Source organism: Pleurodeles waltl, chromosome 2_2, assembly GCF_031143425.1.
Source record: "Pleurodeles waltl isolate 20211129_DDA chromosome 2_2, aPleWal1.hap1.20221129, whole genome shotgun sequence".
Classification (NCBI taxonomy): Eukaryota; Metazoa; Chordata; class Amphibia; order Caudata; family Salamandridae; genus Pleurodeles; species Pleurodeles waltl.
The window spans coordinates 269,045,872-269,190,050 of record NC_090439.1 but is presented as its reverse complement, the minus strand read 5'-3'; positions in this window follow the sequence as shown (position 1 = coordinate 269,190,050).

The following is a 144,179-nucleotide window of genomic DNA, read 5'->3' as shown; positions in this document are numbered from 1 at the left end:
AGGGATGGCTGTACTGACAAACTACTGAGGGTGGTGGCTGGGGACACAGGGGCTTACGGGGGTGCCCAGCCTACAGATATCGCCCTGGCCTAGGGGGACCCACAGCCCTCCTCCCCCACCCAGACACCTCCACTGCGCGACAACAGAGTAGATAATGCTTGGACTCACCCCCTTGTGTCTGCTGTGCTGCCCTCACGCGCCCATCCAAATCAGGGTAGGCCACCGCCAGGATCCGGAACATCAGGGGGCTCAGTTGACGGCAGGCACCCCGCCTACGTTGGGAGGCCATCCCCAGCAGAGACTCGGCGGTCTTCTTGGTCCCGCGGCGGATGTCCTCCCACCTCTTGCGGCAGTGGGTGCCCCGTCGATGGTGGACCCCCAGGGCCCGGACTTCCTTGGCGATGTCACGCCAAATCCCGATCTTCTCATGGGCGCGGACCTATGTGACACGTACAGGGAGGGAGAAATACCACGTTCAAGTTACTCAGCATTTTCCTTTCCAGTGGCCCAACGCCCCCCATCCCCGCCAGGCCCCCCGCCATGCCCAACATGCCCCCCATCCCCGCCAGGCCCCCCGCCAGGCCCAACATGCCCCCCATCCCCGCCAGGCCCCCCGCCATGCCCAACATGCCCCCCATCCCCGCCAGGCCCCCCGCCATGCCCAACATGCCCCCCATCCCCGCCAGGCCCCCCGCCAGGCCCAACATGCCCCCCATCCCCGCCAGGCCCCCCGCCAGGCCCCCCGCCAGGCCCAACATGCCCCCCATCCCCGCCAGGCCCCCCGCCAGGCCCCCCGCCATGCCCAACATGCCCCCCATCCCCGCCAGGCCCCCCGCCAGGCCCAACATGCCCCCCATCCCCGCCAGGCCCCCCGCCAGGCCCCCCGCCAGGCCCAACATGCCCCCCATCCCCGCCAGGCCCCCCGCCAGGCCCCCGCCATGCCCAACATGCCCCCCATCCCCGCCAGGCCCCCCGCCAGGCCCAACATGCCCCCCATCCCCGCCAGGCCCCCCGCCAGGCCCCCCGCCATGCCCAACATGCCCCCCATCCCCGCCAGGCCCCCCGCCAGGCCCAACATGCCCCCCATCCCCGCCAGGCCCCCCGCCAGGCCCCCCGCCAGCCCCAACATGCCCCCCATCCCCGCCAGGCCCCCAAGCCAGCCAGTGGCCCCAAATCCAGATTGAATTAAACTCACTTGTTGGTCTGGAGGACCGTAGAGTAGCGCATACTGGGGGAGGACCCCATCCACAAGTTTCTCCAACTCCTCTCCAATGAAGGCAGGGGCCCTTTCCCCAGTCGCAGCAGCCATTGTCCCTTCCAGACCGAGGTCACAGCAACACTTGCAGTATAGGTCCTCTCCTGTGAAAGTTCAAGTCGCAAGTGGATAAGTAGATAGAAAATGGCGGTCACGTCCGCGGCGGTGCGTACCGCGGCGGTGCGTCCCGCCACCGCCGGCGCCCTTCGCCATTGGCTCCTGAAACCCATAGGCTTCAATGTTAACCAATGCGGCTTCGCGCCGCGGTCTTCGCCCGCCGCCCGCCGCGGTGTGCCACGCCAGCGCATTGACCTCACATCCCATTGTCACACTTCACAGGTCAGGCAGCCGCCATTTCCAGGGCCCACATGGCTCAATTTCAACTGCGTCACACAGGCCTAGGCCTTGCATAGCCACTCAGACACGCCATTCACTGCATAGAGAATCGTATACTGTGCTAGCTGTGGGTACGTACCTGTGGGTTGCCTGACTGTGTGCTCCATGTTGTCCTTCCTAGGCACCGTCCGCTGGGTTGGGCGAGGAGACGGATGAATCCTCCCGTGTACCGACCGCTGGTGGACCTGTCGACAATGGAAGAACGCCACATTATCCTGACCTACCGTCTTAACCGTGCCACTATCCATGAACTGTGTGCCCAGCTGGAGCCCGACCTGATGTCCCCCATCCGCCAACCCACAGGGATTCCCCCTCTGGTGCAGGTCATGTCAGTACTACATTTCTTGGCAAGTGGGTCATTTCAGACAACCGTGGGAATTGCTTCCGGGATGTCTCAGCCCATGTTTTCAAAGGTGTTATCCAGAGTGTTGTCTGCCCTGATGAAATCCGTGAGGAACTGCATCATTTTCCCTGAGGTGGGCGAATTGGCTACAGTGAAGGGTGATTTCTACGCCCTTGGACATATTCCCAACGTAATTGGTGCCATTGATGGGACCCATGTGGCTTTGGTTCCCCCAAGAGACAGGGAGCAGGTGTACAGGAACAGAAAAAGTTACCATTCAATGAACATCCAGGTGGTGTGTTTGGCTGACCAGTACATCTCGCATGTAAATGCCAAATTCCCAGGGTCAGTGCATGAACCCTACATCCTAAGGAATAGCAGCATCCCTTACGTGATGGAACAGCTACAGAGACACCGTGTATGGCTAGTGGGGGACTCTGGGTACCCCAACCTGTCGTGGCTACTGACCCCAGTAAGGAATCCCCGGACCAGGGCAGAGGAACGGTACAATGAGGCCCATGGGCGTACTAGGAGGGTGATCAAACGCACCTTTGGCCTCCTAAAGGCCAGGTTTCGCTGCCTGCATATGACCGGTGGATCCCTAATGTACTCACCTAAGAAGGTGTGTCACATCATCGTGGCCTGCTGCATGCTTCACAACCTGGCTTTGCGCCGCCAGGTGCCTTTCCTGCAGGAGGATGGTCGAGACGGTGGTGTTGTGGCAGCGGTGGAACCTGAGGAGAGTGACGAGGAGGAAGACAACGGGGCTGAAACAGACAACAGGGACAGAATCATTGAACAGTACTTCCAATAGGACACAGGTAACATTTCAAAGATAATTTAGTAAATGTTAACTACTCTGCAGCATCTCTGCTGCCTGTCTATTTGCCCCAGTGTATGATGACTGAGTTTTGGCTTTTCCCTCCCTATTTCAGATCTGGGGTCCCCACTACGAATCCTGTGCTTCGTTTCCCCATGGACTACAGCTTTGTGGCAGCTGTTTGTTGACTTCACCATGTACAAGGACATATTTGCACTGTCATGTCAATTACAATCTATTGAAATCACAGCCAGACTCCTGATATTTTGGTGCAAAATAGGTGTTTATTGAAGTGCTCAAAATGGGATGGGTGGTTTCAAGTGGGTGGAGGCTATGGTGAAGTAATGTCCATGGCAGAGTCCAGAGTAACAGTCACACAGGTGCATTGTCCAGAGGCCTGTGGAGAGATGGAGCATGGGCAGTTCGAGGATGGACAGGGTGACAATGTGGGACAGTGGGATGACATCAGGTGGTATCCATTGCTGGCGGGGGTCTTGACATCCTACTCTGTCTTGCGAGATCTCAGGGCCCTCTTGCGGGGTGGTTCTTCTCCTGCAGGAGGTGGGGGTCTGGTGGGCTGCTGCTGTGCGGGGGCCTCCTGTCCACTAGCGCCGGCGGAGGTGGATGGCTGTTCTTGGTCCAGGCTAGTGACAGGGGCCCTTGGGTGTTGTTCAGTGTCCGCCCTGCTGTTTACGAGGTCCTGCAGCAGCCCTACCATGGTAACCAGGGTGGTGTTGATGGCTCTGATGTCCTCCCTGTACCCCCGATAGTGTTCCTCCTGCAGCACCTGGATCTCCTGGAACCGGGCCAGTACCGTCGCCATCGTCTCCTGGGAGCGGTTGTATGCTCCCATGATGGTGGTGAGGACCTCGTGGAGAGTGGGTTCCCTGGGCCTCTCCTCCCCCCCCTGTCGCACAGCTGCCCGCCGAGTTGCCCTGTTTCCCTGGGCCTCTGCCCCCTGGCCGGTGTGCCCACTACCACTGCCCCCAGGTCCCTGTTGTTGTTGGGGTGGTGGGTTATCCTGGGTGCCCTGTAGTGGTAGACACACCGCAGATTGACGCGCCCTGGAGACAGAGGCATGGGCCCGCTGGGTGGGAGCTGTGCTGGTGTTCCCAGAGGGGTTAGGGTCTATAGTGGCCTGTGCCTGTGTGAGGGGAACCGACTGTCCAGAGGTCCCCGATGGTCCGGGCTGGTCATCGGTGTCCAGATCGACAGAGCTGCTGTCATCGCTGACGGCCTCTTGGGTGGGGGGTGTGGATAATTCTGGCCCCTCCGCCGCGGTGTGTTGACGGTCGGGTCCTGCAGGGGTATAGAGGTATGGTTATAGTTTCAATGTGTGGCATATGGGTGTATCTGTGGGTTCCCGTGTCCCCAAGTGCTGGCATTCGTGTGTGGGGGCTTTGGTGAGGGTGGCTTGTGGGGGGGATGTGTATATGCATTGGGCATGCTTTGGTGATGGGTGTCCATGCTTAGTGGACGCATGCAGGCCTAGGTTTTGGGATGTGTGGGTTGTGATGGTGAGACATTGGCGGGGAATAGGTGTGCTGGGGGTGGGGGTGAGGATGGTGGTGGGGGTGAGGATGGTGGTGGGGGTGAGGCTGGTGGTGGGGGTGAGGGTGGGGGTGAGGATGGGGGTGGGGGTGAGGGTGGGGTTCGAGGATGGGGGTGAGGGTTGGGGTCTGATTTGGCATGCAGGTGGGGGGGAAGCAGTATTGAAGCTTCAACTTACCAGTATCCATTCCTCCGCCGACTCCTGCGAGGCCGTCAGGATGCAGGATGTTCAAGACTTCCTCCTCCCATGATGTGAATTGTGGGGGTTGAGGTGGGGGTCCTCCGCCAGTCTTCTGCACGGCGATGTTGTGCCTGGATACCATGGAACGCACCTTCCCCCGTAGGTCGTTCCATCGCTTCCTGATGTCTTCCCGATTTCTGGGGTGCTGTCCCACTGCGTTCACCCTGTCGACAATCCTCTGCCATAGCTCCGTCCTCCGGGCAATGCTGGTGTATTGTATCTGTGTGCCGAACAGCTGGGGCTCTACACGAACGATTTCCTCCACCATAACCCTGAGTTCTTCGTCTGTGAAGCGGGGTTGTCTTTGGGGTGCCATGGGGTGGTGTGTATGATGTGTGGGGTGGAGTATGTGTATTTAAGTGAGTTGAGTGTGGTGGTGTGTGTTGTTTTGTGTGTGGATAGTGTGTGGGTGATGGTGTTGAGTGGCTGTGGCTGTTATGTTTTGGATGCTGGTGTCTCGCTCTTGTCTTCTTTACGAATTTTTAAGCGTAGGGGTTTGTGGGTGATGTGGGTGTGTGTTTTATATTGTATTGTGTGTGTGGGAGTGGTGTGTGTATGTGTATCAGGTGTGTGGGATTCAAATCGTCCAATGTGGGTGAGTTTTGTTCGTTTGTGTGTATTCTGACCGCGCCGGTGTGTCCCGCCAATGGAATACCGCGTTTGAATGACCGCCGCGTGGATTCGTGGGTCGTAATGGCATGGGCGTATTTCTGTTGGCGTGGCGGTGGAGGTTTGGTCACCTCCACCTTTCCGCCGACCGCTGGTCTGGCGGTCTGCTGTGGCGGTCGGATTTTCGGAGGTTTGCCTTCTCCGGGTCAGAATGACTGTGGCGGGTTTCCGCGACCGCGGCGGGATTATGGAGGATTTCTGACCGGCAGTAGGCGCCTTTTACCGCCGAGGTCAGAATGACCACCAGGGTGTCACTTTCTCTTCCCACCAACCATGTATCTGCCTTCATAATGTGTAGGTAATGCTGTGTTCGATTTTAACTTATTGGACAGTTGGAACTGGTAGTTGCAGCTTCTACACCACTTGCTTCCCATTGTCAGTCTCTGCTTCAGTGGGTGAGGGGGCTCAGTGCAACCAGGAGTTACTGAGCCACAATGATAGTGATTGGTTGTGATTTGTGTCCTGTGGATGTCATATTATGGCACTGGACTAAGTACACCCTTTTTACCCTTGATTCTTAGGGTAGTGAGGGTAAGCAGTCAAGAATGCAGATTGAGGGCAAGATCTTAGCACTCAACAGTAAATTAGCAGACACAATAATGTAATGTCTAGCCTAGGGATAGGGGCCTATTAACAAACTTCATTTTATAGTACATTTAGTGGTACTACAATAGTACTGCTAACATACTACAAAATGCTATTCAGTAACCTAAGCATGAAGGTCTACTCCTTCACCTGTCCCAAAAAAGAGTTAAGAGAGGGCTAGGGAGAAGTTTGTGAAGACATATGCACCTATTCACAAAAGAGTAAGACCATTACTATTCACAAACTCCATTTCTAAAATGACTGCAGCCAAAAAGGATGCAAAACAGTATTAAATGGACTCTATAACAGAGTTGGAGTATGTTCAGCACCCCACATGGAGAACCACTGATACTGAAAATCATCCAATAGAAAATATTGGTGGTAGAGACTTAAAGGAGAACCCCATTGAAATAATGCTAAAATTAATAAATTCATTTAAAATTCTTAAAATATATATTCATTTATTTTCAGGTGAAAATAATAAATATAACAATAAATAATTAATATTTTACTTATAAAATATTTATTTTTAAAAATGTAAAAGGAATGTAAAATTAATTTAAAAATTACTTATACTAATTAAAATTAATTCTATGGATACCTTCAAGACATGTTAATGCATAAGAAATAAATATTAAAAATAATTTTGGTTGATTTTTTTAAATACATCTAAAAAATAATTTTAATTTAATTGAATCTACCTCCATTGATTAAATATTTTTTTCAAAAAGATAATATTGCTGCATTTTTAAATATTTTTACTACTTTCAGATTTTCAAACAAATATCTAAACTTAACATTTAGCACAAAAATATTTTTATTATTTGCTTTTTTACTTTATTGCACATTTGTCTGGGTGCAGAGTCACTCAATCTGTTCACAGCTATGCCCTCTTTACTTGCTTTATGGAGCTGCAGTTCTGGTGACACTGGCTGGCTCATTCATTGAACCCATTCCTGCAGCAGTGGCTTCTGTTGTGTAGGACACCATTAGCAGTGTCTCTCAGGTTGCAGTCGACTTGTTAGAGATCACAGAAGGAAGTCTGCATGGTGGCACCAGTTTTCAGTAGTTCAGGGCTTCTGGGGAAGATAAAGGCAAGTGCTTGGACATGGCATTTGCAGCCTTTAGGTGCTTTCTTCAGCGATTTGTCATCTTGACAGGTTTGGCATATGACAAGAGATGGGCTTCCCCATCAGCAGGGGTGGTGTCGCTGCATGTGGTAGTTCTGATTGTGGGCAGCAGCAGCACCAATATTTCATACACACAGCATGGCATAGGTCAATACAATGTTGCTTCTTACTCTAATGCTTGGTAGTTTTAAACAGGAACCACTTGGGGAGACCTGGAGATCTGCAGGACAGTCTCTTTGCTGCAGGGCATGGTACTCTCCTTCCCTCTCTCTGCAGGCAGGCTTTCAGACACTAGCAAACTGTCATGTTATCTGGCAAAAAATGAAGACATCAGGTGATGTACATGCTCTGATGGGAGACTCTGTCATGCATACATGTATACTTCATTCCTGTTCACACAGCAGACTTTTGAGTACTCTGCCGAGCACTCCCTTCCATGGTCAAGAAGACCTGGCAAATGGGACAAAGTAGGAAGGTTTGGGCCATATTTTTACTCTAATTTTCCACACAGGGGATGTGGATCATCATTTAAAGGCTTTGGAACCCGTTGAGTTGGTTCTCCAGTTGAGTTGATTTTCTTCTTAATGTAATGTTCTGGCTTTTTCTCTGGCCTACAATTTGTGCAGGTTTATGATTCTCACAGCAGTTAATATTCATGCTGGCTCCAAACATGGCTATCTAAAATAAGGGAGCAATGAAGTGCAAGATCTCTGTGCTTGGCTGTCACCAACCTTCCAGGAGTAATATTTCAAAGACAGACAAAAGGGCTGGCCCAGCCTAGAAACTTCATTATCTTAACAACAGGTCCACTCCTCAGTTTTTTCATTTAGCAAATGGCATTGGTCAAGAAAAACAAATCAGCATGCCTTTGCTAAAAATGACCATAGTAAGTTTATAAGTATAGCCTTGTCGCCATCCTGCCTCATGTCAGTGTATATGTCTGCACTCTTCAGCCACAGAAATACAGTCAATACACTTCTTCTGTCTTAGCAAGCTGTATTCGTCCTTCATCTTCTGCCTTGCTCTTTTTAAATTGGTCTGTCAGTCCCAGCAATGAGATCTATTACCCATCCATATGGAATATCAATGACACATACATGGTTACTCTGTGTAGGAATTCCTTTTCATTTCCTGCGTCTGAGTTATACATAAAATGGAGACTGGAGAGAGCCTGCCGGAAGTGAATTGCAGGGCCTATCCAAAGCATTTCTCAGGTCCTGTAGAGGACCATACTATAGGATGCAAAGAGACTAGTGGAAGTGGAGGCAAATCCCTTGTCCACTTACTTCTGCATTCTTCTACAGAAGTATAACCCAAATGAGGTTCAGGGGTTTTTAAGTTTAAGTGTGGCAGCTTTATAGTCATTCAGTCATTTGTTTTGGTTCTCCTCTGTTAGTAACCTCCCGATTCCACTGCACCTTCCTGTTGAGATGCGAGGGCAAAACTGTGACTTGAATAGTTAGGGAGAAATACAAAAACAAGAACTGCCTGAAACTAATACCAAAGCTGGACCTATTAAATACTTAGCATAAGTACCCGGCAGAAACCTCCAGTCAGTGTGCCAAGATTTCTCATTAACCAGAATCTGGTGTCTCACAGCAAGGAGGGACAAGAAACCCTTCTGTGTTACATAGTTGGGGATACTGACTGCCAATTCTCCTTTGCCAGACTCAGGAATAGGAACCAGGATGTTCTAAATCTGCTAGAAGAGCTACCTTTAGACTGCTTTGAGAGAAGGATCTGGCCGACTGATGAGGAGGGTTGCTGGAGGTAATGATTGCACACCAGAAAAGCTGCCTAGAAAAGATGGAAGGACCACAAAAACTGAGACAGGAAGAACTGAAAGCATCTCCCTGCAAACTAGGGAAAGGATTTGTAGCAGCAAGTTATGTTGTGGGAAAAACAGAGGGTGACAGATAGACTAATTGAATAAATCTCAGCCAAGAGTAATTGCTCAGGGCAGCAATCCAGGCCATCATTATTTGGCCTAACATGTAACCTCACACAGGAACCAGGAATATGCAAATCATAATTGGCCATGTTCCGTTAGGTTGTAAGGCTAAAATAAGTCTGGCATGGAAGTTCTGGCCGGACTGCTTCTATTAGAGCAGGGCGAAGACTGATTTGCATATGTTAGACCTCTCTTTAGAGTAGCTTAGTGGGTGAGAAATGGTAGTCTGGAATGTGGCCAACATGATCACCAGTGTTTGAGATTAAGGGGGTTATTACAACTTTGGAGGAGGTGTTAATCCGTCCCAAAAGTGACGGTAAAGTGACGGATATACCACCAGCCGTATTACGAGTTCCATAGGATATAATGGACTCGTAATACGGCTGGTGGTATATCCGTCACTTTACCGTCACTTTTGGGACGGATTAACACCTCCTCCAAAGTTGTAATAACCCCCTAAATCTGCCATTCCTTCCATCACCTTGTGGTTTGTTGCATGCTGAATGGCAAAATCTTTGAAACGTCGTGCCCCTGAGGCATGCCAATAATCCGAAGTATCTGTGACCACTTGTGGGTTAAGAAGAAGTTTAGCCTCTGTGCGGGTTGACACAGTACTGGAAGCACAACAGCCTCACTACCCAGTTAACAGAAGCATGTCTTGACACTGAGGGCACATACAAAGTGCTAGGGGAGACAAAGGAAGGCATTACTGGGAGAATTTGTGTTTGAGAGAAATGTATGCTGTACACATAAACTAGCCATCACACTTTAATGGTGTTGATAAGGAACCTAGCTGGGTGTCAAAAGACTCTTTACCCATTCGTTTTTCAAAACAGTGCAATGTGTCCTAACTGATGCACGCAATGGGGTCTGCCCCATTCTGACCCTGGCGGTCCATGACCGCCATGGCGGAGGGCAGCGGAAGCACCGCCAACAGGCTGGCGGTGCTTCCTGGGCGATTCTGACCGCGGCGGTAAAGCCGCGGTCAGAAAAGGGGAGCCGGCGGTTTCCCGCCGGTTTCCCGCTGGCCCAGGGAATCCGCCATGGCGGCGCTGCTTGCAGCACCGCCATGGGGATTCCGACCCCCTTCCTGCCAGCCTGTTTCTGGCGGTGTCCACTGCCAGAACCAGGATGGCGGGAACGGGTGCCGTGGGGCCCCTGGGGGCCCCTGCACTGCCCATGCCACAGCATGGGCAGTGCAGAGGCCCCCTAACAGGGCCCCACAAAGATTTTAACTGTCTGCTTTGCAGACAGTGAAAATCGCGACGGGTGCCACTGCACCCGTCGCACCCCTGCAACTCCGCCGGCTCCATTCAGAGCCGGCTTCATTGTGGAAGGGGCTTTCCCGCTGGGCCGGCCGGCGGTCTTCTGGCGGTCGGCCCCCGGCCCAGCGGGAAAGCCGGAATGGCCGCTGCGGTCTTTCGGCGGGAACCGCTTGCCGGGTGGCGACTGCCGACCGCCGCGGTCAGAATGACCGCCAATATCTTTACAAAATACTTGGCAAATTAGACCAGCCTAGGCCAATACCTCCTTGTCCTGTCACACAATACCTACTCCATTGGTAACTGTGCACCATACTGGTGCCCCCTGACATTTAAATACAATATTGCTTTGTGGGTTGAAAATAAAGTATGTTTGCTTTCAAATAGAATTACTGAATGGACAATGATTTATTGATGGTTACTATACATCTCAATGTATTCTGAGTTTCTATCCCACCCCATCTCCCACAATAAGCCAGGGAATTATTGACTTTGTAACTCAAAGGTTCAAGTGCTAAAGTGGTGCTTAGTTTTGAGCTCAATAGTAAGGCAAAATGCTAGAGACCATGTTACAGTCTGAGCCTTTTAACACCGGGTTGTGCTGTACCACCTGCAAATGCTCCTACAAATTGCCAGTTAACTTTTGTAAGTGTGGGACTAAACCACACTCATGCAGGACATTAAAATCAATCTATCACCTCAACTAACAGGATCACTCCAAGTTACGTCCACACACCTTGCATAGCGGTACACAAGGGACTGATTTCTCTCCTCATCTCTCTCCTTCCTCTCCCTCTTCATCGTTTCCACCCACTCTATTTAAATAGTTGGGGTTCACCCCGCACTCTCTTGCACTCCTGTGCTCTGTTCACCACTCACCCTGTTTAAGCGGTAACCATTTTAAAATGTTTTTATCCATTCCAGGATGACCACTTTGAGTGCCCAGGCATGTGTGCATGCTATCTCGGAATTGTTTCTCTAAAAGCAAAAGTAAAAACATTTCAAAATAGCCATCACGTTCTTACATTTTTTTTGGGAACAATGAGGAATGATGGAAGAAGTGGTTGCATTGTTCAATAAAGTATAACTTCAAAAGTACAAATCACATGTCAATACAAATGCAAAAAGAAATGGAACTGCTACTGAATTTTTCACAATATTTTAATTCTGGCAGCTTTGGCAGGTGCTTACAGTGTGCTCCGCTGAGTAACATTTGAGTCTGTTTTCCTTTTTATTTTGTCTTCCTGCAGTAAGAAGCTGCCACTTGATTATAACCTGTGTTTTAGAAATCAAGTGGGCTCACACCAATGTCGAGAACCACCATTGTGCTACATTGTAGCGCTGTCTGCTGTCTTGTCTGCTCTGCAATGCCCACTTGCAATCTTTGACCCAGATTTAAGAAAAGTGGTGCTTCACATCATGAAGCACCATTTTTCTAGCGCCCTCCTGCATCCCCCTAACGCCACCATGTGTGTGCCATATTTAAGATACGGTGCACCATGGCAGCATTAGGAACAATAGCATCAACATTTTTGATCCTATTGTGGCACTTTGTTCCACTAGTGTCAAAAAGTCTGACGCTAGTGGTGCAAAATTCAAGGAGGCCCATTGATTCTAAGGGGTGCGTTAATAATGATGCCAAAAATGGAGCAATGAAATATTGTAGATTTCATTGTGGCACTTTTGCAGGCCTCCTTGTGCTGAAACACCCAATTTGCATGCATTATGCAATGGCGCGTGCATTATGTGACGCAAAGGGTCTCAAAGTGGCTCAATACATGCATTGCACCACTTTGTCAATATGACGCAGAGATTTTGCAAGCCTAACGCCACATTAGCATCTAAAAAATTATGCTAATGTGGTGCCAGGCACTCTTAAATTTGGGCCTTTGTCTCTCTGCTTGTCACATGAATTAAGTCATGTGAGAAGGTGACAGCGTCATTAAAGAAGTGAATCATTACATCATAAGCTACTTCTGGATTTTCCATCCCTTATGTTGGGAACCGTGTGGCACTCCAACTTTGCAGTATCCCTCACCAAAATGGGAGATCTTCTTTGAGTCAGCGTTTTGTCTTCCTGGTAGTGTTCATTTACTATTAAAAATACTATTCCTTTAGTATACATGAAGGCCAAGTAGAATGTCCAGACACATAAATAAGTAAATTAGGAAATACCACTTCTACTCAAGTAATATTTGTTGGACTTGGCATTTTTTGCAAGGTCATCCCCAATCTTTTTGCCTCCTTTCTCCTATTTTTTCTGACCTGTTTTTGTTGGCTTTAGAATTCTGAGCACTTTACCGCTGCTAACCAGTGCTAAAGTGCATATGTTTTCTGTGTAAATTGTACTGTTGATTGATTTATTCATGATTGGCATATTAGATCTACTAGTAAGTCCCTAGTAAAGTGCACTAGAGGAGCCCAGGGCCTGTAAATCAAATGGTACTAGTGGGCCTGCAGCACTGGTTGTGCCACCCACACTAGTAGCCCTGTAATCATGTCTCAGACCAGCCACTGCAGTGTCTGTGTGTGCAGTTTTAAACTCCCAATTCAACTTGGCAATTGTAATCACTTTCCAGGCCGTAATCTTCCCTTTTCTTACATGTAAGACATCCATAAGATAGGCCCTAGGTAGCCCTATGGGCAGGGTGCAGTGATGTTTAATGTAGGACATGTACTTGTGTGTTTTATATGTCCTAACAGTGAAATACTGCCAAATTCAGTTTTCACTGTTGCAAGGCCTATCCCTCTCATAAGTTAACATGGGGGCTGCCTTTAAATATTATTAAAGTTTAGATTTCCTTTGGGAGCAGATAGAAATATGGAGTTTAGGGTCTCTGAGCTCACAATCTAAAAATACATCTTTTAGTGAAGTTGGTTTTCAGATTGTGTGTTTGAAAATGCCACTTTAGAAAGTAGCATTTTCTTGCTTAAACCTTTCTGTGACTCTGCCTGTTTGTGGATTCCCTGTCTAGGTCAGTTTTACACTTGGTCTGTTTGCACCTCTCTCTAGACAGTGACACAAAGGGAGCTGGGGTGTAGCCTGCATATCCTGATGAGCCATCCGTGATGGGAGGGAGGGGAGGAGTGGTCACTCACACCTGAAAGGGCTATGCCTGCCCTCACACACTGCAGTCCCCAACCCCCTGGTTGTGTCTGGGGCCTGGCCTGGGCAAGGCAGCATCTTGTGAACAACAGAGACTTTCCTTTGAAGTATGCCCACTTCAAAGGCAGAAAGGAGTATAAGTATTGGACTCAAAACCCATGAAAACTAGACCACTTCTGGATCCAAGAGGAACCTCTGACAAGGAGAAGAGCTAAAGAGTTGAGGAGAAGTACTACCCCTGCCTGTGAGAGTGCTATCCTGAATTTTCTGCTTCTGCCTGTGAAATGGGACAAAGACTGGTCTTTGTTGTGCATTCCTGCTTGAGAAGAAATTCTGAGGGTTGAACTTAGCTTGCCTCCTCTTTTGAAGTATCAGGGCCACAAAAGACTTCCTCTACCAGCACCTGGACTGTCTACTGAGACTCTTACCCTGCCAAGTGGTACCCTATCCAGTCCCTGGGCCCTTGAAATGAGAAGTTGGCAGACCAAGAGCTGAAAATCTACACACGGAATGACGTGCGGGGACATTTTTTGATGCACCATCTGCAACGCGACTGATAATCAACGCTCCACCTGCATCGCGGCTGGAAGGTCGATGCATCACGGCTGGAGAAACGATGTGCAACACCCTCATGGGGCTCCTGATAGTGACACAAACCCCATGCAGTGCGGTTTTCTAACAATGTGTGACAGGATTTTCCACGTATCGTCCCTGGGCGTCAAAGTCAACTCGACTCTGCACGGATCTGATGTGCCCCATATGCAAATTGATGCCTCGTCTCTTGTGAGGGAGAAAAATGATGCATCATTGACCAGACCAAAGAAGAAATGATGCATGCCTCGCTTGCGAGGAAGGAATCAATGCATTGCTGCCTTTTGTAATGCACGCTAACCCGTGCTAACCCGTGCAGCTTTATTTTTGATGCTAACCAGGTACTTTGTGCAAAATCAATGTTTCCAGTGTTTTCTATGGAGTAAGACTCTTATTATTTTGAAAATCCATATTTTAACTTGGGTATTTTTAATTTAGATAAATATTGCCTATTTTTTCTAAACTGGTGTGATGTACATTTTGTGGTATTTTCACTGTATTACTGTGTGTGTTGGTACAAACACTTTACACATTGCTTATGAATTAAGCCTGCCTACTTGTGTCAAGCTATCAAGGGGGTAAGTGGGGATTAACCAGATGTGTTTCTCCTTTACCCTGACTAGAGTGAGGGTTCTTGCTTGGTCAGGGGGTAACCTGACTGCCAACCAAAGACCCCATTTCTAACAATGTGTGAGTAGCATTTGCAATGCAGACTGGTCTTTGTATTCTGCTACTTCTAGGGAAAATAGGTCTAAGGAAATCTGAGAGAACTTTATTGTGCCACGTTGATGCCTAGTTTTCCTTATTACTTATTACGTAATGGGTGTCACATTATTAGAGTCACTGTTTTTAATAAGGAAATAATTGCAAAAATACCTAAAACTCCACCTACACTTTAGTCTGTACCCTTGCATTAGTGCTTGAGCTTCTGATAGCCATTACTGCTTGCCATCGTGGCTAGCTTTGAGCTGATGGACATGCAGCAAGATCATGTGATTAGATCTACTATTTTTAACAATCAATTTTTTGCAGACAAATATAACTGCTGCACAACTGTTACCCTTATGTGATAGCAGCATGTGTAGTCTCCATGTCTTGCCAGTTGTTGCAACTAAGCATTTTCACAGTTGTCCTTTCACTGGTTGCCGTTGTAGTCAGTGGTTATATGGCAGACTTGTAGGCCAGTCACAGAGGTATTTGTGGAATTTTGAGATAGCAATAGCAATAAAGAGTCCATCCTGATATATACCCTTGAGTGGTGGTTTCTCAAGGGTATAGAGAAGCATATCTTGGGAGCCACTCCTCAGAGTACATCCACTTCAGCATCTGTTCCAGCCACCATAGTTGAACAACACTGTACTGCATTATGTTATTTTGGTACCTGATGTCTGTGTTATCCATCAGGAGCCTCTCATCATCCTATTCAGCTTTGATGGTCTCCCTCTGGTACCTTGATGAGGTTGATTGATCAGAAACGGGGGCACACACTCACACAAACTCACACAAACACACGCACTCTTACCATTCAAAAGATGTGAATTGACACTTCCAAATAACTGCCAGTGAGCTCTTTCTGTGAGCTAGAAGCAAAAGCTGCTTGAATGCATAACTGTGTACACATGTAAAGATAAACATTTTCAAAGATGAAATGTAATATAGCACTTAGAAACACAACAGCTACAACTGGGGCTATCCCATAGGCTTGATGGAGTCACTTCCAGCAGTCCAGCGCTATCCACGAGGGAGCGTAGCCGGGTCCAGAGTCGTGTAGTCCCTGGTTACAATACCTTGGAAAACAATGAGGAACCAAAGACGTCACACGCAGTTGAGGAGGTGAGGCATCTCTGGAGTCCCTGTGGCATTGGTTCCTTACTGCCACCTGGGAGTTGGGGCATTGTTTCTTTACTGCTAGGCAGGGGAGGTGAAGTGCCAGTTCCTTACGGTTGCAGAGGAGGTGATGCCGTGTTGGCGGTTAGGTGTCACTTCCTTACGATTAGGTAGGGTCGATTAATTCTGCAGGGGAAGACACAAGTTGTCAAATTTGTGGTGTCGCGGTCATGCCTCGGGGTTGCAGAGGAGTCAGAGTTAGGTACCAAGGCCATCAGTAACATGAGAATGTGGCTGGATTTCAGAGGCACTACAGCAGCACAGGCCTGCGTTGTAGGTCACAGTCATTGCACTCAGCAGGGACCATGGCTCCGGTGCAAGCATCAGCATGGAGACAGAGACAGCACCAGTTCCAAAGTTGTTCTGGAAGTCAATGTACTATCTTCTTTGTTTTACCAGCACTCACTCCCAAGTGCTCAGGGACTGGATGTGACACCACTTGGCAAGTCAGGACTCTCAGCAAGAGAGCCCAGGCACTGGTAGGTGAAGTCTTTGATGTCCTTGAGACTTCTTAACAGGAGGCAAGCTCAGTCCAAGCCCTTGGAGAACCTGTTGAAGCAGGATGTAGAAAGCCAAGTCTAGTCCTTTCACTCCCAGGACAGAAACAGCAAGCAGCAGGCCAGCGCAACAAAGCAACAGGCAGAGTGGCAGTCCCTCCTACAGAATTCAGCTCTTCTTCCTGGCAGAATTTCCTCCGTCCAGAAGGATTCTAACTACGTGGTGTTAGAGGTCCAGTACTAGTACTCATTTCTGTCTTTGACGTAGGCAAACTTCAAAGAGAAGTCTTTGTAGTGCACAAGAACCTGCCTGGACTCAGACACAATCCAGGGGGTTGGAGACTGCTTTGTGGGAGGACAGGCACAGCCCTATTCAGTTGCATGTGTCAGCCCCTCTCACTATTCTCACTCAGGAAGATCCATCAGCCTGGTGATAGGCCTTCAGTACATGCAAGGCACACCTCAACTCCTTGTGTGTGACTGTCTAGAGTGAATGCACAAACAGCAAAAATGTCATCCTGACCCAGACATGTATTCAGGAGACAGGCAGAGGCCTATAATGGTTAAGCAAGAAAATGCCTACTTTCTAAAAGTGGCATTTTTAAACTTAAAGTTCAAAAACCTACTTCACCAAAAGATGTATTTTTAAACTGTGAGTTCAGAGACCCCAAACTCCATATCTCTATCTGGTTCTGTGATGGTAAATTTCACTCAAACGATATTTCAGGGCAATACCCATGTTACCTCATGGGAGAGATAGTCTTTGTAGTAGTGAAAAACACATTTAGAAGTATTTCTCTATCAGGACATGTGAAACACACCACTACATGTCCTACCTTTTAAGTAGCCCTGCCCACGGGGCTACCTTAGGACTACCAGAGGGGTAACTAACAGGTAATAAAAGGGAATGTTTGGGACTGGCAAGTAGGTGCACTTTCGAGGTCGAAAAGGCAGTTTAAAACTGCACCCTTAGGCACAGCAGTGGCAGGTCTGAGACATGTTTACAGGGCTACTCATGTGGGTGGCACAATCAGTGCTGCAGGCCCTCTAGTAGTATTTGTTTTACAGGCCCTGGGCACACATAGTGCACCTAACCAGGGATTTACTAGTAAATCAACTAAGCCAATCTTGGATAAACCAATAACCAATACAGTTTAGACACAGAGCACTTGCACTTTGGCATTGGTCAGCAGTGGTAAAGCACCCACAGTCCTAAAACCAGCTAAAACGAAATGTAGCACAAACCAAAAGCAGGAGGTCAGACACAAAAGTTTGGAGATAACCCTGCAAAAAGGGCCATTTCCAACAGTTGCACAGTGAATTTATGATTCTATTTACATGGTTGCTTGCTAAGTAGCAGAGATTATGCACTAATTGACCATCTGCTATGTAAATAGGTAGCAAATTATATTATTTACCTGCCCGCCAACTAAATAGCAGAGATATTGTACTCTTTAGCCAGTGACCTTACAAACAGCAAAGAAACTTCACTATTCCCTGGCTGCAGACTAGATAGCAGAGATCATATACTATTTGGCCAGTGTCCTTGCAAATAGCAAATAAACTTCACTATAAACTCACCATTTGACTATTTAGCAGAAATCATTTACTATTTGGTTGGCGGCCATTCAAACAGTGAAGAAGCTTCAATATTTACACGACCGCTATATCGAGGTCTTCAGACTTGCCAACTAAATAAAAAATCACACCGTGTGAAAAGACGGTGGGGCCCTGAAGGGACGGGGTCTTATGCTGGGAAGCACCTAAGTGGGGCTTGTGCCCCTACCCCACACCCAAAACCTCTTCTCCAAAAAACAACATAAACTTGCTGAGGCTGTTGCCAAAGTCCTGTTGTATTTTCACACCCATTAATGGATGTCAGCAGTTACGACAATGAGCTGAAAATCCACTGTTTACATTGGCTTTTCAGCTCATTTTCCCTGCCACCATGAGATAGTCGCTTCTCACAGGGTAACCACATAAAGGGAGTAGATGCTGTGAGTCACACAGTGGCATCGTGTGTGTTGGCAGATCTGGAGATCATTTACTATTTGGGCTGCTGGTTAGGTAGCACTGATCATGTACTGTATGGAAAGCCACCAGACAAACAACAAAGAAACTTTGCTTTTCATCCAGCTGCTGACCAAAGTAGTAGAGATCATGGATAATTTCATCAGTGACCATGCAAACAGATAAGACATTTTTAAATTTCACTAGCCACTGAATAAATACATATTATGTAATGTTTACCCACAATGGTGCAAATAGCAAAGAAACAATCCTATTTACCCGGTCTGTGGCTAAATAGCAGAGATTATGTACTCTATGACCACCAGCAGTGCAAATATCAAATAAAAACTAATTTTTTACCCAGCCACCAATTAAATGACAGAAATGGCTGTCAGGCATGCACACAGCAAAGAAGCTTCACTATTTACTCAGCTACTGGCTAAGTAGCAGACATCATGTACTATATGGCTAGTGGCTGTGAAAATAGCAAATAATTATTTTCCCTGCCTCATACTTAATGTTAGAGGTCATTTACTATTGGTGATGACTACTGTAGTAGTAAGTGTAGGAAGGGAGCATTTTGTGGACGTGCTAGGGGACTGTCAGAGGGATGGTTCTTAACTAGATGGCAAGCATTTTACATAGCTGGCAGCTTTGGGCTTTTTATCCTTGTTTGAGTCTGCTCTTTCTCTGGAGGCCCTTGTCTGCCACTGCTCCCACCAACCTCTGGCCATTCTTGTACATCTTTGCAATGTATTAATGTCTCTACAGTCTTTTGCTTCAGTTTCACCTACACTCTTAATACAGTCTAGGCCCTATATTGTCCTCAGTGATTGTTCACTGTAATGATTTTGTAGCTCTGGATACCTTCTGGCTCATTATTATCTCAGGCTGTCCTTAGCAGTCTCTGCACATGATGTCTTATTCCCAAGAACAGGCGACCTCTTATCCTCTTCAGTTTTGTGATTGTTCCAGTTTGTACCCACTCCCCTACCTAAAATTGAACTCCAAGATTTTGTGGTGAGAGTGGGTGGGTGATGCAGGAATAACTATCACTGTGGTGCAGTTGATGGCCATGAAAATGGATTCAGCCTTTCATTGTTCCCAGATTGCTCAAGTGAACTTGGGGGTCACATCTATTATGTAGAAATTTCAATACGGCCATTTAACCAGCCACAGGGTAAATATTGAATAGTGAATGCTCTCTGCTGTTTTCTTGGCGGCTAGCTAAATAATTTAAATTATTAACTATGTGGCTAGTGGCCTTTGAAATAGCAGGGAAACTTTAATATTTACAGGCCGCTGGCTAAATATTAGCGATTCAGCACAGTTTGGTCAGCGGCCATGCAAGTAGCAGAAAAACTTCACTAGTTCCCTGGCCACTGGCTAAATAGTAGAGATTCTTCACTGTTTGGCCACCAGCCATGTAAATAACAAGAAAAAATTACTGTTTACTTCGCCACGGGGTAATTAGAATATGTTATGTGCTATTTGGCCAGCATCCATGCATACAGCAAAGAAATTTCACTCATTACCTAGCTGTTGGCAAAAACGCAGAAACTATTTACAATTGAGGCAGCAGATATGTAAGTAGCAAATAAATATAATTATTTCCTGATTGCTGGTTAAAAGGCATATATTATATACTATTTCACAGGTAGCCTGGCAAATAGCAAAAAAAGGCAATATTTACCCAGCGTCTAGCTAAATAGCAGAAATAATGTATTGTTTGACTGGTGGTCATGCAAATCCAAAAGAAATGTTATTATTCAACCTGTGGTGCCCTAAAAAGCAGACAGTATGCACGACTTGCCCAGTGTCCGTACATATAGGAATTAACAATTTGCCTGCCTGGTGTCCAAACAGCTTAAATTTTGTGTCCTTAAGCCTTCTGCAGATTTTAGTAGGTACTTACGACAAGGTAGAACTGCATACATAGATGAATATTATCGTCTTCCATCTCCATATGTTAGGGTGCTGATATTGTTTTTTGTTTCCAAAATGTGCGCACAAACTACACACATAGGTGGTCATTACAACCCTGGCGGACGGTGTTAAAGCTGCGGTAATACCGCAAACAGGCCGGCGGACAAAAAAAGGGAATTATGACCGTGGCAGAAACTGCCAACATAGACAGCCACTTTAACACTCCGAACGCCACGGCGGTACAGACAAGCAGGGCGGCGGTCACCGCCAACAGACAGGCGGAAGACAATGTACCGCCCACAGTATCACAACCCGCCAATCCGCCACCTCTTCCGGGGCGGATTCACCGTGGATAAAAACACGGCGGAAACAGCTTCTGCAATGGGAAAACTCTCACCTCAACATACTCCACGAGGAAGGAGGCCACCATGGAGCCCGAACTACAAATACTTCCTGCGCTTGTCTTCCTGCTCCTCTACAAACACCAGAACCGTAGGCGCCGAAGACAACGGTGAGTACTGCACCTACGACATAGGGGAGGGGGAGGCAAAAGTCACAGACAGACACACGCAACACCCCCACCCCCACCCTGACCCTCACCCACTACAACACACACACCAATGCATTTCCAAACAGCACAGTAACAACCCCCAACCCCCCCGGAAGAATGCAAAGACAAAAGGAAATGAGTTCAACCATTGTAATGTATCAAAATACAGTAACCAAATATATACAGATATATAAAAACAATCGAAAATCATACATCACGATTAGTACTGCAGGTATGCACATATCAATGTCCGTGGACCACTGGGCCCCAATGCATGGGCGAGGCCCACACTAGATACCTGTCCACAAACGGAGAGAACACTGCAGGGGCATCAGATTGAAAAACAAGAGGCACCTCAGTGGGAAGGGAAAGCGGGCACCTCAGCCGGATTACAGCACCACGCCAGATCCACGACGGGGCTCCATGCCCATTGATGTATCCTGGGGAGTGCAAAGCCACAGTCTCTCAAGTCTCTACAGTGGGTGGTTTGCCCACTGTACCATCCTGGGGAGTGCAAAGCCACAGTCTCTCAAGTCTCTACAGTGGGTGGTTTGCCCACTGTACCATCCTGGGGAGTGCAAAGCCACAGTCTCTCAAGTGGATAACAGTCTCCACTGGTTCTGGAGGGGGACTGGTGCCCAGAGTGCTTCATCCTGTGAAGGACAGACAAAGTGGATGCAGGTCTCCACTGGTTCTGGAGGGGGACTGGTACCCAGAGTGCTTCATCCTGTGAAGGACAGACAAAGTGGATGCAGGTCTCCACTGGTTCTGGAGGGGGACTGGTGCCCAGAGTGCTTCATCCTGTGATGGACAGACAGAGTGGATGCAGGTCTCCACTGGTTCTGGAGGGGGACTGGTGCCCAGATTGCATCACGTTCCCTGTGACGGTCCCAGTTCTGTCACTGTCCCAGCTGCACATGGGCTAACATTGCTTGATTTGGTGGTCTTTGCCCTGTTCAGCAGTCTTCACCATGGCGGTCTTTGCCCTGTTCAGCGGTCTTCACCATGGTGCCCTTTGCCCTGTTCAGCGGTGCTTGCCTTTGCTGTGTCTGACCTGTTCAGCGGTGCCTTGCCATGGCGGTCTTTGCCCTGTTCAGTGGTCTTCACCATGGCGGTCTTTGCCCTGTTCAGCGGTCTTCACCATGGCGCCCTTTGCCCTGTTCAGCGGTGCGTGCCTTTGCTGTGTCTGACCTGTTCAGCGGTGCTTTGCCATGGCGGTCTTTGCCCTGTTCAGCGGTGCTTGCCTTTGCTGTGTCTGACCTGTTCAGTGGCGCTTCGCCATTGCTGTCTTTGCCCTGTTCAGCGGTGCTTGCCTTTGCTGTGTCTGACCTGTTCAGCGGTGTCTTGCCATAGCGGTATTTGCCCTGTTCAGTGGTCTTGACCATGGCGGTCTTTGCCCTGTTCAGCGGTCTTCACCATGGCGCCCTTTGCCCTGTTCAGCGGTGCGTGTCTTTGCTGTGTCTGACCTGTTCAGCGGTGCTTTGCCATTGCGGTCTTTGCCCTGTTCAGCCGTGCTTGCCTTTGCTGTGTCTGACCTGTTCAGCGGCGCTTTGCCATGGCTGTCTTTGCCCTGTTCAGCGGTGCTTGCCTTTGCTGTGTCTGACCTGTTCAGCGGCGCTTTGCCATGGCGGTCTTTGCCCTGTTCATCGGTGCTTGCCTTTGCTGTGTCTGACCTGTTCAGCAGTGACTTGCCATGGCGGTCTTTGCCCTGTTCAGCGGCCTTCACCATGGCGTTCTTTGCCCTGTTCAGCGGTCTTCACCATGGCGCCCTTTGCCCTGTTCAGCGGTGCTTGCCTTTGCTGTGTCTGACCTGTTCAGCGGCGCTTTGCCATGGCGGTCTTTGCCCTGTTCAGCGGTGCTTGCCTTTGCTGTGTCTGACCTGTTCAGCGGTGCCTTGCCATGGTGGTCTTTGCCCTGTTCAGCGGTCTTCACCATGGCGGTCTTTGCCCTGTTCAGCGGTCTTCACCATGGCACCCTTTGCCCTGTTCAGCGGTGCGTGCCTTTGCTGTGTGTGACCTGTTCAGTGGTGCTTTGCCATGGCGGTCTTTGCCCTGTCCAGCGGTGCTTGCCTTTGCTGTGTCTGACCTGGTTAGTGGCGCTTTGCCATGGCAGTCTTTGCCCTGTTCAGCGGTGCTTGCCTTTGCTGTGTCTGACCTGTTCAGCGGTGCCTTGCCATGGCAGTCTTTGCCCTGTTCAGCGGTCTTCACCATGGCCGTCTTTGCCCTATTCAGCGGTCTTCACCATGGCGCCCTTTGCCCTGTTCAGCGGTGCTTGCCTTTGCTGTGTCTGACCTGTGCAGCGGTGTGTGGCATGATGGTCCCTCAGTGCCCAGCGGGGCTGTGGCTGCCGGGGCCCTCCAGGTCACTGACTCTGGCGGTGGTCTCCGGACCAGTGACGACAGTGCTGGCGGTGGCGTCCCGGCCGGCGGGGAGGATGGCGGCCTTCTCCGCCATGCTGCTCTTACCAGACTTTGGAGACTTCTTCTTCCCCTTAACCACCTTGGGAGGAGTCACAGCTGACTCGGCACTCCCCCCTGGACCCTTGTGAGCTGTTTTGCCAGCAGGAGTCTTCACCCTCTCCAGTCGGCCACTTTCCAACTTAAGGTGCTTTACAGGGGGTGGACTGGCAGTGCTTTGGCTCTGTGTCACACTGGCTGCCCTGGTGGCCGGTGTACTCCACACACCTTTAAAACGCACCACTGGTACCTGACTTTTTTTGGCTGTGGTGCTACTACGGGACCTATGAATTGGAGGGGTGAGGGTGGTGGGAAAGAGGTCAACGTTGCTGAGGAAGAGGTTCTGACGAACACTGGGACGGGTAGCTGGAGGGGATCTGGGAGTGGAGGAAGAGGAGGTGGTTGTAGGAGGTGTAACTTTAGGTGATTTGGGTGCAGGTACTGGAGGCTGTCGTGAGGTGGATGGATGTTGGGTGTGTGGGTGCCTGCGTTTGTGTACTTTGGGAGGGGGCGTCACAGACACACTGGGAGTGGACACAGGGAACGTGTAAATGGTAGTGGGGGTGGTGAGTGCAGGTGAGCGGGGTGTGGTGCTGGGTGTTCTGGTGCAAGTCCTAGTGCCTGTAGATGTAGTGCATGCAGGTGAGAGTGTAGATGACACTGGGAGGGAGGAGGGAGATGACGAGGAGGGGGACACAGTGGAGGCAGTGGGTGTTGCTGTGTCTGTATGTGGGTGATGCTTGTGTGAGTGCCTGTGGGATGTGTGGTGCCTATGTTTGCCTGAGCTACTTTTGTGTGTTGAGGTGTGTGCATGCTTGTCTGATGGTGTGGTTGGGATAGGCTGGGGTACAGGGGATTGGGTCTGGGTGGAGGAAGTTGGAGGGGGGAGGCTAGACACAGGGACAATGGCTGCCATCAGTGCTGAGGCCAGAGATTGCAGGGTTCGATGATGGGCAGCCTGACCAGAATGAATGCCCTCCAGGAATGCATTAGTGTGTTGCAACTCCCTTTCTACACCCTGGATGGCATTCACAATGGTAGACTGCCCAACAGTGAGTGACCTGAGGAGGTCAATGGCCTCCTCACTGAGGGCAGCAGAGGTGACAGGGGCAGGAGCTGAGGTGCCTGGGGCAAAGGTGATGCCCACCCTCCTGGGTGAGTGGGCACGGAGCGAAGGCTGAGGGGCTGCTGGGAGGGCGGTGCTGGTAGGGGGGGGTGGCGGCTGTACCTGTCGAAGTGGGGGGCACAGATGGTGCCGCCACCACAAGGGAGCTCCCATCGGCGGACGAGTCCGTGTCGCTGTTTGCTGATCCGGTGACCGACGTGAAGCTCCCCTCGCCCTCCGTCCCACTGGTGTATTCTGAGTCTGTGGTGTGGCCCTCCATGGCCATGTGGGATGCAGCTCCCACATGCTCCAGTGCCACTGTACCTCCGCCTGATGATGCTGATGCACAAACGAACAGGGAGAGCACAAAAAGAGTGGGGGACGACAGAAGAAAGACAGGTTGAGTGCATGGCTTACCGCTACCGTTGGCGGACAATACAGACACAGCAGCCCCCTGCACTACGACGTGCTCTTGGCCTCTACAGATGCAATTCCTGGGATATGGCCTACATGGCTATGAGTGTCATCTGTCCATATAGATGACACAGGGGTATGTATACCTGTACTTGGCACTCTACAGAGGTAGGGTGGAGGGCCACAGGGCCATGCCTTACGAAGGGGCCTAGCTTACATAACTCGCCCTGGCCTAGGGAAACCCACAGCCCTCCTCCCCCACCCAGACCCCTCCACTGCACGCAAAGTCATGAGAATGAGAGTGTACTCACCCCCTTGTATCTGCTGTGATGCCCTCAAGCGCCCATCCAACTCAGGGTAGGCCACCGCCAGGATTCGGAACATCAGGGGGGTCATGGTGCGATGGGCACCCCTCCCACGTTGGGAGGCCATCCCCAGCTGAGCCTCTGCCATCTTCTTGCTCCAGCGGCGAATGTCCTCCCATCTTTTACAGCAGTGGGTGCCCTGTCTCTGGTGGACCCCCAGGGTCCGGACGTCCTTGGCGATGGCACCCCAAATGTCCTTCTTCTGGTGGACGCTGACCTACATGACATGTACAGGGGAAGAAGAGAAGTCATTAGCAACTGCACCGTCGAAGTGAGTCGCCCCCATCCCTACCCTTGCCAAGTGGCACATGCATTCACAGTCCTTCATGGTCGCAAAACTCTGCCCCCATCCTACTGACATCCAGCCCTGGCCCATACAACGTGCTCCCTGTGTACTTACCTGTTGGTCTGGAGAACCGTAGAGTAGCGTGTACTGGGGGAGGACCCCGTCCACGAGCTTCTCCAACTTCTGAGCAGTGAAGGCAGGGGCCCTTTCCCCAGACGCAGCAGCCATTGTCTCTTCCAGACCGAGGTCACAGCAGCACTTGCAGTGTAGGTCCTCTCCTGTCGAAGATCAGGTATCGAGTGATTAAACAGATAGAAAATGGCGGTCACGTCCACGGCGGTGACGTCCACGGCAGTGCGTATCATCACCGCCGGCGCACTTCATCATTGGCTCCTGGGACCCATAGGGTCCAATGTTAACCAATGCAGCATTGCACCGCGGTCTACGACCGCCTACCGCCACGGTGTACAACGCCAGCGCAGATACCTCACATCCCATTGTCCCAGTTTAGAGGTCAGGCAGCCGCCATTTCAGGGCCCACATGGCTTCATTTACTACTGCGTCACACATACCTAGGCCTACACTCAACACACATACAGGAAGAGTTTTGTATTTGGTGTCGTGTTTTGTGTAGCTGTAGGTACATACCTGAGAATTTATTGACTCTGTGCTCACTGTTGTCCTTCTTAGGCACCGTCAGCTGGAACATTTGAGGAGATGGCAGAATCCTCCGGTGTACCGACCGCTGGTGGTCTTGTTAACAATGGAGGATCGACATTTGATCATCACCTACAGGTTTGACCGTGCCAAAATCCAGGAACTGTGTACCCAGTTGGAGCCAGACCTGATCTCACCAATCTGCCATCCCACAGGAGTCCCCCCTGAAGTGCAGGTGCTATCAGTGCTCCATTTCCTTGCAAGTGGATCATTTCAAACAACAGTGGCCATGGCATCAGGGAAGTCCCAGCCTATGTTTTCCAACGTGTTGTCCAGAGTGTTGTCTGCCCTGCGGAAACACGTTAGGAGCTACATCGTTTTTCCTCAGGTGGAGTATTTGGCTACAGTTAAAGGTAACTTCTATGCCCTGGGACATATCCCTAACATCATAGGTGCCATTGATGGGACCCATGTAGCTCTGGTCCCCCCACGCAGGAGTGAACAGGTGTACAGGAACCAGAAGAGTTATCATTCGATGAATGTACAGGTGGTATGTTTGACAGACCAGTACATCTCGCAGGTAAATGCTATGTTCCGTGGCTCTGTGCTTGAGGCGTACATCCTGCGGAATAGCAGCATCCCTTATGTGATGGGTCAACTCCAGAGGCACCGTGTGTGGCTATTAGGGGACTCTGGTTACCCCAACCTGTCATGGCTATTGACCCCAGTGAGGAATCCCAGGACCAGGGCAGAGGAACGCTACAATGAGCCCCATGGGCGGACTAGGAAGGTTATCGAATGCACCTTCGGCCTCCTGAAGGCCAGGTTCAGATGCCTCCATATGACCGGTGGTTCCCTATTCTACTCACCAAGGAAGGTGTGCCAGATCATCATCGCCTGTTTGATGCTTCACAATCTTGCTTTGCGACGCCAGGTGCCTTTTCTGCAGGAAGATGGTCCAGATGACGGTGTTGTGGCAGCTGTGGAGCCTGTGGACAGTGATGAGGAGGAAGCTGAGGAAGAAAACATAGACAACAGGGAGTCAGTCATACAGCAATATTTCCAGTGACACACAGGTGAGAATTTTTTTTTTACTATTACATTCACTTTCACACTTCTACCTCTATCCTGGATCTCAGGGACCGCTTGCGGGGTTGTTGTCCATCTGCAGGGGGTGGGGTGCTGGTTTGGTGGTCCTGTGGTGGGGCGTCCTGTCCACTAGCCCCGGCAGAGGTGGTGGGCAGTTCATCGTCTAGGCTAGTGTCAGGGGCCCCTCGGAGTGCCACGGTGTCCCTCATGGACTTTTGTATGTCCTTCAGCACCCCTCCGATGGTGCCCAGGACGGAGCTGATGGTTCTGAGCTCCTCCCTGAAGCCCAAATACTGTTCCTCCTGCAGGCGCTGGGTCTCCTGAAACTTGGCCAGGACCGTAGCCATCGTCTCCTGGGAGTGGTGGTAGGCTCCCATGATGGACGAGAGGGCCTCGTGGAGAGTGGGTTCCCTTGGCCTGTCCGCCCCCTGTCGCACAGCAGCCCTCCCAGTTCCCCTGTGTTCCTGTGCCTCCGTCCCCTGGACCGTGTGCCCACTACCACTGCCCCCAGGTCCCTGTTGTTGAGGTGGTGGGTTATCCTGGGTTCCCTGTAGTGGTGGACACACACCTGATTGACGTGTCCTGGGTACGGACGTATGGGCCCGCTGGGTGGGTGCTGTGCTGGTGTTACCAGAGGGTGGAAGGTCAGTGTTGGGCTGTGCCTGTGCAAGGGGAACCGACTGTCCCAAGGCCCACGATGGTCCGGGCTGGTCATCTGAATCCAGTTGGACAGAGCTGCTGTCATCACTGTGGGCCTCTTCTGTGGGTGGAGTGGAGATGTCTGGACCCTCCTGTGTGGTGACGTTACGTAGTGGTCCTGCAGGGGTATAAGAGCATGATTATTGCATGTGTGTGTGTCATGGTGTGCAATGGGTGGGTGTGCGTGTACCCCAGTGCAAGCATTCCTGTGTGGGGGCTTGTGTGATGATGGTTGGGGGGTTGTTATGGGTATGTGCAGTGGGCATGCTTTAGTGATGGGTGTCCATGTTTAGTTGTGTCATGCAGGGCTTGTTGTTGGGATGTGTGGTTTGTGTAATTAGTACATTAGTGAGGAGTTGTAGTGATAGGGGAGGGGGTGAGGGTGGGGTGTGTGTTATAGCATGCAGGTAGGGTGGGGGATATGATAGATAAGATTTGACTTACCAGTGTCCATTCCTCCACCAACTCCTCCGAGGCCCTCTAGATGCATGATGGTCAAGACTTGCTCCTCCCATATTGTTAGTTGTGGGGGAGGAGGTGGGGGTCTGCTGCCAGTCCGCTGAACCACGATGTTGTGCCTGGAGACCACGGAGCACACCTTCCCCCGTAGGTCATTCCACCTCTTCCTGATGTCCTCCCGATTTCTTGGACGCTGTCCCACAGCGTTGACCCTGTCGACGATTCTTCACCATAGCTCCATCTTCCTGGCTATGGAGGTGTGCTGCACCTGTGCTCCGAATAGCTGTGGCTCTACCCGTAAGATTTCCTCCACCATGACCCTGAGCTCCTCCTCGGAAAACCTAGGGTGTCTTTGGCGTGACATGGGGTGGTGTAGGTGATGTGTGGGGTGGTGTATGTGTTGATGAGTGTGGTGATGTGTGGTGGTGTGGGGTGTTTTGAGCGTGGATGTTGTATGGGTGATGGTGTTGTGTGCCTCTGTGTGGTGGGGTTGTCTATTGCTGTAGTCTCTGTCTGTCGCCTTCGTCTTCAGTTTTTGGTCGTAGGGGTTTGTGGGTGATGTGGGTGTGTGTTTTATATTGTGTTGGGTGTGTGGGAGTGGTGTTTGTATGTGTATCAGGTGTGTGTATTTGGAATTGTCCAATGTGGCGGTGTTTTGGAGATGTGTGTGTATTTTGAGCGTAGCAGTGTGTACCGCCAATGGAATACCGCAGTTGAAAGACCGCTGCGTGGATTTGTGGGTCGTGATAGCATGGGTGTGTTTCTGTTGGCGTGACGGGGAGGTTTTGTTTTCGCCAGTTTATCACTGACCTTTGGTGTGGCGGACTTGTGTGGGTGTCTGAATTTCGGCGGATTCCGAGATGTGGGTCATAATAGGTGTGGCGGAATTCCGCGGCGGTGTATTGGCGGTCTTCTGCACGGTGGTAAGCGCCTTTTACCGCCAATGTTGTAATGACCCCCATAGTTTTTGCAAATGGAATTGACAAACTGATTTATGAAATATTAGGTCAGTTCACAAAGTATTTAATCTGGGGCTGTCAAGAATTAACTGCTTAATTATTATTCATTAGGCAAATTTGCAACCCTCTGAGATTAACTGTAATCACAGGGATGGTCGCTTTCAAGGGACAGTACGCCACCAATACCTATGCCTGCATTCAAGATGGAAAACTCTTTTTTTGAAGTAGCTCATTTTCCTTAAAGGAACCTTTGCTGTTTTTTGTTTTGGAAAACATCTTCCTCCTGAGGTTGCCAACATGATTACTAGAGGTAAAAGGTTCGTAGTAGACACCCTACCTTTTGCAAATTAGTTACCACCCTAACTTGGAGATGGTAATCAAATCAAAAGTTTGTGACAGCAACTGCGGTCATAAGCTGTTATTATGGGCCAGATGTAGGAAGCGTTTTGCATGGTGAAAACAACAAATTTCGCTGTTTGCACCATGCAAAAAGCGAATCTCGATGCTCATTCCCATTTTGCGAAATAGGTAACCTGGTTACCGAGCGACTCGCAAATAGGAAGGGGTGTTCCCCTTCCTATTTGCAATTTGCATCGCGATGTAGAATTGCTTTGTGACCGCGAGCGCGGCCACAAAGCAATTCCCAGTTAGCACCCATATCAAATGGGTGCTAACCCATTCACAAAAGGGAAGTGGTCCCCATGGGACCCCCTCCCCTTTGTGAATGGCCCTAAAAACATTTTTTCTGGGCAGGCAGTGGTCCATAGGACCACTGCCTGCCCTTAAAAAATGAAACAAAAACGTTTCATTTTATCAAGTGTATTGCAACTCGTTTTCCTTTAAGGAAAACGGGCTGCAATACAAAAAAAAAAAAACTGCTTCATTAGAAAGCAGTCACAGACATGGTGGTCTGCTGTCTCCAGCAGGCCACCATCCCTGTGAGTGCTGCGAATCGCAAGGAGGTCGCCAATTGCGACCCACCTCATTAATATCAATGAGGTGGGTCTTTGCGACCCCCTTGCGATTCGCAGATGGTGTTAGGGACACCGTCCTGCATATGGGTTTTCGACTTGCAAATTGCGAGTTGCTCAGACTCACAATTTGCGAGTCACAAACCCAAACATACTTACTTCTGGCCCTAAATTATTTTATGAATCATAAAGAGTAGGTAGATCTCCTTTCATGACCCCTCTGATTTTCAATTCAGAAATCACAAAAGTCCTTTTATGAGTTAAAAGAACTTTCTAGTTCATAACAGGAGCTTTGTGCTTAATAAGCATTTTTGTGGTCGCAATCCCTGTGATATGAGATATGAGCCCCTTGGTGCTAAAATTAGCTAATTTATTGGTAGGCCTGGGCAATTTTCTAAATAATCCAGAGTAAACTGAGTAGTTCTAGTAACTGAGAATTACTTTGCAATATGAAATTATTGATAATTACACAATTATGACCAGTTGCATAATTAAGAGTAGTTTGAGGCACAAAATCTACCACAGGATCATGGGAACAGCAAACTTAGGGGCAGATTTAGGGAAAGGTACGCTGCACCCAGTGCAGCCCCACTTTCCTTGCACGCTTTAGCGCCCCCTACCACCACAATGTGAGTGCCTTATTGAATATACAGCGCACAAAGAAGGGGGCAATAGTGTCATTTTTTTTATGCTGTTGACGTACTCTGCAGGAGTAGCACCAAAACATTGGTGCTACTCCTGTAGAGTACATAGGGGTCCATTATAAATAATGGCATGCCCTCTTTTAGCGCCTGCTCTGAGCAGGCATTAAAAGTGCCAAAAAAATGATGCAAGTAAATCTTTTAGATTTTCTTGTGCCATTTATTTGTCCCCCCTAATGGGGGAGTGCCCCCCTTGCAAACATTATGCCTTGCGCAGGCATAATGTGGCACAAGGGTTTACAAAGTGGCGCAGTGCATGCATTGTGCCACTTTGTAGATTTGGGGCAGGGAAAATGTTACTTTAGTGCCACCTTAGCATCAATACAATTATGCTATGCCGGCACTAAGGTGGTGCTAGGGGATCTTAAATATACCCCTTAGTGGGAAAAAGCGGCAACTCCTTGATGGTGTACCTTTTTCTGTTGCATTTAATGCTATTTTCTTAGCACAAAATGTATTCTCTGGTTCATTTTGGTTGCAAGAGTCCATTTTGCACTCAGCTAATATCTCGAAATATTACATGCCTTGTGTAATTCTACCTTATTTTGATGTAATTCAGTGCAATTTTGCTAAGCAAATTACACCCACCCCTACAGGTAAAGAGGTCCTAAATTGTTTGAATGTTTCCAAGTTATTTTGACAGGCATCTCATGAAACCACTCCATCACCCCATGGACCAAGACACAGCGACTTTGAGCCCCTTTATGAATCTGTCTTGTGCTCAACACATGCTCCTAGTATTTTACGTTTACCTGCAGAGGTGGCTATTGATAAAGATGATTAGAACATTTACAAAACTAATTGAAGTTGCTATGCACTCACATTTACTCACAGAGCCATGAAAATGTAGCAAGGTCAGACACAGGATTACCAAAAAGCTCCATGTTATCAGAAAATCTCTTTTTCTGCTGCAAATACATGTATTCAGATAGTATTACTTCTGGTTAAGGTTAATTAAATAAATCAGACTGAAACACCTGAAACACTTGAAAACAATGACTTGTAAAAGCAAAGACCAGAACTGGAAATGTTCTATCTCACTGACATAGGGCATCATTACAACCCTGGTGGTCAAAGACCGCCAGGGCTGTTTTGTTGATTGCACCGCCAACAGGCTGGCGGTGCAATCTTGGGAATTACGACCACGGCGGAAGCGCCGCGGTCACACTGCCGGATCTGGCGGTTTTCCACCACGTTGGTCCGGTGGATTTAATCCTCCAGGGCAGCGCTGCTTGCATCACTGCCGAGGGTATTACGAGTCCCCCCCCCTCTGCAATCCCCCGCAACTGCACCGTCGCACCGCCGCGACGCCGCCGGCTCCATTTGGAGCCGGCTTCCATGTTGCGGCCAACATCCCCACTGGCCCAGCGGGGATGTCGAAATGGCCACCACGGGAGTGTGGCCGCATTGGCGGCCGCACAGGGGTTACAATTTGGTGGGCAAAGGTTGGTACCCACCAATGTTGTAATGAGGGCCATAGTGCCATGTGATAATGAGGGTCATCTTATCAAACTATTGGCTAGGGACCTTTATGAAGTCATCAACATAGTATAATTGAGAGGCATCTATACAATCTTATGATGGAAGGAAGACAAACTATGAGCCTGATTTAGAGTTTGGAAGATGGAGTTAACATTATAAAGATGATGGAGGACAATACCTCCGCTGGCAGAGTTAACAGAGTTTTTGGCACTCCGCGCTCTGCTTGGAGCATGGAGTTTGGCCAAAACCTCCCCTTGCCCATCAGTAGAGCAGAGCTCACACTGCAGCCCTGTTATGGGCCACACAGCGCACGCGCAGTCTATGCTTGCACTGTGAGGCCCATAACTGGGCCACACTTTACACTCAGCCCAAAATGAAGACAACATTTGCCATACAACAGGCAAGGAGACCCCTAGATAAGGCTTTGCTTTCTGCTGGTCAGTGGCATGGATCTACTGCAAGCCTCTGCCCGGGGGTCTGCAAGAGCACCAGTTCTGGTTCCAGGCTTCCTTCCTTTCACTGTCCTTAGCAGACCGATAGCAAGGGGAAGAGGAAGGCAGAAAGCCAATCCGCTGGCAACGGGTACCCTGAACTCAAACAGCATTCAGCCTCAGGTCAGTCTGACCCTTGTTTCACTTTCTATGTGCACACAGGGGGTGGCACTTGGGCATGAACAGTTTTTGCACATGAAGGGGATCTGTGCTTGGAAAAAAGAAACTTACAGTCAGAGCTCCACTTGGAAAGAACCTGTCTCCCCAGAGTCCCTAGGAAAGCAAGTGGTGTTATGGGTGATGGTTGTGAGGCCAGCGGGGAGAGCTGGAGACCGGGGGAGCATTAGCTGCTGAGTGGTTGTCTAGTATCCCCGCCAGATAGTGATGTGTGTGGCCTGAGAGAGTGCTTAGAGCCCAGTGGTAAGCAAGACTAGGGACTTTGTGAAAACACCGGTTTGCTGGCGGTGAGCTGGTTTGCTGCTGCTAGTGCTGGGCCCTAAAGAAAGGATGTTCTGAGGCTGTGTGTAAGTGCAGAGGATGCGATTACAAGGCTGTTGCAAGACAGGCGGTGTACTTGGCCCTCCGTGGCAAGTTTGTGAAGGATGATAGTTGATGAAGGGAAGTGTGGTTGAGAGCAGCAGCCACCAGGCCGGTGGGTTGTGTCAGCACAAGAGGCCTGAAAAGACAGCTTTCTGTGCCGTGTCGGCACACCCTGGCCTGAATGCCCCTAAAATTGGAAGCAACGAGCAGGGCAGGGCCTGATTAGTACCACTAATCAGGCCCGACCCTGCTTAGCACTTCCAAGATCAGGCCATTCAGGCCAGGGTGGTAGGGCAGGTGGTATTCTGCTGCATGCAGAACTCTGTCGAATTTGACAGAGTTTTTACCTAACTCCATGTAATTCCACAGAATTTAACTCCATGAGCTCCACCCATCCATAATAAAGACACATAGGCATCAAAGAACAAAAGAAACTCACAAAGATATTTTATTTGTTGATTTTTTCCCAAACATTGTAAGAAAATAAGTCACTCAAGAAAAAAATACGTTGTGTTACCTCCATGCTAGTGACCTATGGATCGATCATTTCACAGTTCCACTTTTATGCTCATTTTCCACACAGATGATGTGTATCCACTGTTAAGCCTTCAGAACTGATTTGAGGTGATTCTCTTTTAAATTACATTTTCTGGCTGTAGCTCAAACACATTGTTAGAAATTGAGGTCTCTAGTTGGCAAAGAAATGCACCCTGTCCAAGTAGGGACCACAATCCTGGTCAAGGTCAGTCACAACACAATCCAAATGATCCTGTGCTTACCCTCTGGTAGCTTGGCAAAGAGCAGGGAGGCTTAGCTTAGAAGGCAATGTGTAGAGTATTTGTGCAATAACTCATACAGTAACACAATGAAAACTCCACAAAAAGTACTCAAACCAGTTTAGAAAAATAGATTATATTTATCTGAATATGATAAAATCAAAACAACAACACTATTTCAATATGCACAATTCAAGATATCACTTTTTAAAGGTTTAAAAGTGTCTTAATCCTTAAGAATCAGTGGTTGTACCCTTCTAACACAGTACCTGGGATGCGTGAAAAATAATGACGCACGGGGCCGCAGAGGAGGAGATGTGTTGAAAAATAAGGCGCTGCACTGGATTTTCCGGCGTGGCACAGACGATTTGTCATTTCTTTCCATGCTGCAAAGTGATGCATCAATTTTCAGGAGAGCAACCTTGGTTCCTTACTGCGATGCAGGTATATTTTGATACCCAGGGATGATGCATTGAAAATCCTTGAGGCGCTGGTAGAAGGAGCAGGGGCTGCATCGAACTGCTAGACGATGTTGCGATTTTTCCACCTTAAGGCAGGCTCTGCTTCAATTTCTGCAGGCATTGCGATCTTCCGACGCACAGGGATTTTCTTCTCTGGATGAAGTCTTTGTGGCCCTGAGACTTCAGAGCAGGAGGCAAGCTCAATCCAAGCCCTTGCAGAGGACTTGTGGGGAAGGCGGAGTCCTTCCAGCAGATTCAGTGGCCAGCAGGGCAACAAGCAACACAGCAGTCCTTCTCAGCAAAGCTGTCCAAATGAGTCCTTTGGGAAGCCAAGCAGTCCCTCTGACTGAGTCCAGGTGTAAATCCAGAAGTGAAGTGTCTGATTTGGTGGGGCCAGAGACCCAGTGTGTGTGTGTGTATATATATATATATATATATATATATATATATATATATATATATACACAAAAATTTCTTTGAAGTGGAGGAAACTTCAGAGAGTGGTTTTGAAGTGCACAAGTTTCCCTTTTAGCCCAGTCCTGTCTGCCAGGAACACAGTGGGGGCTATCAGTCCTTTGTGTGAGGACAGGACACTGCCCTTTGAAATTTAACAGAGAGCCCCTCCACCCTTCCTGCACAGGGAGACCCATTCAGTATGCATAGGAATGCTGATGTGACAGAATGTCCTGTATTTATGGCTGTCTGAGGGGAATGCAGAAGGGGAGCTGTCAACCAGCACAGACGAGATGTGGATTGGAGTCAGGCTGTAAGGCACAGATGGCAGTAAGGGCAGAGAAATGCTCACCTTCCAAAAGTGTCATTTATAAAATAGTTATATTATATCCAACCTCACCAATAAGCAGGATATTTTTTACCATTCTGAACATACTAAACATGACAGGGCTAGTCCTTCCAGATCCGAATCTACCACTTAAAAGTATATGAGGGCAGTTCTAATGCTAGTCAATGAGAAGCAGGCCTCAGAGTAGGAGAAAACAAATTTGTGATTCCTTCTCTTCCAGGACATGTAGAACACATATGTTCATGCCCTGCTGTTTACTTACATAGCACCCTACCCTATGGGTTACCTAGGACCTATGTTTAGGGTGGCATATGTATAATAAAGGGAGTTTAAGGCTTGGCAAGTAGTTTTGAATGCCAAGTCATCGTGACAGTAAAACTGCACACAAAGGCATTGCTCTGGCAGGCCTGAGACATGGATATCAGGCAACTCATGTTGGTGGCACAATCAGTGCTGTAGGCTCACAAGAATCATTTAATTGACAGGCCCTGGGCACATGTAGTTCAGTTTACTAGGGACTCACAGGTAAATTAAACATGCACATTGGGTAAGAACCAATGTTACCATGTTTAAGGAGGAAATCACATGCACCTTAGCCCTGGTCAGCATTGGTAACGTGTGCAGAGTTCTAAAATTAGCAAAAACAGTGTCAGAGAAATGGAGGAAGGCAGGCAAAAAGTTGAGGGATGACACACTAAGGCTGTCAGGTCTAACACACATTCTTTATGCTAGTTTATGGCTCTCAAAGAAGTAGCAGTAGTGCTGGCACAATGAAGTGCGAGGTTTCAGCACCTGGCTGTCTTCAGCCTTCCTATGCAGCCATCAGGCAAAGACAAAATGGCAGCCCTGCTTAGAAACTTTTTCACCATTAACAAGAGAAACCTCTGACCCATCCCTCACTCCTAACATCCACACTATGCCATCACTCAGAAAGAACTAATCAGCAACACTTTGCTAACAAGGACTTCACTGAATGCCTATTGGTACTGTTTTGTCAACCCTCTTTTACTTCACTGTCTGGGTCATCAACCTCCAGCCACAGGGACGCACCCAATATGCTTCCACTGTCTAGGAAAGCTGTATCTACCCTCCATCATGTCATGCAAAATACACCCTGTTGGTCTATGAACTTATCTTTTATCACACAGAGATGCTTGCTACTACACATTTGCTACATATTCACTACACATATATGTACATGCAATACCAAATCAAAGGTCTGTGAGTAACACAGATTGGTTTGCCAGTCTTGTACTCATTGCCTTTTTGCTAGGTTTCCAAATACATCTACCACATATGTATCTCCATCATCCTTCCCCCAGCACTTGGAGTTTCACAGACCACTAGTCTGTTGCTGAAGCTTTCACTGCTGTTCCTGGTTCCCAGGGCTATCACAGCTGGTAATCATAGCCCTTTCTAATTCAAAATCCCTCTATAGGCCATCTGAGACAATCTATCTGGAGCTATCTGCACTCCCTCTTCTGCTCTGAGCCTTTTTAAGATCCTGAGTTACCCTTTGCTGATTGCCATAGCTGTTTGACACCCTTTGTTAGCCATTAACCAATTTTGCTGACTTCAGCTATCTAAGTTTCTCAAACCCTTTCTGCGATTTTCCACACACCACTCTCCATTTCAACCATCCACCTTTAAACCCCTCTGCCATGTTTCAGTCACTCTGCCACCAGATCCACCCCCAGACTACTGTGGTAGAATCTCACAGCATCTGCTGTCTCTCAGAGGTCAGAGTGTAAAAAGCCTAGTTTTTTATTCCAGTTGTACAATCTGAATTTCAGCAAATATTTACCACTTTTATAAGTAGGCTAAATAAACGTTGGCTGGGGGTTGTCTGAAGGAGATGGCTTGGGGTTGGCAGCCTAAAAAGACTGAATAAGAACTGATTACAAAAAGTATCCCCTTAACACATGTGAGTCCTTCTGCACCTTCAAGTATTGGTCCTCCTAATAGCCCTGTTTCAAGTCCTCCATTTCTGGGTTGTTTTAGCCCTCTTGATCCTCATCCTGGTCTAAGTAGTTCTGGTCGCCCTGATTCTGGTTTCCTGAATCTAGTGCTCATGTTACTAGTCCTTCCTGACCCTCACCTTCCTGGACCTGAACCTGGTCCATGCCCCTGTTAGCCCTTCCTTACCCTCCTTACCATGGTACTACTGATTCACTTCCAGAACCTGCTGGTTCTGGAAGTGAATCAGCTTCTCCACTTGACCCTGTTGCCCTGGTTCCCCTAGATCTAGCAGTCCAAATGTTTCTGGTTTGGGTCATCCAGTTCTGATTATATACACATGTGTTAATTTAGTCTTGATCCTCCTTGTTCAGGTCATCCTCTTCTTAGCCATCCAGCTGGATAATCTTGGTTTCTTTCATCTTGGCCTTCCTTGTCCTGTTCCTCCTTTTCCTCCTCACCCCCATCCTCTTAGATCTATTATGCCAGGTTCTGATACTCCTGGGTTTCTGTGACTTTGTCTTCCTTTTCCCCTTGGTTGTGATTCCACTGGTCCTCCTTGCCCTGGTCCTCTTAGCTCTTATACCATTATCTCCGGTTGCCTGGCCATCTCCTTCTGATTCTCCAGGTCATGTTCACATAGTTTTACTCACTTTTAGTCTAGTTTGTCTAGCACTGGTCCTCCTATTCCTGGTCCCCACAGTTTGTGTTTTGTTCCTGGTTTTATGTGCACTGGACTTAATTCCTTTGCTTCTGGTCCTCCTTGCTTGGATCTGTTCACCTAATTCCTGATTTCCTGTCCTCCCATGCCCCCTTCTCCTAGCTCTTCCTCTTCCTTCTTTATCCTCCTGTCTCTCATCCTCTTGAGCTGGTCATTCTGATCCTTATCACCCTGCTTATCTAGTTCTTAGTACATTCCACCTAGCTTCTTGTGTCCTGGTCTTCTCAGGTCTTGCCCTCTTAGCCCTTGTCTTCCTGGTATGAATAATCACGGTCCTCCTTGCCCTTTGCCTTGTGTTTGTAGTCCTTAATCACTGCACTCAATGGTATGGGCCCTCCTGGTTCTCTTTGTCTGGGTCCTTCAGAACCTCCTAATTTTGGTCCTGGTCCTCCTGGACATCCAGTCCTCCTATTATTTTTGGGTTTCCTGGTCCTCCTGATCTTCACCCTGGTCCTGCTACTCCCAGGTCCTGGTCTTTCTGCTCCATGTGATATTTTGGCCCTGGTCCATTACTGTGGCCCACCTGGCACTCATAGGCCTGTTCCTTGTCTTCTTAGTGATAATCCTTCTAATCCTCCTTACACTGTCCTGGTTCTCCTGGCTCTTGTCTTACTGGTATCCCTGGTACTGGCCCTTTCTTCTTCTTGCTTATTCTGGTCCCTTAGTCCCATTGATCATAATCTTCAGGCTCCTAATCTTCCTTCTCTTCCAGAATCTGGTCCTGATCCTTCTGTTCTTTGTCCTCGTGCTTCTACACCAACTGATCATGGTCCTCTCTCCTCTGGTCATCCTGGGCCTGGCCGCCCTTACTCTTCTTCTTAAACATCTTGTTCTAAGCCCTATGGCCAGGACATCTAGGGTGTAGTCACCTCTGTCCTGATCATCCTGGTTGTGACCCTCCTTTGCCTGCACACTCTGGTCTTCTGGACCTGGTGCTCAAAATCCTGATCCTCTTTCGCCTGATGTTTCTGGTCCTCCTAGTCCCTTGTTACTTTGTAATCATTAAACGTTTCCTTCTGGCTCTGGTTGCATTTATTCCTGGCACTCCTGGCCATGGTTGTGCTATACTTGATTTTGATAGTCCTGGTCCTTTATGAGATTATGTACCCATTACCTCTAATCCTCTTGGTTTGGTTCTTATAGTTTGGTTTCTCCTAGACCTAGTTTATGTTGACCTGATTCACTAACCATCCTAGCCTTGGTCTTTTTAGTCTTTGATGCCCTGGTCCTTCTTGTCCTAATTCGCATGTTGTCATAAACCTTACCTTTTGGCCATTACAGCCCTTCTTGGTTTCCCCAGTCTTGACCCATCTGGTTCTGTTTCTGGTCCTCTAGGGACTATTCACCTTGTTTGTTTTTTCTCACCCTGGCCCTCATAGGCTTGGTACCACATGTCCTGGTCCATCTGAGCTCTCATGTCCCCAGGCTTTGGCTTCCTTATGTAGGGTTGCCTAGTCCTCTTGTATCTGTTCCTTGACCTCCTCTGGGTATGCAATCATTGACCCTGGCATGCTGGAACCAAGTGTTCCTTGTCCAGATCCTCCTGAGACTTGTTGTTTAGGACCTGATCCTCCTGGACTCCAATGTCCAGCCACTTGGTAAGCCCTGGCCTCCTAGGTCCTGATCTTCATGGCCCTCTTAGCCCTGTTTCTTGTCCTACTGCTCATAATCATTTTAGCTCAGCTAATCATGCTTGTTCTGGTCTTCTGGGTGTCCTTGGCACTAGTCCCCTTGGATGTGGTGGACATTTTGATTAGCCTGAGAAAGTTGATGGTGCAATATGCGAGTCAGACAAAGGAAGCCTTTCAGTCCATCAAGAGCTGATTGTTCAGTGCGAGCCACTCTCCTGAATTCCATGCATTCCGATGCGGCATTGTTAATTTCACAATCCCAGTGAGGACTAGCGTAACAGCAATGAAGGGTACATTGCCCTCTTGCAAGTCCTCAAGGAGAAGAGGGTTTTGGGAAGAAAAAAAGAAAAAATGCCTGCCCCTGCTTTGTGCACTGCAGAATCAGACTGCTGGACCCTGGACCGCGTGTCGTGTTGGTCATCAGAACTTCTGATTTCTCAAAATACTGGGTTCTTGGTTTTTGTAATTTTGGGCTGCAAAGAATTACTTCATTAATACATTGAACTTGCATAAATTATGGTGAAATTATACATTGTTGACGCATCATGCATATGTGTCTATAAGGCTGAACAAGTCTCTTCCTCTTTTTACAATACTTTCAGAGTCTCTGACGCAATGTCCAAACTCAAAAACAATCAACTTGACTAAAGGGCTTCTTTGTGTTCCGGCATAATCTTGTGCAATAATTTTTTTAATAAACTTTCTCTAATTCCAATCTCCTAATTCTCAAGGGAGCTCTGCTTTGAGGAAATATGTCTTTCCTTAATGTCTGCTTAGCGGTATCTTGGATCCTCACCCAAACAAGGAATTAAGCTTGTTCTTATTGTCATAAGTTATTTACAAGACAGAGCTCTGTTTTGTTTCATTTAAGCGATTACTCGTTTTTTACCTTGAAATGAAGTTACTTGCTTGAAAATTTCTGAAAACCCAAACTGGGTTTTTAAACCTTTCTTTTTATCTCTCTTTTACATGAAATACAAGATCATCAGCAGAAGAGAAGAGCCAGAATGCCCAGGAAGAGGGGCATGGCCAAAATGGCAACCGGAGCGGCAGCATAAACTGCAGCTCTGCTCCTGGCCCAGCTAATAATCCTGCCAGCGGCAACTGCTGCCCTTCCTGAGGCAGGTGCCAACACACTTATCGCCCAGGACCCTCAAAGGAAGTGGCGGCTCTCATCTGTAGGCTGGCGCTGCACGCTGTGCTGAGCACCGGCTTCCGTTTTGCTTGGACTGCCGTCCACGCCGGCGGCCTGCTGGGGTGGCACCCTGTTGCGCAGATAGGCCCTGCCTGCAGACTATCGTGGCATCGAGGGAGGGCCTGGAATCGAAGCCTGCAGCTGAACTAGGTGTTCGCCGGAGCGGTGGCCAACCTTTCCCCCCTGTGGCACGGTGGATCAGGGACGCTGAGCCTGGCTCGAGGACGAGCCTGACAGACGCGAAGCTGAGCTGCGGCCGAGGGCCCACGGGCCAGAGTGACGGCGCTGTAGACCGGACTCTGCCTCTTCTACCGAGGTGAGTGGCGACGGCAGTGACATCGGCGGGAGCGGAGAGGCGCTGAGGCCCCTCGCCACTCCCGGCAGCGTGTTGCGGACGCTGGCTGGGGTCTGCGACGCGCGGCCTGCACTTGGGGGTGGCACCCTCATAGAGGAGGCTCCATAACTCACGGGCGCAAGGCGGGAGAGCCTCACAGCTGACCCAGTGCGCCCACAAATAATCGGCCCTGTGCAGGCCACATCTACCAACTCCTCTTCGGCGGCGAATACCAAGGTGCGGAGGTGAGACCCGGGCCTCACACTCTAGCTGGAGATAATAGTAGTAAATGTGGCAGTGACCCCTCTGCCCCCTGGAAAGTCACCAATAATTATCCTTCGGCACTAAGGACTTTCACGACTGTAGCCTAGACAAGGCAACAATAAAACACTGCAGCCCTGGCTCTCCCTTCTCTCTGCTGGCTACTTATACTCTGCCACAGTGCTGGCTCCGATTTGTACTGCCAGGACTGGTGGGATCCAGCCACGATCACGCACCACACCCCCTGCACCCGCGCCTGCACACCTGCATCGTGATCCCGCGCCGGACGAGGACACCTGGGCAGGCCCATGCGTGCAATGTAGTTTCCCTGTATGCAAGCAGAGAACAAGGTGCACAGTTGTGGTACTGAGCAGAACACCAACACACAGCCGGACACCCAGAACCGGATGGTGCGGCATATCAACGCCAATATCCCTCCATTATATCGTGACACAAAAAAATCCACTCCTGGCCCCTACGGGTCACTCCATCAATGTCAGCGTGGTGTCTGCTCCCTGCTCGGCACTCACTGCCACGAAACCAGAGCCGCATCATCATAGCACCACTGTCTTCTAATGGCACTGGCCATTCCACATCGCACCTAACTGGGCGCACAACACCAGTAGTCCCACGGCGCCGCGGTCACCAAATGGGCAAACCGAAAACCTCACGAGCCACCCCGTGGGACATGGATTCTGGCACCCCCCTCCTCCTGGAGACGCATTAGGCTCTGCAAAAGCTAGAACTCACTCTACATTCCCACATAGCACAATTTGAGAAGATCTTACAGGCTATTCTAGATACCAAGACCACCCTGGAAGCCAAAATAGGATCAGTGGCAGCAGACGTCAACATATTGCGAGCAGACCAACACACATTGGCGGACAGGGTGACGGAGCTAGAAAAGGATACCGCATCTCTTCCCTGGAACGTGAAGGAACTGCAGAGATGATCCACCTGACTGCCGAAGTAGATGACCTAAAACGTAGAGCCAAGGACGCAGAGGGAAGATCACGGCGCAATAACATCCGATTAGTGGGGTTCCCCGAACGCGCCGAAGGCCCTGCATGGAACTTTTCATAGAATGATGGCTCACGGACACCATACTAAAAGATAACATCCAGAAGTTCTTTTCAATAGAACGAGCCCACAGGGTCCCGGGTAGACCCCCTCCACCTGGTGCGCAGCCCCGCCCGCTAATAGCTAGGCTTCTTAATTATCGGGACAGAGACCTCATCTTACAGTTATTCCGCAAATCCGGCCCTATTTGTTTTGAAAACTCACAGAGCACAGCCTATCCAGACTTCACCAGGGAAGTTCAGAAGAAACGCAGCACCTTCTATCAAGTTAAAGGACGACTCCGCGAGCACAACATCAAATATGCCCTGCTGTTCCCGTCTAGACTCCATGTACAGGTTGACTCTTGTGTCATTTTCTTCACAACTCCAGAAGATGTCTGGACCTGGCTACATGCTAAGGGCTTAGCCGACCCGATTGACGCAAAAGTCTTGCTGGAAAAGTGGTCCTCTTCTAAAGCAGAATGCAGGCAACGCAAAAAGCAAAGCACTAAACCTACACCCGAACAATCTTAAACAGAGCGTTCCCTCCTCCTGCAGGCCACATCCCAATTCGTTAACACATCACCTACATCGTTGTCCATTCAAACTGAGGGCGAGCCAGACCAAGATGCTGCTTCAGACTCTGCTGATTCTACCCGGGGCCCAAACCTTACGTCACGCACGGCAGATGACATTTGCTAAATAACCAGACTCTACCTTCCCAATTGCCTTGCACTGTGTCCTAACTATGGCTGCAGGGCCTGCCTCGCCAATTCACCCAAGTACTTCTGAGATAACTAAAGTCCCTGCACCACCCCAAGCTACTGCCCATCAGATACCTCAGGTCCTGGGCGGAGAACTCAGCATCTAGAGTATCACGGGCCGGACGCACCAATGCCTTGGCCCCTTCTACCTCAAACATATGGACTGTTTTCCCAATCTTGCAATTGACAGAATTTCCTTCGTCTCACCACAACCAAAGTTAATGTTATATATTATTATTGTTTGTATTATTACACCAGGGGCCTTACCTATACCGTTCAACAAGGTCCACGTTCACAAAAATTCATATCACATTTGTTATATCAACGTACACATTTTCAACACTACTATGGAAACAAAATGGCTAATCCCAGTGACTACATGGCACAGCACCAATAGGTCTGAGCTAGAGGCTACGCGCCACCCACACCGAACTAAACCCACAACACCACATGGCTTCCCAAACTCAACAATACATTTCTAAATACAATATACTCACATGGAATATAAGAGGTATGGCATCACAGCGCAAGAGGCAACAGGTTTACACATATCTTAGAAGGCACCAGATACACCTAGCCATGCTGCAGGAAACACACCTATCTAAGTCCACATTGGAGAGCACGTGTGCAAAGTGGAGAGGGCAGATACATGGAACCACATCCTCATCATACGCCTGGGGGGTGCCGATCTGGATTGCTCCTGGGGTCCCATTTATTACGTCCCGCACGCACTGCGACCCCAATGGCAGACACGTGATATTAGAGGGTGTCCTTGATGGTTCCCCTCTGGTGATGGTGGCGCTATACACCCCTAAAACCAATCAACAAGACTTTCTAAGTACACTTACCACCGGGAAACCTCAGCGATCCAGCAAGGGACTGCATATGGGGGAGGGACTTTAACTGTGTCCTAGACACCCACACAGACCGATCGTTCCCCCCACTCGGCACTGCCCCGTCCAAGCGCGCTTCTCTCGACCTAGCAAATTGGGTCCACAATAACGGCTTGAGGGACATCTGGAGAACTGGGCACCCCACACACTGTGAATATTCCTTTTATTCCTCGGTGCACAACCTACATACTAGAATAGACATGCTTTTTGCATCAGCATCTGTAATTCAGAAAGTAAGTACATCCAGGTACCTAGCCCGCACCATCTTGGATCACAGCCCGTTGTATGCGACCCTGGTATGGGGCTGCACTCACACCCACATCCCGACATGGCGACTGCAGTCAGAAGCTCTCACAGACCCTCCCTTCCACGCCGAACTGGCCAAGTGCCTAACTGACTATTTTTCCCTGAATAAGAATACAACCTCATCCCGTGCTATTGAGTGGGACGCCTATAAGGCCGTGATACAAGGACACTGCCTCACGGCCTCAGTGGGGGTAGGAAAGGCACTCACTAGAGAACTGGAGGCTTTAGAGACTGAACTACGCAACGCGGAGGTTGCGGTCTCCAGAAATGAAATCCCGATAGAGGAACTGAAAACACTTAGGGCTAACCACAGAAAGGCAGACACCAGGCTATGTAAGCATGACTATAGACACTTCATAACGCAACAACACGCAGAGGGGGACAGATCAGGAAGACTACTGGCATGGCTGATCCACCAACCGTCGCAATCCACGCCTATAGGCGCGATACGACGGCACTCAGGTATTATCATCAACACTCAAGTAGAAATTAATGAAGCCTTTTCCACATACTACTGCTCCTTATATAACCTCCTCCCCCACCAACTGAACAGTAACTAGCCGAACTGCTGACACTAGTCCCTCAAAACCAACAAATCGCTGACAACGCAGACACATTAGAGGGCCCTATTACCATTGATGAAATGCGACTAGCGCTATCACAAATGGCACAGAGCAAAACCCCTGGCTCAGACGGCCTGCCAATAGAATACTTTAATTCTTATGCTCCCCACCTCCTGCAACCACTTCTAGAAGTGCTCAATGAAGCACGTAACAGGATGCAATGACCTGACTCCATGCGTGAAGCCCTGATAGTCGTGCTCCCAAAGACAGGCCGTGACCCTCTTGACGTCAGATCATACAGACCGCTCTCCCAACTAAATTTGGACTGCAAACTTCTAGGGAAAATCCCAGCGAACAGGTTGCTCCCCTACCTACCAAATTTAATACACACTGATCAGTCTGGACTTATCCCAGGCAGAAGCAACCTCTTAAATATCAGAAGACTACTTCATATAATGCATAATGTCACAGAGACAGAAGCAGTGGCCCCATTCCCTAGACATAGAAAAAGCTTTCGACACGCTAAGCTGGGACTTCTTTCTGCGCACTCTTGGTGCGCTAGGATTCGGACACGGCTTCGTCAGTTGGATTAAAACACTAAACTCCAAACCCACAGCTAGGGTCAAAACTGGACAAGTTATATCCGAGGCATTCCCTATATGCAGAGGCACTAGGCAAGGTTGCCCGCTATCTCCCTTATTATTCGCAATAGCCATGGAACCATTGGCAATTAAACTCCGCAGTTATGCCCACATATGGGCCATCCCAGACTCTAACACACACCACATCATATCCCTCTATGAAGACAACGCTTTAATATACCTGTGCAATCACACTACTTCCATAGCGGAGGTGTTGGCAATACTAGACGCCTTTGCACTCGCATCCAGTCTGCGAATCAATTGGTCCAAATCAAGTATCTTTCCCCTTACCCCATAGCAAACGAAGCGCACGCTGCATTGCTTCAATATCAACTCCCATGATCGTGTGCAACCTTTAAATGTTTAGGCATTCAAATCTACCATTCCATAGCTGACCTGAAAGAGGGTAACCTGGACAGAATACTCAGATCTACCCGGGGTTCACTGACATTCTGGAGCTCGCTCCCCCTATCCCCTATGGGCCAAGTAGCCATCGCCAAAATGCTCATCATCCCGAGGTTTCTATACTATTTCACTGCTCTACCGATACCTCTGCCATGCTCATTCTTCCATAAGCTGCACTCTCTACTGACCGACCTGCTTTGGGGCAAAGACAGGCGCAGAGTAGACTTGGCCATAACGCAAAACCCACAAGAGGCAGGTGGTCTGGGCATGCCAAACTTTGAATTATATTATGCTGCTGCTCAGTTACAATGGCCGTCGTTGTGGCTCAGTGAACCCCCTCTGCCGGAGTGCAAAACGTTAGGCGAACACACAGCACCACATTCGATCCTGACTTCACTATTGGCTCACCCTCCCCGTCCACGGAAAAAATCTATATTGTTAGACGCAGCCAGATATTGCTGGCGCAGATTCACCCAAAGCAAAACCCCCTTGCCTCCCTACCCTCCTTTACTGCCACTGAATCAATTACCGGGAGCCCAAAAACTCTCATTACATCACAACACTCGTGAAATGAGGCTACTAAAAGCTGGGGATTTCTACTCAAGCTCCATAAAACGCACCTGTCAGGAACTGGTGACTGACGGGGTCATTCCTCACAGAGCCTTCCTGTCATACAATGCAATTAAAAAACTTCTCAATAATTTATGGGGGTCTGGCACCGCAGAACCACATGAATCCCAACTGCTCACCGCAATCCTAACTATAGGCAACACAAAAGGCATCATAACTAATCTATATAAAGTGCTCCTAGCAGAGGCTTGTTCGGATTAGGCACTGGCTAAATCCCAATGGGACACTGTCCTTCCCACACCATTATCTCAGTAATACTGGACCGCAGCTCTCACCATGATTAAGCACGTATCCTGCAATACTAGACTCATCACTCCTACCTGTCCCCGGCCCGTATCAATAAAATGTACCCAAACTCAAACCCAGTATGCCCTAGATGTGCCACCCCAGCCGCAGACTTCTACCACATGGTCTGGAGTTGCCACCCAGTAAATACGGCCTGGCACCGTATAACTGACTCCACAACAGACATAGTAGGTCAAGCTCTTACGCCCACACCAGAATCATGCTTACTCGGAATACGCCACTGAGCTAAAGGTGACAAACACCTGCACAGATTCATAGACCTCGCATTTGCTACCTACAAACGTCTGATCGCCAAGCACTGGAAGGCCAGTTACAACAAAGGGGTCTGATACAGGGGGGTGCTGAAACATGGGAGAACATTGTGGTAGAAGCTAGAGACAACACATATCCCCCCTCAACCTGTTAGTTCCCGGGGGTAAACAACCCCTGCTTCACCTCCACATTATTTATTTCCTGAATGTCATTCAATCACTCTGCCCAGACACCCTCACATCCACCAGTGACACAACAGCGATAGCCTACATAAGTTCCCCCCACCAATGCCACCAGGGAATGCGCATGCTGACTCGCCCCCTTCACTCACTGTACAGAGCATCCCCTGCACTAGCTCTAGCTATGCAAGTCATACACATAGCGGATGCGCCACTCACAATCCCTAGGAAAGTGTTGACAGTATTATTCCAGTTGTCAGCTTATATATCCTTGGTATTCAATGTGACCTTATTTATTTATAAGTTGCACAGTTATAAGTTTTTCCCCAGTATGCCACTGTACACTCATACATATGCGGCTAGACAAACTGCAATACCATTGATGATGTAACGTACTGCTGTTTGCTCACTATGTTTAATAAACAGATTCTTTTTTTTTTTTTTTTAACTCCCAGGAAGCTGATCGGAGGGCAAGGATCGTTGGAACTTGACTGGAGGTTGTTCAGAGGACGAGAAATGCTGTAAATCATCTGGTAGCTGGTCAGAGAATGAGGAATTCAAATGGAGGCAGGCTGGAGGACAAGGAACTTGACTTGTACTGGAACTCGACTAGAGGCAGGCTGGAGGACAAGGAACTTGACTTGACTGGAAACAGGTGAGCAGAGCATTAGGTATGAAGCCAAGTAGGGCATCTGTCTCATAAGCCTCCTCATATAATCAAAAGTGCATATCTGCCTTTTGACAGTTGATTGCTTGTTAAGAAAATTAGCAATTATCCTCCTGATTGTGGTACATGTTCAATACAGATCAGAATGTGAAGAGAGCACATATTTTGACAGTTACAGTTGGCACAAGTTTAGCAGGTGGGATATGATGTGCATAATCAACAAGTATTGGTTATTGCACACTTGGGGCCTCATGACCGCCATGTTGCTGGATTCCTCTCCTCAATTTTCCAGGCGCCACCGTTACTTGTCTCCATTGGATATTACATCCTCATACTTCCGATCTAGGTAGGCATGTCTACCTTTCATGTTCACGTTTTTACTTGGTTTAATTTTGACTTGCTCTGATTACACCAGTTAGCCACTGGATACTTAAGACTGCGGATAAACGATAGGCTCTGTCTCGTTCACATCAGAATTAATTTTTAATTAAAACACACTCACTTTTCTTCATCTACTCTTGTTGGGCTCCACTCTCTTTCACCATAGGACGAAACCTCACTATTACTTTATTCATATCTGTACAAATTCTCTCACTGGGTCATTTTGCCATGTCTTTGCACACACTTTTTGTTCTTTGCGTTGATGATTCTCATTCCAGTATCCATGTACATTATGAAAACTTGACTCTTTATATTCCTTACAGCCTTGATAAAGTCATTGTTGTGACGAAACACGTGTTGGCTGTGACTGTTATTGACTGTATTTCTGCATTTACGAAAATCAACCAAAATAAACTACCTTTTGGAACATTAAGAAATATACCGACTAATTTACTGACAGAGCAGCTACATGCCAACCGTCACTTGAACTTTCTTCAAGTTGTACGTTGTTTAGTGCTGTGGTTATATTTGTTCAATGTTGCTGGTGGTGGTTGCAGGCTGGCAGAGAAAACCGCCATACAATGCCCATAGCGGTTTTCCCAACAGAATACAGCCAAAGCACCGCTGGCACTGCAACTTTATTTTGCCTGAAATTTGCCTAGGTTGCAGAGATAAAATGCCATCACTATGGGTTCCTGAATAATGGCATAATTCAAATAAAAAAAAAAAATACATTACTCTCGCCTAGGCACAATTGTGTCAGACAAGCACAGATCTTCAACTAAGAGTTTCTCTTCTCCAACAAAGTGTATTCACAAGTATCTCTCCCAAAATCATGCAATTATTGAATGTAACTTTTATCTATCTCCTAATAGACATTTTCAAGCCATGTTCCCAGGCCCTGATTTAGAGTTTAGTACACAGGCATCATAAACGTGATGGAGTATCCTGTCACCAAGTTCTTGGCCCATCCAGCCTACTTAGATTTGAGCAGGCCTACAGCTTTCAATAAGAGTTGGCTCCATCAACAGAAAGCTTAAACGACGGCCGATAGAGTGGTGGTTGTCAAAGTAAGTGAATCACATCACTGCCCTACCTAGGGCAGATGTTCTATGTCCTATTTTTCTGTCTATCACTGCCAGGGAAAACCTGGTGTTGACAAAGAGAAAATTTAAATATTGACCCCGCCCTCCATGCTTGGGGAAAGGTTCCCTGTGAGAGGGGTTTATTTGTTTTTTTAATGAAAAACAAAACGTTTGGTGGACAGTCATCAAAAATGATAGCTGCCACCTACCAAACATTTGGGACCTTCAGAGGAACTGCTATGATGGCAGTTCCTCTGTAAGTACATAGGTAGATATATCTCCACTGGGCAGTGGGTGATTTCTAAATATGATGAGAGGTAGTCCATCAAGCGTGTGTACTTAATATCTTCCACCACCCTGGCAGGTGGTGGGCCACCTGCCAAACTATAAATCAGACCCTTAGGGCCTCATTACGAGTTTGGCGGTCGCAGGACCACCATGTTGGCGGTCGCACTGCCATCAGGCTGGCGGAGAAGACTGCCATGTTACGACCATGGCGGTATTCCCAACAGAACACAGCCAAAGCACCGGCGGCATCACCAGTGCGGTCCAGCCACCACAGACAATAGGTAGACAACCGCTGGCCTGCGGAGACCATGTTTCCACCAGAAACATTATTAGGTTGCACACCAACAATGTTTCTGCTGCGGTCGCACCACCACGGAAACTCAGGTGGAAACCAGGAGTATAAGAGAAGACACTCACCTTCGGGAAGACATACTCATCTGGAGCTACCATGGACCCTGAAATACACGTCTTCCCTCTACTCCTGCTTGCCCAGAGATATGGACATCAACGCCAAAGACAACAACATCGACCGTGAATACACATATTTACCTGTCAGTATTGTATATTGTCAAAGTTTGCACGCACACACTGTCTTTAGTCCCTTTGTTAAAATACGGAAGCAGCAAAACACGTGCGGTCGGCGTTCAAGCGTACTCGCGCTATAAGAATACAATTAATCGGAAGTCCTGACGAAGTCCTGGGGTACTCCCTGGATGAAACGCATGTTGACAAAGGGACTAAAGACAAAGAAAAGAGGAAGTTGTTGGATGGAACTGATAATTTCGAAACTGTTCACACAAGGACACAAATTGGTAACTTTGGAACTAAACCACATAAAGACACAACTTGGATTGATGGACAATATACTTTGGGACTGAGGATATGACAACAAAGGAACTATACATTTTGTTTTGGATTTTGGGAAACCTAGAGAATAGGATAATATTTGATGGATGTCTAAACTGTATAATTTTGAATTATCTTTGTATAATTTGTGTATATAATATAATCTGATTAATGTATTGAAAATAGGTTTTCTTTTATTGTCACGTGTGCAACTGAATTTATTTTCACTACATATTACCACACTTATCACCACACACACCACCCCACACATCACCTACACCACCCCATGGCACGGCAAAGACAGCCTAGGTTCTGGGAGGAGGAGCTCAGGGTCATGGTGGAGGAAATCGTCCAGGTAGAGCCACAGCTATTTGGAGCACAGGTGCAGCACACCTCAATTGCAAGGAAGATTGAGCTATGGTAAAGAATAGTCGACAGGGTCAACGCAGTGGGACAACACCCAAGAAATCGGGAGGACATCAGGAAGAGGTGGAACGACCTACGGGGAAAGGTGCCTTCCGTGGTCTCAAGACACCACCAGGCGGTACAGCGGACTGGCGGCGGACCCCCACCTCCTCCCCCACAACTGACAACATGGGAGGAGCAGGTCTTGGCGATTCTGCATCCTGAGGGACTCGCAAGAGTCGGTGGAGGAATGGACTCTGGTAAGTCAAACCTTTAACTACCATATCCCCCACCCTACCTGCATGCTATCACATACCCCACACCCTCGCCCCCACCCCCACCCCTATCACTCCAACTCCTCTCAAATGTACCAATATCACAAACCACACATCGCAACACCAAGCCCTGCATGCAACACCAACGCATGGACACCCATCACTAAAGCATGCCCACTGCACATACCCATACACCCCCCTAAACCATTATCACACTAGCCCCCACACAGGAATGTCAGCACTGGGGTACACGGTCATCCACCCATTGCACACCATGACACACACAGATGCAATAATCATGCCTTTACACCCCTACAGGACCACTACCCAACGTCACCAGATAGGAGGGTCCAGACATCTCCACTCCACCGACAGAAGAGGCCCACAGTGATGACAGCAGCTCTGTCCACCTGGATCTAGATGACCAGCCCAGACCATTGTGGGCCTCAGGGCAGTCGGTTCCCCTCACACAGGCACAGGCCAGCACAGACCTTCCCCCCTCTGGAAACACCAGCACAGCACCCACCCAGCGGGCCCATACCTCCTTCCCCAGGACACTTTAATCAGCTGTGTGTCCACCACTACAAAAATCCGCCACCCCAACAACAACAGGGACCTGGGGTCAGTGGCAGTGGGCACACGGTCCAGGTGACGGAGGCCCAGGAACACAGGGGAACTGGGAGGGCTGCTGTGCGACAGGGGGCGGACAGGCCAAGGGAACCCACTCTCCACGAGGCGCTCTCCTCCATCATGGGAGCATACCACCACTCCCAGGTGACGATGGCAACGGTACTGGGAGGAACAGTATTTGGGGTTCAGGGAGGAACTCAGAACCATCAGCTCCGCCTTGGGCACCATCGTAGGGGTGCTGAAGGAAGTACTGAACACCAGGAGGGACACTGTGGCACTACAAGGGGCCCCTGACACTAGCATGGACGATGAACTGCCCACCACCTCCGCCGGTGCTAGTGGACAGGAGGCACCGCCACAGGACCACCACACCAGCACCCCACCCCCTGCAGACGGAGAACCACCCCACAAACGGTCCCTGAGATCCAGGAACAAGACAGAGCACGATTCCAAGACCCCCGCCAAGAAATGAGATCACCCTGATTGCCATCCCACTGTCCCACTTTGTCACCATATCCATATTGAAACTGCCCCAGCTCCACTTCCTATGCCCATATGGGCAATGCACCTGTGAGACTAATAGACTGGACTCTGCCATGGACACTCCTCCGCCATCACTCCTCACCATTTAACTTCCCCCTCCAACATTTTGTATTTAAATAAACACACCTAAAGCACCAAAAGATCTGGAGTCTGTCAGTGATTTCGAAATAGTGTATTTGCAATTACGGTGACAAAATGTTCATGAAATAGTAATGTCAACATACCTATGTCACACAGCTCTACTCCATGAGGAATCTAAGCAGATGACACACAGTGGGACCCATACCTGTGAAACCGTAAGGGAAAGTGACAACTCAGTGACCAGACACTGGGTGAAATTGACAGACAGGATAGAGGTAGAAGTGTAAAAGTACATGTAGTAGGCAGGAATGTATTCACACCTGTGTTTCACTGGAAATATTGCTGGATGACTGAGTCCCTGTTCTGCATGTCTTCTTCCTCTGCTTCCTCCTCATCACTGTCCACAGGCTCCACAGCTGCCACAATACCGCCATCTGGACCATCCTCCTGCAGGAAAGGCACCTGTCGTCACAAAGCCAAGTTGTGAAGCATACAGCAGGCCACGATGATCTTGCACACCTTCTTTGGTGGGTGGAATAGAGATCCACCTGTCATATGGAGGCACCTGAACCTGGCATTCAGGAGGCCGAAGGTTCGTTCGATCACCCTCCTAGTTCGCCCATGGGCCTCATTGTAGCGTTCCTCTGCCCTTGTCCTGGGATTCCTCACTGGGGTCAGTAGCCATGACAGGTTGGGGTAACCAGAGTCACCTAATAGCCACACACGGTGCCTCTGGAGTTGACCTATCACATAAGGGATGCTGCTATTCCGCATGATGTAGGCGTCATGCACTGAGCTAGGGAACCTGGCATTCACATGGGAGATGTACTGGTCTGCCAAACTTATCATCTGTACATTCATGGAATGATAACTCTTCCGGTTCCTGTACACCTGTTCACTCCTGTGGGGGGGGGCAAAGCCACATGGGTCCCATCAATGGCACCTATGATGTTGGGGATATGTCCCAGGGCATAGAAGTCACCTTTCACTGTAGGCAAATCCTCCACCTGAGGGAAAACGATGTAGCTCCGCATGTGTTTCAGCAGGGCAGACAACACTCTGGACAATATGTTGGAAAACATAGGCTGGGACATCCCTGATGCCATGGCCTCAGTTGTTTGAAAAGACCCACTTGCAAGGAAATGGAGCACTGATAGCACCTGCACTTGAGGGGGGATTCCTGTGGGATGGCGGATTGCTGACATCAGGTCAGGCTCCAACTGTGTACACAGTTCCTGGATTGTGGCACAGTCAAACCTGTAGGTGATTATCAAATTTCTTTCCTCCATTGTCGACAGGTCCACCAGCGGTCGGTACACCGGAGGATTACGCCATCTCCTCACATGTCCCAGCGGGCGGTGCCTATGAAGGACAACAGCGAGCACAGAGTCAAACAGCTCAGAGGTATGGACCCACAGTCTACACAGAACACCATTCATACACAAAATGTGGCCTGTATGTGTATTAAGACTAGGCCTAGGTATGTGTGACGCAGTTGGTAATTAGGCCATGTGGGCCCCTGAAATGGCGGCTGCCTGACCTGTAAAGTAGGACAATGGGATGTGAGGTAACTGCGCTGGTGTACACCGTCGCGGTAGGCGGTCGAAGACCGCGGCGCAATGCTGCATTGGTTAACATTGGACCCTATGGGTCCCAGGAGCCAATGACGATGTATGCGGGCGGTGACGGTACGCACCGCCGCAGACGTGACCGCCATTTTCTATCTGTTGAATCACACGATACCTGATCTTCGACAGGAGAGGACCTACACTGCAAGTGCTGCTGTGACCTCGGTCTGGAAGAGACAATGGCTCGTGTGTCTGGGGAAAGGGCGCCTGCCTTCACATTGGAGGAGCTGGAGAAGCTCGTCGATGGGGTCCTCCCCCAGTACACGCTACTTCACGGTCCTCCAGACCAACAGGTAAGTACACAGGGAGCATGTTGTATGGGCTATGCCTGTGTGGAGAGGGCTGGTTGTAAGAAGGAAGGGGGCAGAGTTCTGCGTGCATGAAAGACGGTGGGTGCATGTGCCACATGGCAGGGGTAGGGATGGGGGCCACTACCTTTCACGGCGCAGTTGGTAATGACTTCTCTTCTTCCCCTGTACATTTCATGTAGGTCAGCGCCCACCAGAAGAAAGATATTTGGTGTGCCATTGCCAAGGACGTCCGAAACCTGGGGGTCCACCACAGACGGAGCACCCACTGCCGTAAAAGATGGGAGGACATTTGCCGGTGGAGCAAGAAGACGGCGGAGGCTCAGCTGGGGATGGCCTCCCAACGTGGGAGGGGTGCCCGTCGAACCATGACCCCACTGATGTTCCGGATCCTGGCGGTGGCCTACCTGGAGTTGGATGGGCGCTTGAGGGCATCACAGCAGACACAAGTGGGTGAGTACACTCTCATTCAGCTGACTTTGCGCGCAGTGGAGGGGTCTGGGTGGGGGAGGAGGGCTGTGGGTTTCCCTAGGCCAGGGTGAGTTCTGCAGGCTAGGCCCCTTCGTAAGGCATGGCCCTGTGGGCCCCCACATCACCTCTGTAGAGTGCCAAGTACAGCTATTCATGCACCTGTGTCATGTATGTGTTCATATGTCGTCCATAGCCTTGTAGTCCATTTCCCAGGAATTGCACTGTAGAGCCCAACAGCGCGACGTAGTGCAGGGAGCTTCTGTGTCTGTCATGTCCGCCAACGGTAGCGGTAAGCCATGCACTCAACATGTCTTTCTTCTGTTCCCCCCCCGCTTTTTAGCGGTCTCCCTGGCGGAGGAGCAGTGGCACCGGAGCACGAGGGAGCTGCATCCCCCATGGCCATGGAGGGCCACACTACGGACTCTGAATACACCAGTGGGACAGAGGGCGAAGGGAGCACCACGGCGGGGACAGGAGCTGAAACCAGCGACACGGACTCGTCCTCTGATGGGAGCTCCCTTGTGGTGGTGGCAACATCTGTGCCCCCCACTTCTACAGGTACAGCCGCATCCCCGCCTACCAGCACCGCCCTCCCAGCAGCCCCTCTGCCTTCTCCCCGTGGCCGCTCACCCAGGAGGGTGGGCATCTCCTTCGCCCCAGGCACCTCAGCCCCTGCCCCTGTCACCTCTGCTGCCCTCAGTGAGGAGGCCATTGACCTCCTCAGGTCCCTCACTGTTGGGCAGTCTACCATTTTGAACGCCATCCAGGGTGTAGAAAGGCAGTTGCAACAAACCAATGCATTCCTGGAGGGCATTCATTCTGGTCAGGTGGCCCTTCACCGAACCTTTCAAACTCTGGCCTCAGCACTGATGGCAGCCATTGTCCCTGTGTCTAGCCTCCCCCCTCCAACTCCCTCCACCCAGACCCAGTACCTCTGCCTATCCCAGGCACACCATCACACCAGCCTGCACACACCTCACCACACAAGGGAAGCTCAGGCAAACATAAGCACCACACATCCACAGGCACTCACGCAAGCATCACACACATACAGACACACCAACATCCACTGCCTCCACTGTGTCCCCCTCCTCATCGTCTCCCTCCTCCCTCCCAGTCTCGTCTACACTCACACCTGCATGCACTACCTCTACAGCCACTATGTCCCGCACCAGCACACCCACCACCACACCCCGCTCATATGCAGTCACCACCCCCACTACGTCCCCTGTGTCCTCTCCCAGTGTGTCTGTGAGGCCCCCTCCCAAGATACACAAACGCAGGCACACACCCACCCAACATACATCCACCTCACAACAGCCTCCAGCGCATGCACCTGCACCCAAAGCCACAAAACTTACACCTCCTACAGCCACCACCTTTTCCTCCACTCCCAAACCCCCTCCAGCTACCCGTCCCAGTGTCTCGAAACAACTTTTCCTGTCCAGCCTTAACCTATTTCCCGTCAACCCCCGTCCAACTCATAGGTCCCGAACTAGCACCTCAGCCACAAAATCTCCGGGACCACTGGTGCCTGTTGTCACAGGTATGTGGAGTGCACCGGCCACCAGGACAGCCAGTGTGGCACGGAGCCACAGCACAGCCAGTCCCCCCCTTGTGAAGCACCAGAAGTTGGTCAGTGCCCGGCGGGAGAGGGGGAAGACTCCAGCCACCCAAGCCGCTCCCAGGGGTCCCGGTGGGAGTGTGGACTCAGCTGTGACTCCTCCCAAGGTGAGGAAGGGCCAGAAGAAACTCGGCAAGTCTGGGAGGAGCAGCACGGTGGAGAAGACCGCCATCATCCCCGCTGGCCAGAAGGGCTCCGCCAGCCCCATCGTCGCAGCCCCGGAGGACCCCGCCAACCCCATCGTCGCTGCCCAGGAGGCCGCCGCCAGCCACAGCCCAGCTGCCCAGGAGTGCCCCGCCAGCCACAGACCAGCTGCCCAGGAGGGCCCCACCAGCCACAGCCCAGCTGCCCAATGAAGAACCGCCAGCCCCAGCCCAGCTGGGCAATGAAGGACCGCCAAGTCAAGCACCGCTGAACAGGGCAAGGACTGCCAACTCAAGCACCGCTGCACAGGGCAAGGACCGCTGAACAAGGCAAGGACCGCCAACTCAAGCACCGCTGCACAGGACAAGGACCGCTGAACAGGGCAAGGACCGCCAACTCAAGCACCGCTGAACAGGGCAAGGACCGCCAAGTCAAGCACCGCTGAACAGGGCAAGGACCGCCAACCCAAGCACCGCTGAACAGGGCAAGGACCGCTGAACAGGGCAAGGACCGCCAAGTCAAGCACCGCTGAACAGGGCAAGGACCGCTGAACAGGGCAAGAACCGCTGAACAGGGCAAGGACCGCCAAGTCAATCACCGCTGAACAGGGCAAGCACCGCTGAACAGGTGAAGCACTGCTGAACAGGGCAAGCACCGCCAACTCAAGCACCGCTGAACAGGGCAAGGACCGCCAACTCAAGCACCGCTGAACAGGACACGCACCGCCAACTCAAGCACCGCTAGCCCATGAGCACCAGGGGCACTGACGCAACAGCGACCGCCACGGGGTAAGTGATGCACTCTGGGCACCAGTCCCCCTCCAGAACCAGTGGAGAAAGACATCCACTACCTCTGTCCTTGGCAGGATGAAGCACTCTGGGCACCAGTCCCCCTCCAGAACCAGTGGAGACATGCATCCACTACCTCTGTCCTTGACAGGATGAAGCACTCTGGGCACAAGTCCCCCTCCAGAACCAGTGGAGAAAGACATCCACTACCTCTGTCCTTGGCAGGATGAAGCACTCTGGGCACCAGTCCCCCTCCAGAACCAGTGGAGAAAGACATCCACTACCTCTGTCCTTGGCAGGATGAAGCACTCTGGGCACCAGTCCCCCTCCAGAACCAGTGGAGACATGGATCCACTACCTCTGTCCTTGGCAGGATGAAGCACTCTGGGCACCAGTCCCCCTCCAGAACCAGTGGAGACATGCATCCACTACCTCTGTCCTTGCCAGGATGAAGCACTCTGGGCACCAGTCCCCCTCCAGAACCAGTGGAGAAAGACCTCCACTACCTCTGTCCTTGGCAGGATGAAGCACTCTGGGCACCAGTCCCCCTCCAGAACCAGTGGAGAAAGACATCAACTACCTCTGTCCTTGGCAGGATGAAGCACTCTGGGCACCAGTCCCCCTCCAGAACCAGTTGAGACATGCATCCACTACCTCTGTCCTTGCCAGGATGAAGCACTCTGGGCACCAGTCCCCCTCCAGAACCAGTGGAGAAAGATATCCACTACCTCTGTCCTTGGCAGGATGAAGCACACTGGGCACCAGTCCCCCTCCAGAACCAGTGGAGAAAGACATCCACTACCTCTGTCCTTGCCAGGATGAAGCACTCTGGGCACCAGTTCCCCTCAAGAACCAGTGGAGAAAGACATCCACTACCTCTGTCCTTGGCAGGATGAAGCACTCTGGGCACCAGTCCCCCTCCAGAACCAGTGGAGACATGCATCCACTACCTCTCTCCTTGCCAGGATGAAGCACTCTGGGCACCAGTCCCCCTCCAGAACCAGTGGAGAAAGACATCCACTACCTCTGTCCTTGGCAGGATGAAGCACTCTGAGCACCAGTCCCCCTCCAGAACCAGTGGAGACAGGCATCCACTTGAGAGACTGTGGCTTTGCACTCCCCAGGATTAAACAGTGGGCAACCCACCCACTGTAGAGACTTGAGAGACTGTGGCTTTGCACTCCCCAGGAGTGAACAGTGGGCAAACCACCCACTGTAGAGACTTAAGAGGCTGTGGCTTTGCACTCCCCAGGATTGAACAGTGGGCATGGAGCCCCCTCGTGGATCTGGCGTGATGCACTCATCCGGCTGAGGTGCCCCCCTTCCCTTCCCCCTGAGGTGCCTGTTGTATTTCTATCTGATGGCCTTGCAGTGTTCTCTCTGTTTTGATCTGGTATCGTGTGTGGGCCTCGCCCATGCATTTTGGGCCCAGTGGTCCACGGACTTTAAATGGTGCAATACCTGGAGTACTAATCTTGGTGTATATTTTGTTAATATTGTGTATATGTATATTTTTGCTTACTGATTTTTGATATATTTCAATGGTTACACTCATTTCCCTTTGTCTTTGCATTCTTCCAGGGCGGTTGGGGGGTGTTACTGTGAAGTATTAATATGCATTAGTGTGTGTGTTGTAGTAGGTGGGGGTGTTGCGTGCTGCATGTGTGTGTCCCTGTTTTTTGCCTCCCCCTCCCTGTGTCGTAGGTGCAGTCTTCGCCGCCGGCGTTGGTGCTCCTGATACAGGAGCAGGAAGACTATCGCAGGGAGAATATGGAGTTCCGGCTCCATGGTGTCGTCGTTCCTTGTGGAGTGTGTAGAGGTGAGCGTTTTCCCTTCGAAATTCCTGTTTCCGCCATGTTTTTATCCGTGGTGAATCCGCCCCGGAAAAGGTGGCGGATTGGCCTGTCATAAAAGTGTGGGCGGTACATTGTCCTCCGCCTGTCTGTTGGCGGTGTCCGCCAAGCTGTTTGTTTGTACCGCCGTGGCGGTCGGAGTGTTAAAGGGGCTGTCTTTGTTGGCGGTTTCCGCCACGGTCGTAATTCCCAAAATAATTCCGCCGGCCTGTTGGCGGTCTTACCGCCGCTTTAACACCGTCCGCCAGGATTGTAATGACCACCTATATCCCATATGTTGCAGTATAATTGTAAATACTGCCTCCATGTTTAGTTGTCAATTTATGTCTCAGCCAATGTTCAGTCTGGTTTTTTTCTGGGATCTTCTGAGTGCATTGTTGAAACACCTGGACAGTTACATTAGGTTTCCCCAACGTGCAGATTTGGCCTATGTGAAGGAAGAGTTTTATGCTATGAGACACATTCCACATGTGGTTGGAGCCATACATGGCACCCATGTAACCTTGGTTCCCCACAGGTGTATAGAAACAGGAAAAACAACCACTCTATAGATGTTCAAGTGTTGTGTCTGGCAGACCAGTACATTTCGCAAGTCAGTGGCAAGTATCCAAGATCAGTCATCATGCGAAACAGCAATGTCCCACTGCTGTCCACATGGCTTCCCACAAGGAGTGCCTGGCTGGTTGGTGAGTTACACCTGAAACGTGTGTTTGCAATGTATGTCTCCTGCTATCACAATACTGTATGTTCCACATATATGTGTGTGTTGTTCTACCAATTTGTTCACAGGTGACTCTAGCTATCCAAACCGTCCTTGGTTGTTAACACCAGTAAGGTACCTAACCACACCAGGGGAAGTCTACCACAATGAGGCCCATGGGAGCACAAGGAGCGTCATTGAGCGGACTTTTGGGCTCATGAAGGCACGGTGTCGTCGTTCCTCATGGGGTGTGTAGAGGTGAGCGTTTTCCCTTCGAAATTCCTGTTTCCGCCGTGTTTTTATCCGCGGTGAATCCGCCCCAGAAAAGGTGGCGGATTGGACTGCTGTAATTCTGTGGGCGGTACATTGTCCTTCGCCTGTCTGTTGGCGGTTACTGCTGCGGTGTTTGTTTGTACCGCCTTGGCGGTCGGAGTGTTAAAGGGGCTGTCTTTGTTGGCGGTTTCCGCCACGGTCGTAATTCCCAAAAAAATTCCGCCGGCCTGTTGGCGGTCTTACCGCCGCTTTAACACCGTCCGCCAGGGTTGTAATGACCACCTATATCCCATATGTTGCAGTATAATTGTAAATACTGCCTTCATGTTTAGTTGTCAATTTATGTCTCAGCCAATGTTCAGTCTGGTTTTAAGGGATCTTCTGAGTGCATTGTTGAAACACCTGGACAGTTACATGAGGTTTCCCCAACGTGCAGATTTGGTCTATGTGAAGGCAGAGTTTTATGCTAAGGGACACATTCCACATGTGGTTGGAGCCATAGATGGCACCCATGTAACCTTGGTTCCCCACAGGTGTATAGAAACAGGAAAAACAACCACTCTATAGATGTTCAAGTGGTGTGTCTGGCAGACCAGTACATTTCGCAAGTCAGTGGCAAGTATCCAAGATCAGTCATCATGCGAAACAGCAATGTCCCACTGCTGTCCACATGGCTTCCCACAAGGAGTGCCTGGCTGGTTGGTGAGTTACACCTGAAACGTGTGTTTGCAATGTATGTCTCCTGCTATCACAATACTGTATGTTCCACATATATGTGTGTGTTGTTCTACCAATTTGTTCACAGGTGACTCTGGCTATCCAAACCGTCCTTGGTTGTTAACACCAGTAAGGTATCTAACCACACCAGGGGAAGTCTACTACAATGAGGCCCATGGGAGCACAAGGAGCGTCATTGAGTGGACTTTTGGGCTCATGAAGGCACGATTTAGGTGCTTATACAGATCAGGAGCGGGCCTCCTCTACTCACCCAACAAGGTATGTCCAATAATAGTTGCCTGCTGCATACTCCACAATCTTTCCCTGAGACTACAGATACCATTATATCAGATGAGGGGGAGCCAGCAGTACTTGTGACTGAAAATGCAGATTTGCCAAGTGATGAAGAGCCAGAGGAAGATGAAGCAGGAGACTCTAGGGCAGATCTCATCAGTCAGTACTTCAGCTGACTAAAAGCTATGTGAAGTAGACGTGATGTTGTGGTTTAAATTTGCAACCTGAAGTAGATAGAAAACATGTCACCTCCTGCCTTGCATCATCTGTAGGGTTGTAGATAGCTCCAATGCCTATGAGTGAGTTGTGCGTGCAAACTGTAAATTGTATTGTGTACAGAACAGAGTTATCTACAGTATCATGTATTGTTATAGCAGACGCAAAGTTACACTTATGGACATGACTTCTCTAATTTGAGAAGTGTATTTTGCTATGTCCCATTCCTCTTCTCTTACAAACACAGATTTGCCTATAACCTGTTGGCTCATCAACCTTGTTAAATGACAGAGAGTGTCAGGAGCAGATGGGAATTGTAGACAGATATGAGAAGTGGACATGGCTGATGCCATGTACTATGAGTCTTGATTAAGTGGAGTGTCACTGACATTGAAAGACTCTCAGGACACTGGGGTGAAAAAGTGTTTTCCCATCAAGGTCACCTGTAGGGTACATGAGGTTGTTAGATGCTGTCATTTAGGTCTGAATATAGGTCTGGCTCATGTGTAAATGTAGGACCATAGCCTCTCCTGCACACTGGTAACAGTTTTATGTATTCTACCTTGAAGCTAGCTGTCAATGTGATCCTACTTTGCAGACCAGTGTGCATGTCACTGTGGACTGACTTAGGTGAGTGACAAGCCTACAGGCATATGACCAATATAAGTGAAAGTTTCCATGTATGGATAGATCAGTACTGATCTCTTTCTGTACCATGGGATATGTACATTTGGAAGCTATGATGTGAGTATGTGATAAGGCTTTTGCAAGGTGATGCAAAGAACTAATCTGTGAGCCTCCTGCCTTGTTGATAGAGTGACATGACCATAACTTCTGTATTGTGTAGTTTAGCATTGTGTTACACCTTAGCAGACATCCTGATACTACTCTCAGTCATGCCTTTTGTGCTCGTAGCATATCTTTTGCTGGTTGTGTGTAGTTATAGTTTACAACCTATTAGGTATCTGTCCTGTTACAATCCTATTGTAATGAGTCTCCTGCTGATGGTGTCCAGGTATGAGGGCCATAACAATGGGTGTACAATACAGAGGGACATGATCAGACTAGAGCTGGCATGCATAACATTTGTATATAGTTGATAAATGAGACATACACAGGACCTGTGTTTAAGTGTCATTTATTGTGGAAATACAAAAATATATGTGACTATAAATGTGAAACACACAAAAAAAAATGTTGATATGTTTAGTTATGATGGATGACATCATCAGGGTAGCTGCTACAACATTTGGAAACACAGGTCCAGTGTCCGTGCACCATAGGAAAATAGAGATTGGTTACAGAACAGTCAACAGGATGTATCTGTGGCACACATGGGGAACAGTTCAGGAGAGGTCTACTTCCTGGCAGTGGGTTTGGTCTTGGCATTTGATCCTGCTGGATGTCTGGGTGGATGTCCACGTTTGCGGGGGGTTCTTCAGATACAGAGGGTGTGGTGTCCGAGGCATGTCCTTCCCCTGGCAGGGCCTCCATTCCACTAGCAGCCGTAGATGTAGAAGGGCCTGATGTATCATTGCTAGCGGAAGGGGCCAAATGTTGGGTACAAGACCTACTCAGTGTCATATTCAAGTCGATCAGCACCCCTGCAACGGAAGCGAAGTGGGCATTTTGTGCCTGCCATTGCTGCATGACTTTCTGGTGGTTGTCCCTCTGCAGCTTCTGATTTCTCCCAACATGGCGATAACGTGGCCCATCATGCCTGAAAAACTTTGGTAGGCTCGCAAGATTTGGGAGAGGGTTTCCTGGTCAGTTGTGCCACTTTGAGACCCTGTCCTCTGGCCCACAGCATCCAACCACACATCCTGCCCTATGTGCCTGTGCCCCTGGCACAGTGTGCCCACTCCCAGTGGTAGCAGGTCCATCATTGTCAGGGAGGCAAGGTGAGACTCAGGTACCTGTACTGTGGGGCACACAATGGATGAAACAGTCTTTGGGAAAAAGGTTGGTGAGCAAATGGTGGCCTGTGATGTAGATAGCAACAGAACTGGGAGGAGTTGATGTGGGCAGGGTGAAGCTGACAGTTGTTGACTGACCAGGTTCCCAGATGGGCCAGGTTCTTTGTCAGTGTCCAGATATCCAGGGGTGTGGTCCTCACTGGGTCCTTCATCCAAAGGGGTAGTGGCAGTTACTGGTATCATCTCCATGCTGACAATGAAAAGGTTACCTGTGGAGGGAGTGAAGCACAGAGTTCAGGTTACAATGGGGGTATTGCAGCAGTTGTAAGAGATGCAGACAGTGCCTTGACATAATCCCCCAGCAATGACATTGACAGCTGATGCACTATGTAACTTGGTACAACATGAAGCTCTGTCACTTCAATTCAATACACTGTGTTTTATGCTGGTAGTGATTGTACAGCTGATGGTATCTGATATTGTCTGATAATTGACATGGCTGTTCACCTCTGTCACCTAGTAACCGCCTGGCACGATAGCTGGCAAAAATAAGAGCTGTAAAATGCGCATTGGTGTCCTTGTAGGAACACAGTATATGAGTTTACAATGGGTATTGACCTTTATCTGGATGTACTGCATGTGCATCCACTCAGTCATCTGACTTTCCAAACCTGGTGAGTATATTTCTAGCCTGGGATATTTGATCTGTGGCCTTTATATGTGGGCACTCAGCTATAGCTGTGTTTTGCTTGTGATGTTAGTGTGAGTAAGCCATTGCATTGCTGGCATTGCCATGTACTGTTCAACATTAGTACAAATAAGATGCGTTAGATCAGATAATGGTTTGACATGCATGACAAGTAATATTTGGTGCAGAGTACTGGTGTTGAATATGTTGGATTCCGGGAGTTGTAGTTCTATAATTAACCAGTGCTTTGTGTGCAATGTCCAAGGGCTGTGGGGCTAGATGTGTTCAGTGGACATGTGGCATGCAAACGAGGGATAGTAGGTGATTAGGAGAGTGTTGTAGTGGGTGGAGGGTAAATTGGGGTGGGTATAGGTGGTGAGGGAGCATGCAGGGCAACACAATTGTGTGACATGAATGCTGTTGATACTTACCAGACTCCAATCCCCCAGGCATTACTGTCAGGCCCTCAGGATGCAGGATGTTCAAGATCATCTACTCCCAAGATGTGAACTGTGGGGGCGGAGGTAGGGGCCCACCACCAGTCTTCAGTACCGCCAGCTGGTGCCTGAATGCCATAAAACGAACCTTTCCCGGGAGTTCGTTCCACCTCTTCCTGATGTCTTCCCTTGTGCGTGGATGACTGCTTACAGAATTGATCCTGTCAAGTATTCTTTGCCACAACTCCATTTTGCTGGCAATAGATGTTTGTTGGACCTGTGCTCCAAACAGGGGTGGCTTTACCCTTGCAATTTCGTGGACCATGACCCTCAACTCCTCATCAGGGAAACATGCTTGTTTTTGTGGGTACATGGTACTAGTTGTGAAGACGGTGAGATTGTGTGCTAAATGAATGGGTGCAGAGTTGGGAAAACTGTGAGGTGGAGGTGCTGTGATGTGAGTATGTGTCAGATGTTGTGGATTGTGTGTGGTACTAATGTGTGTGTTTGGTATGTTGTGCAGTTGTATGATGTGTGCGTAGTGAAGTATAAATGGGTACCTATTCTTGCTATTTTTAACTATCTGGGATGTTGGTTGTCTGTGGTTCTGGGTGGCGTTTTGATTGCAAAGGATTGTGGGTTGTGTTGAGGTGTGTTACATAGTGCAATGAGTAGGTGTGTTGGGTGTGTGGATTTTGTATCAGGTGTGGGGTATTCAAACTATCCAATGTGGTGTTCTGTTCTGACAGATGTAAGTTGAGGCCCCTGCGGGTCGCACCGCCAATTGTTTTCTGGCATGGAAGAACCACTGTCATGATTTGTGGATCGTAATCTGATGGGTGGATTTTTGTTGGGCTGGCGGTGCTGGTGGTAGGGCCGGCTTTTCTCCATTTTCCACTTTCATGGAGTTTTCCGGAATTTGGCTGTTTTTTGGCGACTTCACAGTATGACTCTTAATACGGCGGTCATATTGCTGCCAACATGGTGGTCTTTTGACGACCTTCACCGAGGTAGTCTTGCCAAAAGACCGCCAAACTCATAATGAGTCCCTTGATATTCAAGGATGTAATGAATATACCCAAATAAGTCTGAATGTTGCAAACAACAGCACCTTACTGTAATTGAGCTTGTGGATGCGCTAGTGTATGTACAACACTGCCGAAGGAGTGGTACAACCAGAAATCTATTCTTACTGGGTATCAGGAAGGTCAGGAGGTGTTGGCCCAAAAACCTATCTGTCCAAGGGCTTTGGAGGACCATGGGTGTGGGCCATACAAGGTAGCTGAGAGGGTTTTGAGGCAAACTACTTGGTGGACACAGGTGCCACAGGGGAACCCAAGAGGGTATTCCATGTGAACAGGCTGAAACCTTACCTCCAGAGAGATTACACCACCTTTGACCTGGCGAGGAAGTAGAGAAAGACAGTGTGCCTCTTCCTGACTTGCTGCATAGCAACTTGAAGGATGACAATGTGAAAGGGGTTCAGTTAGCCCATGGGTTAAAGCCTGAGCAGTAGAAGTAATGTAAAGAGGTCGCCAGATGTTTTGTGAACTTCTTCTCACTGATTCTATGATTGACACTCGTCTGTGTGCATGACATGGACATGTGTGAATGTCTGCCAGTAAAGGGTAGACTCTACAGACTGTCTGACGGGGTTCAGAGATGCATTATGGTAGAAGTTGTCAAAATTGTTGGACCTGGGGGTCATTGAGAGATCTCATAGTCTTTGGTCTAGTCCTTGGCCAAATACTGTGTTTCTGGTATCAAAGCAAGGGTCTACTGACTTGCAGTTGTATGTAGACTCACGTGCACTCAATATACATCAACGGAAGCACTCAAGTCCTGTCGTAATATTAATACAAGCCAAATACAAAATCCACAGTTCCACTTGAAATGTTCATCATCTTCTTTAATATTTCTTTTTAGCAGCTACAGCCAAGCCAACAAGTGTTTTGATTGGGTAAACATCTCCCCACAAACTTCATCAGGGCTTCTCTCAACTGTTAATAATATATAGTATCCAATTAATTTAATATTCAAAATCTTAATAAATCCAGAATATTATTAATTTCATTATTTTTCATACATCCAGTAGTATATAATTATCTTTTATATGGTGGAAATCTATTGCATAGTGATTTATTTATTTAAATATTAGTGATTTTTATATAGACACACTCACGTGTACCAACAAGTGATGCACCCAATATCAGAAGAACCAGTGTGTATCTATCCAGTTAAAATAAGGGTAGATAAAAAGTATTAGTTTTACCTGATATAAAGTACTCCGTTTATATCTCTATATTATAAGCTAGATTTAATGTATCTGTAAACAAAAATGAATTAGAAATAAGAGAGATTCAAACACTATCTCCTATGTCATTTTCAAACCATACTTTACAATGTGTATCCATTACTATACTTACGCTAAGTTGTTTATGTCTATGATTAGATGTAATTATCGAGTGTATCTCTTACGTCTCTCTATAAAGAGAAAGAAACACTCCCTTAAATAAATAAAAATTACGTGCCGCTTTATTGCGCGCTATCGCGCTTTTAAAATATAATGTTACTTTTTGTCAGTGGAATATCACAGCAGTCGTAGCGAAACTTCTTACAGTACACTGTCGCGCCGCCATACTTTTCTATTCATCAATGGTAACAGAGTGTTGAGACATATGCCAAACCCGAGTACGCGAAAGGAAAGTCTTGTCGCGTATGTGTGTTTATATTCAGTTCTGCATAAACATAGATGACGGACTTCCCGCCCCTCTGTTACAATAGTCTAAATAGAAAGAGGACTGTTGTTCCCTTTAAAGGCAGTAATTTGACCTGAAATAGTAAGCATAAATAAAGAACTTAGACTGCTCATTTCTATCGGGCACGTATCAATTATGTTCACAAATATTTTTCTTTTTTAATTTTAGTATCCTATTATATTATCTAAACCTGTAATTGCTTTAGTAGCAACCAGATCAGATTTTCGCAAATGTAATATTAAATTTAAATTCTATATATTTATACTCGTCATTTATTTCACGAAAAACAACCAAAATTATGAGAAATATTTTAAAGCTAATCGAATAAACATGTACTATATACTGTATACCCTTAATTAGTGTGCTCGTGTTCAGTGGTGGTTCTCTGATATGAAGGCCGCACTCGTCCGTTCACGTGATTCACTGTTATTTAGTACATTACACATTTCATTATCTTAGTCTCCCAGGAAATATTCAAGTACATAATCGGAATTTAAACCGCGTTCTACTGTCATTAATCTGATAATCCAACACGATCCCCTTCTTCTTAGAACAAGTTCTCTATTCCCACCTCTTGGATCTATTTTAACATGGTCAAATCCAAAGAATTTGAATTCTTTCCATGTATCTTGCACATCACACTCCTTAATATGTACCGCAATGGGAAATCTATCATCATTCTGTTTAATAGCTCTCCAGTGCTCTCCAACCCTTACTTCAGTGGGCGGATGGTACTCCCTATGTATATGCGTTTACATTTACATAACAACATGTAAATGGCATAGCTTGTATTACAATTTATAAATGCTTGTATTGGATATCTCTTTTTGCCTCCCATTCCAACAAAATATATTTGTCCTTGACATGCCCATCTACACACATTACAATTACCACATTTAAAAAAAACAAGAAACGTAAGAAAAATTATAATTTAGATTATCAACAATATCAGGCACTTAAATCCCTCCGGACAGACAAGAGTGTAATAATCAGAAGAGCAGATAAGGGGGGAAATGTGGTAATTCTAAACAGACAGGAATATGAGAATTAAATCTATACACAATTAAATAATGAGATGCCAGAAAGCATTTGAGGAACTGAAGAAGGTCCAATACACTGCATCAGTAATTAAATCAGCTCACTGCAGCCAGCTTTTGATTCCACCATGGCAGTGGGAGCATACCATATAGGGATTAGTAGGAGTGAACAGGTGCCTTCTTTAAACTGTGTTGCTAGAGTGAAGCCTACAAGCTCACTTACTTTGTAAAGTTCCACTGTTCTATGCTTAACTCATCCTTAACTGCATCACATTGGTGTGAAGTGCAGGACTTCACAGAAGTGGTTAAAGCTCTGGATGTATGTGTGTCTAGGAAGGGTACAATACAGGGAAAATGCAATACTAAGAAGTGTGTGTATGGTGTATGTGTATGCTGGAAGGACATGTCTGAGAGTGGTATGGTACCGCAAAGATGTAGGCCCATATTTAAGAAAAATTATGCACAAATGTGCAAGCACAGTTGTGTGTCAAAAAAACCTACAGTGAGCTACCATTCCCTAGGGCCACCTGTGCGCCATGTTTCTAAGATGATGCACAATGGCCTAAGGAATGGTTAGCGTTAAAAAAATGACGCTAACCACTGCAACATGTTGTTAGAAAAAAATTAGGCTAATGTTCCAAAAGTGGCATTAGAGCTTTTTGCAGCACGTTTTTTGACGAAAGCGAGTTAGCGCCATATTGGTCAGAGAGGTGACGGAGCACCAACTCCAGCTCTTCGTCACCTCCAAATTGCCAATAGGTTGGAGAGAGGCTACATGGCAGGCAATAGCAGATAAAGTGAACAGCATGGCAGACGTGAAGAGGACTGTCATTCATAGCAAAAAGCACTGGCATGATTGTAAGTACAGAACTAAGGAGAAACTGGCCAGGAACCGAAAGGCATAACTGCAGATGGGAGGTGGAAGTCTGGAACCCCAGGAGGACTTGGATGAGCTGGAGCAGAAGGTGGCCCTGGTCATCCTGGCAGAGCTGGTCACTGGAATCGCAGGACAGCTCAGACTACCAAGAACTACCACAAATGCAGGGTAAGCTCCAGAGGAGGACTATCTGGAATCTCACAAAAGGCCGAACGGGGAGGCACATAGCACACACTCAATGCATGGTTACATCGGGACACATAGGGCTGGAATCAAAAGGCCCCATTTCCACCCAAGCCTCACTTTTATCAACGCTCTGGTGGAGCTACGCACTCCGACATATACACAATTACTGTGGCTTAACCCCACCTTGTAAATATGGCCCCTACACAAGCAGCACATTGCCTGGAAGGGGCGTGCAATCAGTGTGGCTCTGGTTGTGCCGCAACAACATCCATTGCATATTGTTGCTGCCTCACATCCAAAACAACATGTTCACTAGAGACTGGGACGCAATGAGGGAAAATGCTTTCCATCCTCCTCATGTCATTGCATCCTGCAGCACACATAGAACTACCACCTTGCCATAATAGATTGTTTATATGCGGGAAGGGACACTTTCCTGCATATAAACAATCTATCCTCTCAACACATGCACCCTCACACTACGGTGCAAGGATGTCTGCATTGGTGCAGGGAGCTCAAATCTGCCCAGGCACTGGGGGAAAGGCAGGGGTGTGCCATATTCCAGAAAACATGGCACATCCCTGCATTTCAAAAGTGGTGCAGCGCGGTACAACTATTATTGCCGCTGCACCAAGCTGCACCATTTAAGAAAATTCTGGACCTCAGTGTGCAATATGTGGAAAGAAAAGCCTCACAGGGTGGCCCAACAACAACTCACACACACCTCCATGTGCCATTTGGAAATAGGCACAAAAGTGAACTTATACAATGTATGGGGCATGTCTGTGATCATCATTTGTGCTGCTGTTCAAGTGGCTTCATTTTCACCATGTAACAAGGTTCCTGTGTTGTGTGAATGGTTGGAGTTGTGCATAAAGGGACACCTTCATGCGTAAGAACTGGTATAAGTAGCATTAATGTTGCACTACAGGCACAATGTCACTAGTCTGTAATTCAACTCTACCATCAGACAAATAGTTGCCCATGTGGATCTAAGCTGCCCATTCCCCCTTGTGTCACATCAACATAGTCTAAAAATGCATGCATTGATCCACATTGTACATCCTTACACCAACATATGTCTGTGGCAGAGATGTTGTATGCAAGGAAATGTCCCAAATGTAGGGAGGGACAAACTAATGGGGCAGACAATCTAATTTTTTTGTACTGTGCCATCCAAATAGCATATGTATAGGACCTGCTAAAGGCAGATGACAAAGTAACACAAGCATTGTAAGCAATGGACCTACCTGTCCTTTGCTGCACTACTGACATCATTCATGGTACCAATGCAGTGAAGCACCAAAAGAGTGACAACACACATTACACTACTGTGGGAATGTCCACAATGGTGAATAGAAAAGTAAATGATGTGCTACCATGGTGTCAGTGGCAGGGGAAAGGGGCCTACAAGGAAAATGATGATGTGTGATCAATCCACAAAATACCTTGAAAAGTTGCCCCATGTGTTATGCACAATGCAACATAATACATAAACATAATTAACAACTACAACCTGGGGTCTGTAACATGTCACTGAGCCTCCAGTAGCAAGTAAATGATGAGCCATGTCAACAGCCACTACAGTCAAAGATTGACATTTCCCTATCTCATTGCAGAGGATGATGTCTTACCTCCTTCCGAACTGCCTGTCCTGGATTTTACAGATGACATGGATGACAAGCTGCCAACCATCAATGAAAAGACTCTCCAGGATGTCTTAGGTTCCCTCCAGATACCACCTCCAGTCACAGGGAGGACACACAGCATTGCGGGGTCTCCACATGAACCACCCAACTAAGAACACACAGCATCAACCAGTCCTGCCATAGCCCTGAACTCTGAGGATCCAGACATCACTGTCAGAGGATAGTGGTAGGAGTCCAGCATGAGCTTGCCAAGCAGGTGAGAATGGAAACCATGGCAGGCAGACTAGAGGGAGTACAGAGGTGCCTTAGTCCAAATAAGGACAACTCCACTGTGATCAGAGGCACCCACTCCCCGCTATGTGGACTTCAGCAGTCCCTGACCGACATAGCTGCTGTCATGAGACAAAGGCTCCAACAATTGCCCTCCCAAAGGGGCAGCAGCATGATAGGCAACAGGCTGGGGCTATACAAAATACCCTGGAGTCCATACAGGGGGAAGTTGCCTCCCTCAGGGAAAACATGGCTGCCTACCACCGTGATTTTGCTGCAGTGTTGAGAAATCAGCGGTTCCTCTTTGCAGCAGTGATGCCTTATGTGGTCCCACAAATGGCAGCTGCCGGAACCTTTGAATCCACATCCCTATCCCCTGATGTTGGTGTGGCTCCCTCAATGTCTACAACAGCACCACCCATGGCACAGGAGGTACCACACACACCAGAGGATGAAGATGTGGAAGGAGCAACATTCACCCAGAAAACAACCTGGTAGCACCACTCTGTGCCACATGGACAGTATCTCCTTAGTTCTCTGCTTAAGATTATGCCAGTGCTGTGACAAATAGCAATGTGCCCTCTTGATTCAACCACGGTCCACATATCTGCTATAGACTGTCATTATCTCAATTCCTACCTATGGTCAATATGACACCTCCTCACTAATGCACACCTCTCCTACACATGCCTCACCCCTGGACCCTGAATGTACAACAAATGGCTCAGGATCTCTCATGGGGTCTGTGAAATGTACATTGTATTGCACTGAAAAATACACTTGCACAAATAAATCTCCATATGCACAAGTATCATGTCAACTTTTACTGTGATCCATCAACTCATCTAAATGTATGCATTGTGTGAAGCTATTTCAATGACAACAGAACCTAATTATGTGTGGCTTACTTTCGGACACAATGCCACACAATAGGACTTTAACATGAAAAAGGTGACTGATGGTGCTGTAGGCTACAACCAACTTACAGAGCATTAAAAGCATGTAATGAGCAGGTATCCATGCAAGTTGACACATGGCATCATTGGGTCAGAACCAAGAGTCTGGAATTTTCCTTGAAGAGAGCACCAGTATCACTAATATGTGTGGAACAGAAGAGGCACATTTGATCAGAGACGGGCAGCCGTCAATGTGCTAGTATACATACCCCAAATAAATTTAAGAAATATGTGCCACACTTTAAAAGATTTCTACTGACAGATCTCACCAATGACAGTTGAAGTTCCATACTTAAATGTCAGAGATTCCATATACATATACAATGTGAATGTCAGGAACTGGGAATGACAAACGTGTTGAGTAGCTGATGTCATATTGCACCCAATCTGACAGCTCCTTGGTCATCGGGGATACACTGGCCCGTATTTATACTTTTTGACGCTAAACTGCTCTAACGCAGTTTAGCGTCAAAAAGTTTTGCGCCGGCTAACGCCATTCTGAAGCGCCATGCGGGCGTCGTATTTATTGAATGGCGTTAGCCAGCGCTAGCAGACCGGCGCTGCCTGGTGTGCGTGGAAAAAAAACACGTACACCAGGCAGCGCCGGCATTGGGGAAAATGGCGTTAGGGCGTCTTAAAATGGTGCAAGTCAGGTTGATGCCAAAAAATCGCCTCCACCCGATTTGCGCCATTTTTAACGACGCCCAGACGCCATTTACATGACTCCTGTCTTAGTAAAGACAGGAGTCATGCCCCCTTGCCCAATGGCCATGCCCAGGAGACTTATGTCCCCTGGGCATGGTCATTGGGCATTGAGGCATGTAGGGGGGCACAAATCAGGCCCCCCTATGCCAAAAAAAAATATAAAAAATATAAACAATTATACTTACCTGAACTTACCTGAATGTCCCTGGGATGGGTCCCTCCATCCTTGGGTGTCCTCCTGGGGTGGGCAAGGGTGGCAGGGGGGGTCCCTGGGGGCATGGGAGGGCAGCTGTGGGCTCATTTTGAGCCCACAGGTCCCTTAACGCCTGCCCTGACCCAGGCGCTAAAATCCGGCGCAAATGCAGGTTTTTTTGCCCCGCCCACTCCCGGGTGTGATTTTTGCCCGGGAGTATAAATACGACGCATTTGCGTCGCAGTCATTTTTTTAGACGGGAACGCCTACCTTGCATCTCATTAACGCAAGGAAGGCGTTCACGCAAAAAAATGACGCTCTTTCCTCATACTTTGGCGCTAGACGCGTCTAACGCCAAAGTATAAATATGGCGTTAGTTTTGCACCGAATTTGCGTCAAAAAAACGATGCAAATTCGGCGCAAACGGAGTATAAATATGCCCCACATAGTCATACATGTAAATCAATACAGAAAGCATACCCTAAGGCATTCCTCTAACTTGACCAGTGAACACATGAGAACACACAGACACTCAATCAACCTGGGGACCTAGTTGTCTAAATCTAACATGTTTTATTGAAACATTAAAACATCACCTTATTAAAACCATACCTAGACACTATCCTACACTAAATTAACCCTCACTAACATATCTAAACTTACCTCTACAGCTATCTATGCTAATTTAAACTTATCGTAAACATTTAATACCACACACTAAACATTGTCCCCCTACTCCCCCTTAAGAGACAAGATAGCAGTAGGACAATATAAACGAAGGCTACACATATACTAACTTAACCTATATTCTATACAAATATATATTTTAATGAATTCCTTTTAAATATTTTTTCATAAACATAAAACCCCATACATAACCCCCCACCCAACCCCCAAAACAAAACAATACTAAAGCCCATCCCCCAACTATATTTATTCTATCATACAACTAACCTAGTCAAGATCACTTATATATCACTACCCACCTAAAATCCACTAAAACTAATAACAGTATACAATGGGAGAAGGGAAGGAACTGGGAGGTTGTGCATCAACATGTTCAGAGCTTCTTCTGCTTTTTTTTTTATAGAACTTCAGCAGCCTGTAATTCCTTGCATTTTCCTTTTCTAGCTGGACCGACCTTGTCTTTATGGCTGCCATGTCCCTCCTCATGTCTGCCTTAAAGTTTGAGGAAGTTGATGCTGCAGGTGGCTGTTATGGTAGCAGAGCATAGATGCTGATGATGTGAAGGGGGTTGGACCAGCTGAGGTCCCCCGTCCCCAAATGATGTGCCCAATGTGCTCTGCCCTGCCCAGTGCGTCCTGTTTTGGAGTCCACCATGTTGAAAGGCAAGTCAATTTCCTGAAGATTTTTCACTCCAATACCTCCTGGCCATCGTCCGATATCCTGCATGTACCTCCATGATGTTGTGGAAAAGTTCTGTCTTCTTTTTAAAAGCATACTTTTGTGCAGAGGTCATAAAGGCAGATAGAACATGAGGAGAACATGGCATCAAATACAGCATGGATAGAGGTAGAACAAACATGCAGTGTACACAATATCCTCAGATGACACATGCTGTCCACCAGACATTCCACAACAATGTCAATCTCCAATTTCAGACTGAACTTCCTACCAGGCATCTGAGGTATCATGTACATGTCACTGGGTTAATGGCTATCCATTGTTGACCATTAGGGCCCGGAGGTAAGTGGACTACTGCCTTCTTGTACAACATCATACTTGTGAGAATCAAGTGGCCCAACAAGTCCAAAATCCCTGTGCCATAGTCACAGAGTGGTGCAATAAATGCAGTCCACCACTATGGCATCCCTTGTGCTACATAAAGCCTTGGGCGGGCATCATGAATGCAAGGTGAGGATCACCTGGTAGGGGGCCAGGAAAAATTGGCACTGGGAATTCTAAGGAATTCCAATGCATCAATCATGTGTCCTTCGGTTAATAGCTTCTCAGAGCAGCCATTACAAGGGGGAACACCATTGCTTACACTGATCCCCTATGTACAGTTCAGGGTTAGTGCCCATATAGTTTGCCCTAAGCCTGAACAGTACATCTATATTGTCTGCAGATTTTGTACCTATTGCCCCCTCTGCTATGATATGGTGTGCAAAATGTGTTAAGTGGCGTGCACATGGTGGCTGTATGGGTGCTCTAAAAGTCACAGGAAGAGTGGCCCTGCACTGTGTGCAACTACAATATACCTTCTTATTGATCTACCTTTGCACATGCAAGTCTAATATCTCCTAAGTACACTAAGCATCCACATTCTATACACACATGATGTGACCAGGCTTACTCATAATTATGACTGGTAGATCATGTTGGGAAATTTGTACACATCAAGTTTGCTACAATCCGTAGACATATCCCTCATCCATCTGGAGCAGAGTTGTATTCTCATTGTGTACTCAACTGAATGTTGAGTACACAATGAGGCTACTTGCACGGCTGCTGCCTTACTTAATATCTGAAGAGTAGTGAGGCACCGGTCATGCAGGTGTCTCCTACATAAGCCCCTTAGAGACCTGAACACATGTACATCATCTGTACCATTTCCTGAGTAACTTAAAGCACTGTGTGACACACACTTCTGTAAAAATGGTGTGACAAATATGTTGGCAACAGCCATGCTAATCAGATAAATACCACCTTTAACACATATCTTGACTGACATCACTGTATATGTGGGCATGCTTTCCTTTTCTTAGCACCCACCATTCCATAGAAGCACAGATTGCCACTTGTGCAACAATCTATGTATTCTACATACTCAACATTGCATCAGACATGGTGTCTATAGCCTAACTCAGATGATGTCATCTCATTGGTCACACATGCCATTTCAACATTGCATTGCACACATGATACCCTCTCACACAAAATTCTGGAATGACACATGTGACGCACAAGTTGATACTTACTGGTTGCATCGGGGTCCTCAAACTGGGACACCTCTCTAATTGTGTAGAGTGGAGGTCCACCTGAAAGACATGATATGAACACATAGCTTAGTAAGTTTTGAACATTTATGTGCATGGACAATTGTTACACATTCAACTTGTTCAGCTAAATAAGCAAGTCAACTGTGTGTTAGGACTGAGTAACTGCCAAACATTACAGTTCTGTCTGTAAGACCAAAGGCCAGATAATTGAGGCCCTGCCATCACCAGAGCGTCATTTTTCCTGATGTCTCTGTGGTGCTTTTCAGTGCACCATGTGTACAAGGATCTGTTATGTAGCTGTTTGTAGCGTAAAGCCTCCATGTACATATGGGCAGCATGACACAGTATTCTGTATCAGGGGTATGCAGTGGCTGTTGCATTGTAACACTCATTGTTTTTGGCGCTGCCCCAGATATTGAAGACATTTTACTTGTTGGCAGCACCAAAAGACTAACAACAACCCAGGGGTGGTGTAAGCATAGCAAAGTGCTGAGAAATACATTGATACATCCTTGTTTTTTGCTTCTTATATGTGTGCTCCATACTCTGCAATACGGGGCAGGCCTATGGTACAAATTCAGCGCAGAGCAGTGCTGCTGATATTGGCACAGCACTGTGCTGCACCTGTTTCACACATATGTGGCACATAGTAATCACACAAGAACATGCAGAGATTTGGCTAGCAAACATATGTACATGTTTCAGATACATATGTATAACAATATAGAGGGACAGGATATTGGCCATTGGCTAAGATATTGACCCTTGTAGTTGATCTATGTGAAGAAGCAGCCAACCACTCAGACGCTCTCCTATTTTCATATACATAGCACCAACACATACCTCCATCAAGTGAGTGCAGTATGTTTCATACGGCACCCCATGGTGTATGTTAGGACACTGATATTGGGAACGCTGTCAGTATGGCTGCACTTGGCATGTTTGGCACCATACATGAATATGCTACATGTGCAAAGTGGAAATTGGCTACTTGATGACAATGGAACAGTCATGTAATCAACCAACCTTAGGTAGATATACAGTATGTGTTGACTCCAAATAAGGAACATTGTGTAACCAACTTGATGTTGAGTCTACATTTTTTGGGTGCCACCTACAGCTCGAATACACAACTTCCATTCCTCAGGCCTGGTTCTGCCATCATGTGGCACCAGCATTTCACACTGCCACAATGCTTGCACTTGTCTAATATTTTACATATGCTTAGGTAGTGGTTGCCTCCATTGGCAACATTACCTATAACTAAACTTAGGCCCTCATTGTGAATCTGGCGGTAATTTCCGCCTACCGTTGTGCCGACGGTGAACAAAAGACCGCCAGTGGCGGTGGACGCACACCGCCGAATAATGATTTCAAAAACACAGTCCGCCCAAAAATGTACAACCTCCACTCACCGCAAGGGCCAATGATGGTGGAAAGACAGGACACAGCACCCCGCCTCCACCATTCCAACAAATCCCCCACCCACCAAATAATGATGCACAAATCAGCACGGTGGACAGTGGATGTCGAACGGCCATTGGCGGTATTGACCGCCGCACACAAAAATGGAACCGCCAACAACAGAAGCACACATTGGCAATTTTGAAAATCATTCAGCTGACACACATCCACACTACTATAAAACACACTCACACACAACCCACAATCCTTTGCAACGCCAACAGCACCCCAGAAAACCACAACACACATACAAACAACCACCACACAAGTAACACACACAACACACCACACACAACACACACCATGGCACCCCCTAAGCACCCCTGTTTCATCAACAGGGAGCTGAGGACCATGGTAGACGAAATACTCAGGGTCGAGCTGCAACTATTTAGGGTACAGGTGAAGCAGGCGCCCATGGTCAAGAAGATGGAGCTATGGCAGAGGATAGTCAACAAGGTCAATGTAGTAGGATCCATCCACACACAAGGGATGACATCAGGAAGAGGTGGAAAGACCTGCGTGGGGAGGTATGTTCCATGGCATCACAACATAATATCGCCGTACAGAAGACTGGCGGTGGTCCTCCACCTCCTACCCCCGAATACACTGACTGGGGTGAGAGGGAATGGCCATCCTGCACCTGGAGGCCCTTACTAGACTCCCTGGAGGACTGGACTCGGGTAAGTCAACTACACCTGCAATGTATGTATCACCCCATCCCTCTCACTACCACCATGCCCCATCCCCTACCCAGCCCACAACACCCACACACACCTACCCATATCCACTGCATGCCCACAACCCCCATACAAATCATTATCCAGCCCCCTGTGCACAGTCACCAACCCATGCATGAAATGGCAGGAGCACCACAACACCCGAATGCACCACTCCCCCCTCACCAAATGCATCCAAAAGAACACCAGGGGACCCTGCATGCCACCACAGGGGAATGGAGCCACCAATAAGTCCTAAGCAGAGCTGCAAGGGTCATGAAAGTGCAAGACACCCACATCTCTGTTCTCACACCCACAGGCACCACCACCCATGCCAACTGGACGGAGACGTCAAGGAATGCCAGTACTCCACCTGAAGATGAAGACCTCACTCAGGAGAGTGCAGAGGTATTTCTGGACACAGAGGAGAACCCTGCCCATCCCACAGCCCTGAACACTCACCCCCGGGTACCCCTCCAGGACACCACTGACACCCTTACCACTCAGCCACCAACATCAGCTCTGGCCCAGCGCCCACACACCAGTGTCTCCAGGCCTCAGACTGGCTGCCCACAAGTACAGAGTCCCAAGACTCCATCCACCACCAGACAGGATGATGATGGGCCCAGTGCCAGTGGGACTGCCAGACCTGTGCAGGGGGCACAGGTACAGGGGGCTAGGCCGTTGGGATGGGAGTAGGGGGTTAGGGGGATGGGCCAAGAAGGGAGGCCATTGCTGAGGTCCTGGGAACATACCACCATTCCCAGTACCGGATAGCCCATATCCTGGCCACGCTGGAGGAGAATCAGAGGCTGCAGGTAGCACACCATCACGAGGCCATGGAGCAATGGAAACACCTCAATGCTACCATGGCCATCATTGCAGGGGTGCTGCAGCGCCTGTAGAACAGCCAGCCTGATTCCATCACCCACGAGCAGGCCCCTTACACTAGCCAGGACAATGCCCTGCCATCCAAATCTGCAGCTGCTAGTGGACTGATGACACTGCCAGAGGACTCACAGGACACCAGCACCCCTTTCACTGTAGCCCAGTTTCCCCCTCGCAAACGTGCCCTTAGACCCAGACATCCCTATGAAACACCAGCCAAGAACAAGCCCACCGCCAGGAAGTGACACTGCCCTGAACTATCTCCCTTGTGTGCCACTGAGCTACCTTGTCAACATGCCACTACCATTGAACCATCTTCCAATGGCCCCATGGACTATGCCCCTGTGCAAGAGCTGTGTAAATGTACCTGTGTATATTGTACACCATGAGCCCACTCCCTTACACTGTCCCATCAGTCATGGATGTGTTTTGTTTCAATTAAAAAACACATGTGCACTCAAAATATCTGTCCTTCATTTATATGTGCAAACAAATGCAAATGTGAATATAGTGGGCAGTTTACATCATAATGCTGTTTTATTGAAGGAGGGGGTCTAACAGACTGCATTGTTCCAAGTAAGTCACACTTAACATTCCATTGCTGTAACACACATCTCCTTCTTCACTCATGAAGTCTACACATCACTGGTAAGGGACACCACAGCACTTTGCCCATAAGTCACCCTGAAACAATGCAGTAAACCCATTGGTAACATAGAACACTACTTGAGAGTCACTGGAAGTATAGCCGGATTAGCTAGGTCCTCTTCCCCATCACTCTCATCCATCCTCTGAGGTGGCAGGAGTGGTTGGACAGCATCCACCTCATCCAGTAGTGGAATAGCTTTCCTCAGAGCCAAGTTGTTCAGCATGCAGCAGGCCACCACTATTTGACACACCTTGTCAGGGACTTAGCACAGGGACCCTCCAGAGAGATGAAGGTAGTGGAAACTTGCCTTCAGGAGTTATATGGTTCTCTCAATAACTCTCCTAGTGTGACCATGTGCCTCATTATAATGTATTTTTGCATCTGTCCTGGGATTCCTCACAGGTGTCAGGGGTCATTGCATGTTTGGGTAGCCAAAATCCCCTACAAAAGTAGGCAAAAGAGGGTTGAAACGCACAAAATCTACTTTCATACGGCCTGCCTGTCAGCTATATAACGGATCCAGTGTTATACACACTCACCTATGAGCCAAGCTCTGTCCCCCTGTAGTTGTCTCATCATGTGTGGCACACTACTGTTTCTCAGGACAAAGGAGTCATGGACTGATCCTGGGAACCTTGCATTGACATGAGTAATGGACTGATCAGCGGTACACACCAATTGGACATTAATGGAGTGAAAGTATTTATGATTTCTGAACACCTGCTTATTCACTCTTGGGGGAATGAGGACTATATGGGAACCGTCAATGGCACCTATGTCATGGGGAATATTTGCAAAAGCATACAATCCAGATTTGATGGAGGAGAGATCAGCCCTTTAGGAAAACGGGACACAACTCTGCAGGTGTTGCACGAAGGAATCCAGAAATGTGGACAGGACGTGGCTGAACATTGGCTGAGATACACCGGCTGCCATGCCCACTGTCACTTGGAATGAGCCTGTGGCCAGAAAATTTTGCACAGATAGTACCTGCACAGTTGTAGGAATGGCATGGGGATTCCTATTAGCTGGCATCAGCACAGGCTCCATTTGTGCCCAGAGTTCCAGGATAGTGGCACGATTCATGCGGTAAGTGATGATGATGTGACGTTCCTCCATGGTGAACAGATCAACCAGGGGTCTATAAATAGATGGTGCCTTCCCTCACCACATGGGTCTGCAGCTATGGGGGGTGGAAATAGAGACACGTTGATTTGCCGCATACACTTCAGTCACAATATTCCACAATATAACTTGTACATGCAACACTATTTCCCCTCACGCAGACACAGAGAACATGGTAATCCTGTCTGGGTATTGTCTGGTATGGTGTGTATTCTACATTGCATCACAGTGTAGGCACTATTCCCACTATGATTCCATGAGGTAGATCACTTATCATACCATTACTCAATGAAGGGTAGAGGGAATGGAGCCATGGATTTGGACCCCGGACATACTATGAAGGTGTGGTGTGTGTGAAAATGACAGCCCCATGTCTTACTGGTAGTGTAGTGTAGGAAGTGACTACATTCTGTTGGCATTACTCGTCATGGCGGTAGGCATTGTTCACTGTCATGCAACTCTTCATTGGGTAGCATTGGCATCTATGGGAAGCACGGCCAATCACGATCACCACTGTGGTGACGGTGCAAAACGCCATGGTAAATACTCCCATTTTGCTATGCCCTTGCCACTTGACTCCCACACCTCGAGAGGAACGGAACTCCACTGCATGACCTGGTGTGTCCTGACGCTGGGCCTAATAATGGCACATGTTACAGGGGAACGGGCCCTGGCCTTGACCGCAGAGGAGCTTGAGAAGCTGTTGGACAGGGTCTTACCCCTGTCTGCAAAGCTGTATGGGTGACCAGAGGCTCTGGTAAGTTGCTATTAGTCCTCCTTGAATGTGTGTGAATGTGGCAGATCCTGTAGGCGTTTTTGTGGCTGCTTACCCATGATGTGTCTGGCAGTTGCCATCTTAGCTATTGGTATGTTGCATGGTTCAGGGTTCATTATGCTATGCTACATGTGCAACAAATGGTTTCCTATACATCTATGATGCAGGCGATGCATACTCACATGTGTTAATGGAGGTTGTTATCTGAAGTGTGTGTGGAATGACACATGTAGTGTAATATGTGTAATGAAAGCCAAAGCAATGTGTTAATGTGATTTTAAACCACACAAATCTATCTTCCAGCACGGACATCTGTTGCCCATAGTTTCATGGCTGTGTAGTCATATCAGTGCCACCTATGTTCCCCTATATGTGAACATATCTGAAGGTCATGTAAGTCTATGTATGATCATGTGATACAAATACATGTTCATTGGTGGAAAGTAGACTTTTGTGCTTACTCCAAATCACAATACCAGGCCCTTACCATTGAAGTGGTACATGTATGTGGAGAATTCAGACATTTGTGTGCTAGCCACAAACTTGGTACATACAATCAATCACAACATGTTTGTTATAACTGTTACATACAATGACATACAACTGTGCAGCAGGGTTGCAGTCAGGCAATGATGGGACCCTATTCATCATTGCCCCTGTGGGACTTTCATTTTTTGATATAGGTTGACTATGCCTCACTTAGCTCAGTCCCCTGTGCACATGAAATCAGGCCCCTGACTGCATCATGAGTCAATGTAGCCTCAGCATGGGAGTTAGGGGGTGTTTCGAGGGGATCTACCTTTATCATGATGGCTCTTCAGCAGCACAATGTGAAGTCCCCTAAAGACAGACACCTACACAAATGTGATCCCATAGTCTGGCATTATTTTTTTTTCCTTTGGGGTACTTGATGTCAGGCTTGCCCTATTATGTACAGAGGACTGGCTGCTTGTTCATGTAAGACATGTGTCATCATTTGGCATGCTGTGACACAAATGGTTATGTAATGTGGTTATGCAATGTTTGTATTTTCCATATGCAGCTTCGTTAGGGGATGTATCTCTAGTATAACTTGTTTATGTTTTCCGACTCAGGGGACAGATGATGTCATCTGTCACTGCCTTCTGTCAGAATAGTATGTGATGGGCAACTACATTGTTGTTGATGGTGTTGTTAACATAAATGTGTTATGTACTGACCTAGACATCCTCTGTGAATATATTTTGGATGATCACACGGTAACATTTTTGTGTTGCACAGTCAGTACTGGTCTATGTGTGTACCTTCTCCAGCGTTACCGGCACATCTTGTTTTGAATAGATTTGGTCCTACATTGCTGGCATTCTTTAGGCTGCTTACCCTTTGTACACATCTTCAACATCAACATTGTCTGGTCATACATAGACAGGATGTTACGTGTGTCTTGTGTAATTTGAAGATGTACACATCTTGTTCTATTGGCTACATGATAGTTTCCTCCTATTTCCAGCCTTTGCTAGATCACTTGACTTCCATACACACATTACAGTGCACCAGCCACAGCACTTGTGTGGTGTCCAAGTGATCTCCTCATGCTGTATCTCCTAGTGTATCAGGGAGTCTCTCAGCTGTTCTTCAACATTCTTTGGTGTACATGGGCATGCACTCACATCTTTATTCCACAACCTATGTCACTTTCACTATGAGTGTATATTGTTAGTGTCTAAAGTCATCTCAGCTATGAATATTTGATTTGCTGCATGCAACATGTTTGACTTCTTCTTCACCCATTCATTTTAGGATGGGTCTGTGACATGGTTGGACATTGCTAGACTTGCATGCACTTCCCAAACTGGATTGGCATGTGGCAGACCTAGACATTTTAGGGTTTTGGTCCCAGCAGGTCACTTTCTCTTGATCAGGCAGGTGAGTGTCAATGAGAGGTGTGTTTTCATATGTGCTGTGTGATGGTATCATGCAGACTATACTGGGTGACCTATCAGACACATCTCAACCATTGTAGGTAACTGCTAAACCTCCTCACCTAGGCAATACACTGGTACACCAGTCTTCACATGCATTTCCAGATTAGCTGCTGGCACAGCCAACATGTGTGTGCTATCTTTGTGAGACCATGTGGCAGGGTTGGGGCCAGTAGTGCTCACGGTATGTAACACCATTGATATTCAGTGCAGGGCTAGGCTAAAGCTATTGTCACTTACCCAAACCAGTCCATGATGGTCCCTTGATACCAATGGTGTTCCGCCAATTCACACCTGCTAAGTGCAGGCGTTATAGCTACCACCAGAGATGTGACACAGTTTATTTCCTTAATTTCAAGTACACCAATTTTATACAGCCTCTACTGTATGTACGCCCCCCCTGCACACATCTTGCCTGGCGTAGCCATGATGTAGTGTAAGGGGTCAGAATTGGTGCTATGCCTACATTAGACCACTTAGTGTTTCTGGTGCTTGGATCTAGGCCTTTGACAACTACAGGACCCTGAGTTATGTGATGCTGATGTAAACCCTATTACATCACAACCTATTTTCCAACATTCTTTGTAACTGTTGTGGTGTTTTCCTGCTCTCTCACATATGAGCAACTTTCCAATGGTGTATGTAGCAGAGAATAAGTACACCGTGAACAATCTGGTACAAAGTGATTTAATGGTGATATTTACAGGGTGATTTCTGTTGTACAGTGTCAGGGTGTAGAAGTTCAGTACAATTTGTTGTCTCCTGCAGCAGTATTTTGTTGTTCCCCCTCCATCTGTGCTGCATCCTTGTCATCCTCCTCTTCATTGGGGACATCTACCAATTCATCCCAGGGAACGTTAGTCTAAATACATATAAAAGTACAGTTCATCCCAAGGGACATTGGTCCGAATACAAATGTTATGCAATATGTCACATGCAAGGATCATCTTGCATACAAGGTGTTGTGCATACAACAGGCTTCCTCCTGATAGGGCAAGGCACCTGAGCCTTGACTTCGCGAGCCTATATGTCCTGTCCACAACATTTTGTGTCTTTCCGTGCCCTTCATTGTATGCCCGCTCTTCCTCCATTGTCTGGGCTGCCAAAAGGAGTCACCACCCATTGCTGGATGCCATAACCTTGGTCGGCTGAAAAGGAATGTGGGAACATGTGTCTGCCATGCATGTTTGTGGTGTCATGTGTACCATGGCAGATGTTAGTTTTAGGTAGGGTGGTGACTCAGGCTTGCATCTGGTATTGTGTGTGTTCCTGTTGTGTAGAATGGTTGCATTGGTATGCAGTGGTGGACATTACTGTCATGGGTTGAGGGTCAGGAACTTGGTGATTGTCTTATTAAATCTGGACTGACAGTTGGATCATGCAAATTATGTGATGTGCTGTCCATATTTAAGGCTGTGTCCTAATGTTAGTGGAACATACCACGTCCTTACACAACAATAGCGTCATTTGTATTGACACTATGGTAGCCCTAAAAGGCCAAAATCAGGCCCATGTTGCACTACATATGCAGTGCGACGCTTGGTGACCCTTTGTGGCATATTATGCCTGTGCCAGCCAGCATGTGCACAAGTTCTCCAAGGTTCCTAGACATGATTTATCACAGGCACTTTCAACATCTGCAAGAGTAGGCATTAGGAGGGGCACACCATAGTTTAGAATTGGTCCCTATGTACTGTGCTTGAAATGGTCAGGTATGTTCTCAATACTCCTACAAAGTCCAACTATGGCACCCATTAGCTTAAAACTATTGCACCTACTCTGTACCATGTTGTGCCATTTATTGTATTTGGGGCTCACATGATGGCAATAGAGTGCGGCAATGGAGCCCAATTACAGTAGCACTGCTGTTGATGCTGCACCACATTCCTGACATGTGGCCCGAAGTCGTTTCACTTTAGACTTCCAGATGAGTGATGTTCTGGGACTTTGAACCTATTTCTTGTGCTGTGTGCCATGACACAGGTGTTGTGCCCTCTGAGTGGCACGTGATTCCCACCCCTTTTCCCTGTTTCCCTTGGAAAAGCTCCCTTGCACACAGTTTAGTTTCTGGCAATTGCTGGCTGCCATACGTATTTGCATGTGGATCATGGGCACAGTGTGGCACCATTGCATGGTTTGTTTAGTGATGTATGAATGCATTTTCAGGCACATGTGGGACAGGAGAGGGAATGATGTGTTTTTCTGTAATTCCCTGCATTGCATGACCAGTCCTGCTAAGTCCCATGTCTTCTCATTAACATGCATTTCTGGCCTCTCCCAGTGCATTGTCAGTAGTCCAGCTCCCACAGTGCCCTGTTGGTACCCTGGTATCATGTTAGGGAGTTTACCATGTATGATTGTAGGAGTGGTGTGAGGTATCTAGCCCTACACATGGTCTTTCATGGTTGGTGATGTTGTATTCCTACGTGTCCAGCACAATCTACCAGACAGTGAAATTGGACCCAATAGGTACTTCTGGTATGTTTTGGTGATTTGTAGTTGGTGGTGGCAACACTTGGATGGCATTTGATATTAGTGCCCCTGGAGGCTTCTACACCATGACAAATATGGGGCTGTGCCTATATGTGACTTTCTTTAAGTTGACATGGCTAATGGCATTCACATCGCTGAGCTATTCCTTGTTCGGTGCAATGTGGGTGGGATCTGTATTTAGTTGTCACCCAGTGGGCACTTGTAGTGGTTTGGGCCCAACTTCTGTATGCAAAGGGGACAAAGCTCCACCTGTCCTTCGCGTGGTGTGCCAGTCAGGTTGTGGCTGTATTATGTACACATGTGTGTGTTTGTGAGGTGTATTGAATGAGGGGTAGTGTGGCATGTTGCATATATATTGTTGTCTGTGCGTCTGTGGTTCCCTGTCCATGTGTGTTTAGTTTGGTATACGTATTGTTTGTCCTACTAGTTTGGTGTGTTGTCTGTGTAAGGATTTGTAGGATTTGTATGGTGGCTTACCTACAAGTAGGGCATTGTCATATTGTTCATCCTGGAACCGATTGTTGATGGTGAAGTGCCGCAATATGTTGGCATCATGGACTCTGGCGGGATGTTTGGCTAGGATGTTTGTGAAGAGCCCACGGTGGTCCACAATGGCCTGCACATTTATAGAATGGGTGTGTCTGTGGTTCCTGTAGAGGTGTTCTGTAACAGCAGGTGGCACAAGTTGGACACGGGTGGAGTCCATTGCACCCAGCACATGCGGGAACCCAGATATTTGGTAGAAACCTTGCTTGCTCTTCTACTGCAGTTGCTGGGTGTTGGAGAAGCAGACGTGGTGGGGTGCGAGGTGTATGATTGTGTCCAGAAACTTTGGAAGGAAGGCAGAAAAGGATGTCTGAGAGATAGCACTCACATGTGTGCCAGTATTCTGGAATGATCCTGACGCCAGCATATGGAGAACAGCCAGGAGTTTGGTAATAGGTGGAATAGTTGTTGGAGTTTCCACCCTTGCAGTGATGTATGGTGCAATGTGGTGCAGCAGGCATAAGATGATCTCCCGCTTCAGACATTAGGTCCTCATGACATCTTCTCCCTGAGTGCAAGAATGGTTGTGCACTGTTGAAATATCCTCTCCCACCTTCTGCGCTGCCTTTGTGGCTGCTGTTTTGGTGGTTGGTGTTGCTGCGGTGGTCCTAGTAGGACCTGTTGTCATTGCTGTTGACTACAGTGTGTGCCAAGCTGAAACATTAACAGTTCCATGTTGTCTAGGAGGTTCCCAAAACTCCTTCTGCTTGTTTTCCTTATGAAGTAGTGTGATGGCCTCATTTTAAAACCTGGTCTGGCCAGGCGTTACATTTTGATGCTAATCGGACTTTGCGTCATTTTTGGAAGCGGTTCCTTAATGTGCGTCATTTTTGTGTCAGACAGTAAATATGGCGCTGGAGGGCTAGTGTCATTTTTTAGGAGGGAACTCCTACCTTGCATATCATTTTCACTAAATGACGCAAGGTGGGGTGTCACTCCCAAAATGACACAAACTTTGATATTTTGTCACTAGATGTGTCTAGTGACAAAATATAAATATGGCACTAGGTAAGCGCTGCTTTTGTGTTAAAATTTATGCCGCAAAGATGGCACTAAGTTTCCTTAAATATGAGCCGTAATGTTGTGTAGTGCGTGAAGGATAAGTGCATGTGCTTGGTTTATAAGTACCTATCAGAGGTGCAATACATGAAATGTGCAGTACATACAGGATAAGTGCATGTGCTGGGTGTGTGTACCTGGGAGTGGTACAACACATGAGGAGTGCAGTGCATACAGGATAGGTGCATGTGCTGGGTGTATGACCATTGGTTGTTCTGTGGAGAGGAGTGAGATTTATTTGAAACCACAAAACAAGGTATCATATGATTTACTTGTTCTGTCAGTTGACTGGCTGTTTTTTTTCACAATATCAATGGCAGTGTAGTGTTCTTAGTGGAATCTTGCATACCCTGTTGTTGCCATGGTTCATCATGGCCTATAAACCAGGATGGGTTCAAATATGTTCCATGGAGCACTTTAGATATTAATCTCATCAGGGTCGACTAGGGAATAGATAAAAATGTCAAAAGGTCACCACAGTTTCCCTTCACTTAGGTTCATTTGGCATGGTAAAAAACAGATATGATGTAGGTGTCTATATAGAGCTAAGCTTCTTCAACCCTAGTATTCAGTTGACATGTTTCAGATCTCATAGTGAGGTCACTCTGGGCCCAGGGCTTATGTCAGAAATTATACCTCAATGCCCCATTATTTTAGTTTTAACATCAAACCCTATTTGGACAGAAACTTGGTAAAACAGAAAGACAACATGTATTATTGGACACATAAATAGGCCTACTTCACTAAGTTCTTATTTTGGCTACCTATTAATCCCTGTATCAGAAATAAAATGGTATATACAAACAGCAGGTTCACCTGGCTGTAGCTCAATTTTCATATTATGACAGACATATGCTTAGCATGCAGTGCACACTGTACACTAACATGCTGACATTGCATTGATGTACTATAATGGTTTGCTCATTATGCAATTACTGTATCATGCACTGATATAAAAAGGACACTACAAGAATGCACTCTGGTTTCCACTTCAAATTTCAAGAACTCAGTGATTGTGAAGGAATGCATATTAAACAGTGATGAACATTTCGTGGTTACCATTCTTGGTATGTCATAATATCCCATTGGGCTAAACTGGAAACCATCACTCTGAGCTCAATAAAGCCCCAAGAACCCTATTCCTTGGGACTGAAATATAAATAGGATCAGAGGGGCCCCCTCCCGGAGTCTTTAAAGGCCTCAGGGGACCCACCACCTGGGGCTGTATCTTTTTTAATAGGGAGAGGGGAGCACACAGCTCCACTCCCTGAGCCTATTTTGGCCCCTGATACTGGCCAGGGGTACCCAAGTACCAAGTGCATGGGCAGTGAAGGGGCCCCTCTGGGGCCCCCTGCACCTGTTCTCCGCCTGTTCTCAGCTAGCCTTTTCATGGAAGAGAACGTGGTGCTAATCCCCAGGGCAGTACTGCTTGCAGTGCTGGCCTGCCGGATTAGGACAGCCACAACTGCCAGACCACCGGGATCTCTGATCCTGGCGGTGCTGGTGATCCGATTGCGGTCCGACCACCGTGGTTGTAATATGACATTCGGACCACCGCACAGGTTCCCTGGGCCAGAACTCTTTCCATAAACTGTTGTGATGTATTGGCATAATTGAAGACACATTTGGTGCCCAGGGCAGGAGGTACTAAGGGTAGGACCCTGAGAGCAGCAGCACTGATTGTGCCACCCTCTAGGGCTCTGCATCCAGGTGCATGCAGCACTACCATTGCAGGCTGAGTGCCCCGATGAACACCTAAAATGAAAACTCGACATGGCACACTCCCCGTGTGCCCTGTCCACTACACACTGCATGCATTATAGGTAAGTCACCCCTCTGACAGGCCTTCCAGCTCTAAGGCAGGGTGCACTAGACTGTATTTGAGGGCATAGTTGTATGAGCAATATACCGACACTTTGTCCTTGCCAAACCTGCGACAAAGTGAGTGAACAGAGCAGCCATTTTAAAATGCATGTACTAGACACTGGTCAGTGCGAATTTCACAGCAACATGATGGCCACTCTATATCCTGGTTGTTTGGCATCAAACAACTCAGAATGATAAATCCACACTGGTACTTATGTGGGATTTATTCTAAAATGAACACAGGGATCACCTTAGATGTGCCCTCTGCAAAAGCTAACTACCCTGGCATGGTTGCTGACTGGTTCTATCCAGCCTGCCACCACCAGATATCCAATCTATAACCTTGGGGTGAGAGATCCTTCTCTCTGGGGTTGCAGAACAAAGCCCTTCCAGGGTGGAGGTACCAGCACCCCCTCCCTCAGGAATGTGCACTGCCCTAGCGGTGAGTCTCAAAGGGCTTACCGCCTTTGAAACTCAACCCCCAGGCCTGCTGCTAGCAGGCAGAGGGCAACCCTCATTGCAAACCCCCACTTTTGGTGGAAGCAACGGCAGAAAATTCCAGCAAAGTGTAGGAGGCATGGCCCCACCTGGCATGCACCACCCCTAAGGTGTTGCCTGCGAGATGGACCTCCATTCCATTTTCCTACAGCTTGTATGGAAGGAAAATTGTCAGATATAGGGAGGTGACCCCTCCGCACAGGAAGTGGTCACTTAGTGGTTGTAACCACGCTAAGATAGATGACACATTGTTCACTACCAGGTTCCCCTAAAATGCACACTAAAAAAAGCACTTACTGGGCATACCTAGACCAAAAGATCATAGTTGACAGACAAAAGAAGACCATCACCGAGAATATCAGAAGCAAGAGGACTGTGGACCACAGAAAAGGCGCCAAACCCTACCTACTGCACCCAGGACCTGACCATTGTCACTGAGGAGCTGCTGAACAACTGGACAGCTCTACAAAAGCCCAGAGGACCTACAGGCTTCAACGATCACCAGAGAACTCCCTCCAGAGTAAAGGTGCCACTCTAAAACCTCAGGACATTCGCAAGCCAGTGAGGGTAATGGCACTGACCAGCTGCTAACTCCGGAACTGGGTACTAAATCTAGACCAAACTGCACCCAGAAAACCATGAGGACAAACCCTACCAGTATGGCACGTTTAGTGGTACTGTACCCTCTAGCAGCCAAACCATGTTAATACCCTGGGTATTGGCCAGCCAACATCAGACACTAAGAAAACAGCCTGTCCGGGGCTGCAAAAAGGCCAGGAGGAAGATCCAGTTGAGGGACTTCAGGAACACCCTGGACCTCCTGCTAGAGTTCTGCTGTTATTTATCAAGCAACCCTTGAACCAACTTACCTCATGCTCTCGAGGGCATCCTTGCGCACAGCTCCTGGCTCACGGATTCACTCTGTACCCGGCCACCTTGTGCCCTACACAGAAGAAACCGATGTGCCCTAAAGGTCCCCCATCCCTTGCAACCTCAACACTTCAAGGGTGTCAGGAATCCCCAAAGTGCCTCCTGCGTTATCTGTCAGCATCCCCGGGGATTAGGGTTAAATCATATCTCTGTTCTTAGTTAAACCTTCATGTTTCTAAGAAAACATAATGTGCTGGGTTACACAATTGGTTTTATCAATGCTTGTTTTACCAATGCTTGTTTGCTAAGGTGAGCAGGTGTAGACATGTGCTTCTAATTGGGCGTGGTGACTCATCTCAATTGCTTTCCTGATTGGCTATTAATAGCAGAGTGAAGCATGCCTCCTTGCTTGGCTTTGTTTTGTTTCCTGATCTCAGCATCTGACTTGGCAGTCCAGCCCTTGCTGTCATCCTCGTATTCAGGACTTTTGAGGCAATTATTTTCTTCGTTCCTGTACCAGATGACACCAGGCATTCCTCCAGCACACCGGAAAAGACTGCAGCTAAGTGACTAGTATTCTCCAGGGAGTTTGTTCTTTGAGCGACGCGTTTTCCTAGAACAGCTGGTGTGACCTTCAGACCTCGTATTTTGGCAGAGTGCTTATCTTGAAGAGACAAATGCATTTCTGAACATTCTACATTATTATTGTAGTTTCTTGCCTTAATATGCTTCATGAAATCTGCTTGAGCTCAAGTACTACAAAAAGTGACAGTGCAATTTTAAAAGAGCATTTACGTGACTTTTCTTTCTCTAATAGCATAACTCTTGGATTTAAATTGTGTCATTCATGCCTGCGTTCCAGGTTTGAGGAATTTGCTTTTTGAAGGGTTTTTCACACATAGAGTGAAACCAAACCAAACTGTGCCACCCTAACTGTTTGAACCCAGAGTGGACATTTGTATTTCTTGCATTGTTTTTGTTCCTTTTAGTTTAACCCTATGCATGCAGGAAAGTTATATGTGATATAATTAATGCCCTTGTTTGTCTTTCTTGTGCATATAAGTGCAACCACAGTTCTAAGTGTAGTGTGCAACAGTGAATCTCTGTGAAGCCAGCCCTAGTGTCGCAGTACTTATTGTTATGGTACTCAGTTTGGAGTTTTGGTAATGCAGTGTTAGTAATTATGCCAATATTATCCAAGAAAAGTGCTGGAGCATCCCGGTGTTCTTCTACCGCTCCCGTGCCCATATCAGAAAGAGATATTCAGTTTTAAGGAAGTTGAGTGCACTAACTCTACTATCACTTTTTCTACATAGGCCTGCCCACCCGAAGATACAGGGTGCCGGACTGGACCGGCAAGACGTGGCAGTGTTTTGTCTCTTTCTCTTCCACTCCCCCTTTCCTTCTGAGATACCTGCTGGGATTTCTGTGTCCACCACGAAGTGCTAAGAGGTGTTCCAGGAAGTCAGGGGGGCATACCATTGCCCTGCAGACATCCTGCTTTTCAGGTGAGTGGCCCGTCTCGACAAAGGGGACCTCCAGGATTAACCTTTAAACTAACCTTTGAAGTGCTTTTCCAAGTGGTCCCTTGCAGTGGCCCTGCACCAGCTCCAGAGGCCTTTTCCCACTGCTCGTGCCAGAACTGGGATCTGCCCAAACTTCTCCAGCTAGCTCAGTGTGCCCACCAGCAACCTCAACCCACCTGCAAAAGAAGAACTTGGTAAAGCTAATGTTTATTCTTATATATATTTCTAGAGGTTATCCTCCATTGATTCCTATGGTGCTTAATTACGCACAAAAAGACTATGATCCTCATTACGACTCTGGCGGTCGGTGATAAAGGGGCGGTAATACCGGCAAAAGGCTGGTGATAACTACTGCCAAATTATGACCATGGCGGAAAGATCTCCGATAGACAGCCAATGTACCACACCTTCCCCCATGGCGGAAACAACAGTCACCACCGCGGTAGCTGCCTACAGCCAGACGGAAGTCAATGTTCCGCCCACCATATCATAACATGCCAAACCGCCACCTTTTCCGGTGCGGTACGAATGACATCAAAAGCCTGGTGGAAACTGAGCTCAGAAGGGAAAGGACTCACTATTGGAGACACAGGGAAGAACCACGCCACCATGGAACTTGAACTGCATGTCTTCCCGATGATCTTCTACGTTCTGCTCCACCACGAACACCAATGCCGGCGAAGGTGACAATGGTGAGTACAGCTGCCTAGCACACAAGGGAGGGAGGGGAGAAAAGCAGAGTGATACACACAAGCAACACACACACCCCACACACACACCATACACACAACCAGATGCATTATAAAACAATATTACCCCGTCACCTGACTAAATAATACAAGGATAAAACAATTTCACAAAAGTGAAAGTAATGAGATCAACACAGTATGAAAAATAAGTTAGGCAAGATAATAAGTATATACATATTTACAGAAAAAGGGACACAGCCCAGTCCACAATGTTCGTAGAGCACATGGCCACAGGCCAAAATCCAAGGACACACGTCACCTGTTTCAACACAGAGAGAACACTGCAGGGACATCAGTTGGTAAATAGGCATGCACCCCAGGGGGACAGGGACGGGGAGCACCTCAGCCACTGGTTCTGGATGGGGCAACATGCCATGTGCTTGGTCCTGGGGAGTGCAAGGCCACAGTCTCTCAGATGGGTGACTTGCCCACTGGTTCTGGAGGGGGCATCATGCCATGTGCTTGGTCCTGGGGAGTGCTGGCCACATTCTCTCAGGTGGGTGTCATATCCTCTGGTTCCGGAGGGGGCAACATGCCCTGTGCTTGATCCTGGGGAGTGATTGGCCACAGTCTCTCAAGTGGGTGTCATACCCACTGCTTCCGGAGGGGGCAACATACCCTGTGCTTGATCCTGGGGGGTGATGGGCCACAGTCTCTCAGGTGGGTGTCATACCCACTGGCTCTGAAGTGGGCAGGCTGCACAGCAGACCATGGAGGCAGGATTACATACTGTCCGCCGGCGCTGATGGCTGCACAGTGGTGGAGCTGTTGGTGGGGAAGGCCCTGCCCATCTCCTGTAACCTTGGCGGCTGCACAGTGGTGATGCTGCTGGTAGGAGGAAGCTCCTGCCCATCCCCTGCAACCTCGGATGGCTGCACAGTGGTAGTGCTGTTGGTGGGGGGAGGCTCCTGCCCATACCCTGCAACCTTTGACGGCTGCACAGTGGTGGTGCTGTTGGTGAGGGGAGGCTCCTGCCCATCCCATGCAACCTTGGATGGCTGCACAACCATTGTTGGTGGTGGGGGTGCCGTCACAGTTCCTGGCCCAGGACCCTTGGTGTTCCTGCCTGCTGGTGCAGGCTCCTTGGTCTTCCTGGCTGGTGGGGGCAGGCTTCTTTCCCTTCTTACCTGCTGGTGCAGGCTCCTTGGTCTTCCTGGCTGCTGGGGCAGGCTCTTTTCCCTTCTTGCCTACCGGTGCAGGCTCCTCGGTCTTCCTGCCTGCTGGTGCAGGCTCCTTTCCCTTTAGGCTGCCTGGCGCAGGCTCCTTTGCCTTCAGGACATGTGGCCATGAGTGGGTGTAGGGATGACTTGGCCTGTGGACTGTGTGGCTCAGGTGCTTGGCTGGGTTCTTCCTACCCTGTCCATACGTGCAAGACGGGGGAAGAGGGATAGGGAAGAGGTCAATGGTGGATAGGAACTGTTTTTTAGGGACATTGGGGCAAGAAAAGGGAGAAGGAATAGGAGTGGAGGATGAGGGAGTGGTTGTTGGAGGTGTCTGTCTGCTGTTTTGGGGTACAGGTGCATGGCCTGTATGTTTTGTGAGGTGGATGGCTGTTGGGTGTCTGAGTGCTTGTGTTTGTATACTTTAGAAGGGGCGGACAGACACAGTGGGAAAGGACACAGGGACATGTGCATGGCTGTTGTGGAGGTGTCTGCCAGTAGGGTGTGTGTTCTGCTTGGTACGGTGGTGCTGGTAGTGGATGATGATGTAGTGCATGCAGGTGTGAATGTGGACGGAACTGGGTGGGAGGTGGTGGAGGAGGAGGAGGGGGAGATAGTGGAAATAGCAGATGTTGTTGTGTCTGCAACTGGATGGTGCTTGTGTGTGTGCCTGTGGGATGAATTGTGGTGCTTGTGTTTGCCTATGACACTCTTGTGTGTTGTCTTGTGTGCATGTTCAACTGCTTGTGTGCATGGGATGGGTTGGGGTTGAGGAGAATGGGACTGGGAAGTGAAAGTTGGAGGGGGGGTGATAGAAACAGGGACAATGGCTGCCATCAGAGAGGAGGCCATAGCCTGAATCGATCTCTGTTGGGCCGCCAATCCAGTGTGAATACCCTCCAGGAATGCATTAGGTTGTTGCATCTGTGCTTCCAGCCCCTGGATGGCATTCACAATGGTTGACTGCCCTACAGAGATGGATCTCAGGAGTTCAATAGCCTCCTCACTCAGGGCAGCAGGGCTCACTGGAGCAGGGCCTGAGGTGCCTGGGGCAAAGGAGATTCCCCCCTTCCTGGGTGAGCGGACACAGGCAACTCGCTAAGGGGCTGCTGGGAGTGTGGTCCTGGTGTGGGGTGGCATATGTACCTGAAGCTTGGGTGGTCACAGAGATGTCTGCCACCACAAGGGAGCTTCCATTGGAGGAGGTATCTGTGTCAGAACTGTCCCCTCCAGTCTCCGCCGTGGTGCTCCCCTCGCCATCTGTCCCACTGGTGCCCTCATCGTGAGTGGACTCTGCCTCGTGGGTCCTGTGGGATGCACCTCCCTCCATTGCTGGTGCCTCTGCTCCTCCGCCTGATGGTGCTAATGCACATAAAGTCACGATGACAAAACAAAAATAGGGGGAAAGAGACAAAGGATACACTTGGTCAATGGCTGCATCAACACCACCGTTGGCGTACACAGCACCCTCACACACAGGGAACAGGCCTACGCAATATGCCATTACACTACCAGAGAAATAGTTAGAGGCCAAGACATGGGTAGGGCACACACCATCCAATGAAGCACACCTGGGACCCACGCAGCCCTAACCAGTAGTGGATGCCTACAAGCTAGGTTGCAAGATTTTCCATTCTGAACCCTAGCCACCAGGGGACCTATGCTGCAATGTCAGGCCTGGCCTAGGGGCACCCACTGACACACATCCCCCACCCGGATACCACCCTACCATGGGTAAGTTATAATGATGGGCACTGTACTCACCCCCTTGTGGCTGCTGTGATGCCCTCAAGCGCCCATCCAGCTCTGGAAAGGCCACAGCCAGTATGTGGGCCATCGGGGGTCAGGGTTTGACAGGCACCCCTTCCTCATTGGGAGGCCATCCCCAGCTGGGCCTCCGCCGTCTTCCATGCCCAGTGTCTCAGGTCCTCCCATTATTTGCGACCGTGAGTGCTCTGTCTGCCATAGACCCCCAGGGTCCGCACATCCTAGGAGATGGCACACCATATAACTTTCTTTTGACGGGCGCTGACCTGCAGAGGCAATGCACACAGGAAAATAGAATTAGACAAACAGTCCTGCCTGTTAAACATATGGCCCACCATACCCGTATCCACGACCATTTACACACACATGTCCTAGCAGACAACCTGTAAGCCACCCAGAGGACATCCACTCACTCCCCTTACACAAGGCCTTCACACACACCACTCATTCATGCCACATGCATCGTACTCACAGTGTACTCAGCTGTTGATCTGGAGGCCCATACAGCAGTCCGTACTTAGGTAGGACCCCACCCACCAGTCTCTCCAACTCCTCCAAAGTGAAGGCTGGGGCCCTTTCCCCAGTCACATGGGCCATGGTAGGCTCCCGACACAGGTCACAGCAGCACATGCAGTTTAGGTCCTCTCCTGTGGAAGGTCAGGTAGCAAGTGAGCATGAGATAGAAAATGGCGGTCGCATCCACAGCTGTGCATACTGTCACCGCGGACGTAGATCACCATTGGCCACTGTACCCGATAAGCCCCAGTTATAACCAATGAGGAGTTGCACGGCGGTTCCCGACCACCTCTCGCCACGGCGCACAACATCAGTGGAATTACGTCACTTCCATCTGTCCATCCACACAGGACAGGCAGATGCCATTTCAGGGAGGCGGCAGGCTCTGGAAAAATGCTGCATCACTGGTGATAGTAGGACATACTGGACAAATCACACTGACCCATTACAAGTGTACAGGATGCAAAGTTCTGTTGTAGCTCCATTGTTCAGTTTGTGACCGGCTCCTCACTCTTGTGTCCCTTAGATTCCTACCGCTCCAGATGAATAGGAGATGGAGACTTACCCCAGTGTACAGACCCCTGGTGGACTTACAGACCCCTGGTGGACTTGGCAACACTGGAGGACAGGCACATTATCCTCACCTATAGACTGGACAGGGCCACAATCACAGAGATGTGTGCCCAATTGGAGCCTGAGCTGATATCTGCTATCTGTCACCCCACTGGGATCTCCCCTCTTATACAAGTGATATCAGTGCTCCATTTCCTGGCAACTGGTTCTTTCCAAGTGACAGTGGGCTTGGCAACAGGTATGTCACAGCCAATGTTCTCAATAGTGCTGACAAGAGTGTTGTCTGCCCTGATCAAACACATGTGCAGCTACATTGTTTTCCCCCAGGTTGAAGATTTGGCCACAGTGAAAGCCGAGTTTTATGCAGCGGGCCATATCCCCAACATAACTGGGGCAATTGATGGAACACATATTGCATTTCCCACCTCCCCGCCAGAATGAACAGGTGTTCAGAAATCGGAAGAGTTTCCACTCTATGAATGTACAGATGGTGTGCCTTGCGGGCCAGTAAATCTCCCACGTCAATGCTAAGTATCCTGGGTCGGTGAATGATGCCTTTGTCCTGAGGAATAGCAGCATCCCAAGTGTGATGGCCCAACTACAGAGGCACAGGGTGTGGCTAATAGGTGAGCCCTGGTTCCCACCTAGTATATGTTGGTGTATGGGTATGGTGTGGGCCATATGGGATAGTGTGTGGCTAACTGTTGTCCCTCAATATTTCTGGTGCCTCTGGTTTTCCAAACCTATCATGGATGCTGACCCCTGTGAGGAATGCCAGGACAAGGGCAGAAGAACATTATAATGAGGCTCTTGGGCAAACCAGAGGGATATTTGAAAGGACCTTTGGCTTCCTGAAGGCCAGGTTCCGGTGCCTCCACCTGACAGGTGGATCCCTGTGCTACTCACCCAAGAAGGTCTGCCAGATAGTGGTGGCATGCTGCATGTTGCATAACCTGGCACTCAGACGCCATGTCCCATTCCTGCAGGAGGAGAAGGCTGGAGATGCCTGTGTGCCAGCGGTGGACCCTGTGGACAGTTAGGATAAGGAGGCAGAGGATGAGTATGAGGACAACTGAACATCTGTGATCAGCCAATACTTCCAATGACACACAGGTAGGACAGAGTTACTTCACATTTCAATAACATTTGTTTGAATTTCTGTGGCACTGGCATGCTGATATTTCCCACTTCTATGCCCACTTACTGTTCCCCCTGGCAATTCATTTAGTAGATGTTGGTGTCCTCACATATACCCCTGGTGTGATCACTGCAGCCAACTACAGGTCATTAATCTATGCTCATTTTCTGTAAAGCTGATTTGCAATGTTTGTACCTGTTTCAATAAATACATATTTGATATACATGACATACTCCAAACTTCTTTTTTTTCCAAGGGTGTTTATTGAACTGCTAAAATGTAGAGGGACAAGTGCAATGGGATGGGGCGATGATGGAGGAAAGTCCAGTATATTTTTCCAGTCTGTTCGTAGCACAGGTGCATTGTCCAAGGGGACATAGGAATGGGAGCAATGGCAGTTCAAGGTGGACAGGGTGACCATGTGGGTCACAAGAGGGACAATCAGGAGAGCCTCATTTCCTGGTGGGGATCTTGGCAAGTGTCTCTGGCTTCTGTCTGAATCACAGGTAATGTTTGTGTTTTGGTTCTCCTTCTGCAGGACGTGCTGGTGGCCTGTGAGTCCTGTGACAGGGCCTCCTGGCCACTAGAGGTAGAGGAGGTGGAAGGCTGTTCAGATGTCTGTCTAGTGGCAGGGGTCCGCTGTTGTGAGACTGCCTTCCTCATAATATTGTCCATGTCTGCCAGCACCCCTGCTATGGAGATCAGAGTGTTGTTGATGGCCTGCAAGTCCTCCCTGATCCCCTGGTACTGTCCCTCCTGCAGCTACCTATTCTCCTGCATATTGTCCAGGATCTGGCCCAGCGTATCCTGGGAATGTTGATAGGCTCCCAGGATCTCTGCAAGGGCCTCCTGGAGAGTCGGTTCCATGGGCCTCTCCTCTGCCTGGCACACAGCAGTCCTCCCATTTTCCCTGTTGGCCTGTGCCTCTGTCCCCTGAACCGTGTGCCCACTGCCACTGACCCCAGGTCCCTGATTGTCTTGAGTACGAGGTGTGCCCTGGAGTCCCTGTAGAGGTGGCCACACTGCTGATTGACGTGTCCTGGGGACAGAGGTGTTGGTACGCTGGGTTGGTGCTGTGGTGGTGTTTCCTGATGGGGAGGCTCTGTGGTGGTGTGGTACTGGGCCTGGGTAACTGACTGTCCGGAGGTCCCTGATGGGCCAGGTTGGACATCCAGATCCAGGCGACCAGAGTCACTGTCATCACTGTGGGCCTCTTCTGCAGGGGGACTAGATGCTGCTGGAACCTCTCCTCCAGTGACATTAGCTGGGATACCTGTGAGGATGTAAATGCAGTGTTATTGTTTCTGTGTGTGACATATTGTGCATGGATTGGTTGCCCTCTATGATTGTTTTTGCCCTGGAATCTTTCACTTGTGTACGTTGGTGTATGGTGGGATAGCTGATTCTCTCTAGTGTGCATGCTTTAGTGATAGGTGTCCATACAGGTCTGTGAGTGGTGTCCATGCATTGGTGGTGCAAGCATGGCTTGGCATGATGGGTGAGATGTGATGGTGGGGTGTGTGGGTAGTGGTGGAGTGATGGGAGTGAAGGTTTGGGTTATGTGATGGCATGCAGGTAGGGGGTGATGGAAATAGAAAGTTGACTTACCAGAGTCCAGTCCACCTGCTACTCCTCCCAGGCCCTCAGGATGCATGATTGCCAAGACTTGCTCCTCCCATGTTAGTTGTGGGGGGAGGAGGTGGGGGTCTACCACCAGTCCTCTGTACAGCGAGTTGGTGTCTTGCTGCAATGGAACATACCTCCCCTGTAGGTTGTTCCACCTCTTCTTGATGTCATCCCTTGTTCTGGGGTACTGTCCCACGGCGTCGACCCTGTCCATGATCTTCCGCCATAGTTCCATCTTCCTAGCAATAGATATTTGCTGCACCTGTGCTCCAAATAGCTGTGGCTACACCCGGATGATTTCTTCCACCATGAGCCTTAGCTCCTCCTCAGAGAATCTGGGGTGTTGTTGTGGTGCCATGGGTGTTGTGTGAGTATTGTGAGTGAGGGTGTATAGGGTGATGTGTTAGGTGTGTGTTGTAAGGTACGTGGGTGGTGTATAGGTGATGGTGGTAATTGGCTCTGGTTGCATAAGTGGTCTTGCTGTTTCTCTGATGCCAATGATTTGTATTCGTAAAAGATTGTGGGTAATGTGGGTGTGTGTTTTATAGTGGTGTGGGTGTGGTGTGTGTATGTGTGTCAGGTGTGTGTTGTTTGAATTGTCCAATGTGCTGTTGTTTTGTTTGTGTGTGTGTGTATTTTGAGCGCAACGGTATGCACCACCAATGGTTTACCGCGATTGAATGTCCGCCATGATGATTCATGGGTCATAATGTGGTGGGCATAGTTATGTTTGCGTAACTGTGTGAGTTTTGATACTGCAGTTCATCACTGACCTTTGGTGTGGTGGAGTTGTGTCTGTGGCTGTATAGTGAAGGTTTGGTGTATGTGTGTCATAATATGGTCAACGGATATCCGCTGCGGCGGTGGTATGTTGGCAACAGTCAGCATGGCGGTAAGTGGGATTTAGTGCCATTGTCATAATGAGGGCCTCTATCTTGTTGGATGGTAAGATTGCATCTACTGGTACAGCTGCACACATGATGTTCACAGACATGATTCATGTGTTGCATGTTTTATTTTGTGCCCATTCCAATATGGCGCATAGAGATGTGTGTGAGATGTTGTGGGTTCACCGGATGTGGTACAGGTTGAACACTTTAGGCCAGATTTTTTCTCAAGTGGCACAGCTCAGTGCAACATCAATATGTGTTGCACAATGCTATACATGTTTAGAAACGCAGGGATGTGCCATGTTTACTAGAATACGATACCTCCTTGCAAATTCCCCCTGCGCCTGCACCGATTTGTTCTCCCTGCACCGACACAGGCATTGCTGCAGCATAATGAAGGCGTGTCACCTTGAGGGGATAAATTGTTTATCTGCAGGGCGGTGTCCCTTCCTGCACATGCTCATGTACAAGCTATTTTTTCTAAGGTGGCATTTTAATGTGCGCTGCAAGATGCAGCACACATGAGAAGGGCAATCAGACAAGGAAGAAGTGAGACATTTCGGCCTATTACACCACCCTGACACCACACTTGGGATGATATTGACTTCAGTCCTTGTCTCTGATGTACACGTTGTGTAGGATCAAGGGCTTTGACAATATGCAATGGGTGTTGTCGTGGCACAGCCAGAGACATACTATTTGCATGTCCCTCCCAGGTAACGTGCTGCATATTTACATGGTGGATTATAGCCATAGTGAGTGGCTTATGTCCACGTTGTGTATATGTTGGAGTACACTGCACAACCGAAACGTCAGTACATGTGTGGCTTGGATGAGGATTGCGCATATTGATTCAGGGCCTATATGCCCTGGTGCAACCCTTTAGCATGCATTGAGTGTGTCCTATGTGCCTCCTCCTTCTGCCATTTGTGGGACTCTAGATATTCCCCCCCTGCAACTTACCCTGCATTTGTGGTAGTTCTTGGTAGTCTGCACTGTCCTGTCCTGCAATTCCAGTGACCAGCTCCTCCAGGATGATAGCTGTGACCATCTCCTCCAGCTCATCCAGGTCCTCTCCTGTTGTGCAAGACTTCTACCTCTAGTCTGCAGTGCTGCCTTTTGGTTCCTGGTCAATTTTTCCTTAGTCCTGTGCTTGCAATCGTGCCAGCGATTCTTGCAATTAGTGGCAGTCCTCTTCACCTCTGCCAAGCTGTTGACTTTGTCTACTATTGCCTGCCATATTGCGTCTCTCCTACCGACTGCCAATTTGGAAGTGACAAAGAGCTAGTGTTGGTGCTCTGTCACCTCTCTGACCAGGATGTCATGCTCCTCTTTAGTAAAGCGACAATTGAGCTTCCTCTTCTCTTTCTCCTGGGACTTTGATGGACCCTCCTGGCTGGTACTTGGGTGATTGTGGTCTCCCTGGGGTCTCTTTTGGCCTGCAATCTCCCTCTTGTCTTTCAATTTATATTTTTCTTGCTTGTGCGTTTGTTTTTGACGCTAATGCAGTTAAAAATGGTGCTAATCCATTTTGCTAAAAAAATACATGCCGCAAAATAGTCTAGCGCCACTTTTGCAGCATTAGCGTAAATTTTCCTTACAGCCTGTTGTAATGGTTAGCATCATTTTTTTTATGCTAACCGTTCCTTAGCGCCGTTGTGCATCATTTTTTAAATATAGCACATGGATGGCGTTAGGTGATGATGGTAGCTTGTGTTAAAAACTTAGCGAGTGCAGTTGTGCATCCTTTTTCATAAAAATGGGCCTCTGATTTTTTAAGTTGAGCTCATGGAACTCTTGTAAAAGTCCCTAGAGCCCAACAGCCCAGATAGAAAAATATTTTCTAAAAACTATTTCTCAAAAATGCAGCCAACCCCCGCAAGCTGCCAACCCCATGCTGTGCAGGGCCTTACGCTGACAGTGGCAGGGCTTTGGTTAAGGAGCCTGCAGCCAACCCATCACAGCTAGTCAACCGCACACAGTCTCTGGCCGTTCGCAGCTCAGGGTTGAGCCTCTGCCATGGAGCAATGGACTGGCCTTTTGTCTCCGGGGATCCCATGCCTGAGGTCAAATACAACTAAACAGGGAAGGGGGCAGTTCTCCTCTCCAAGGATCCCATTCCCCACAGCATTTTTTTCTAAATGGGAGGGTGGCCACGTGGCCCTCCTCCCCAAGCCTCATTAGATTCTGGAGACCCCATCCCCAAGAGCCATACCTCTTCTAAAGGGCAGGGGGCTCCGCAGCTCTCCTTCCTATGCATATTACGGCCCTGTGGACCCCTGGCTAACTATCTATATCTCCATCATTATCTATATTTATATCTATATATGTATTTAAAGGGGTAAGGGTAGTGCTTCCCTCCTCCCTGTGTTTCCCATGCTCTTATGGTGTTGGGGACCCCATCCCCAAAGGCCATATATAATTTAATGGGGACCCATCCCCTGGGGTGCATCAATTAAAGGTTGATGACGTGGTGCCCACCCAGTGTACCCACATGCTGACAGTGGGAGCCATAGAAGGAGTCTGAGGGACTCAGCGGCCACAGCCAGCTGCCCACATGCTGTGGAAGCCAGCATTGGTATTTATGCTGTTCCCCCTGGGTGGGAGCAATCTCTTGGGCTATTTCCCTGCCCACGTCAGTGGTGCAGGCAGGGAAACAGCCCAAGTGTCTGTTCCCAACTGGCAGGTACTTCCTGGAGAGTTTCAGGGTGATCCGTCAAGTGAAGGCTGAGAAAACGAGAAAAAGTGGGTCACAAAATTTAAAATTTCCTTGAATTTTCCACAGACATCTTTAAGAGAGGTTTTAGCACAATTGCTGAACGGAATTGCACCAAATTGAACAGGATGATAGAACTTGGTCCGCAGGTTGTGCTTTTTGTGATTCAGTGTAAATCCATTCAGTATTTCTTGAGAAATTAACCATAAATAAAAAAAATATATTTTGGCTGTTGGGCTTGCAAGAGTGCAAAATCAAAAATGGAGCCCGGTGATTTGGAAAGGCCTATTTCTCCTGTGAGCCTTCACACTCTTGCTGGGGTGAGAGGCTCCCACGAGTCTAGCAAGCACTTTGATAGGCCAGGTGTTGGAATGCTAACAATTAAATGGCGGTCATTACTGTTTACAGTGAAAAATTGGAGAGGCTGTGGAAATTAAGTAAAAAAGTGATATAATGGGGCAGCAGAAGGGAATGCTGTCCCCTTAGATTTAGGGAGGAGGTGTTTCAGAGATAACCATTGAAGATTGTATAAGGTTTTTAACTAAACTTTTGCAGGACTCTTGTGGGATCGTAAATAGTAAAAAGGAGTATGTGAGTTCTTGTCAATACACTCTCCTGCCTCACAGGGCTGCACTTTCCACTGCACGTGATCCCTGCAACCCAATTTTCCTCCACAAAATCCAAGACTCAGATCATGTGCACTCATGATAGTGGTTTCCAAATACTTTATTGCACACAAGTCTCCAGCTCAGCTCACGTGGAAAGTTTGGAGGGATCCCACAATGCATAGGGCATGAATGCATGGAGTCCTGTGTGTAGAGGTCTGGTGTGGGGGGGGTTGGTGGATGGGCCCTGGGCAGCGTGCATCATGTGTACTGGGCCATGTCTGTGCAAAAGGGATTGGGAAGGGCTATGGTGGGCCATGAGTGTAACAGGCAGGACGGTCTAACTAATACCTTTCACTGTGTATGTTTCCTCTGCAGGTCAGCGCCCATCAAAAAAAGGGTATATGGCGTGCCATCGCCAAGGACGTGAATACCCTGGGGGTCTACGGCAGGTGGAGAACCCACTGTTGGAAAAGGTGGGAGGACCAGAGATGCTGGGCACTTTAGATGGTGGAGGCCCAGCTGGGGATGTCCTCCCAACGAGGAAGGGTTGCCTGTCAAACCCTGAACCCCCTGATGGCCCACATTCTGGCGGTGGCCTATCCAGAGCTGGATGGGCGCTTGAGGGCATCACAGCAGCCACAAGGGGGTGAGTACAGTGCCCATCATTACAACTTACGCATAGTAGGGTGGTAGCCTGGTGGGGGATGTGTGTCTGTGAGTGCCCCTAGGCCAGGCCTGACATAGCAGAGTAGGTCCCATGTTGGCCAGGGTTCTGATGGGAAAATTCTCCAACCTAGATAGTAGGCATCCACTACTGGGCAGGGCTGTGTGGGTCCCAGGTATGCTGCAGTTGGCTGTGTGTTTCCCTCCCCATGCCCTGGTGACTAGCATTGTTACTGGTAGTGCATTGCATAGTGCGTAGGGCTGTTCCCTGTGGGTGACGGTGGTATGTACGCCAACGGTGGTGTTGGTGCAGCCATTGACCAAGTGTATCCTTTGTCTCTCCCCCCATTTTTGTTTTCTCATCCTGTCCTCATGTGCATTAGCATCATCTGGGGGAGGAGCAGAGGCATCGGCGACAGAGGGAGCTGCATCCCATAGGACCTAGGAGGCAGAGTCTACCGACGCTGAGGGCACCAGTGGGATGGAGAGCGAGGGGAGCACCACGGCAGGGACAGTCAGGAATCATCAAATTATCAGGTATGCACTCAGCATTTACATCATATGCACATGTGATGTGACCAAGATCACTCACAAATATCATGATGGCAGGACCATGTTGGCAATTCTGCTGAGACCTAGCTTGGGCTATCCATAGACATTTCCCACAACCATCTGGAGCTGAGTTGTGTACTCTACTGACTGTTGTCCAGCACAATATGGCTCCTGGCACAACTTCAGCCTCAGTTTATATCTGAAGTGTACTGAGGCACCAGTGGTGAAAGTGTCTCCTACATAACTCCCTAGAGACTTCTATACATTTCCTTCATCTGTACAGCTTTGTGAGTAAGTGTAAGCTACGTGCTGTCAAAAGTGATGTGGCAAACTTGTTGTCAACAGGCATGCTAATTACATAAACAGCTGCTCTGACATGTATCATGATGTATATGTGGCCATGCATTCCTTTTACTAACACCCACAATTCTATAACAGCACATGTTGCTACTTGTGCAACAACCAAGCCATTCTCAATGTTCAACATTACAACAGACATGATGTCACCATCTTAACTCCAATTGAAATGAAAGCATTTCTTCTTGTTACACCATGCTAACGCCACACCTGGGGTAGTGTTAGATTTTGGTGCTGCCTCAGGTTAACAAAAACTCATAAATCTGAGGCAACGTCAAAATGCAATGGGTGTTGCTGTGGCACACCCACAGCAACACCCATTGCACACCCCTTCCAAGCAAAGTGCTGCGTGTGAAGGGGCCATATTTAAGAGGTGGTGTCAAGCCACAAAAAGTAAAAACGGTGAAGGGCATTCTGCCACCAGAGCGTCATGAAGAGTGATACTCCGTTGGTGCTAGAGGCTCTTAAATATGCCCCTTATTCCCCTGTCCTGAGAATAGTTTAAAAAAAGATAGATGGGTGCAGGGTGGGGATACCTTGCCCACCTTCCCTAGTGGGGGGAACAACTTGCCTGTGAGCGAAATGAAAATAAAAACTTGTTTTCTTTGCCACAATCCCATGATAGCTCCTGCAGGGTCATGGCAAAACAAATGGCTGCTACAATTTTTTTAATTACTATGACTCCCTGGTGTGGGCCAAGTCCTGCAGGTCAATATATGTAAATAACTGGCTAGGAGTCATGCCTGCGGCTGAATACGACCCCAAGAACCTCATCCCCCATGGCCTAAAATATTAAAAGAAAGTGTGGGGGAATGTGGACTCCTACCTGAGTCTATATGAGGCCCTGAGGACCCCATCCCCCGGGGCCAAATAGTACATAAACAGGGGCATCCGGTTCCCTCTCTGAGTCAAAAAAAGGCCCCAGGAACCCCATCCCCAAAGGCTGACTAGTAAATAAAGGCAGAGAGCAGCATGTGACCCCACTCTCAGAGCCACTCTTGGGCCCAGGGACACATTACCTTGGGCTGAATTTCTTTACAAAGGGGAGGGGTCTATGCTCCCTCTCCCCAGGCCAGTATCGGCCCTGGGGACACCACCGCTCAGCTCCCAAGGAGCCAAACCCACGGTCACTTGCTCCCTGCCAAGGAGAAATGTACATACCCTGCCCGAACTCTTTTGGGCAAGGAATTCAATTTTGCTCCCACCCAGTGGGAGCAGTTATAAAATGCAGTGCTGCAAGCCACTAGTAGCATTTAATTTACAGGCCCTAGTATATGTAGTACCACTTTACTAGGGTCTTAGAGGTATATTAAATATGCCAATTGGGTGGAAGACAATTTCACTATGTTTTTAGTGAGAGAGCACAAGCACTTTAACACTGGTTGGTAGGGGAAAAGGGTGTGGAGTCCTAAAGGCAAGCAAAAACAGGTTCTGAAAACAGGTGGGAATATAGAAGGCAATGATTGTAGACAATATCTTGAGACACTACTAACTGATCTTTTAAAATTAACATTTCCAGAACATTTTGAGATTGATAAACCACATTGTATTCTATCTCATTGTAGATCTGGCCCAACTAAACCAAGACAAGTCATATTCAATGGTTTTCATCACCAAAATCCTTCTCTCATGGGTAACAGCAAAAACATTTTTATATATCAGGATTTTTCTGAGGAAACATTTGCCATAAGAAAATAATCTACGTAGGATTTATAAAAGTGATAGCAATAATAGCATATGGGCATTATACTCTGTGTTCATTTATTAGCCCTTTCTACACCAAGCTAAGAACAACACATCTTTTCTCACCTGGCTACTTTAATGCCCATGTATGCCTAGATATTATAATTAATGTTCTCTGTTGTCTTTTTATTTAGGGCCAGGTGTACGACGGCTTAACCCAGTCGCAAACAGCGTAAATCGTCGTTTGCAACTGCAAAATGGGCTGGTACGATGTACCATCCCTATTTTGCGAGTTGGTTGTATTTCCAGGCTCGCAAAATAGGGATTTGTGACTCGTATTTAGGAAGTGGCGGCCCAAGGTTGTCCCTTCCTAATAGCCTGTCACAAGGGGATTTATGATTGTTTTTGGACCGCAATTGCGGGCGCAAAACAACTGCAGTTGCCACCAATTTCAAATTGGTGTTAACCCCTTCCCCTTTGTGAATGGATGCAAAAATATTTTCTCAGAGAAGGTAATGGTCCCACGGACCACTGCCTGCTTTGAAAAAAATATGCATTTTTCTTTTTGAAATGCATTCCGTTTTCCTTTACGTAAATGGCCTGCATTTAAAAAAAAAAAAAAAAGCTTTATCTAAAAGCAGTTACAGACATGGTGGTTGGCTGTCCCCAGCTGGCCACCATCCATGTGAGTGCAGCCATTCCCAATGGGGTTGCAAATTGCCACCTACCTCATGAATATTAATGAGGTTGGCCATTTGCAACTCCATTGGGAATCGCAAATTGTGTGATTGACACTGTTAATATATTTGGTTTTGCTACTCGCAATATACGACTCACAAATGAGTTGTCAATTAGTCTCTTGTCTGTTCTGTTTTCTATTTTGTTCAATTTTTTCTTAGCTAATTTATTCATTTCCAATTATTCATGCTTTTCTCTCTCAGTGCTTTTGACTGTTTGTCAATTTTCATTTAATGCTTAGAATTATGGATACCATTCATAAAAATAAAATTGCTTCCTTGAATGCTAAAGCGTTATGACATCCAGTTATATACTTGCAAATAGAATATTTCTCCAGGAATAAGGCTTTTTGTTTACTACAAGACACTCATATTGATGATAAAATGCTGTTTTACATGCATAAAAAATGGATGAGTCACATACGTTCTTCTCTAGCTGTTCAAAAAAAAAATGGATTGCAACTTTATTTCTTTTAAACTTCAGTTACAAATCTTAGATAAACACTAAGGTGGTCATTACAACCCTGGCGGTCGGTGTTAAAGCGGCGGTAAAACCGCCAACAGGCCGGCGGAAAAAGATTTAGAATCACTACTGTGGCGGAAACTGCCAACATAGACAGCCACTTTAACACTCCGACTGCCAAGGCGGTACAAACAAACACCGCAGCGGTAACCGCCAACAGACTAACGGAGGACAATGTACCGCCCACAGAATTACAGCAGTCCAATCCGCCACGTTTTCTGGGGCGGATTCACCACGAACAAAAACACAGTGGAAACAGGACTTGGAAGGGAAAACGCTCACCTCTACACACCCCACGAGGAACCAGGACGCCATGCAACCAGAACTTCAGATTCTCCCTGCCTTTGTCTTCCTGCTCCTTTACCAGGAACACGAACGCAGGCGGCGAAGACCACGGTGAGTACTGCACCTACGACACAGGGGAGGGGGAGGGAAAAGAGAGTGACACTCACACGCAACATGCAACACTCCCACCCTCACCCACTACAACACACACACTAATACATAATGATACATTACAGTTACACCCCCCAAACCCCCTGGAAGAAGACAAGGACAAAAGGAAATGAGTCGAATGATTGTAATATATTCAAAGATATGAATCAAAAATATATACATATATAAAGATATTCACTTTATAAACAAATATATACACCAAGAATACAAGTCCAAGGGATTCCACCATCATAGTCCGTGGACCACTGGGCCCAAAATGCATGGGCAAGGCCCACACAAGATACCCGAACAAGACGGAGAGAACACTTCTGGGGCATCAGATAGAAATAAGACAGGCACCACAGGGGGAAGGGAAGGGGGGGCACCTCAGCCGGATGAGTAAACGACGCCAGATCCACAACCTGCACCTACGACACAGGGGATTGGGGGAGGCAAAAAACAGGGACACGCAACACGCAACACCCCCACCCCCACCCTCACCCACTACAACACACACACTAATACAGTGGTAATCTCTACAGTGGGTGATTTGCCCACTGCTGCATCCTGGGGAGTGCAAAGCCACAGTCTCTCAAGTCTCTACAGTGGGTGGGTTGCCCACTGCTGCATCCTGGGGATTGCAAAGCCACAGTCTCTCAAGTCTCTACAGTGGGTGATTTGCCCACTGCTGCATCCTGGGGAGTGCAAAGCCACAGTCTCTCAAGTCTCTACAGTGGGTGGTTTGCCCACTGCTGCATCCTGGGGAGTGCAAAGCCACAGTCTCTCAAGTCTCTACAGTGGGTGGGTTGCCCACTGCTTTATCCTGGGGAGTGCAACGCCACAGTCTCTCAAGTAGATAACAGTCTCCACTGGTTCTGGAGGGGGCTTTGTGCCCAGAGTGCTTCATCCTGCCAAGGACTGAGGTAGTGGATGTCATTCTCCACTGGTCCTGGAGGGGGCTTTTTCCTGCCAAGGACTGAGGAGGTGGATGTCATTCTCCACTGGTTCTGGAGGGGGCTTTGTGCCCAGAGTGCTTCATCCTGCCAAGGACTGAGGTAGTGGATGTCATTCTCCACTGGTTCTGGAGGGGGCTTTGTGCCCAGAGTGCTTCATCCTGCCAAGGACTGAGGTAGTGGATGTCATTCTCCACTGGTTCTGGAGGGGGCTTTGTGCCCAGAGTGCTTCATCCTGCCAAGGACAGAGGTAGTGGATGTATCTCTCCACTGGTTCTGGAGGGGGCTTTGTGCCCAGAGTGCTTCATCCTGCCAAGGACAGAGGTAGTGGATGTCATTCTCCACTGGTTCTGGAGGGGCTTTGTGCCCAGAATCCTTCATCCTGCTGTGGCGGCCTCAGTAGCTTCAAAATCTTTGGCGCTCAGTGGCCTGCGGGGCTGGTGGCAGCGGTGTCCTGTTCAGCGGTGTTGGTGGCGGCGTGTCCTGTTCAGCGGTGCTGGTGGCAGCGGTGTCCTTGGCAGCGGTGCTGGTGGTGGTGGTGTCCTGTTCAGCAGTGCTGGTGGCGGCGATGTCCTTGGCAGCGGTGTTGGTGGAGGCGGTGTCCTTGGCAGCAGTGCTTGTGGCGGTCTTGTCCATGGGGCAGGTTTTCCCAGACTTGCCAGTTTTAGTGTGCCCCTTCCCCACCTTGGATGGTGGTGCAGCTGGATCCACACTCCCACCTGTACCCCTTGGAGCGGCTTTATTTGAAGATTTTATTCCTCTCTCCCGCCGGGCACTGGCCAACTTTTGTTGTTTTTGAGGTGGGGGACTGTCCGTGCTCTGGCTCCTTGCCCCACTGGCTGCCCTGCTGCCTGGCGCACTTCAGAAGCCGATCACTACGGGCACCACTGCTCCAGCTGATGTTGTGGCTGAGGCGCTGGGTTGGGACCGGTAGTGCATGCAGGTGTGAGTGGAGACAAAGAGGGAGACAAGGAGGAGGGGGACACAGTGGAGGCAGTGGCTGTTGGTATGTCTGCATGTGTATGATGTTTACGTGAGTGATCGTGGGATGTGTGGTGCTTATGTTTGCCTGAGCTTCCCTTGTGTGTTGAGGTGTGTGCATGCTGGTCTGAGGGTGTGCTTGGGATAGGCTGAGGTACAGGGGTTTGGGTCTGGGTGGAGGAAGTTGGAGGGGGGAGGCTAGAGACAGGGACAATGGCTGCCATCAGTGCAGAGGCCAGAGTCTGAAAAGCTCACTGATGGGCTGCCTGACCAGAATGAATGCCCTCCAGGTATGCATTGGTTTGTTGCAACTGCCTCTCTACACCCTGGATGGCATTCAAAATGGTAGACTGCCCAACATTGAGGGACATGAGGAGGCCAATGGCCTCCTCACTGAGGGCAGCAGGGGTGACAGGGGCAGGGGCTGAGGTGCCTGGGGCGAAGGAGATGCCCACCCTCCTGGGTCAGCGGCCACTGGGCAAACGCTGAGGGGCTGCTGGGAGGGCGGTGCTGGTAGGAGGGGTGGCAGCTGTACCTGTAGGTGCGGCAGGGTGCACAGAGGGGCCCACCACCGCAAGGGAGCTCCCATCAGAGGAGGAGTCCGTATCGCTGGTCTCAGCTCCTATCCCCGCCGTGGAGCTCCCCTCGCCCTCCGTCCCACTGGTGGCTTCTGTCTCCGTTGTCTCGCCCTCCAGGGCCATGTGGGATGCAGCTCCCTCCTGCTCCGGTGCCACTGCTCCTCCGCCTGATGATGCTAATGCACACAAGCACAGGGAGACCACAAAAAGGGGGGGAAACAGAAGAAAGACATGTTGAGTGCATGCAATACCGCTCCCGTTGGCGGACACTACAGACACAGAAGCCCCCTGCACTACGCCGTGCACTTGGAGTTCCCTAATCAATACCAGGGACATGGATTACAAGGCTATGCCCGATTGCTGCACACATGGATGTCACAGGAGCCTGACTAGGTGTAGTTGGCTTTGTACACAGGTGGGGTGGGGTGCCACAGGACCTGCCTTAAGAAGGGACCCTGCCTACTAAACTCACCCTGGCCTAGAGGAACCCACAGCCCACCTCCCCCACTCAGACACCTCCACTGCGCGCTGAATCAGCTGAATGGGAGTGTACTCACCCCCTTGTGGCTGCTGTGATGCCCTCAAGCGCCCATCCAACTCCAGGTACCCCACCGCCAGGATCCGCAACATCATGGGGGTTAAGGTGCGACGGGCACCCCTCCCATGTTAGAAGGCCATCCCCAGCTGGGCCTCCGCCATCTTCTTGCTCCAGCGGCGAATGTCCTCCCATCTTTTCCGGCAGTGGGTGATCCATCTGTGGTAGACCCCCAGGGTCCGGACTTCCTTGGCGATGGCGCGCCAAATATCCTTCTTCTGGTGGACGCTGACCTACATGAATAGTACAGGGCAAAAGGAGAAGATATAAGCGCCCGCACCGTCACAGTCATCGGCCCTCATCCCTACCCTTGCCATGTCGCACATGCACTCACCGTCTTTTCAAGTACGCCTCATTCTCCCCCCCATTTCTCATCCACTCCAAACAGCCATTGCCCATACAGCATGCTCAGAGTGTACTCACCTGTTTGTCTGGAGGACCGTAGAGTACCGTGTACTGGGGGAGGACCGAATTCACTAGCTTCTCCAACTCCTCCGTGCTGAAGGCAGGGGCCCTTTCCCCAGACGCACCAGCCATTGTCTCTTCCAGACTGAGGTCACAGCAGCACTTGCAGTGTAGGTCCTCTCCTGTCGAAGATCAGGTATCAAGTGATTGAACAGAGAGAAAATGACAGTCACACCCGCGGCGGAGTGTACCATCACCGCCGGCGTACATCGTCATTGGCTCCTGGGACCCATAGGGTCGAATGCTAACCAATGCAGGTTTGCGCCGCTGTCTTCGACCGCCTACAGCGACGGTGTACAACGCAAGCGCAATTACCTCATGTCCCCTTGTCCCACCTTACAGGTCAGGCAGCTGTCATTTCAGGGGGCCACATGGCATTAATTTTAAATGCGTCACACATATACAGGCCTTGATTATACACTAAGACAGCTATATGTCGATTTTGAATATTTTTCATATAAAGTTGTGTTTACGTACCTCAGTGTTGGTTGACTCTCTGCTCGCTGTTCTCCTCCATAAAGCACGTCCGCTGGGGCAGGTGAGGAGAAGGCGGCATCCTCCGGTGTACAGGCCGCTGGTGGACCTGTCGACAATGGAGGAGCGACATGTGATCATCACCTACAGACTTGATCGTGCCACAATCCAGGAACTGTGTGCCCAGTTGGAGCCAAACCTGATGTCAGCCATCCGCCATCCCACAGGAATCCTCCCTCTAGTGCAGGTGCTGTCAGTACTCCATTTCCTGGCAAGTGGGTATTTTCAAACAACAGTGGCCATAGCATGAGGGATGTCCCAGCCTATGTTTTCCAATGTGTTGGCCAGAGTGTTGTCTGCCCTGCTGAAACACATGCGGAGCTACATCGTTTTCCCTCAGGTAGAGGATTTGCCTACAGTGAAAGGTTACTTCTATGCCCTGGGACATATCCCCAACATCATAGGTGCCATTGATGGGACACATGTGGCCTTGGTCCCCCGCAGGAGTGAGCAGGTGTACGAAAACCGGAAGAGTTACCATTCGATGAATGTGCAGATGGTGTGTTTGGCAGATCTGTACATCTCCCATGTGAATGCCAAATTTCCTGGCTCAGTGCATGACGCTTACATTCTGAGGAATAGCAGCATCCCTTATGTGATGGGGCAACTCCAGAGGCACCGTGTGTGGCTATTAGGTGAGGACATGGACCCAATACAGTGTGACTAGGGGCCATATTTATACTTTTTGACGCAAAACTGCGCTAACGCAGTTTTGCGTCAAAAAAATTTGCGCCGGCTAACGCCATTCTGAAGCACCATGCGGGCGCCGTATTTAATCAATGACGTTAGCCGGCGTTAGCCGCCGGCGCTGCCTGGCGTGCGTGGAAAAAAACGACGTACACCAGGCAGCGCCGGCGTAGGGGGATATGGAGCCTGGGCGTCAAAAAATGGGGCAAGTCAGGCTGAGGCAAATTTTTCGCCTCAACTCGATTTGCGCCATTTTTTTCGACTCCCAACCCCCATAGAAATGACTCCTGTCTTAGCAAAGACAGGAGTCATGCCCCCTTGCCCAATGGCCATGCCCAGGGGACTTCTGTCCCCTGGGCATGGTCATTGGGCATAGTGGCATGTAGGGGGGCACAAATCAGGCCCCCCTATGCCACCCAAAAAAATAAAAAAAAATACTTACCTGAACTTACCTTAATGTCCCTGGGATGGGTCCCTCCAGCCTTGGGTGTCCTCCTGGGGTGGGCAAGGGTGACAGGGGGTGTCCCTGGGGGCATGGGGGGGCACCTCTGGGCTCCTTCAGAGCCCACAGGTCCCTTAACGCCTGCCTTTTCCAGGCGCTAAAAAACGGCGCAAAAGCGGCCGTACATCATTTTTTTTGACCCGCCCACTCCCGGGCGTGAATTTTGCCCGGGAGTGTAAATACGGCGCACATGCCTCGGAGTCAATTTTTTAGACGGGAACGCCTACCTTGCATTTCATTAACGCAAAGTAGGTGTCCACGCTAAAAAATGATGCAAACTCCATGGACTTTACCGCTAGACGCGTCTAACGCCAAAGTATAAATATGGAGTTAGTTTTGCGCCAGAATTGCGTCAAAATAAAAAACGACGCAATTCCGGCGCAAACAGAGTATAAATATGCCCCTAGGTGTCTGGGTCTGGGGATGTCCCTAAGAGTTAGTGTGTGTCTAACAGTTGTCCCTCGATATTTGCAGGTGACTCCGGTTACCCCAACCTGTCATGGCTACTGACCTCAGTAAGGAATCCCAGGACAAGGGCAGAGGAACGCTACAATGAGGCACATGGTCGAACTAGGAGGATTATAGAGAGGACCTTTGGCCTCCTGAAAGCCAGGTTCAGGTGCCTTCATATGACAGGTGGTTCCCTATTCTACTCACTAAAGAAGGTGTGTCAGATCATCGTGGCCTGCTGTATGCTTCACAACTTGGCTCTGCGACGACAGGTGCCTTTTCTGCAGGAAGATGGTCCAGATGGAGGTGTTGTGGCAGCTGTGAAGCCTGTGGACAGTGAAGACGAGGAAGCAGAAGAAGAGGACATAGACAACAGGAACACGGTGATCCAACAATACTTCAGTGAGACACAGGTAAGAAGACAACACTGCCTGCTACATCTGTTTTATCCTTCTACCTCTCATCTGTCTGTCATTTTCGCACAGTGTATGGACCCTGAGTTGTCACTTTCCCTTTTGATTTCACAGATGTGGGTCCCACTGTGTGACATCTGCTTTGTTTCCTCATGGACTAGAGCTGTGTGACATAGGTATGTTGACAATACAATGGATATATAATTTTTCCACAGTTATTGCAAATACACATTTTTGAAAGCACAGACTGACTCCAGATAGTTTTGTGATTTAAGGGTGTTTATTTAAGTGCAAAATAGTGGAGGGGGTTGTAAAATGGTCAGGGGTGATGGTGGAGGAATGTCCATGGCAGAGTCCAGTCTATTAGTCTCACAGGTGCATTGTCCAAAGGGGCATAGGAAGTGGAGCTGGGGCAGTTTAAGGATGGACAGGGTGACAAAGTGGGACAGAAGGATGGCAATCAAGGTGGTCTCATTTCTTGGCGGGGGTCTTGGCATTATTCTCTGTCTTTGTTCTGGATCTCAGGGACCGCTTGCGGGGTGGTTCTCCATCTGCAGAGGGTGGGGTGCTGGTGTCGTGGTCCTGTGGCGGTGCCTCCTGTCCACTAGCGCCGGCGGAGGTGGTGGGCAGTTCATCGTCCAGGCTAGTGTCAGGGGCCCCTTGTGGTGCCACAGTGTCCCTCCTGGTGTTGACAAGTTCCTTCAGCACCCCTGCAATGGTGCCCAGGGTAGAATTGATGGATTTGAGTTCCTCCCTGAACCCCAAATACTGTTCCTCCTGCAGCCGCTGGGTCTCCTGAAACTTGGCCAGTACCGTTGCCATCGTCTCCTGGGAATGGTGGTAGGCTCCCATGATGTTGGAGAGGGCCTCGTGGAGAGTGGGTTCCCTGGGCCTGTCCTCCCTCTGTCGCACAGCCCCTTGTGGCTGCTGTGATGCCCTCAAGCGCCCATCCAAATCCAGGTACCCCACCGCCAGTATCCGCAACATCAGGGGGGTCATGGTACGACGGGCACCCCTCCCATGTTGGAAGGCCATCCCCAGCTGGGCCTCCGCCATCTTCTTGCTCCAGCGGCGAATGTCCTCCCATCTTTTCCGGCAGTGGGTGATCCATCTGTGGTAGACCCCCAGGGTCCGGACTTCCTTGGCGATGGCGCGCCAAATATCCTTCTTCTGGTGGACGCTGACCTACATGAATAGTACAGGGCAAAAGGAGAAGATATAAGCGCCCGCACCGTCACAGTCATCGGCCCTCATCCCTACCCTTGCCATGTCGCACATGCACTCACCGTCTTTTCAAGTACGCCTCATTCTCCCCCCCATTTCTCATCCACTCCAAACAGCCATTGCCCATACAGCATGCTCAGAGTGTACTCACCTGTTTGTCTGGAGGACCGTAGAGTACCGTGTACTGGGGGAGGACCGAATTCACTAGCTTCTCCAACTCCTCCGTGCTGAAGGCAGGGGCCCTTTCCCCAGACGCACCAGCCATTGTCTCTTCCAGACTGAGGTCACAGCAGCACTTGCAGTGTAGGTCCTCTCCTGTCGAAGATCAGGTATCAAGTGATTGAACAGAGAGAAAATGACAGTCACACCCGCGGCGGAGTGTACCATCACCGCCAGCGTACATCGTCATTGGCTCCTGGGACCCATAGGGTTGAATGCTAACCAATGCAGGTTTGCGCCGCTGTCTTCGACCGCCTACAGCGACGGTGTACAACGCCAGCGCAATTACCTCATGTCCCCTTGTCCCACCTTACAGGTCAGGCAGCTGTCATTTCAGGGGGCCACATGGCATTAATTTAAAATGCGTCACACATATACAGGCCTTGATTATACACTAAGACAGCTATATGTCGATTTTGAATATTTTTCATATAAAGTTGTGTTTACGTACCTCAGTGTTGGTTGACTCTCTGCTCGCTGTTCTCCTCCATAGAGCACGTCCGCTGGGGCAGGTGAGGAGAAGGCGGCATCCTCCGGTGTACAGGCCGCTGGTGGACCTGTCGACAATGGAGGAGCGACATGTGATCATCACCTACAGACTTGATCGTGCCACAATCCAGGAACTGTGTGCCCAGTTGGAGCCAAACCTGATGTCAGCCATCCGCCATCCCACAGGAATCCTCCCTCTAGTGCAGGTGCTGTCAGTACTCCATTTCCTGGCAAGTGGGTATTTTCAAACAACAGTGGCCATAGCATGAGGGATGTCCCAGCCTATGTTTTCCAATGTGTTGGCCAGAGTGTTGTCTGCCCTGCTGAAACACATGCGGAGCTACATCGTTTTCCCTCAGGTAGAGGATTTGCCTACAGTGAAAGGTTACTTCTATGCCCTGGGACATATCCCCAACATCATAGGTGCCATTGATGGGACACATGTGGCCTTGGTCCCCCGCAGGAGTGAGCAGGTGTACGAAAACCGGAAGAGTTACCATTCGATGAATGTGCAGATGGTGTGTTTGGCAGATCTGTACATCTCCCATGTGAATGCCAAATTTCCTGGCTCAGTGCATGACGCTTACATTCTGAGGAATAGCAGCATCCCTTATGTGATGGGGCAACTCCAGAGGCACCGTGTGTGGCTATTAGGTGAGGACATGGACCCAATACAGTGTGACTAGGGGCCATATTTATACTTTTTGACGCAAAACTGCGCTAACGCAGTTTTGCGTCAAAAAAATTCGCGCCGGCTAACGCCATTCTGAAGCGCCATGCGGGCGCCGTATTTAATCAATGACGTTAGCCGGCGTTAGCCGCCGGCGCTGCCTGGTGTGCGTGGAAAAAAACGACGTACACCAGGCAGCGCCGGCGTAGGGGGATATGGAGCCTGGGCGTCAAAAAATGGGGCAAGTCAGGCTGAGGCAAATTTTTCGCCTCAACTCGATTTGTGCCATTTTTTTCGACTCCCAACCCCCATAGAAATGACTCCTGTCTTAGCAAAGACAGGAGTCATGCCCCCTTGCCCAATGGCCATGCCCAGGGGACTTCTGTCCCCTGGGCATGGTCATTGGGCATAGTGGCATGTAGGGGGGCACAAATCAGGCCCCCCTATGCCACCCAAAAAAATAAAAAAAAATACTTACCTGAACTTACCTTAATGTCCCTGGGATGGGTCCCTCCAGCCTTGGGTGTCCTCCTGGGGTGGGCAAGGGTGACAGGGGGTGTCCCTGGGGGCATGGGGGGGCACCTCTGGGCTCCTTCAGAGCCCACAGGTCCCTTAACGCCTGCCTTTTCCAGGCGCTAAAAAACGGCGCAAAAGCGGCCGTACATCATTTTTTTTGACCCGCCCACTCCCGGGCGTGAATTTTGCCCGGGAGTGTAAATACGGCGCACATGCCTCGGAGTCAATTTTTTAGACGGGAACGCCTACCTTGCATTTCATTAACGCAAAGTAGGTGTCCACGCTAAAAAATGATGCAAACTCCATGGACTTTGCCGCTAGACGCGTCTAACGCCAAAGTATAAATATGGAGTTAGTTTTGCGCCAGAATTGCGTCAAAATAAAAAACGACGCAATTCCGGCGCAAACAGAGTATAAATATGCCCCTAGGTGTCTGGGTCTGGGGATGTCCCTAAGAGTTAGTGTGTGTCTAACAGTTGTCCCTCGATATTTGCAGGTGACTCCGGTTACCCCAACCTGTCATGGCTACTGACCCCAGTAAGGAATCCCAGGACAAGGGCAGAGGAACGCTACAATGAGGCACATGGTCGAACTAGGAGGATTATAGAGAGGACCTTTGGCCTCCTGAAAGCCAGGTTCAGGTGCCTTCATATGACAGGTGGTTCCCTATTCTACTCACTAAAGAAGGTGTGTCAGATCATCGTGGCCTGCTGTATGCTTCACAACTTGGCTCTGCGACGACAGGTGCCTTTTCTGCAGGAAGATGGTCCAGATGGAGGTGTTGTGGCAGCTGTGAAGCCTGTGGACAGTGAAGACGAGGAAGCAGAAGAAGAGGACATAGACAACAGGAACACGGTGATCCAACAATACTTCAGTGAGACACAGGTAAGAAGACAACACTGCCTGCTACATCTGTTTTATCCTTCTACCTCTCATCTGTCTGTCATTTTCGCACAGTGTATGGACCCTGAGTTGTCACTTTCCCTTTTGATTTCACAGATGTGGGTCCCACTGTGTGACATCTGCTTTGTTTCCTCATGGACTAGAGCTGTGTGACATAGGTATGTTGACAATACAATGGATATATAATTTTTCCACAGTTATTGCAAATACACATTTTTGAAAGCACAGACTGACTCCAGATAATTTTGTGATTTAAGGGTGTTTATTTAAGTGCAAAATAGTGGAGGGGGTTGTAAAATGGTCAGGGGTGATGGTGGAGGAATGTCCATGGCAGAGTCCAGTCTATTAGTCTCACAGGTGCATTGTCCAAAGGGGCATAGGAAGTTGAGCTGGGGCAGTTTAAGGATGGACAGGGTGACAAAGTGGGACAGAAGGATGGCAATCAAGGTGGTCTCATTTCTTGGCGGGGGTCTTGGCATTATTCTCTGTCTTTGTTCTGGATCTCAGGGACCGCTTGCGGGGTGGTTCTCCATCTGCAGAGGGTGGGGTGCTGGTGTCGTGGTCCTGTGGCGGTGCCTCCTGTCCACTAGCGCCGGCGGAGGTGGTGGGCAGTTCATCGTCCAGGCTAGTGTCAGGGGCCCCTTGTGGTGCCACAGTGTCCCTCTTGGTGTTGACAAGTTCCTTCAGCACCCCTGCAATGGTGCCCAGGGTAGAATTGATGGATTTGAGTTCCTCCCTGAACCCCAAATACTGTTCCTCCTGCAGCCGCTGGGTCTCCTGAAACTTGGCCAGTACCGTTGCCATCGTCTCCTGGGAATGGTGGTAGGCTCCCATGATGTTGGAGAGGGCCTCGTGGAGAGTGGGTTCCCTGGGCCTGTCCTCCCTCTGTCGCACAGCAGCCCTCCAAGTTCCCCTGTTTTCCTGGGCCTCTGTCCCCTGAACCCTGTGCCCACTGCCACTGCCCCCAGGTCCCTGTTGTTGTTAGGGTGGTGGGTTAGCCTGGTTTCCCTGTAGTGGTGGACACACTGCTGATTGACGTGTCCTCGGGACAGAGGTATGGACCCGCTGGGTGGGTGCTGTGCTGGTGTTTCCAGAGGGGGGAGGCTCTGTGGTGACCTGTGCCAGTGTGAGGGGAACCGACTGTCCCGAGGTCTGGTGACGTTGGCTAGGGGTCCTGCAGGGGTGCAAAGGCATAATTATTGTATCGGTGTGTGCCATGGTGGGCAATGGGTGGGTGACCCTGTATCCCAGTGCTTGCATTCCTGTGTAGGACCTTGTGTGATAATGGTTTAGGGGGGTATATGGGTATGTGCAGTGGCCATGCTTTGGTGATGGGAGTCCATGCTTTGCTGTTGCATGCAGGGCTTGGTGATGGGATGTGTGGTTTGTGATATTGGGACATACGTGAGGAGCTGGAGTGATGGGGTGATGGCGAGGGTGAGGGTATGTGATAGCATGCAGGTGGGTGGGTCATGAAGTAATGAAAGATTTGACTTACCAGAGTCCATTCCTCCAGCTACTCCTGCGAGGCCCTCAGGATGCAGTATAGCCCAGACCTGCTCCTCCCATGTTGTTAGCTCTGGGAGGAGGAGGTGGGGGTCTGCCACCAGTCCTCTTTACCGCGATGTGGTGTCTTGAGACCACGGAACGCACCTTCCCTCATAGGTCGTTCAACCTCTTCCTGATGTCATCCCTAGTTCTTGGGTGCTGTCCCACTGCGTTGACCCTGTCCACGATTCTGCACCATAGCTCCATCTTCCTAGCTATGGTGGTGTGCTGCACCTGTGATCCGAATAGCTGTGGCTCTACACAGATGATTTCCTCCACCATAACCCTGAGCTCCTCCTCAGAGAACCTGGGGTGTCTTTGCGGGACCATGGGGTGGTGTAGGTGATGTGTGAGGTGGTGTGGTGTGATGTGTGGGGTGATATTTAGAGGTGTGTTGTGTGAGGTGCGTGGATGTTGTGTGAGTGATGGTGTAGGGTGCCTGTGGATGCTACTGTTCTTTCAGGTGGTGTCTCTCTCTGGCCTTCTGTCGCAATTGTGGTTGTAAGGGTTTGTGGGTGATGTGGGTGTGTCTTTTATATTGTATTGGGTGTGTGGAAGTGGTGTGTGTATGTGTATCAGGAGTGTGTATATGGAATTGTCCAATGTGGTTGTGTTTTGTAAATGTGTGTGTATTTTGAACGCGGCGATGTGTACCGCCAATGGAATACCGTGGTTGAAAGACCATCGCATGGAATTGTGGGTCGTGTGGGCGTAATCCTGTTGGCGTGACAGTGGAGGTTTTGTTATCGCCAGTTTATCACTGACCTTTGGTGTGGCGGACTTGTGTGGGTGTCTGGATTTTGGTGGATTCCGAGCTGTCGGTAAAAATGACCGTGGCGGAATTCCACGGCCGTGGCGGTGTGTTGGCGGTCTTTTGCACGCCGGTAAGTGGCTTTTACCGCCAATGTTGTAATGACCCCCTAAGAGTCAGATTGCAGTTGTCTATTTGTTAAAGTTAAAACTGGTATTACTGCATTATCTTAGTAATAATCATAGCCCCACAGTTGATTCTCTGATGTTTTGGAGTCACATTACTTCTGAAATTGTTCAGCGTGGTGATGGTCCTCTTAATGTTTGTGGCGATTTTAATTTGATTTGTGATCCCCTTCTAGATAGACTTTGCTCTGCTAAATGTAAACCACCCAAAGTTTTTTACTCACTTAAGACTATGTTAAAAAAAAATACAAAATGTATCGACATTTGGCAATTGCACTTCTAAACTTATGAAGACTTCACTTTTTTCCTAAACTTCAAAATTCTTATTCATGTATTGATTACTTTCTGCCTTCTCGAAATTTGGCAAAATCTATACCCCAATCTTCAATCATTAATATTGAAATTTCAGATCATGCAATGATTTCACTATGTTTATGAGTAATTAATTATTTTGTTTTTCACTCCAGATGGCATATGAATGTTGATACTGTCCTTAATAATAGGGCTAAATAATTATCTGCTGTTCAAGATTATTTTTATCTCAACAAAGCTAATGTAACATAATGTGATATGATTGGATGCTTTTAAAGCATATATCATAGGCATATCGATCTCTAGGATGACTCATTAAATAAATTATTTTGTGCAAAATTATTAGGTTTAGAAAAAAGTTTGATACATTTTCATACAAATTGAAAAAATGTTGGTATGAATATAATTCAATACTAAGTAAATGAGCTGGAGTGCAAATTTCATATTAAAAGCTACCTTTTATTTTATTGCTAATAGATTTGGAAACTTATTGGCTAATTGCCTTTGCATTAAAAAGATAAAACGCAGATCCATACCATTCATGGGGTTGATGGTAAAATTGCTTTTTCTGCTACTGAGATTGTTAATTAATTTCTTAAATTCTATTCATTGTTATATAATAAACCAGGTACCCTTGATACACAAACAATAGATTTATTTTAAAAACAACACTAACTTACTATATCCACTAAAGAAATTATAACAGCTCTTCTTTCACTCAAAATACGAAAATCAGTAGGAGAAGATGGTATCCCTGCAGAGATTTATTCTCTACTAAGCTTACTCCTCATTTACACCAATTATTTTATTGCTTTTAGTAACACTGGAAAGGTCATAGGTTATTTTCCTGAAGCATTGATAACAGCAATGCCTAAACCAGACAAAGATCAAACTAAAGTCTATTGCCCTCTGTCTTCAGTAAGTCAAGATTGTAAAATTCTGGAAAAATACTACCCACAAGACTATAATATCCCAAAATGCATTTTGACAGGATTTATGAAAAATAGAAACTTTTAATAAGATAGGACTTTTATTTCATCTAACAGATGCTATTCCAAACTTTTCTTTGTCGTCTGGACATTTAGCTCTTGATGCTGAAAAAGCTTTTGATAAAGTTACCGGACAGTTTTTATATCACAAACTATCTTCTTTTAATTGTGGAGATATAGGTGGTCATTACAACCCTGGCGGTCGGTGTTAAAGCGGCGGTAAGACCGCCAACAGGCCGGCGGTAAAGAATTTGCAATTATGACCGTGGCGGAAACCGCCAACAAAGACAGCCACTTTAACACTCCGACCGCCACGGCGGTACAGACAAACAGCTTGGCGGTCACCGCCAACAGAGAGGCGGAAGACAAAGTATTGCCCACAGTATCACAACCTACCAATCCGCCACCTTTTCCCGGGGCGGATTCACCACGGATAAAAACACGGCGGAAACAGGAATTTCTAAGGGAAAACGCTCACCTCTACACACCCCACGAGGAACGACGACACCATGGACCCTGAACTGCAAATCCTACCCATGATACTCTTCCTGCTCCTGTACTAGGAGCACCAACGCCGGCGGCGAAGACCACGGTGAGTACTGCACCTACGACACAGGGTATGGGGGAGGCAAAAAACAGGGACACGCAACACGCAACACCCCCACCCCCACCCTCACCCACTACAACACACACACTAATACATATCTATACATCATAGTAACACCCCCTACCCCCTTCGGAAGAATGCAAAGGCAAAAGGAAATGAGTGTAACCATTGGACTATATTAAAATGCAGTATGCAAAAATATACATATAAACACTATTTACAAAATATACACCAAGAATAGTAGTTCAGGTACTGCACCATTTATAGTCTGTGGACCACTGGGCCCAAAATGCATGGGCGAGGCCCACACACGATACCAGATCAAAACAGAGAGAACACTGCAGGGGCATCAGATAGAAATACAACAGGCACCTTAGGGGGAAGGGAAGGTGGGGTACCTCAGCCCGATGAGTGCACGACGTCAGATCCACGAGGGGGCTCCATGCCCAATGATGTAACCTGGGAAGTGCAAAGCCACAGTCTCTCAAGTCCATACAGTGGGTGGTTTGCCCACTGTTCAATCCTGGGGAGTGCAAAGCCACAGTCTCTCATGTCTATACAGTGGGTGGTTTGCCCACTGTTCAATCCTGGGGAGTGCAAAGCCACAGTCTCTCAAGTCTATACAGTGGGTGGGTTGCCCACTGTTCAATCCTGGGGAGTGCAAAGCCACAGTCTCACAAGTCTATACAGTGGGTGGGTTGCCCACTGTTCAATCCTGGGGAGTGCAAAGCCACAGTCTCTTAAGTCTCTACAGTGGGTGGTTTGCCCACTGCTACATCCTGGGGAGTGCAAAGCCACAGTCTCTCAGGTAGATGCCTTTCTCCACTGGTTCTGGAGGGGGACTGGTGCCCAGAGTGCTTTGTCCTGTGAAGGACAGACAGAGTGGATGCATGTCTCCACTGGTTCTGGAGAGGGACTGGTGCCCAGAGGGCTTCATCATGTGAAGGACAGACAGAGTGGATGCTTGTCTCCACTGGTTCTGGAGGGGGACTGTTGCCCAGAGTGCTTCATCCTGTGAAGGACAGACGGAGTGGATGCATGTCTCCACTGGTTCTGGAGGGTGACTGGTGCCCAGAGTGCATCCCTCACCCTGTGACGGACCCAGTTGCGTCGGTGCCCCTGCCGCTCATGGGCTAGCAGTGCTTGAGTTGGCGGTGCCCTGTTCAGAGGTGCTTGATTTGGCGGTGCTCTGTTCAGCAGTGCTTGAGCTTGTCAGTGCCCTGTTCAGCAGTGCTTGAGTTGGCGGTGCCCTGTTCAGCGGTGCTTGAGTTGGCGGTGCCCTGTTCAGCGGTGCTTGAGTTGGCGGTGCCCTGTTCAGCGGTGCTTGAGCTTATAGGTGCCCTGTTCAGCAGTGCTTGAGTTGGCGGTACCCTGTTCAGGGGTGCTTGAGTTGGCGGTGCCCTGTTCAGCGGTGCTTGAGTTGGCAGTGCCCTATTCAGCGGTGCTTGAGTTGGCGGTGCCCTGTTCAGCGGTGCTTGAGCTTGGCAGTCCTTCATTGCCCAGCTGGGCTGTGGCTGGTGGTCCTTCATTGGGCAGCTGGGCTGTGGCTGGCGGGGCCCTCCTGGGCAGCTGGGCTGTGGCTGGCGGGGCCCTCCTGGGCAGCTGGGCTGTGGCTGGCGGGGCCCTCCTGGGCAGCTGGGCTGTGGCTGGTGGGGCCCTCCTGTGCAGCGAGGATGGGGCTGGTGGGGCCCTCCTGGACAGCTGGGCTGTGGCTGGTGGGACTCTCCTGTGCAGCGAGGATGGGGCTGGCGGTGGCCTCCTAGGCAGCGAGGATGGGGCTGGCGGGGCCCTCCTGGGCAGCAAGGATGGGACTGGTGGGGCCCTGCTGGGCAGCGGGAATGATGACGGTCTTCTCCGCCGTGCTGCTCTTTCCAGACTTGCCGGGTTTCTTCTGGCCCTTCCTCACCTTGGGAGGAGTCACAGCTGAGTCCACACTCCCACCGGGACCCCAGGGAGTGGTTTGGGTGGCTGGAGTCTTCCCCCTCTCCCGCCGGGCACTGGCCAACTTCTGGTGCTTCACAGGGGGGGACTGGCTGTGCTGTGGCTCCGTGCCACACTGGCTGTCCTGGTGGCCGGTGCACTCCACATACCTGTGACCACAGGCACAACTGGTCCCGGAGATGTTGTGGCTGAGGTGCAGATCTGTGAGTTGGTTGGGGGGGTGGGGGTGGGAAATAGGTTATGGCTGGCCAGGAAAAGTTGTTTGGACACACTGGGATGGGTAGCTGGAGGGGGTTTGGGAGTGGAGTAAGAGGTGGTGGTTGTAGGAGGTGTACGTTTTGTGGCTTTGGGTGCAGGTACATGCGCTGCAGGCTGTTGTGAGATGGATGGCTGTTGGGTGGGTGTGTGCCTGCGTTTGTGTATCTTGGGAGGGGGCGTCACAGACACACTGGGAGAGGACACATGGGACGTGTGTATGGTAGTGGGGGTGGTGACTGCACGTGAGCGGGTGTGCTGGTGGGTGTGCTGGTGAGGAACTTAGTGGCTGTGGAGGTAGTGCATGCAGGTGTGAGTGTAGACGAGACTGGGAGGGAGGAGGGAGGAGGGAGACGGCGAGGATGGGGACACAGTGGAGGCAGTGGATGTTGGTGTGTCTGTATGTGTGTGATGCTTGCGTGAGTGCCTGTGGGATGTGTGGTGCTTATGTTTTCCTGAGCTTCCCTTGTGTGGTGAGGTGTGTGCAGGCTGGTCTGTTGGTGTGCTTGGGATGGGCAGAGGTACAGGGGATTGGGTCTGGGTGGAGGAAGTTGGAGGGGGAGGCTAGACACAGGGACAATGGCTGCCAACAGTGCTGAGGCCAGTGTTTGAAAGGCTCGGTGAAGGGCTGCCTGACCAGAATGAATGCCCTCCAGGAATGCATTGGTTTGTTGCCTCTGCCTTTCTACACCCTGGATGGCATTCAAAATGGTAGACTGCCCAACAGTGAGTAACCTGAGGAAGTCAATGGCCTCCTCACTGAGGGCAGCAGGGGTGACTGGGGCAGGGGCTGTGGTGCCTAGGGCGAAGGTGATGCCCACCCTCCTGGGTGAGTGGGCACGGGGCGGAGGCAGAGGGGCTGCTGGGAGGGCGGTGCTAGTAGGGGGGAGGATGTGTCCGTGTCGCTGGTTTCAGCTCCTGTCCTCGCCGTGGTGCTCCCCTCGCCCTCCTTCACACTGGTGTATTCTGAATCCGTAGTGTGGCCCTCCATGGCCATGTATGATGCAGCTCCCTCGTGCCACTGCTCCTCCGCCTGATGATGCTAATGCACACAAGAACAGGGAGACCACAAAAAAGGGGGGGTGAAACAGAAGAAAGACATGTTGAGTGCATGGATTACCGCTACTGTTGGCGGACAAGACAGACACAGAAGCCCCCTGCACTACGTCGCGCTCTTGCGCTCTGCAGTGCAATTCCTGGGAAATGGCCTACAAGGCTATGGACGACATCTGCACACATAGATGACTTTGGTGCATGAATAGCTGTACTTGGCACTCTACAGAGGTGGGGTGGGGGGGCCACAGGGCCATGCCTTACGGAGGGGCCTAGTCTACGGAACTCGCCCTGGCCTAGGGAAACCCACAGCCCTCCTCCCCACCCAGACCCCTCCACTGCGCGCAAAGTCAGCTGAATGAGAGTGTACTCACCCCCTTGTGTCTGCTGTGATGCCCTCAAGCGCCCATCCAACTCAGGGTAGGCCACCGCCAGGATCCGGAAGATCAGGGGGGTCATGGTTCGACGGGCACCCCTCCCACGTTGGGAGGCCATCCCCAGCTGAGCCTCCGCCGTCTTCTTGTTACAGCGGCGAATGTCCTCCCATCTTTTCCGGCAGTGGGTGCTCCATCTGTGATGGACCCCCAGGGTCCGTACGTCCTTGGCGATGGCACACCAAATATCCTTCTTCTGGTGGGCGCTGACCTACATGAAATGTACAGGGGAAGAAGAGAAGTCATTACCAACTGCGCCTCCAAAGTGAGTGGCCCCCATCCCTACCCTTGCCATGTGGCACATGCACCCACTGTCTTTCATGCACGCAGAACTCTGCCCCCTTCCTTCTTTCAACCAGCCCTCTACACACAGGCATAGCCCATACAACATGCTCCCTGTGTACTTACCTGTTGGTCTGGAGGACCGTGAAGTAGCGTGTGCTGGGGGAGGACCCCATCAATGAGCTTCTCCAACTCTTCTGATGTGAAGGCAGGGGCCCTTGCCCCAGACGCACGAGCCATTGTCTCTTCCAGGCCGAGGTCACAGCAGCACTTGCAGTGTAGGTCCTCTACTGTCGAAGATCAGGTATCGAGTAATTCAACAGATAGAAAATGGCGGTCACGTCCGCGGCGGTGCGTACCACCACCGCCGGCGTACATCGTCATTGGCTCCTGGGAACCATAGGGTCCAATGTTAACCAATGCAGCATTGCGTCGCGGTCTTTGACCGCCTACCGCTACAGTGTACAACGCCAGCGCAGTTACCTCACATCCCATTGTCCCACTTTACAGGTCAGGCAGCCGCCATTTCAGGGGCCCACATGGCCTAATTACCAACTGCGTCACACATACCTAGGCCTAGTCTCAACACACATACAGGCCACATTTTGTGTATGAATAGTTTTCTGTGTAGACTATGGGTACAGAACTCTGAGTTGTATGACTCTGTGCTCGCTGGTGTCCTTCATAGGCACTGTCCGCTGGGACATGTGAGGAGATGGCAGAATCCTCTGGTGTACCGACTGCTGGGGGACCTGTCGACAATGGAGGAAAGAAATTTGATTATCACCTACAGGTTTGAAGGTGCCACAATCCAGGAACTGTGTACACAGTTGGAGCCAGACCTGATGTCAGCAATCCACCATCCCACAGGAATCCCCCCTCAAGTGCAGGTGCTATCAGTGCTCCATTTCCTTGCAAGTGGGTCTTTTCAAACAACTGTGGCCATGGCATCAGGGATGTCCCAGCCTATGTTTTCCAACATATTGTCCAGAGTGTTGTCTTCCTTGCTGAAACACATGCAGAGATACATCGTTTTCCCTCAGGTGGAGGATTTGCCTGCAGTGAAAGGTGACTTCTATGCTCTTGGACTTATCCCCAACATCATAGGTGCCATTGATGGGACCCATGTTGCTTTGGTCCCCCCACAGGAGTGAACAGGTGTACAGGAACCGGAAGAGTTATCATTCGATGAATGTACAGATGGTATGTTTGGCAGACCAGTACATCTCCCATGTGAATGCCATGTTCCCTGGCTCAGTGCATGACGCCTACATCCTGCGGAATAGCAGCATCCCTTATGTGATGGGTCAACTCCAGAGGCACCGTGTGTGGCTATTAGGTGACTCTGGTTACCCCAACCTGTCATGTTTACTAACCCCAGTGAGGAATCCCAGGACAAGGGCAGAGGAACGCTACAATGAGGCCCATGGGCGAACAAGGAGGGTGATCGAGCGGACCTTCGGCCTCCTGAAGGCCAGGTTCAGGTGTCTGTATATGACAGGTGGATCCCTATTCTACTCACCAAAGAAGGTGTGCCAGATCATTCTGGCCTGCTGTATGCTTCACAACTTGGCTTTGCGATGACAGGTGCCTTTTCTGCAGGAGGATGGTCCAGATGGCGGTGTTGTGGCAACTGTGTAGCCTGTGGACAGTGATGAGGAGGAAGCAGAGGAAGAAGACATGCAGAATAGGGAGTCAGTGATCCAGCAATATTTCCAGTGAAACACAGGTGAGAATACATTCCTGACTACTACATGTACTTTTACACTTCTACCTCTATCCTGTCTGTCGTTTTCACCCAGTGTATGGTCACTGAGTTGTAACTTTCCCTTACGGTTTCACAGGTGTGGGTCCCAACGTGTCTCATCTGCTTAGATTCCTCATGGACTAGAGCTGTGTGACATAGGTATGTTGACATTACTATTTCAAGAACATTTTGTCACTGTAATTGCAAATACACTATTTCGAAATCACAGACAGACTTCAGATCTTTTGGTGCTTTAGGTGGGTTTATTTAAATACAAAATATTGGAGGGAGAAGATAAATGGTGAGGGGTGATGGCGGAGGAATGTCCATGGCAGAGTCCAGTCTATTAGTCTCACAGGTGCATTGCACATATGGGCATAGGAAGTGGAGCTGGGGCAGTTTCAGGATGGACAGGGTGACAAAGTGGGACAGTAGGATGACAATCAGGGTGGTCTAATTTCTTGGCGGGGGTTTTGGCATCATGCTCTGTCTTGTTCCTGGATCTCAGGGACCATTTGCGGGGTGGTTCTCCACCTGCAGGAGCTGGGGTGCTGGTGTGGTGGCCCTGTGGCGGTGCCTCCTGTCCACTAGCACCGGCAGAGGTGGTGGGCAGTTCATCATCCATGCTAGTGTCAGGGGCCCCTTGTAGTGCCACAATGTCCCTCCTGGTGTTGAGTACTTCCTTCAGCACCCCTTCGATGGTGCCCAGGGCAGAGCTGATGGTTCTAAGTTCCTCCCTGAACCCCAAATACTGTTCCTCCTGCATGCGCTGGGTCTCCTGAAACTTGGCCAGTACCGTTGCCATCGTCTCCTGGGAGTGGTGGTATGCTCCCATGATGGAGGAGAGTGCCTCGTGGAGAGTGGGTTCCCTTGGCCTGTCTGCCCCCTGTCGCACAGCAGCCCTCCCAGTTCCCCTGTGTTCCTGGGCCTCCGTCCCCTGGACCGTGTGCCCTCTGCCACTGCCCCCAGGGCCCTGTTGTTGTTGGGGTGGTGGTTTATCCTGGGTTCCCTGTAGTGGTGGACACACAGCTGATTGACGTGTCCTGGGGACGGAGATATGGGCCCGCTGGGTGGGTGCTGTGCTGGTGTTTCCTGAGGGGGGAAGGTCTGTGGTGTCCTGTGCCTGTGTGAGGGGAACCGACTGTCCCGAGGCCCCCGATGTTCCGGGCTGGTCATCTAGATCCAGTTGGACAGAGGTGCTGTCATCACTGTGGGACTCTTCTGTGGGTGGAGTGGACATGTCTGGACCCTCCTGTCTTGTGACGTTGGGTAGTGGGCCTGCGGGGGTGGAAAGGCATGATTATTGCATCTGTGTGTGTCATGGTGTGCAATGGGTGGATGACCGTGTACCCCAGTGCTGACATTCCTGTGTGTGAGCTTGTGTGATGATGGTTTTAGGGGGGTGTATGGGTATGTGCAGTGGGCATGCTTTAGTGATGGGTGTCCATGCGTTGTTGTTGCATGCAGGGCTTGGTGATGGGATGTGTGGTTTGTGATATTGGTACATTTGTGAGGAGTTGGAGTGATAGGGGTGGGGGCGAGGGTGGGGGTATGTGATAGCATGCAGGTAGGGTGGGGGATGTAATAGTTAAGATTTGACTTACCAGAGTCCATTCCTCCATCGACTCCTGCGAGGCCCTCAGGATGCAGAATCGGCAAGACCTGCTCCTCCCATGTTGTTAGTTGTGGGGGAGGAGGTGGGGGTCCGCCACCAGTCCGCTGAACCGCCTGGTGTTGTCTTGAGACCACGGAACGCACCTTCCCCCGTAGGTCTTTCCACCTCTTCCTGATGTCGTCCGGATTTCTTGGGTGTTGTCCCACTGCGTTGACCCTGTCGACTATTCTTCGCCATAGCTCCATCTTCCTTGCAATGGAGGTGTGCTGCACCTGTGATCCAAATAGCTGTGGCTCCACCCGGACGATTTCCTCCACCATGACCCTGAGCTCCTCCTCCGAGAACCTGGGCTGTCTTTGCCGTGCCATGGTGATGTAGGTGATGTGTGGGGTGGTGATAAGTGTGGTGATATGTAGTGGGGTGTGGTGTTTTGGGCGTGGAAGTTGTGTGGGTGATGGTGTTGTGTGCCTGTGGATGCTAGTTTGTTGATGGTGGTGTCTCTCTCTGGCCTTCTTTCGGTACTTTTGGTTGTGGGGGTTTGTGGGTGATGTGGGTGTGTGTTTTATATTGTAATGGGTGTGTGGGAGTGGTGTGTGTGTGTATCAGGTGTGTGTATTTCGATTTGTCCAATGTGGTGGTGTTTTGTATATGTGTGTGCATTTTGAGCGCGGCGGTGTGTACCGCCAATGGAATACCGCGGTTGAAAGTCCGCCGCGTGGATTCTTGTGTCGTGATAGTGTGGGCGTATTTCTGTTGCCGTGACGGTGGAGGTTTTGTTTTCCCCAGTTTATCACTGACCTTTGGTGTGGCGGACTTGTGTGGGTGGCTGAATTTTGTTGGATTCCGAGATGTGGGTCATAATAGCTGTGGCGGAATTCCACGGCCGCGGCGGTGTGTTGGCGGTCTTCTGCATGGCGGTAAGCGGCTTTTACCGCCAATGTTGTAATGACCCCCATAATTATGAAAATCTTACTGGCATTATAGTGCTCCCCTTCAGCACAGCCCTTTATCAATGGTCAATTCTCTGCTTCATTTTTCTGTATAAGGGGACATGACAAGGATGTCCATTATCACCCCTTCTACTTTTTGCTAGCCATTTAAACTTTACTTTGCAGTATCCAAAACGCTATTGAAATCACAGGACCCAAAATTGAAAATATTACACCTTTCAAAATCTGTTTATGCAGACAAAGGGCCTCATTATCAGGCTGGCAGTCTTAAGACCACCAGCCTTGCAGTGGTGGTCCGATGCCACATTAAGACCCTGGAGGTCAGACCTCCAGGGTTCTGTCACCTCCCCCGGGATAGGTGATCCCGACAGGTTGATGGCGGGTGGAAGTCGCAATCTGCCAGGACAGTGCTGCATGCAGGACTGCCCTGAGATTACGTCCTCGTTCTTTGCCAGCCTTTTTATGGCAGTTTCAGGCTGGCGGAGAACAGGTGCAGGGGGCCACAGGGGAGCTCCTGCACTGCCCATGCACTTGGCATGGGCAGTGCAGAGGTCCCCCGGCCCAGCACCCTCTCATCGTTGACTGTCTGCTGTGCAGACAGTGAGCATTGCAAGGGTGCTGGAGCACCCTGCAGCAGCAGCATTTCTGCCTGCTTGATTTCAAGCCGGAGACAATGCTGCCGGCCTGTTTTCCACTAGGCTGACAGGCGGAAACCAAGGTTTCAGCCTGTCAGCCTAACAGGACTGCCAGCCTAACAGGAAACAACCAATAGGTCCGGCAGGGTGGTCTCCACTACCACAGTAGCCACCCTGTTGGGAGTTTGGCAGTTGGGCTATCCCATCCACCAAACTCTTAATTAGGCACAATGTCTTATTATTCATTAGTAATCCAGCAAATTCTATACCTGCTGCACTCAATCTCATACACAAATACTTCTCTGTCCCAAGTTATACATTAAACACTAATAAAACTGTTTTTTCCCCTGAATATTCATTGCAAGCCTGATATGTTAGAAACTACTAATACCATTTGGCAAGAAGAGAAATTAAAATATTAGGTAATTCAATTTTCACAGTCTAGGAAATACTCATGGACACTAAGCTGTGAGTGTTTGTTTTTTAGGGTCCCAGATAAAATTCACAATTGGACTCCATTACACCTCTCTTCATGTGGAAAAATCAAATGTGTTCAAATAATAATTGTTCTTCTTATTGTTCAAACTTTATCTATGATTTCAATACAGTTACCTCTCAAATTTCATAAAAAGTTGTACAACATTATCTTGAAGTTTCTTTGGAATAATAAACTCCCTCAATTAAGTTATGCGAACAGTCACATTTTGTAAAATTAATGGGGGGTGTGGCTTAAAAGATTTTTTAAATTATTATTAGACCTGACAGCCTTAAGGTGGTCCTCCCCCAACTTTTTTCCTGCCTCCCTTCACTTTTCTGACACTGTTTTTGCGGGCTTTACGACTCTGCACACTTTACCACTGCTAGCCAGTGCTAAAGTGCATATACGCTCTCCCTTAAACTTGGTAACATTGGTTCAACTCCAATTGGCACATTTGATTTACTTATAAGTCCCTAATAAAGTGCACTACATGTGACCAGGGCCTGTAAATTAAATGCTACTAATGGGCCTGCAGCACTGATTGTGCCACCCACCCAAGTAGCCCCTTAACCATGTCTCAGGCCTGCCATTGCAAGGCCTGTGTGTGCAGTTTCACTGCCTCTTAGACTTGGCATTCAAAGGTACTTGCCAAGTCTTAAACTCCCCTTTTTATACATTTAAGTCACCTTAAGGTGTACTATAGGTAACCCATAGGGCAGGGTGCAATATAAGTAAAAGGCAGGACATGTGTTTTATATGTCCTGGTAGTGAAAAACCCCTACATTCGTTTTCCACTACTCTGAGGCCTGCTCCTTTCAAAGACTAGCATTAGGACTGCCTTCATCTACTTTTTGAGTGGTAGATTCTTATCTGAAAGGGGTAACCAGGTCATATTTAGTATTGCCAGAATGGCAATAGAAAATCCTGCTTATTGGTGAGGTTGGATTTTATCTTACTGTTTTGGAAATGCCACGTTTAGAAAGTGGCCATTTCTCTGCACTTAAAAAAAACATCTGTGGCTTGCAACCTGTCTCTAATCAATGTCTGGGCTGGGCTCGTTCACAGCTCCTGTGTACATTTCATCCAGACAACCACAAACACAGCAAACTCAGTCACACCTGCACTCATCTGCAGATTGAATGGGTCTTTCTGGGCTGGAAAGGTGGAGGGCCTGACACTTACATTATAAAGGCCAGTAGCCTGCCCTCACACAAAGGACTGCCAACCCCCCTACTGGGACCCTGGTAGACGGGATTGCACTGAAAGGGGATCTTGTGCACTTCACAACCCCTCTTTGAAGTCTTCTCCACTCCAAAGGCATTTTTGGGTATATAAACTGGGTCTCTGACTCCACCAACTCAGACACTTCTGGATCTACACCTGCATCCTGTCAAGAGTAACTTCCTGGCTGCCCAAAGGACACATCTGGAGTGCTTCGCTAGGAAGGACTGCTGCGCTGCTATTTTCCTGCTGCCCTGCTGGCCTCTGACTTTGCTGAGAAGGACTCTGTCTCTGTGATCTCCAAGGCCTTTGATTGAGTTTGCCTCCTGTTTTCTGAAGTCTCAGTGCCAAAAAGACTTCATCTCTACAAAGAACTTCCTTGTGCATCAAAAATCGACACAACGCCTGCCAGAAACGAAGCAAAGCCTGCCTTACAACCGAAGAATCACCGAACACCCAACCGGAACAATGCAGCCCAACTTCATGAGTGGAAATTCAATGCAGCTCCTGCCTTGCGATGGAAAATTCGAAGCATCGCCTACCGGATCGATGTAGCACCCAGGCTTTCTTCCAGTGCATCAAGGATTTTCTCTGCACTGTCCGTGGGTGTCTAAATATTCCCTCATTGCAGTGAGGAACCAAGACTGTGCGCCGAAAAATGATGCAAGCCCCTTGTAGCGTGGAAACAAATGATGAATCGTCTTTGTTGCGCCAGAAAATCTGACGCACACCTTATTTTTCCACGCATCTCCACCTCTGCGGTCACTGCACATCATTATTGTTAACGCATACCAGGTACTGTGTGCAGCAAAGAGACAACTGTTTATTTGAAAGGATTAAGACTATTTCAAATCTTGCATAAGTGTTATCTCAACTTGTGCTTATTGAATCTTTTTCGTTTTGACCTTAGTTTATTTAGGTAAAGAAATAGCTATATTTCTGAACCTGTGAGGTGTATTTTTGTGGTGTTTTCATTGTGTTACTGTATGATTTATTGCACAAATACTTTACACATTGCCTTCTAAGTTAAGCCTGATTCCTCAGTGCCAAGCTACCAGAGTGTGGTCACAGGAGAATTTGAATTGTGTGTGACTTACCCTGACTGGGATAGTGGTCCCTACTTGGACAAGGGTGTATGCCTTTGCCAACTAGAGACCCCATTTCTAACAATTATCATAAAGCATATATTCTGAAGCAAGGTTCTTTATGATTCACACACATCGATAATATTCATTCACCCAACTGGCACCAAGTGGAAAAACCATTTAGTTTTACCATTCCCTATACTGACATTGTTATCTATGTCAAAAATCTAATAGAAATATACAATCACCTGTCATTATCACATCTGCTAAATTAATCTTACATGACTTTCCATGTCACTCACTTATTTCATGCTTTACTTGGGGAATTTCCATCGCTCAGAAAGTGTCTTATTTTCAGAACTACAAAATAAGTTTTCTTTATCTGATGCAAATGCCGATAAATGATATTTGTTTCTATTCTCAACTCTTTTCCAAATACTCTGCTCCAGAATAATACTTTGGATTAAGGAAAAAGTGGGTTTTTTTCTGCTTATCCACAAAGTTTCTAAATGTTACCAAAATTAAACACCTCACTTGAAACTAACATAAACTTACATACTTTCTTAGTAGCTATTGGAATACGGAACTTTCAGTGAACTACTACCTAAATGCATGGAGGAAGATATGATTATCAAATATCTTTGGGTGGCTCCCTGTTGCTTGATATCAAATGAATACTTTTATCTTGTTCACTTGTTTAGCGACCTACTTGAAAATTGTTTAAGACTAAAGTCGTTGAATTCCCTCTGTGTTGGAATTGCAAAAAGAGCGAGGGTTCTTTAAAGCATATTCGGTTTGAGAATACTGTAATTTCAGAATTTTGGAGAAATGTTTGGGATGCCATTTTGAAAATACTTCACATTACTGATACGCTTACTTAGGAACTGATTAGATGAACGCCTACTGCATTGCCCTACTGGACAATCATACTCCTTTTAACCCCTACAGCCATCGAATCAATTACATAACAAAATCGCAATATTTTGAACCTTCTTGGTGTTGGATTTACAGTATGAGCATTACCTGTATATAATAAAAAAATGACATTGTGCACATTACACAGAAAATTTGGGAATAGCATATCTTGTATTCATTTCGCCTGTTAATTTATTTGTCAAACCATTTCCTAAATGGTTCTGTAGGAGGAATATCAACAATTTATGTTGTGATTTTAACATGTAATTATGGACTTTTATTTTACATTGCAGCCTTGATGAAGCTCTTGTATGAGTGAAAGGCATTGGCTGCCTTGGCTGTTTTAATACGAAGAGACAACTAATAAAGAATTGTTTTTAAGAACACAAGTTGGAAATCTCTGGAGCCTTATTGCTCCGACTCTAAACAAATGTCCTTGTAATTGATTGCCTCTCTATTTTGTTGTACAATTCTAAGAACTGGGATGTTGTGCAGCTAATTAAAAGAGGTGGGCAATGATTTTATACAAATGGAAAGGAAACCCCCTGATGGTGCGGTGCATTGGTCCTTAGCTTTCCTAAATACTTTGCTTATCAAATCAATTACAGATAGTTGGAAAACAGCTGACTCGTTATCAGTCGATACCTGGTAGTCCAGGTTTATTTATACTAGATGTGGAACTCAACTATATTCTACAAGCACATTTAAAAAGACTCCTTCTTTTTAAATGTTTTGGAAACCGGTTGAAGATTATATTGCAACGTACATGTCATTTTCGGAGTCATAGTTGAATGTGTGTGATAAACGAAGTAGCTCTTGTTGGTTCCTTATTTTTAGTTTTTATTTTCTATTCAACACACAAAGTTTAGTTATGATAAGTACAATTGTAAATCAACAGTTGTGTTTAATTACATTCTTGTTACAAATGTCATTCGGTTTGTATTTCTGTTTTGTCTCTGAACTTTAAAAATGAATACAATAATATGACCTTCAAATAGAATACTGAAGGGTGTAGGCAAAAAGTTTTGGAATGACCCTGAAGAAAGGGCCAAACCCAACACAACTCCCTCAAACAGGAGGTCAGTGTTGGCGAATCAATACCTTGATCAGCTTCTATGTTTAGGAAACAGAACATGGACAAGAGACCTATTATGCAGGGGCACCTGTCAGTTTCTCTCTGAACTGTGTTGTGTCTACTTTCTCCAGAGCCACTGGACTGACCCACTGGGATCTACACTTCTCACCTGTGGACCCCATTTATGAAGCACCTAACCATAACCTGCTAACAGATGTATCCCAGTAATCAGACAATACACCATGGGCAGCAAGGTGATGTGGCCCAATCCACCCCTTGGATCACACTTCTGTCCCTAGCCCAAAAGAATTCCACCCTAAAAGAAGAAACAGAAGCCACTGACAGCTGGCAGTGTCTAGAACCAGGTCTTGGGCAACCCATTGCCAGGTGGAAGGTCCAAGCAGGGACATTAGATAGGCCTCTCTTCCAGCCTTGGGGTTGGCAAGGAGTTCCCTAAGGGCTGCTGATGGTTATCTGGCCTCTGGGGTTTCTCAGAGGGAGGCACATTAGCCCTGGGTGTTAGGCACTCCACTTCCAAACTATTTCCCCCAGTCCTGTGTTGGTATCCGGATACTTGCTTTGGAGGCCAGGTTGTGCATCCTGGATGAGCAGGGGACAGGGGGTGAATCCTCCCTTACCCTGCTCCTCCATTCGGACTTCCATACCCTTTGTTTGAGAGTGGTACCACAGAAAACTGAACTGTCAGGGCAGTCTGGATGGCCACCCCTCCCAGCTCTCTAGAAATCGGGGGCAACTCATTCCCTAGAATTCAGTCTATGGGCATCTGGGGACTTACTGTGACCCTCCTCTGGGTCACCTCATCACCCTACACCAGGGATACTAGAGCCCTGGGGTGGAAAATGTCCTGCCCCTGGACCTGAGTTAACCTACACAGTGGCTGGTGAACTACTCTGGAGAAACCAGCCATTCAACAATCATAGTCTGTCTAGCACTGGTGTTACTCAAAGCAGTGACAGGGATCCCATTCACCTTCTCTTGGTGGAATTGATGATTTCCACCATCAGGGATCACAAGCTCACCCTCTGAGTCTATCCCCCAGCTAAAGGAGATCGGAGCCTGGCTACTCTTGTGGAATTCCCACCATTGGTTTGTATCTTAGGTCAGAGAGAATACCCCTTCTGGCATCCTAACTAGGAACACTCAAAGCGTCAGGGTTGGAAATGGGACACCCTGGATCACCATCCACCAGAACCTCTGACATGTTTCTTAGAGAGAGCTTGAGAACCTTTCCCCTACCTTACTATGGGACTTAGCTGGAACACCTTTGGTTTTCCCCCCTCACTCTGCTAGGGGGAACCTGAACCACCCTACTTGGTGCACTCCCAGGTACCTTCTTAGAGACTATGGTACTGAGTCAGAGGTCTGTCTCCTCAGCACACTCCCTGGGGTCAAAAAACTTACTGTCAAGAAGCTATTGGTGCAGCTCTGTAAAAAACAAGCTGAACATGTGCTCCCTGGCAATCGAATTGTACAACCCCTGGTAATAACTGACGTCACTGCCCTTCACAAAACCATCTAGTGCCTTGCAAAAGTGGTCCACACAATCTAACCAGTACTCTTGGGTCACCTTCTGGCTGTACCTAAACTTCTGCCTGTATTTCTTGGGGTAAGTCCATACTTTTCGATGAGAGTGTCCTTCATGGGGGCCTACTCCATCCTGGTCCCTTTCCCTGAGGTAATAGGGCATCCCTCACTTCACTGGGAATGTGCCTTCAAAATCTGCCCCCCCCCCAACAACCACCTCAAGTAAGCTATGTATCTCTAGGGAAACCTCAAAGGGCCTCAAACCATCTACCTCTGTCACCCCCACATCAAAGTTAGGTACCAAATCTTTTTAAATGTGGACCCTCTTGTCTCCAATGGACACGGGGTATTGCTGCACCATTACTACTGGGTTCTGCCTGTCTGGCTCTGCGATCAACCTTTCTGAGTCTCCTTTCATGAGCCAGTCCCTCTAAGACCAGATTTGCCTTCAGGGCCAGTTACTTTTCCTCAAGGTTCCGCCTCTCCTCCATTCAAAGATGTGCCAGCTGCAAACGTAACTCTCTTTCAGCCCTCTTGCCTGCATTCAGTACCCTCATCATGCAGAGCCTCTTCAGATCAGCCCTTCAGAGGTTATCAATAGAAAACAGGTACTTCTCCATGGTAGACAAAAGGAGGTGGTGAGAACTTAAATTTGGAAGGAAAAAACAGCCAATCAACTAAGGAGAATTGGTGTCAGGTTATTTATCTGGGATTTTAGTGGTACACCAATCACTGTATGACACTGCACAAACATGTACTGATTCCCACTACTGAACACCAATGTAAGAAATTGGGTTATTGATTGAGGGATGAGGTGAGCATTTTTCAAGCAACAGCCACAATCCCTGTCAGGCTAAAACACCAGTAAACCCCAAATTAACTTTTGCTTAAGCATGAAGCAGTCACGTCTAACTTAGAGGCAATGAATAAACTAGTTATGTAGTGCAAAACCAGCCATAAAGTGAAAACACAGCACAAGAAATATCCCATACCAATTAGAAAAATAGAGGGAATTTAAAGAAATTATGTGATGCAAAATCAACAAAGAAAAAAAAAAACAGAACTGTAATTATGACACTTGAAATGTTTAGGTAAAAATATTGCTTAAAAGCACAAATGTGGTTGTCTGGTCTCACTAGACTGGGTCACAGTCACAAGTTCAGGCCGACCACAATGGAATGCAGGTCGGATACAGGGACCAAGTTTGCCCTGCTGAGAAATGTAGCCTAAATCCTAATTGTGGAGCCTTGCACTGTACAGTGGCATTCCTGACATGCGAGGTCTGTGTTGAAGGTGCCTCGCACAGAAGTGGTTTCAATGAGCTATGACAGCTGCAATGCGGGCTTGTGTCAAGGCTGTGTCACTCTGCATCGGTTCTGATGATGTCATAGTTGGACACTTTCTCTATGCAAGACTGCTGGTTTAAGGATGGCATCACTTTTATATGTAGGAGACTGAGCTAATCCTACTACAAGTCGCAACTGTCAGCCCAACCTTCCCAGCTCACAAGCAGTACCTCACCAAAAACCCAAATAGTTAAAGGTGATTTGTGGCAGCCTTTGCACATGGAGTCAAGAGTGTGACATCTCAGGAAATCATGTTTAAACAGAGATTACCCTTTTCTCACATGAGCAACAAGGCTCAGTCACACACAGGCAATGAAAGAGATGCAGTAAAGTTTTCAATAGGTTTTATTAACAAGACTGCAATCTACTATAAATTGCATGGGATACAATGATAAGAATAATGAACAATGCAAGAAACAGAACAATGAAAAGGAGTCATGAATACAAAGACCCTCACCATCTTGCAATAACTTAAGATGTAAAGCAGGTGTAAAATACACCCTAATGCCCTAGTATGATGAGCCTAATCTCTAACTTAAAGAGAGCTAGGTGTGTTAAACCTAATCTGCCAGTATCATATCCAAGAGAAGGCCCCCACAACCCTCGTTACCTTGGAATGAGGTCTCTAGATCAAACTCCATGGGGACACGAAGGCTGGGTCTGCATCAAGGCGACGTGAGGCATAGATAGTGTTGATGGCATCTGGTAGGAATCCCTCTTATAATCTTGTCTGTGTGTGATGTATTTATACAGATCTTGTAGGACCCCTGATGCAGGCATGTTCCCAAACATTATATAAGAAGCCATACTTGGGGCGGTAATTATATAAACAATTCCCTGAAAAGGTACATCATGTTACTGTCAGCCGACAGTGTGAAACTATACATTGTGAATACCTACGTATCTCATTTATCTTTGACGCTGATAGTGATGCCTTTTCAGAGTGGCACAGATAACGTGAAACTAAAGCATCTTCCCAACTATAAACATAGCAGCCATCTTCTAAGAAATAATTAAATAAATGTGCTAAAACATAACAAACTAAGTAGGTTAAAAGTCACTAGGTGACGGGGCACAGGCCTGCAAGCCAAAGGTTAAGCTAAACTCCTGATTCCCATAAAAAATAAATAGGATCCATTACAATGAGAGGCAGCAAGATCCACATTGTCTATATGTCATGCAGTGGTGGTGCCGATAAAATGTACAGGCTGCGATGTAGGTGTTTGTAAAGGCTGTGTCACACTGCGTCACTTCTGATGAGGTGCTGTGAGGAGCTGTGTCAGGTTTGTGTATCACTGAATCAGTTTTGCATGAGTTCTGATGAGCCCACAGCTAGGCTAGCAGAGTACCACTGGTCCGGGGCTGCAGAGGAACCAGTAAGAGGATAGGACTTACAGCAGGCAGTGTCAAGGTGCAAGGTTCAAGTTAGTTTTCTGTCCCTGATGTTGTGTTTAGGAAGCCAGTCAACTAGCCCTGGGAGTCAATCTAGTGGTTCGGGGTTCATGGTACAGGTCCAGCCCTTCTAACTCAGGCAGCAGGCCAGCAGAGTAACAGGGCAGGCAGCAGGTTAGCCCTTCTTGCAACAGAGCTGCACAACAGTTCTTCTGAGTCTTCCAGGGTCCAGAAGTGTACTGAAGCATTTGATCCCAGGGTCCACTATTTATACCTGGTGCCCACTTTAAAGTGAAAGAATCTTCTAGGAGTCCTTCCACTCCTGAGGCAGAGTCTTTCTGATGTGAAAGTGTGTCAAGTCAAAGATGCCCCATCCAGCCATCAAATATTCCCCTTTGTCTCCCTGTCTTTTAGTAATACACAAAGATCAACTGTCAGCTACACCTAGTCATGGATACAGGCTGCAAAGACTGAATGATTGGGACAAGTAAATACCAACTTTCCAAAAGAGACATTTTCAGGACTGTGACATAAAACTCGACAATTCCTTAGACATTAAACTGGACATTCCCACCTGCTCCCAATTTGAAGTTATCACTTATTAAATGTAATAAGGAAACCCAATGTTATCCTATGGAAGAGGTGGGTCTTGCAGTTGTGAAAAATGAATCTGTTCCACTGAGGTTGCATAGAGGCAGACCACAGGTGGGTGCTTCTAGTGTTTGACTACACTTTTAATTACAGTGGTTGGCTCCTTTTCAGTTCTTCTTCCTCTTGACTGCTGTGGTTTGCATACTGAAAGGCTGCATCTGATTGCTATTGGCTGAAGGGTCATAATGTCCAAAGAGAAAAAGGCAGAGCCTTGGGTGGACTGTTCTTTAAGGTCAATGCTTGACAGGTTTGTGTGATATGTGTTATGTGTATAGTATTTGCCTATTCTCATCCTTTGGAGGTCTCTAGCTAGATGACAGAGTCTTCCCCTTAGAGAGACACTTTCACCGAATTGGTTTAATACAAATTATGATCACAAGGCTTACTTGTACTAACCTTACATCCACACATCCAGACAAGGGAGCTTCCATCCCCTCATATTCTTTTACAGATTGAGCCCCAATTGAGCCCAATATAAACACAAAGGATGCAGGTTTAAACTTTTTGGGGGGGTTCTATTGCTGTGGGTGTTTCATATTATTTTACTTCTAAATCTAGAGAGCCAAAATTGAAAAAAAGCACAATGAAATGATTGATAACATGCATAAAATAATAATTTTTCTCTAACTATTACCTAACAAATCCCATTATTTGCCCCTCTAATAAGGTACATGTCACTACTCAACTTGTGACTTTGCAGCTTGAACAGGCCAGTCACATAACAGTAATTTTGAAATATCAGTCACTTGTAAGCAGAAACGTACATGTTCAAATTAGCCTTCACCTTCAGAGCAAACAGACGGTAGATCTAGATGTGACACAGGCTTCCCCTGAACAGGCCAGAATGGTTGCAAGGTAGAGATGTCGTGCATACCTTGAGTTGAAAATTATCAGAAGTGAGAGGATGCAGCACAACTGGACAGCCCATTGAATGTGTTTTATAATAGCAATAATCCCTGCTCAGTACATTTCTAGCATGAATTATGGGCCACATTTACAAGAAAGTGTTGCTCAGCTCTGATGCGCCACTTTTTTTGCATCACCCTGCACCCCCCTAACATCACAGTGCTAGCGTTGTATTTACTATACTGCACACCATGGCACATGTTAGCACAATTGGGTCATAATTTACGATGCTAGTGTGGCACTTTTCTGGATTAGGGCCATAAATTGTGGTGCTAGTCCAGCAAACCCCAGACAGGCCCATAGCTTATTATGGGAGCATCACTTTAACGCCTGCCCTGAGCAGGTGTTAAAAATGACAGAAGAAATGGCATAGTGAAATCTTGTACATTACACTGTATCTTTTTTTGGGGCCTTCCTGTGTGGAAATGCCACCCCCCCCCCTTGCATACATTATACCTGGTGCAGGTATAATGTGGCCCAGGGGGTTACAAAGTGGTGCAATGCATGCATTGCAGCACTTTGT